General features: G+C 48.5%; 2 protein-coding genes across 4 annotated transcripts in view; both read left to right on the forward strand.

Moving 5' to 3' along the window:
* LOC111152290 (DEF6, guanine nucleotide exchange factor) overlaps positions 1–11,940 on the forward strand; it is a 22,072-nt gene extending 10,132 nt beyond the window's left edge. For both annotated transcript variants that reach the window (XM_022510764.1, XM_022510765.1), the window contains 10 exons: positions 939–1,079; positions 1,696–1,881; positions 3,722–3,958; positions 4,063–4,209; positions 7,106–7,214; positions 7,413–7,711; positions 8,753–8,919; positions 9,046–9,244; positions 10,569–10,659; positions 10,861–11,940. In XM_022510764.1, the coding sequence (XP_022366472.1) occupies positions 939–1,079; positions 1,696–1,881; positions 3,722–3,958; positions 4,063–4,209; positions 7,106–7,214; positions 7,413–7,711; positions 8,753–8,919; positions 9,046–9,244; positions 10,569–10,659; positions 10,861–11,084 (1,800 nt within the window). In that variant the 3' untranslated portion in view covers positions 11,085–11,940. The remainder of the gene's footprint in view (positions 1–938; positions 1,080–1,695; positions 1,882–3,721; positions 3,959–4,062; positions 4,210–7,105; positions 7,215–7,412; positions 7,712–8,752; positions 8,920–9,045; positions 9,245–10,568; positions 10,660–10,860) is intronic.
* A 14,847-nt stretch (positions 11,941–26,787) lies between these two features.
* LOC111152376 (peroxisome proliferator activated receptor delta) lies at positions 26,788–104,480 on the forward strand. 2 transcript variants are annotated; one of them, XM_022510901.1, is made up of 8 exons: positions 26,788–26,830; positions 30,566–30,649; positions 89,620–89,850; positions 98,682–98,836; positions 99,611–99,749; positions 101,026–101,228; positions 101,405–101,855; positions 102,605–104,480. In XM_022510901.1, exons 3-8 carry the CDS (start codon positions 89,721–89,723, stop codon positions 102,850–102,852), a joined length of 1,326 nt encoding a protein of 441 aa, XP_022366609.1. In that variant the 5' UTR covers positions 26,788–26,830; positions 30,566–30,649; positions 89,620–89,720; the 3' UTR covers positions 102,853–104,480. The 2 variants fall into 2 exon arrangements, with proteins under 2 accessions (XP_022366609.1, XP_022366610.1); XM_022510902.1 differs by lacking the exons at positions 26,788–26,830; positions 30,566–30,649 and adding an exon at positions 82,471–82,489.
* Positions 104,481–121,076: the final 16,596 nt, after the last annotated feature.

Here is a 121,076-nt window from a genome sequence, read left to right on the forward strand (position 1 = left end):
GCTCAGGGCTTGGTGCATAGTAAGGTGTGTATGGTTTAGGATTTTGTTTTGTTTTGTTTTTATTGAGGTATAATTGTCATATAACATTATATTAGTTTCAGGTGTACAAATTGATGACAAGGTATTTATAAATATTGTGAAGCGATCACCGCAATGTCCAGTTAACATCTATCACCATACATAGTTAAAAAACTTTTCCCTTGGGGGGCACCTGGGTGGCTCAGTGGGTTAAAACCTCCACCTTCAGCTCAGGTAATGATCTCGGGGTCCTGGGATTGAGGCCCGCATCTGGCTTTCTGCTCAGCGGGGAGCCTGCTTCCCCCTTTCTCTCTACCTGCCTCTCTGCCTACTTGTGATCTCTCTATCTCTGTCAAATAAATAAATTAAATCTTTAAAAAAAAAACACAACTTTTTTCTTGGGATGAGAATTGTTAAAAATCTAGTCTTAGCAACTTTCAGATAGGCCAGACTATAGTCTCCATGTTGTAGGATACCTCCTCATGACTTATTTTATAACTGAAAGTTCTACATTTTGACCCCCTTCACCCAGTATACCCGCTGCCCTATCCCCTACCCCTGGCAACCACCAATCTGTTTTCTGTCTCTGAGCTTACAGTAGGGGGATGAGAGGTTAATTTGTTTTTTAGATTTCACATAGAAGTGAGATCATATGGTATATATTTTTCTCTGACTTGTTTCACTTAGTGTAATGCCCGCAAGGTCCACCCATGTTGTCACAAATTGCAAGATGTCTTTCTTTTGTATGGCTGAATCATATTCCCCCTATTCAGATGCCTATATTTTAGTTATGATTGAATTGAAAAATGCCTGCCGAGGACTTAGCTGGGATGGGAATGGGGACAAGCCGGGAGGTGGCAGCACCCCTTTAGCCCGGTTCCGGCTGGGACACAGGAAGGCAAACCGCCACTCTATCTCAGGTGCTGTCCCACAACCTGTACACGGTCCTTCACATCCCCCACGACCCCGTGGCTCTGGAGGAGCACTTCCGGGATGATGACGACGGCCCCGTGTCCAGCCAGGGATACATGCCTTACCTCAACAAGTACATCCTGGACAAGGTGGGGCCTCGCTTGAGGGGGCACCTCTCCCCACTTCCCAGTCTGTGCAGTGCCCCAATACATTGCCACCCCAACTCCTCCCACCTATAAACTCCTCACTGTCCATCCCTGCCCTCCCATCTCCATCCTTCAGATTCCAGCCACTCACCCCCTCCCTGCCCCCCCTCACTCCCTCCTCCATCTCCCTCACCTCTATTCTAGCCTCCACCCTTCCACCCCACCCCCTCCTCGGCTCACCTGCTGTTTCCAGCCATAACCTTTACAAAGGGCTCTCCGGCTTCCCCCAGGGCTGTGTCTCCTGCTCTTCCCAGCCGTCCCTCTCTTCTTGGGTTCTTCCTGGTTGTCCATCCCGCCACCCTTGGCCTCCCCTCCTTTCTCCCCTGGGCTGAGGGACAGGTTTCTCTATAGGCAGGGGACTCAAGTGTGTGTGGAGGGGGTGGGTGGTGGGAATCAGCTAGTTACCTGATAAGCAGCTCAGGGACTCCTCAAGTTAGAGAGCCCCAGCTTGGCAGGGTGGGGAGCAGGGAAGAGACCCCAGGAAAGCAGCTAGAGACTTGTCTGGTGGGAGAGCTGGGATGGGCTGGCCGTTTTGGCTGACTTGCTGGCCTGGTGGCAGGTGGAGGAGGGGGCTTTCGTTAAGGAACACTTTGATGAGCTCTGCTGGACCCTGACGGCCAAGAAGAACTACCGGGTGGACAGCAACGGGAACAGCATGCTCTCCAATGACGATGCCTTCCGCCTCTGGTGCCTCTTCAACTTCCTGTCCGAGGACAAGTACCCTCTGATCATGGTTCCTGATGAGGTGAGGGCAATGGCAATGGCAGTCCCAGGGACTGAATCCCTGGGGCCAGCAAAACCTTGAAGGAGGCCAAATCGCCTCTGTAACTTTCCCACATCCCCTTTCTTCTTGGTCTCCCCATGCTGGTGCCTCTCTGCCCCCAGCTGTCTCCAGATGCCTAGAATTGCCTCTATCAGAGTCATTGTGCTCAGGAAAACCAAAACTACCCTTTCTTCAGTGCTCTCTTAGCCCTCAAGGGAAGAAAATGACCACAGATTCTATTTACATGACAGTGTAAATGCCTGATACCTTACATGGCATTTAAAAATAAAAACATTTAAGATTGAATGGCAGGATTCCAGGCACTGTGGCAATCTGAGAAGGTTACTAGATGAGGGGAAGGGAGAATTTCCAGGGATGTCTGGCCCATTACTCCAGGGCTGGATGGGCAACCAAATCTGGCCCCAGTTCTAGATTTTTCCCTCCCTGTCTTCTATAATACAGAGGAGAGCCGGGGCACACCCAGCTCTGGCTCCAGAGGGCATCTGGGGGTAAAGGCCTGGATTGTGTTCCCCTGCCTCCTCAACTTATGGACGAAGCCAAGGCACATGCCCCCCCCCCCCTTCCCACTTCACCTCTACCCCATACATTTAGCCTTCTCCTGAACTTTTTGCCCTTTTGGTGGCTGTGAAGATGCCAGAGCGAATTTAGGTCTTAGGTATGGTGGGGAGGGGTCCTCTGTGTTCACAAGAAGTCCTAACGTATCTAACCTCACTCAGACTTATCTCCTGGAAGGGCGAGGGGAGATGCCTAATCGCTGAACTGGTACACCCACCCCACTCCCAGCTGGACCAGTAACCTCCAGAGGGAAAGTCCTACAGAGAGTGTCCCAAGCAGCTGCTGGGGCAGGTAGGGGACACGTGTCCATCTGCACAGGCACACGGCTAGATACCCTTGTCAGACCCCCGCCTATCAGGGGAAGGGGGCCCCCCATAGGCCAGAAGGCTGCTCACTGCCGTGATCAACACATTCTATGTACAAACTGCAGCAGGATGAACCCCAACCGCCACTTCCTGTTCCTCTGTAGCAGGTTTCCTGTCCCTGCCCTGCTTACACCCACCCCCAATCCCCTTGCCCTCCCAGAAGGGAAGGATCCTCAGGGTTGGGGCTTGGGTTTGGAATAAGGACTCAGATGGGATACAACTCGAGTTCTAGCTGCCACCAACTTGCTGTATGATTTAGAACGAGTCACTTCCCCCTCTGGGCCTCAGTTTGGTCGTTGGCCAAGTAAGGGTATTGGATGAGAGGGCCTTTGTGCCCCTCTGACGTGTTATATGATTTGCTGCCTCTGCCTGGCCCCCAGCCCTCAGCCTTCACCCTGCCCTTGATTTAAAGCATGAAGGAATGGGACATGGGACTGGAAATTGGGGAGGGGAAGGGAATGCCCGAATTGGGGTTGGGGCTCCAGGATCCCCCCTCCAATCTACCCCGATTTCTTTTTTTTTTTTTTTTTTAAGATTTCATTTATTTATTTGACAGACAGAGAGACAGCGGGAGAGGGAACATAAGCAGGGGGAATGGGAGAGGGAGAAGCAGGATTTCCACTGAGCAGGGAGCCTGATGCAGGGCTCAATCCTGGGACCCCGGGATCATGACCTGAGCTGAAGGCAGACGCTTAACGACTGAGCCACCTGAGCACCACTCCACCCTGGTTTCCACCAACATTTAGTCGTCTGGCTTCCCTACTCCCTGTCCCTGGTCACCTCTGCCCAGGCTCTGGGAGCCAGAGAGGGCCCCCCCCCATCCCGATATTGTCATAGGCAACACTGTCTGTTATAGTCACCAGGCTCCCGGCCTCCTCCAGGTGGAATATTTGCTGAAGAAGGTGCTCAGCAGCATGAGCTTGGAGGTGGGCTTGGGTGAGCTGGAGGAGCTGCTGGCCCAGGAAGCCCAGGCCGCCCAGACCACCGGAGGGCTCAGCGTCTGGCAGTTCCTAGAGCTCTTCAACTCCGGGCGCTGTCTTCGAGGTGTGGGGCGGGACACCCTCAGCATGGCCATCCACGAAGTCTACCAGGAGCTCATCCAAGATGTCCTGAAGCAGGTCAGGCCAAGCTGGGAACTCAGGGAGGACCCAAGACAGGGTGAAGAGGGGATGTGGGGGGGGGGGGCGCAGTGACGCCTCTGACTTGGCTCTGGCTATGACAGGGCTACCTGTGGAAGCGAGGGCACCTGCGGAGGAACTGGGCAGAACGCTGGTTCCAGCTGCAGCCCAGCTCCCTCTGCTATTTCGGGAGTGAAGAGTGCAAGGAGAAGAGGGGTACCATCCCGCTGGATGCACAATGCTGCGTGGAGGTGAGGGGGACCAGCGAAGGGGGTGGAGTGCAATTCAGGGCCCAGAGGCTCTCCAGTGTGGTATAAAAGCAAGAGGCTCGGGAGGAGAGTGGATGGAGAAAAGCCACAGTGGCAAACGTCTGCCTAGATGACCGTAACCCAAATATACCTGGGTGCCTCAAGGCCATTCTCATGCATGCCAGCACTTTAAAAAAACAAACAAACAAACAAACAAAAACCCAAACTGCAACAAATCTAATACTAAAGCCACTGGTGAGTAATGTGGATTTTGCTAAGGATTTTAGAGGAGATGGCTTATGTCTCATGCTACAGAGCAAACTTTTTTTTTTTTTTTTTAGGGAGAAAGAGTGGGTGGCAGAGGGGTGTGGAGAAGGGGCAGAGGGATGGGGAGAGAGACTCCTTTTTTTTTTTTTTAATAGGTTATTTATCTATTTGACAGAAGGAGAGATCACAAGTAGGCAGAAAGGCAGGCAGAGAGAGAGGGGGAAACCGACTCCCCACTGAGCAGAGAGCCAGATGCGGGGCTCGATCCCAGGATCCTGAGATCATGACCTGAGCCTAAGGCAGAGGCTTAACCCACTGAGCCACCCAGGTGCCCCAAGAGAATCCTTTTTTAAAAAAAGATTTATTTACTTATTGAGAGAGAGAGGGGCGGGCATGGGGAGGGGGGGCCAGAGGGAGAAGGAGAATCTCAGGACCCCGAGATCATGACCTGAGCCACCCACGTGCCCTGAAAGAGAATCTTAAGCAGCCTCCATGCTCAGCAAGGAACCCACTGCAGGGCTTCTTCTTATGACTCTGACATCACGACCTGAACCAAAATCAAGAGTCGGAGACTTAACTGACTGAGCCAACTTGGTACCCTCGCAGCGAAACTTTCCAAAAATCCCCTTAAAAAGTTTTTCTCCTTCACCCAAATTCCATTCGCTTTGGCAATTCTATTCATCCTTAGTCTTTCTCCACATCCCTCTCCTCCAGTGCTTCCCCTCCCTTTTCCCCCCTTGGCTCTGTCTGTTATTATTTTAGACCCAAAACAATTATTTTAAATTGTAGTTTTTAAAAAAATGTATATATACACCTACATACACACACACACACACACACACCCTTAACATGAAATTTGCCATTTTAACCATTTTAAGTGTACAATTCTTAGCATTAAGTACATTCACAATGTTGTGTAACCCTCACCACTATCTATTTCTAGAACTTTTTCATCATCACAAAGAGAAATTCTCTACCTATTAAGAAATAACTCATCCCTTCTTTCTCCCCTGTCCCTGGTATCCTCTATTCTACTTTCTGTCTCCACGAATTTGCCTATTCTGGGTACCTAGAATGGAATGGAATCACCTAATATTTTGTCCCTCTGTGACTGGCTTTTCTTCAGTGTAAAGTTCCAAAGTCCATCCATGTTGTGGCACGGGTCAGGACTTCAGTCCTTTTTATGACTGAATAATATCCCATCACATAGATAGACCACATTTTGTTTATCCACTCATGGACTGATGGACAATGGGTTGTTCCCATCCTTTGGCCATTGTGAATAATGCTGGTTTGGCCATCCATACAGAAGTTTCTGGGTAAGCATATGTTTTCATGTCTCTGGGTATATACTGAGTAGAATTGCTAGATCATATGGTAATGCTATGTTTAACTTTTAAGGAATAGCCAAATTGTTTTCCAAACCATCTGTACCATCTCACATTTTCACCAGCAGTGTATGAGAGTTCCACTTTGTCCATATCCTTGTCAACATGTGTTATTTTACATTTTTTAAAAATTATTCTTATAGGGCACCTGGGTGCCTCAGTCAGTGAAGCATCTGCCTTTGGCTTAGGTCATGATCCTAGGGGCCTGGGATCGAGTCCTGCGTCAGCCTCCTTGCTCATGGGGCGGTCTGCTTCTCCCTCTGTCCCTCACCCCACTTGTTCTCTCTCTCTCTCTCAAATAAATAAATAAAATCTTTAAAAAAATTATTGAAGCCATCCTAGGTTCTCCATTTTTGCCACATAAGGAAACAGGTGTCACTGAGGACAGAGCTTAGATCTTAGGCAGAAAGCCCACCTCCACCACCAACAGGCAGTGTGAACTGGGCATGTTCCTGGACCTAGTAAAGCCTCAGTTTCTTTTTCTGTAAAGTGGAACTAATAATGCCTGCTTGGCAAGGTTGTCTTGGCATTGTGAATAAAATGATGCATCTAAACACTAGTTCAGCCTCGAGAGCACAAGAAGCTCAATACGTGAGACACCCAGCTGGCTTAGTCAATGGAGTGTGTCTCTTGATCTCGAGGCTGTGAGTTTTCAAGTCCCATGTTGGGTGTAGAGACTGCTTAAAAATAAAATCTTAAAAAAATAAAAAAGAAGGAGAAGAATCTCAAAAAGTGGTAGCTGTATTTTCCAGTAAAATATAAGCTTAGGGAAGGCAGGGATTTGGTCTGTTAGTCCCGCCTCAGTATCCTAAATGCCTAGAACAATGAGCCGCACTCAGGAGACACTCCAAGATATCTGTGGAATGAATGAATGGAGAACTTACCCAACAGGCAGGGCTATGTGAAAATGAATGATTTGGGTAGTGAGGACCCTGTCATGGAAGGTGTTCAAGAATGATCTGCACCCACACTCGGTAATGGACTAGGTGCCAGGCCCCATGGAGAGACATCAAGACGAAAACTTCCCCACCCTACCTCCAAAGAGCAGAGGCTACAAGACTTGCGGGGACACGAGCGCACCCAGAACTAACCTCTTTGCCAGGCCAAACAGGCTCCCGGCAGACTGGGAGCAGTGCCCCGGGAAGGAGGTCAGCAAGAAGGGGTAGGGGATGGAGCTGGAGCACCCCTGCGGCACCCCGACCCCAGTGAAGCCAGCCTGTCTCGGACCACCTGCCCTCTTCCAGGTGCTGCCAGACCGAGAGGGGAAGCGCTGCATGTTCTGTGTGAAGACAGCCACCCGCACGTACGAGATGAGCGCCTCAGACACGCGCCAGCGCCAGGAATGGACAGCTGGTGAGTGCTCGCTGGGTGGCCTGGGTCTGGCTGGACTCAGTCGCCTCCTCTGTGTAAAGGGGGGTGATGACACTGCCCAGCGGGAGGCTGGAGACTGCCTCGAGCCGCCTCGAAGGCCCCTTTCTGGAGGTGGGCCACCTCGAGGACCCCGCTGCTCCCGGCTGGCGCCCTGCTGACCCCCTCTCTGTCCCTCCGCAGCCATCCAGACCGCGATCCGGCTGCAGGCGGAGGGGAAGACGTCGTTGCACAAGGACCTGAAGCAGAAGAGGCGCGAGCAGCGGGAGCAGCGGGAGCGACGCCGAGCAGCCAAGGAGGAGGAGCTGCTGCGCCTGCAGCAGCTGCAGGAGGAGAAGGAGCGGAAGCTGCAGGAGCTGGAGCTGCTACAGGAGGCGCAGAGGCAGGCCGAGCGCCTGCTGCAGGAGGAGGAGGAGCGACGCCGCAGCCAGCACCGGGAGCTGCAGCAGGCGCTGGAGGGCCAACTGCGCGAGGCGGAGCAGGTGGGGCCGGCTCCCGGCGGGGGCGGGGAGGTGGGGATGCGGAGAGACCCGGCCCAAAGCCGAGGGCTGGGGGCGTGGTCGGGGGCGGAGCCCGCGGTCCGGGTAAGGAGTTGCATGGAGGCGGGGCTTGGAATGAGGGACTTGGGACAGAGCCCGGCACTTGAAGCCTGCATCTGGGACGGGCCTGTGCCAGGGGCGGCGTGAGGAGGGGATGGGGGTACAGGAACCTGGCCGTGGGATGGCTTGAGATGAAAGATGGGGCGGGGCCGAAGCTGAGTGCTATAGGTGGTAGAGGAGACCTGGGCTGGGGGCGGGGCTTGGACAGAGATGCTGCTAAAGACCCCCATAGTCAGGAATGAGTTTGGAACAACGCTAGACTAGATTGGACTAGACTTGATCTAAGTGTACAGTGAAACCAGTTTGGGGAATGCAGGATGGGAGGAAGGAGAGACGAATGTGGAGGCGGACTAGACATGTAGAGGCAATCAGATATAGGATTTAAGAGATCTAGAGCCGGAGTTAGAGACACCTGGATCCGATCGCCACTCTGCCTACTTAGGAGCCTTGTGATCTCAGGCAAGTTACTTAGCCTCTCTGTGGCTCAATTACTTATCAGTGACATGTTGATGCTAACTGTGCTCCTAGAGGTATGATGAGGATCAAATTGGGAAACCCCTTTAGTTGTTACAACAATTATCATAATTATAGTCTCGCCCTGCCTGGCACTAGCCCTAATTATAGTCATAATACCTAATATTATAACACATAATAATAATAATTAAGGCTGGTGCTAGGCAGGGGTGACTTTACCCCCCCCCCCCATGTAGCATCTGTTCACTGACCATTATCTGACCTCGTAAGGCTCCCAGAAAGAGATCAGATCAGGAAGGAATCCCGGCATGAAGGAACTCCCCAGACCCTCAATGTGACAGAGAGCTATGTGGACCAGCCTAGAGGAGTCCTGGGGAAAGGGCAGCGCACCGGCAGGCTCCTCTACCCCACGCGGTGCCCCCGGTGACGTTGCTCCGCGCCCTGGCACAGGCCCGGGCCTCCATGCAGGCTGAAATGGAACTGAAGAAGGAGGAGGCCGCCCGGCAGCGGCAGCGGATCCAGGAGCTGGAGGAGATGCAGCAGAGGCTCGAGGAGGCCTTGCACCTGGAGGTGAAAGCTCGGCGGGACGAGGAGGCCGTGCGCCTCGCCCAGACCAGGTAGGACCGAGGGGCCCCTTCTCGTTCCTCTCCCCTGCTTCCCTGGCGTCCTCCTTGCTGAGCACCTGCGAGGTGCCTTGGCTCTGGAGACGACCCAGTGCGCCCCCCCCCCCCCCCCCCCGGCAGACTGCTAGAGGAGGAGGAGGAGAAACTGAAGCAGCTGCTGCAGCTGAAGGAGGAGCAGGAGCGCTACATCGAGCGGGCGCAGCAGGAGAAGCAAGAGCTGCAGCAGGAGATGGCGCTGCAGAGCCGTTCCCTGCAGCAAGCCCAGCAGCAGCTGGAGGAGGTGCGGCAGAACCGGCAGAGGGCCGACGAGGACGTGGAGGTGAGGCCTGGGGTGGGGGTGGGCAACGGGGTGAGCCCCTCACGCAGAGGACTTGGAGCCTTCCCTCAAACCCCGAGTCGACCGTCTCCCCACTGTGTGACCTCAGGCAGATTGCCTAACCTCTCTGAGATTCGAGTCCCTCATCTGGCCAGTAATAAGCATGGCCTGAAGACTAAAGGAGCTGGTGGGTGTGATATTTAGTATGCAGCAAGTGTGGAAGAAACATTAGCTGCTATTTTTATCATTATTATCAATCTGGGCAAAATTTCCTCATCCTCTTCCAAGCTCCTACCTTGCTATCCCTGTACTTTGGCTCTCATCTCCATAGAAGAGGGGTTTTTTGGTTGTTGTTGTTTTTATTATTTTTTTATCTTTATTTTTTAAAGATTTTATTTATTTGAGAAAGAGAGTACAAGCTGGGGGCAGGGGTAGAGGGAAAGAATGAAACATACTCCCCACTGAGCAGGGAACCAGATGCAGGCTCCATCCAGGACCCTGGGATCATGACCTGTGCCGAAGGCAGGTGCTTAACCAACTGAGCCACTCAGGCACCCCAAATGTTTTATGTTCTATTAATATAATTTTATTTTGACTTGGTCATTGTAAAAAATCCTGACACAGAAACACATAACATAGAAAGGGGAAGTTCCTCCGTGATTCCCTCACCTGACAACCACTGCTAAGGGCTAGGGGACTGGTGGAGCAGAGGTTTTGCTTTTGGTCCTGGAGAGGTGGTGTGGTGTGGTGGTTTACAGTTCAACACAGGTCCCCGGGCAAGTCACTTAAATTCTTTTTTAAAAAAAATATTCTATTTATTTACTCATTCATTCATTCAACAGAGAGAGAGGGGGAGAGAGAGCACAAGCAGGGGGAGGAGCAGAGGGAGAGGGAGAAGCAGACTCCCCACTGAGCAGAGAGCCCAATGTGGGGCTCCATCCCAGGACCCTGGGATCATGGTCCAAGCTGAAGGCAGATGCCTAACTGACTGAGCCACCCAGGCGCCCCATCATTTAACTTCTTTTGCACTGGTTTGTTGTTAGCATCTGCTCTGGAGATTAACTAAAATGATAAATATACTTAGCACCTCTTAGCTGCTTAATGAATGGAACTATAATGATGACAATTTTTGACCCTTTCGGGAGTCCATGAGACCCCTGAAATTGGAAGTTCATCTATATAACTCTTTATGAAATATGTGAGTTTTTCTGGGGAGATGATCAATAGCCTTCATCAGATTCTAAGGGGCCTGCAGACCTGAAAAGGTCAAGACACCCCGTGGAGGATGGTGTCTCTGACACGCTGTCCGCTGGCCCTGACCCCACAGGCTGCCCAGCGGAAGTTGCGGCAGGCCAGCACCAACGTGAAACACTGGAATGTTCAGATGAACCGGCTCATGCATCCAATTGAGCCTGGAGGTGAGAAGGGGGAAAGCCTGGAACTTTCTCTGGAGTGGGGCGGGGGAAGGGAGGGAGAAAGGGATACCTCCAGATCTAGAGAGGCTGCATGGGATTGAAGTTCAGGAGGTTCTCCTCTCCCCCAAGGGCTGAGACAAGGCCTCTCAACCTCTCTCTTTAGGTTGCCTTTCTCCTTACTCACGGTTGCCTTTTCTTTGCCAGATAAGCGTCCCACCACCAGTAGCTCCTTCACAGGCTTCCAGCCACATCTACTTGCCCGCCGTGACTCCTCCCTAAAGCGCCTGACCCGCTGGGGATCCCAGGGCACCCGGACCCCCTCGCCCAGCAGTGGTGAACAGCAGAAGTCCCTCAACGGTGGGGACGAGGCGCCCATCTCAGCTTCCACCCCTCAGGAAGATAAACTGGACCCAGCACCAGAAAATTAGCCTCTGCTATTCCCTCTTCCCCCCAAACTCATACCCACCAGAACCTGGCCACAGCTGGCCTGTGGGTGATGCCAGCCCCCGCAGAAGAGGGAGCTAAGGTCCCAGTGCCAGGAGCTCTGGCCCTCCAACCATGACACAGTCCAGAATGGAGCCTAGTTCATTTTTGGCACCAGCCCCAAGCCCCTGACCGCTTAGGCTGTCTGGGATGTTGATCCTTGAGAACTTGACCTTGTGCCTTAACCCCAAGGACCCCGTGCCCTGGGCTGGAAAAGAGAGCAAACCAGCAAGCCAACGGCATGTGCCCTCAGACTGCCACCAGGTTGTGGAGGTGAATTTCCAAATAAAAACTGTTCTTGGAATGAACACTCAATCGGGTCTGCCGTCCCTCTCTCCTGCCATGTCCACTCTTTCAGCCTTAAGTCTAGTTGTAAGTCCCCGAGAATAAAGTGGAGGGTGGGGCGAGGCAAGTACATGCTGCCGCTTACTACCTGGGTGACTTTGGTCAAGTCTGCTCACCTGATTTCGCTTCAGTTCCCATGGTAGTAAAATACGGATACTAACGGTACCTGCCTGATAGGGTTGCTGTGCGGATTAAGTGCTTGGCCCATGAGCAAGCGCTATTATTAGTAGCACCTAGGTGTGGTTACTGAGCATCTAGTCTATATGCCCTGCACTTCCCCTGGCTATTTCATTCTCCTGGCAACCCTGAGAGGTATTATCATTTTCATGTTCCATGTGGAGAAACTGAGGCCCAGCGAGGTGAGGTAACTTGCCCAAAGCCTTCCAAACTTGCTTCTTTTCCCATATTATTTGACTCACTGGCTTTGTCACCTAAGACAGAGATCTGAAATCTAGGGTGCTTCTTCCCCCCCTCCCCCCCCCCCCTTGTGGTACACAGCCCATCATGAAATCCGGTAGACCCTCCTTCACTCTCTCATAGCTATCCCTCCCTCTCTATGGCCATGGCCATGGCCACTGCCGCGGCTAAGGCCTTCATAGCCTCCTCCTGCATCCTCACCTTCAATTCCTTCTCCATCTTGCCCCATATGTAATCAGTCAGGTCAAGTTCACGTTCCCACACGTGGCACATGAGGTTTGTGATGCTCTAGCCCAGGAGAACCTCCTGTGCCTCTGCTTTATAGATTTGCTAATGGCTCCCCTCCTTCTCCTTCCTCTGGGCTGGAACACTGGCTGTCCTTCCCACCTTACTTCAGGTAACAGCCTCCATAACTAGACACATGAGTTCCTTGAAGGCATGGACATATGTTCCAACTTACATCCCCAGTGCCTAGCACAACACTTGGCTCTTAGCAGGCATGCAACAGGTGTTTGTTGAATGATTCCATTCTAAAAAGAATGAGTGGGTGTCACGCAGCTTAAAAGTGATGAAGGAGCTAAGATTCAAACTCAAGTCCGTTCATTTACTCAGTGAATTATTTATTAGGCACTTATATGCCAGGTGTTGGGCTGGGTGCTGGCTACATGGGACAGAACAAAATAGAAGGAGTCCTTGCCCTCCTGGAGCTTATGTGGTAGCTGATATCAAAGTTCATTTCTCAGTGGTGCCTGGGTGTCTCAGTTGGTTGAGTGACTGCCTTTGGCTCAGGTCATGATCCTGGATTGCCAGGACTGATTCCCACATCGGGCTCCCTGCTCAGCAGGGAATCTGCTTTCTCCCTCTGACCCTTCCTCCTCTCATGCTCTCTCTCTCTCTCTCATTCATGCTCTCTCTCTCTCTCTCAAATAAATAAGTAAAATCTTAAAAAAAAACAACAACCAAAAACCCCAAAAACAAAAACCGAAGTTCATTTCTCTTGCAAGGACACCAAGATCTATTGCGAGGAACTTCATTCCAGTGTATTTAAAGTGTCATGAAACAAAATTACCAGTATAACACAGTGCATATTGTGGGATGGGAAGTGAGCTTCAAACTCTAAGCGCGGTAGGAATTCAGAAGAAAGGGAAGGAAGCATTTGGTAGGAGCTGGGATTCACAGTGGCCCTTAAAATTTTTGTAAGAAAGAAGGGTTGGAGAACATGGAAACGACAATAAGTAGAAAGAAGCATAATAGATTTATGAGTACAAGAAATGTGGATTCTGGATGGGAATCCCTCCTCTGGTGGGAAGGTCCGTGGTCCTTTAATTGGAAGTGGGGTATCTCTAGGGGACAAAGAGTTTTCAGAAAATCAATTTGTAGATCCTCAACTTCCAAATGTGCTCTTTACCAAAACTGCTGTCTATTTTTTTTTTTAAGATTTATTTATTTGAGAGAGAGACAGACAGAGAGAATCTCAAGCCAACTCTGCACTGAGCCAGGTGCCCAACATGGGGGGGCTCAATCCCATGATCCTGAGGTCATGACCTGAGCTGAAACTAAGAGTTGGACGCTTAAGTGAATGCATCACTGAGGCACCCAAAACTGCTGTCCTCTTTCACACTGTCGCCTTCCCTACTTTCTGTAACAAGGTTCACCACTCCTTCACCCACTATCTTTCAATGGTGGACTGTGGCGGGGTGGGGGGATGCCCTGGAACACTAAACAAAGCAGCAATTTGCAATGCTGGTGTTGGCTGTGGGTGCTGAGAAAATGAATGCCTTAAAAGCTGGACAAGAAATTCTTTTTGTTTTCAAGTCAGGAGGTTTCTAAATCTTTGCCTCAAAACCTAAAAGGACTTGATTGCACTGTCAGCTGAAAAATCATTAACAATATCTTTTCATAATAGATCTTTGTGATTTGGGTTTGTTTTGTTTTTTTTTTTTTTTGTAAACAATTGGGATTTAGATGCCACTGCTGTATCAGAATTCTTAATTCCCATCTACCTATTGATTTGAAATGAAAATGAAGCATAAATGAAAACACGGGCCTGAATTCATGCCAAATGTCATCTTATTCCAGCAATAACTTATATTCAACTATGAACATAGAAACTACCTGGGGAAAAAAGCAGCCCATCCTTTCATTAAAAAATACATTTCTGAGGGTGCCTGCATGGCTCAGTCTGTTAAGTGTCTGCCTTTGGCTCAAGTCATGATCTCAGGGTCCTGGGATGAAGCCCCATACTGGGCTCCCTGCTCAGTGGAGAGCCTGCTTCTCTTCCCTCTGCTGCTCCTGGTGCTTGTGCTCTCATGCTCTCTCTATCAAATAAATAAATAAATTGTGTAAGCCTTAATTGTGTAAGACTGATGATTCGCAGACCTATACCCTAAACAAATAATACATTATATGTTAATAAAAGAAAAAAATACATTAAAATTAAAAAAAAATTTTTTTTAATGTAAAAAAAAAGAAAAGAAAAGGAATACATTTCTGGGGCACCTGGGTGGCACGGTTGGTGGAGTCTGCTTGGGATTCTCTCTCCCTTGGCCCCCCTGCTCATGCTCTCTCTCTCTCAAAATAAATAAATAAATCCTTAAAAAATACATTTCCAATGTATCATTTGTGTTCATGCATAATATTTATAAAAATCAGAGCATTTATGTTGTTTTGATCAATTGTATGTTACTAATTTTGTAATGGTCACTCAAACCAGAAAAAAATTTCTCATTTAGAGTTTTATAGTTACTGGGGCCCCTGGGTGGCTCAGTTGGTTAAGCGTTTGCCTTCAGCTCAGGTCATGATCTCAGGGTCCTGGGATCGAATCCCACATCAGGCTATCTGCTCAGCAGGAAGCCTGCTTCTCCCTCTCCCATTCCCCCTGCTGTGTTCCCTCTCTTACTGTCTCTCTCTGTCAAATAAACAAATACAATCTTTTTAAAAAAAGTTTTATAGTTACATGAAACTTAAAATTTTTTTAAATTTTGGGGCACCTGGGTAGCTCAGTCTGTTGAGTGTCTGCCTTAGGCTCAGATCATGATCTCAGGGTCCAGGGATAGAGGGGGGCCCCCCTACTGAACGAGCCCCCAGGGTTGGGCTCCCTACTTAGTAGGGAGCCTGCTTCTCCCTCTCTCTCTGCCCTCCCACTCATGTTCTTTCTCTACAATAAATAAAATCTTTTTTTTTTAAGATTTTATTTATTCATTTGACAGACAGAGATCACAAGTAGGCAGAGAGGCAGGCAGAGAGAGAGCAGGAAGCAGGCTCCCTGCTGAGCAGAGAGCCCGACGTGGGGCTCGATCCCAGGATCCTAAGATCATGACCTGAGCTGAAGGCAGAGGCTTTAACCCACTGAGCCACCCAGGCACCCTTAAAATCTATTTTTTTAAAAATTTCAATGTATAGACATATTTTGGTTGCAGAGATGTACGATATGGTAATCAATAAAACACTTAAGCAAAAAAATATGTTACATTGATCAGATTTTTGAGGGGAAAATGGAATGGAAATGCAAGTAGAAGGATAGAAAGAGACAATGTAATATTTTCTATTGATAAAGAAGAGCTTCTTCATGTATTTTTAAGATGGTTGATGGTAAGCGTCACATCTCTATGGGATTTGGGTCTTATTCAATATATTTAAAAGGGTAGGAATGCAGTTTTATGTGAAAATGTCAATATTTACAGAATAGTAGAAATGACATCCATTCTCTGTGTTTTATGTTTTCCAACTAATGGTGAAAAATATCAGATGTCACCTTAAAAATGTGCAAGGAGCTTCATAGTTATATATTCTTTGAGGAATAGAGAGGCAAAAAAATTTGAAGACTACTTCCATGAAGGTAGAAAGGACTAGGAAGGTAGAATGAGGCCTGGCTATAGACATTCTTGGAAACTAGGTAGAGTTTAGACTTGAAGTGGCAAGCCAACCCTTAAGCTTCAGGGTCAATGGGTCCATTCCAGACTTTTGAATATTCTATGACTGGCCACAGGGAGGTGTTGGTGGTTGAGGTATGAGATACTGAAAAGCAGGTCAGCCTGATGCCTGAATACCATCCACATTGGAACTGGCACAAAAGGCTCTCAATCGTGAGGGATGGAACTGGTTGGCGGGGCAGGAGAAGTTATTTTCCAGTCTTTAATTCCAGGATTAGAAAGTAAGTCCTCTGCCCTTTCCAACATCCCGGACAAAGGAGAATGTAACCAGTCTCGGATGCCCTCATATTTCCTCATAAGCTCTGGAGACCACGTAGACAGCACAGCCACGGCGGGCCCAAGTCATCCCTGTAGGGCTTCTGTGTGAGGAAGAGTGGGGAGGTAGCACAGTTAGTCGGAGGGCAATAGCCTCGTTGCAGATTGTGGCCAGGATCCATAAGAAGCCTCCTCCTCCAGGACAGTGTGCATCAGGCTCCCTGTTCAGCGGGGAATCTGCTTCTCCATCTCCCTCTGTGATCTCTTTCACTCTCACTCTCTCTCAAATAAAACAAACCAAAACAAAACAAAATTAAAAAAAAAACCTTTAAAAAATGAAGATTTAAGAAACAGAAACTGACTGGTTTAAGTTAAAAAAAAAGATTTTATTAATAGCATATAGAAGGGTTCCTTAAGTAATTGGGAGGATGAGCGAGAGACAGTTCAGAGGCTGTCTGGTCAGGAAGGATACCTCAAAAGATGGCACACAACAGTCCTTATGAAGACACCCCAGCTGCTTCATCTGGGTACAGATGCCGCTGATTCCATGGCTGATATCATGCTACACTTACAATTGCTGCTTCTTACGGCTAGAGATTGGGTGGACCTGCAGCTCTGCCACTTACCCAAGTGGATTCTGTGTGCTTCCCAGGTTTTCCTTTCCCCGGCTTCTGGTGGAGGCTTTTGTATGGCGATGCCCTAGCTGAAAAGTGGGCCAGAAGTAAATGCCTGGCATTGTGGAGCTTCCACAGTGAAGGAAGAGTCTATGGTGGGAGATTCCCCAAATATAGGAAAGTGATTCAGAAGTGAGGTGGCAGAAAAACCAAGAAGCCTTGAAGAGGATGGATATACACAAAATGGCACATTCTGAGGCTAACTATCCTGTGGCAAAGGGAGCCATCATCGTTTTATATGAGGTACTAGAGATGTTGTAGCTTGAAGAAGGAAGGATACAGGGGAATGGGACCAGCATCAGAAGGTCTTGTCTATGGAAAATAATCTGACTTAGTTTACCTCCAAGGAAGAGGACTGACACTACTGGATAGGCACACTAGAGAATATAAATTTCTGCTTAAATATAAGATATTCTTATCTCTATTTAAGATATATATCTTATATAAATATTCTGCTTAAATATAAGAAAGATGTTTCCTTTTCATTCTTTAAAAAAAAAAAAAAAACACAAAATGGGGAGGAAGCAAGATGGCAGAGGAGTAGGAGACCTAAATTTCATCTGGCCCCAGGAATTCAGCTAGATACTTATCAAACCATTCTCAACACCTACAAACTCAACAGGAGAGAGAAGAGAAGAAGAGCAGCAATTCTAAGAACAGAAAAGCAACCACTTTTGGGAAGGTAGGATTTGCGGAGAAGTGAATCGGAATTGACGGGAAGATAGACCACAGGGGGAGGGCCCAGCTCCCGGCAAGTAGCAGAGCAGTGGAACACAAAATTGGCAATTTTAGAAGTCTGCTCCGCAGAGGGACGTCACTCCAGAGGCTAAGTGGGGGTGGAGCCCTCCTGGGGACAGTGTGGTCTCAGGACCCACGGGGTCACAGAAAGACCAGGCGTGTCTGAGTGTGGCAGAGGTGCCAGGTATCAAAGCTGAGAAAGAAGCTCTCAGCTCGGGGTTACCTTAAACCGTGATCTGAGGCACAGTCAGGCCACTGTTCTTCAAGCAGGGACCCGACAAGTGACAGATCTGGAGAGATCCCCTCTTTTCCCCTTCAGAAGGAGTGGCACGGGAGCATGTGACAGGAATCTGCTGGGTTTGGAGTCTCCAAACAGGGCCATGCGCCAAAGACAGAAATGCTTGGTCACAGGCTGTGTGAGCTCAGACCAGGGAGACAGGAGGGATTGACGGATTTTCTCTGAGGGTGCCCTGAGGAGAAGGGCCCCAAGCTCTCGGCTCCTCCAGGCTGGAGATTGGGAGGCTGCCATCTTCATTCCTGTCCTCCAAAGCGGTACATAAAGCATTCAGGAACAAAGACTACTGAGACCAAAACTGCGCAGAATACTTAGCCTGGCCCCTGGCAAGGGCGGTGCAATTCCACCTCAGGCAAAGACATTTGAGAATCACTGCAACAGCCAACCCCCCCGCAGAAGATCAGCAAGAACATCCAGCCAAGACCAAGTTCAACAATCAATGAGAACTGTGGAACTCCAGAGCTAGAAGAAAGCAATACATAGAATTCATGTTTTTTTCCCCATGATCCTTCAATCTTTCAAAGGTGAATTAAAAAAATTTTTTTTTCTTATTCTATTTTCTTTAACTTTTCCTCTTTCCTATTTTAACATTTTTAAACTATTTTATCTTATCAATAGCTTTTTAAAAAATCTTTTAAAATTTTCATTGTTATAGTCATATTTTATCCCCTCATTGTATTTAACCTTATTTTTGATATACATATAGGATTTTTTTTCTTTAAAATTTTAGGATACAATTTCTTCTAATAGATCAAAATATACCCTAAAACTAGCAAATGGCTTTGTTCTAGTCTCCAGCCTGATCACATTCTCTCCTCTTTTCTTTCTTCTTTTTCCAACCAACTTTTTATCAATTCCTTTTTTAGAATCTTTCTAAATTTTCACCTTTACAGTCATATTCCATCCCTTCATTGTGTTTACCCTAATTTTCATATATATATATATATTTTTTTCTTTCTTTAAAATTTTGGGAAGTAGTTTCTTCTAAGAGACCAGAATAGACCCCAAATCAACTCTGTTCACCAGTCTAATATATATATATATATATATATATATATATATATATATATATATGCTTTTTCTTTTTTCTTTTTAAGTTTTTCCCCCCATTCTTCTCCCCCCACTTTTGGGTCTCTTCTGATTTGATTAGTGTATATTTTTCTGGGGTCTTTGGTACCCTTTTAGTATTTTGTTCTCTCATTATTCTTATCTGGATAAAATGACAAGGCAGAAAAACTCATCACAAAAAAAAGAACAAGAGGCAGTACCAACAGGTAGGGACCTAATCAGTATGGATATTAGTAATATGTCAGAACTAGAGTTCAGAATGACGATTATCAGGGTGCTAGCTGGGCTCGAAAAAAGCATGGAAGATATCAGAGAATCCCTTTCTGGAAAAATAAAATCCCTTTCTGGAGAGATAAAGGAACTAAAATCTAACCAAGTTGAAATAAAAAAAGCTATTACTGGAGGCTCTTACTGCTAGGATAAATGAGGCAGAAAGAGAAAACGAGTGATATAGAAGACCAAATGATGGAGAATAAAGAAGCTGAACAAAAAAGAGACAAACAAACTACTGGACCATGAGGGGAGAATTCGAGAGAAAAGTGATATCATAAGATGAAACAATATTAAAATAATTGGGATCCCAGAAGAAGAAGAAGAAAGAGAGAGAGGGGCAGAAGGTATATTAGAGCAAATTATAGTAGAGAATTTCCTTAATATGGCAAAGGGAACAAGCATCAAAATCCAGGAGGTACAGAGAACCCCCCCAAAATCAATAAAAATAGGTCCACACCCTGTCATTTAATAGTAAAACTTACCAATATTAGTGACAAACAGAAAATCCTGAAAGCAGCTTGGGACAAGAGGTCTATAAAATACAATGGAAATATTAGATTGGAAGCAGACCTATCCACAGAGACCTGGCAGGCCAGAAAGGACTGCATGATATATTCAGAACACTAAACGAGAAAAACATGCAGCCAAGAATACTATATCCAGCTAGGCTGTCATTGAAAATAGAAGGAAAGATAAAAAGCTTCCAGGACAAACAAAAGTTAAAAGAATTTGCAAACACCAAATCAGCCATATGGGAAATATTGAAAGGGGTCCTCTAAGCCAAGAGAGAGCCTAAAAGTAACAGACCAGAAAGGAACAGAGACAATATACAGTAACAGTCACCTTATGGGCAATACAATAGTACTAAATTAATATCTTTTAATAGTTACCCTGAGTATAAATGGGCTAAATGCCCTAGTCAAATGACACAGGGTATCAGAATGGATAGAAAAACAAGACCCGTTGATATGCTGTCTACAAGAAACTCATTTTAGACCCAAAGACACCTCCAGATTTAAAGTGAGGTGGTGGAAAACCATTTACCTTGTTAATGGACATCAAAAGAAAGCAGGGGTGGCAATCATTATATCAGATAAATTAGATTTTTAAGCCAAAGACTATAATAAGACATGAGGAAGGACACTATATCATACTTAAAGAAGAAGATCTAACAATTTTAAATATCTATGCTCCTAATATGGGAGCAGCCAATTATATAAACCAATTAATAACAAAATCAAAGAAATACATTGACGATAATACAATAATAGTAGGGAACTTTAATACCCCCTCACTGAAATGGATAGATCATCTAAGCAAAAGATTAACAAGGAAATAAAGGCTTTAAATGACCAGATGGACATCACAGATATATTCAGAACACTCCATCCCAAAACAACAGAATACACATTCTTCTCTAGTGCACATGGAACATTCTCCAGAATAGATCACATCCTGGGTCACAAATCAGGTCTCAACATGATCCCAAAAAATTGGGATCACTCCCTGCATATTTTCAGACTATAATGCTCTGAAGCTAGAACTCAATCACAAGAGGAAAGTTGGAAAGAAGTCAAATACATGGAGGCTAAAGAGCACCCTACTAAAGAATGAATGGGTCAACCAGGAAATCAAAGAAGAATTAAAAAAATTCATGGAAACAGGGGCGCCTGGGTGGCTCAGTGGGTTAAAGCCTCTGCCTTAGGCTCGGGTCGTGATCCCAGGGTCCTGGGATCGAGCCCCGCATCGGGCTCTCTGCTCAGTGGGGAGCCTGCTTCCTCCTCTCTCTCTGCCTGTCTCTCTACCTACTTGTGATCTCTATCTGTCAAATGAATAAATAAAAAAATCTTAAAAAAAATTCATGGAAACAAATGAAAATGAAAACACAATTTTTAAAAATCTTGGGACACAGCAAAGGCCGTCCTGAGAGGAAAGTATATAGCAATACAAGCCTTTCTCAAGAAACAAGAAAGGTCTCAAGTATACAACCTAACCCTGCATCTAAAGGAGCTGGAGAAAGAACAGCATAGAAAGCTGAAACCCAGAAGGAGAAGAGAAATAATAAAGATCAGAGCAGAAATCAATGAAATAGAAACCAAGAGAACAGTAGAACAGATCAATGAAACTTGGAGCTGGTTCTTTGAAAGAATTAATAAGATTGATAAACCCCTGGCCAGATTTATCAAAAAGAAAAGAGAAAGGATCCAAATAAATAAAATCATGAATCAAAGAGGAGAGATCACAACCAACACCAAAGAAATACAAACAACTGGGCGCCTGGGTGGCTCAGTGGTTTGAGCCTCTGCCTTCAGCTCAGGTCATGATCTCAGGGTGCTGGGATCGAGTCCCACGTCCGGCTCTCTGCTCAGCAGGGAGCCTGCTTCCTCCTCTCTCTGCCTGCCTCTCTGCCTACTTGTGATCTCTCTCTGTCAAATAAATAAATAAAATCTTAAAAAAATGCATACAAACAATTATAAGGACATATTATGAGCAACTATATGCCAGCAAATTTGACAAACTGGAAGAAATAGATGCATTCCTAGAGACATATAAACTACCACAACTGGACCAGGAATAAATAGAAAACCTGAACAGACCCATAACCAGTAAGGAGATTGAAGCAGTCATCAAAAATCTCCCAACAAACAAGAGCCCAGGGCCAGATGGCTTCCCAGGGGAATTCTACCAAACATTTAAAGAAGAATTAATATCTTTTCCAAAAAATAGAAATGGAAGGAAAACTTCTAAACTCATTTTATGAGGCCAGCATTACCTTGATCCCAAAACCAGACAAAGGCCCCACCAAAAAGGAGAATTATAGACCAATATCCTTGATGAACATAGATGCAAAAATTCTTGCCAAAATACTAGCCAATAGGATCCAACAGTACATTAAAAGAATTATTCACCATGACCAAGTGGGATTTATTCCTGGGCTGCAAGTTTGGTTCAACATCTGCAAATCAATCAATGTGATAAAATACATTAATAAAAGAAAGAACAAGAACCATATGATACTCTCAATAGATGCTGAAAAAGCATTTGACAAAGTACAGCATCCTTTCCTGGTCAAAACTCTTCAAAGTGTACGGATAGAGGGTACATACCTCAATATCATCAAAGCCATCTGTGAAAAACCCACAGCGCATATCATTCTCAATGGGGAAAAACTGAGAGCTTTTCCCTTAAAGTCAGGGACACGGCGGGGTTGTCCACTCTCACCACTACTATTCAAGATAGTACTAGAATTCCTAGCCTCAGCAGTCAGACCACAAGAAAAAATAAAAGGCATCTGAATTGGCAAAGAAGAAGTCAAACTCTCACTCTTTGCAGATGTTATGATACTTTATATGGAAAACCCAAAAAACTCCACTTCAAAACTGCTAGAACTCATACAGGAATTTAGTAAAGTGTCAGGATATAAAATCAATGTACAGAAATCAGTTGCATTTCTATACACCAACAGCAAGACAAAGAAAGAGAAATTAAGGAGTTGTTCCCATTACAATTGCACCCAAAACCATAAGATACCTAGGAATAAACCTAATGAAAGAGGCAAAGATTTCTGTACTCAGAAAACTATAAAGTACTCATGAAAGAAATTGAGGAAGAATCAAAGAAATGGAGAAATGTTCCATGCTTATGGATTGGAAGAACAAATATTGTGAAAACGTTGATGCTACCTTAAGCAATCTACACATTTAACACAATCCCTATCAAAATACCATCTATTTTTTTCATAGAAATGGAACAAATAATCCTAAAATTTATACGGAACCAGAAAAGAACCCGAGTAGCCAGAGGAAGGTTGAAAAAGAAAGCCAAAGTAGGTGGCATCACAATTCCAGACTTCAAGCTCTATTATAAAGCTGTCATCATCAAGACAGTATGGTACTGGCACAAAAACAGACACATTGATCAATGGAATAGAATAGAGAGCCCAGAAATAGACCCTCAACTCTATGGTCAACTAATCATTAACACAGCAGGAAAGAATGTCCAATGGAAAAAAGACAGTCTCTTCAACAAGTGGTGGTGAGAAAATTGGACAGCCACATGCAGAAGAATGAAACTGGACCATTTCCTTATACCACACACAAAAATAGACTCAAAATCGATGAAGGACCTCAATGTGAGACAAAAATCCATCGCAATCCTTGAGAAGAACACAGGCAGCAACCTCTTTGACCTCAGCCTCAGCAACTTCTTCTTAGAAACATCACCAAAGGCAAGGGAAGCAAGGGCAAAAATGAACTAGTGGGACTTCATCAAGATCAAAAGCTTTTTGCACGGCAAAGGAAACAGTCAACAAAACCAAAAGACAACAGACAGAATGGGAGAAGATATTCGTAAATGACATATCAGATAAAGGGCTAGTATCCAAAATCTATAAAGAATTTATCAAATTCAACACCCAAAGAATAAATAATCCAATCAAGAAATGGGCAGAAGACATGAACAGACATTTCTGCAAAGAAGACATGGCCAACAGACATATGAAAAAGTGCTCCATATCACTCGGCATCAGGGAAATACAAATCAAAATCACAATGAGATATCACCTCACGCAAGTCAGAATGGCTAAAATTAACAAGTCAGGAAATGACAGATGTTGGTGAGGATGTGGAGAAAGGGGAACTCTCCTACACTGTTGGTGGGAATGCAAGCTGGTGCAGCCACTCTGAAAAACAGTATGGAGGTTCCTCAAAAAGCTGAAAATAGAGCTGCCCTACGACCGAGCAATCACACTACTGGGTATTTACCATAAAGATACAAATGTAGTGATCCGAAGGGGCATGTGCACCTGAATGTTCACAGCAGCAATGTCCACAATAGCCAAACTATGGAAAGAACCGAGATGACCTAGATGACCATGAACTGATGAATGGATAAAGAAGAAGTGATATATATATATATATATACAATGGAATACTATGCAGCCATCAAAAGAAATGAAATCTTGCCGTTTGCAATGATGTGGATGGAACTAGTAGGTATTACGCTGAGTGAAATAAGTCAATCAGAGAAAGACAATTATCATATGATCTCCCTGATATGAGGAATTTGAGAGGCAAAGTGAGGGGTTGGGGTGTAGGAGGGGAAAAAATGAAAAATGGGATCGGGAGGGAGACAAACCACAAGAGACTCTTAATCTCATGAAACAAACTGAGGGTTGCTGGTCGGTGGGGGTGGGTAGTGAAAGGGTGGCTGGGTTATGGACATTGGGGAGGGTATGTGCTATGGTGAGTGCTGTGAAATGTGTAAACTTGATGATTCACAGACCTGTACCCCTGGGGCAAGTAATACGTTATATGTTAACAATAACAACAACAATAAAAAAAACCCAACCATGTTTGCATTATGAAAAAGATGCTCAGAATAAAAAAGTGGAAAGATAGTAACTCCTAGAAACACAACCCAAAGACAACTGCTGACAAGATATTGTGTTTCCTTTCAATTTTTTTTGAAGATTTTATTTATTATTTATTTGACAGAAAGAGACACAGAGAGAGGGAACACAAGCAAGGGGAGTGGGAGAGGGAGAAGCAGACTCCCCGCTGAGCAGGGAGTCCAATGTGGGGCTCGATCCCAGGACCCTGGGATCATGAACCCAGCCAAAGGCAGATGCTTAACGACTGAGCCACCCAGGCGCCCCTACTCTCAGATTTTTCTATCCTTTTTTTGTTTCCCAAACAGTATACATAGCTATACATGCTATTTATATCTCATCAGATTTTGCCTTTTCCCACTAATATCATATGATAACATTCCTTTCCCCCACCCTTTTTTTTTTTTTTTACCAACTTTGCAGAGCATACTATTCCATCAGGAGCATACAACATTATTTACTAAACATTTCTCTGTTGTTGACAATGATCTTAGCCCCCAGGTTTTTGTTTTTTAAATAATATTGCAATGAGCAATGGAATTATGTGGCCTCAATATTAAATGCATACTTATTAAATATATTATTCTCTCTATATATATCTTTTAAATATAAATATGAAATGAGGTGGAAAATGTAGTATCTTGAGAACACTCCCAGAATTTCTCTTAGGAAGGGAGCTATTTTCATTAGGAGAAATAAGACTCTTAGTGGTACAAAGGAAGATCTTTAGGGCACAAGTGTTAGCGGGAACCCTAGCAATGAAGAATAGGGTTAAGTTGTCTTTATCTGCCTGGAAATCAGGAAGAATTTGTTTTTCTCCAGAGACGGTGGGATAGAGGAGAGAATGGTCCGGCAGGGAGGGGAGGTAGTGATCTGGGAGAAGGCAAGACCCTAAGCAGTGAAGGGCCAGTTAGAAAACCTCAAAAGCATTGTTCAGAAAAGACTCTAAAGAATGTCTGGTGTGTGAGCCTCAACTGTTTGCAATGCATCATGGGACCCTGCTCCAGGGCTCAGAGCATCAGAATGTCTTCTCTACCCATGAATGTTTTGTGTGGGAAGATACGTGGGCAGTCCTCAGGAAGGGCTGAGCTTCATCTCTGCATTTTTGAATCGTGGCACTACAACAGCCTGGCAGAAACAAGAGCCTGAAGGCATCGAGATTTAGAAGAACACAAATCCCCGGAAACTGGCAGAAATCTAGAATCTAGGGAAGGCTTTGACCTCCACGATTCACTCTTACTTCAATCGCGAAGGGCAAGGAGGTTGACGTCTGAATGCACATTACAAAGTAATGCACATTTATTTCAAAAAGTATAAAAGAGAGAGAGAGAGAGAAGTAGGGAAAAAAAATCATCCAGGGTTCTATCATCCAGACATCTGAGGGTGTGGCCTTAGGAATGTATTTGAGAGGGAAGGGGTAACCTTAACTTTAAGGGCGGTGTTGAGAAGGGAGTTACACATTGCTGGTATACCTATGAGTCAAGTTTTGTTCGTCACTAGATGACAAACCCAACTTCTCCCATACTGCCTACTAGCTGCTATGTATCTTTTCATGGTCTATCTGAAGGCACAGGTTTGGAATAACAGGTCCCTTCCAAGTCTCAAAAAACTAGTTTAGGAAGCAAGAGCAGAATTTGCTACAACAGTAAAGAGAATGCTCCCAGTTTAGGTGGATATTCAGGAAGATAGGTAAAAACTCCATAACCATAAATTTCTAGTTGCAGAAGCCTGTAGAGGGAGAAAACCCTTTCATTAAAATTACAAGCAGCATTGACTCCTTCAGCGTGGTCTGGAGACCCAGGTTCTAACCTCGGCGTTGCTTCTCACTGCAAGTCACTCACCTTCACTGGGACTGTTTCTTCACTGCAAGGACGGGAGGCTGTATTAGACGACCTCTAAATTCCTTTCCAGCTTTAAATTCCCTTTTGTGATACTTGCTGGACTTGTCTTACTGGCCCTGGAACATCCCCTCCTGCTCCTCTCTCAGCCGCCGCGCCCGCATCCCACACCAGAGGGCGCTGCAGGCGGGCCCTGCGGAGCGTGCGGTGGGCGGAGTGCAGAATCAGAGGAGTCTCCAGGAGGCTCTGTGATTGGCCCCGGTCGGGGCGGAAGGGGGCGTGGAGAGAAGGGAGGGGGCTGAGGTGCGCGGTGACGTCAGGATGGTGGGGGCGGGACCGAGCCGCGCAGCGTGTGACGCCGAGGCCGCCGCGGAGCTGGGGATTAATGGGAAAAGTTTTGGCAGGCTTCGGAGGATCCTGCGGAGCCTGCGGGACGGGAGCGGCGGCCCGGGAGACTGCCAGGACAGGTCAGCCCGGGTCGGGGGAAGCAGTAGGCGGGCGGCAGAAGGAGGCGGCTGGCCCTGGCTGAGGCGGCCCGCGGGGCCAGGGCGCGAGGCCCGGCGGGGAGTGGAATGGGGGGAGCGGCAGGGGTCCGCGGCGGAGCAGCTGCGGCTTCCCGACACCCCGGCCCTGGCCGGTCTGCGGTGGTTTGTGGGTCTCCTGGCGCCCCGCCGCCCTTGAGTCCCCAGCCTTTTGGAACCCCATCACTGAGCCCGAACCGCGGGCCTCCCCCACCCTACTCTGTACCCCCTCTTGGGCCTAGTGGCTCCGTCTCCTCCCACTTCTGTGGCCGAGACCCGAGAGCCGGGTTTAAGGCTCAGGGTCCTCTCTCGTTCCCTACTGTTGTCTCTGACCTCTTCCTTCATGTCTTCCCCGGTGTCTCCAAATCCATTGCCCTCTCTACCCAGGGTCTCTTTGGGGGAATCTTCTCTGACCCTCTCGTTATCTCCTGACTTCGTCCTCCCACCCTTGCCCTGTCTTTGCTCTCTTTTTCCGTCCCTGTCCCTTCCTCCCCCTGTTGCCTGGCCCTTCTCAGGATTACGGCTCCCGGTCATCTTTGCGGTGTTATTAGGCTTTTTCTGTCCTTTGCCAGCAATCCCTGTCTACCTAAGCCCCTTCTACCCTGGTTACCCTCAGAGGCCCAATTTTTGCCTCTCTCTCTAATTTCCTTCTGATTAAGCCCTGTCCGCTGCATTCCTGTCAGCTGCCTCTCATTCCATTCCAGTCCCTTACCTCTACTTCAGGGAGAAGCATTAGCTCCACACACTACTCTGCTTTCCCTTAATTTGCTATTGAGATACCCCTGGAGGGGGGGGGGGTGTCCAGCCCCTGATTGAAGAAAGAGCTGAGGTAAGTAGCAGGCATGTCTGTGTGGGAGCATTTACTCGGGTGTTGCATCAGGGATGGTGTCCAATTTGTAGACCATTCTAATCTCAGCTTTAGTACTTCCCCTTTATGGGTCTGTTGACTTCCAGGAACCCTTGGGGAGAGAGCAGCCGCTGACTTGGGTGTGTGCCAGGGGTAGCTGGAGGCCTCATCCAACTCTTTTCCCCTTCCAGGAAACAGGGCTCTCTGTCTTTCCACTCTAGATGTACCAAGCACAGTTACACCATGATACTCCAGATTATCTCTGGCCTCACTCCCACCCTTCACCCTTTGCCCCATCCCCAAAAGCTAAGAGGAGTCTCCAGAAGTTGGGTCCCAAAGAATCCCTTAACTTTTTTCCTCTGTACTGGCTCCAAGACATTTTTTTTCTACTTGAGTTTTGAAATAGATTGCTAGCCTGATAGCTCTGGGGCTGGCAGGCATCTGTCCCATTTGTTACTGGTCACTTGAATCAGCTTCTGATTTTCACTCGTGTATCTCTGATCCACTGAACGACGTTAGGGCCTCCGATGAGTAGGTTCTCTTGAAGGTTCTTCTCCCTCCCGTTTTCCTTGAGAGCTTCATTTCCTGTGGATCCAGGAGGAAGTCTGACCCCTAAGTTCTGGTCCCTTTGCCCTGTCAGGTGGCTATCTGCCTGGGGAGTTGGTGGTGCTGCGTTTGATGGACGGTGTCAGTGTTTCTGGCCACTCACAGAGATATCTTCTTTGGGGCCAGAAAGCCCACCGCCTTCCTGGTGTGTCTGGGGGTTTAACCTTCTTGTCAGGCAGAAAGTTCTTTTCAGATGCCTTCAATTTGAGCTCCTTTATTTGGAGAGATCTTTAGGAAATAACATTATCCTGTTTCTGGCCAGACTGATCTTGGAGGATTCTGAAAGCATGACCCACTCTCACATTTAGGAATGAATCCCTGTTTCACCTGGCTCCAGGTTTCTAGGTCTCCTCTTTTGAGGATCGTGCTCTCTGTCTTTGAGCCAGAATTGGACACAGAATTGGCAACCTTCAGGAGCCATGGTGGAGAGCCAAGTGAGCCAGCTTAGACCAGACTTTAAAGTTTGGGAGCCCTCTTGTGTACTGACCCTTTTCTGTGAAAGGAATAGGACTGTGGACGTCTGAGCCACTCCCCTCTCCATTGACCCCTGAGTCCTTCCCTGAGCAGTGCCTGGGTGGGATTTGGATAGAATAGACCAAAAGGAGTCTCTTGTTCTTACAAAAAGCCTCCCTCCAGAGTTTTAGTGCGTCGTTCTGATGAAGGTGAGGTTGTGCGTTTGGCAGTAAGTTAGTCCAGTCTGACTCCCGAGGACTTTACCTGACTCTTTCGAGAGGTTTGCTGCTCCTCTGTCTTTGCTTATCCATTAGTACTCTCCACTGAGGCAGCAGGTGAGAGGGGCTTAAGAAGAGGTCAAGCCCAGTCCTTATGGAACAGCTTTGGCACCACCAGCTCTGGCTGGTAAGCTTCTTGCCATCTGTCCACCCTGTGGCCTTGGCGGTGGTCAGGGTTATCAGTGACCAAGTTCCCATTCAGTGAGTTTTGCAGAGTTTGGGTCAGCCTCCTCTCTTTTTCAAAGGTGTGGGCAGACAGGTCCCTGACATTATTCTACAGAGGGTGTAGCCCATCAGCTCCTTAGTTCTTTTTGTTTGGCTCTTTCTTCTTGCCTCTCCACTACTGTTTTCCTCCTTTGATGTAGGCCTCTACCCGTTCCAGAAGAATGGCCCTTACCCCACCTGTGGTCCCTCAGGGCCTGATAGAGGCCAGCCAGGGTTGCACGCTGGCCTGGGCAGCAGGTAGGCCTCTGCTCTCTATAGAGTGCTGCTGTTCTGGCTGTTGTGCAAGCTGTCCTGAGGGCCTGCAGATTCCGGCATGTCCTAGGACAGTGCAGCTCCTCTCTCTCAGGAGGAGTCAGACCTGTCGCTTCTAAAGGCCTCAGCTGTAGAGCCCGTCACTCCGGCCCACCTCCAGGGTGGTCCCTGCTGGCTGGGGAGCCCAGTTGCAGGGCCCACTACCCATGCCTGAGCAGGGCCTGCAGGTGCCAGGAGTTGCCTCACTGCCCTGCACTGTCCACGCTAGGATCACTCTCTTCTTCCTCCCCGCTCAGTGTCTCCATGAACTTTGTCTGTCCCTCCAGGCTCTGGCTTGTGTCATGTCAGAAGTTCTGTGTGCAATGCCCTCGTCTGTGCCACGTTGTTGTACATGGCACAGCAGCATCTGCTTGGGGATGGTGTGATGATCCTGAGTATTTTGCTGTGCCTTTGAATCCAGGGGGAGGAGCCACTTGCAGCAGCCATGTTTCACCAAGTCAGAGGAGAGCTGGGTGCTTGCTCGAACCTGGCAGGAAGGAGATGGCCTCTTGCATCAGGTTTCAGCCATGTGGGTCTTCTTCTTGGCAGATGGTTCCTGGCCTCCGTGGCTCTGAGGCTGGTGATTCGGGTGTGACTCTAGTCCTGCTGCCACAGGGCTTTGGTCAAGGACTCAAGCATGACTCAGGGCGTCTCCATTTCTGAGCTGCCACCTGTGGGGGCTGTTGGGCTCCAGGTCCCTTCTTCCCTTGGCCAGCTCCTTCTGCCTCGCCCAGGGAAAATGAGCAAAGCCGGTGTCTACTTACTGAGAAATGAGCAGACTCCTTCCAGGATCAGGAAATATTTGCTGACTCAGGCTCAGAATAACATCTCAGGCTGTATGTGTGTGTATGAGGGACAAAGAAAGAGCCCGCTTACCTAAGAGCAGTTTTGGAGCCCTTGCGTTTACTTAAAACATGAACGCTACTTTTCTGACCCCAGTGCCTCTCCACTAAAGATGTTGGGTTTCTTTCTGTCCTGCAGTGTTGTGTGGCGTTTTGGGCATGCTCATGGTACTCACGCAGTGGCTTCTGTTCACCGATAGATGAGGACAGATGCACCAAAGAGGTAATCCCGTTTTCCTTACACAGGACCTCTGACGACCAACTAAGACATCCTAGGTTTAGGATCCTGGCCTAAAAGATGGAACAGTTTCACTAGGGCTGAGTTCCCAGATCCCAGGTGCTTGTCATAACATGTGGTACTCGTTGCTTCCACATAGTGGGCACTTATTAAATAATTATTAAATGTCTATGGCTTATGTAGTTTTTTGGGGAGTATTGATATTTCCTCACCTTTGCACCCACTAAAACATAAAATCCACAAAGGGCAGGGACTTATTTTATTTCCTGTTGTGTCTAGGACTGCCTAGTGCTGAGGTGATGCTAAGTATTTGTTGAATGAATCAGTGCACAAACTTTTCTTCTCTGTCCATATGGGTGCCAGGCCACAAAGTTGGTGCCTTTCATTCTCTCTCATTTATGCAGCAGGCATTCCTGAGTGTCTGCTAGGTACCAGGCACAGTACTAGACACTTGGGAAGTGATGATAGGAAAAAAAACAGATTCAGTCCCTGCCTGATGGGTCCAAAGTTTGTTGGCACACATGAGATCTGGGCATAATACACAAGAGTTTTTCCTTCCATCTCTGCTGGCATAGCAGGTCCTCACCAGTGTCTGAACAATGTGGTCGGCCTCTCATCACTGTTTCCCTGTTTGTTCTCAGGATGCCTGGCAGATTTTATAAACTCTCAGAAGGGGAGCTGCAGGGAACTCGATGTTCATTGTCTCAGCTATTTGGGCGGTCGGGGCTGTGGGGAGGTCCCTGCTGGGGGCCAGGGGAAACATGGGCTCCTGTCTGATTTGTTTTAATCTCTGAAGTTCAGTGGTTCCAGCAGCTGTTTATGGGCTTCACTTCCCTTTCTCTGCCTTTAACACGCTGTGGGTTTTCCTGTTGCCAAACAGGGTGCTGAGCCCACACGTCTGTCTGTCTGTGGGGGCCAGCTCGCTTGTGGATCTTGCAGGAAGGCCTCAGGCAGGGGCCCCTCTGGTTGTCAAACCCATGCCCAGTCCTTCCTCTGAAGGAAATGTGAATGAGAAAGAAGGGGGGTGTGGGAGGCCGCTGAGGTTCCCTGAGAGGGGGTCAGGTAGAAGGGAGAGCCACTGAGTTCATGGCTTTGTCATTCGTTCCAGCAGCAGCTGGCCACAGAGCCGCATGTCCAGAGTTCACTTGTGCGGTTCATCCCTGAGCTTTGAGCTCCCAGTCCCAGCCAGAAGTTTTCCTTCTTAGTTTCCACTGGCAAAGGTGAGCCTAGGGCGTTATCAGATTTTTCAGTGCTAATCTCAGAAGTCTGTGGTGTGGTCGTTATCTTCGTCTTTCCCATCTGAGGTCAGGTCCTGTGACAGATGTTTCAGATACTGTCCTTGGCTGCTCCCCGTCCCTCCCCACCAAGGGTGTGGAGTCCGGCTGGGGAGAAAAGACATATGCACAAAAAGATTTTGAAAATATGAAGAGAGCTGGTGGGTACGAGGATAATGGCAGGGATACTCATTTAGAGGAGCTGATCATTACTTTGGATCAGCTTTGTTCCTGAAGAAACTGGGTTTCAGATTGGGCCTTGAAAGAAAGTTGGTTTATTTTGAGGTCTTTTTTTTTTTTTTTTTTTTTTTTTTTTAGATTTTATTTATTTATTTGACAGAGAAACAGCACAAGTAGGCAGAGTGGCCGGCAGAGGGAGAGGGAGAAGCAGCCTCCCCGCTGAGCAGGGAGCCTGATGCTGGGGTTGATCCCAAGATGCCTGGATCACAACCTGAGCCACTCAGGTGCCTCAGTGGTTTTGTTTGTTTGTTTGTTTTTAAGATTTAATATATTTATTTGCCAGAGAGAGAACATGAACACAGTAGGAGGAGCTACGAGCAGAGAGAGAAGTAGGCTCCCCACTGAGCAGGGAGCCTGACACAGGGCTTGATCCCAGGACCCTGGGATCATGACCTAAGCTGAAGGCAGATACTTAACCAGCTGAGCCACCCAGGCGCCCCTGAAGTTAGCTGTTGTGCTGTCATAAACAATGAATGTCATAAACATCATAAATGTCATAAACAATGATTCTCAAACCTTTTGACCTCAAGACCCTTTTACACTCTTGAAAATAATTAGGGGCACAAGAACTTTTATTTATCTTAGTAGAACCCAGAGGAATTTTTTTTTAATTACTAACTTATTAATCCATTTAATATAATAATAAACCCATTACATTTACCACAAATGACATGTTTAAGAAAAAATGGTTATTTTTCAAAACAAGTTTGAGAGAAGTGGCATTGTTTTACATTTTTGGCGATCTCTTAATGTCTGGTTTAACAGAAGACAGCTGGATTCTCATAACTGCTTCAATCTGCTTTGGTCTCTTGAGATATGTTGTTTTATTTGAAGGCCATGAAAAAAATCTGGCCTCACACAGATAGGTTGTTGAGAAAGAGGGGGTAATAGCTTTTAACAGCTTTTGCAGATAATTGTGGATATTCTTTGATATGATACCAAAACAGGACAAATGGTAGTTTCTTAAAGGGTAGTTGGAGTGTGGAGTCTGAAATCTTACCAACCGAGTTTTCATACTATAGCATTAAAATCCATGGGTTCCTCTTGTGCTTTGAATGGATCTTTTACTTTAAGTTGGTCACCAGAAAATATTGGTTCACTAAGTCACGTAAATCTTCTAAATGTTGACATATTTCATTTTACAATATCAATAAATCAGATTAATACCACTGATCTCAACAGAAAGACATTCAAGTGTTGGGAAGCTGTTAAGCTCAGAGTGGTGGATACAAGTTTTCCATAATTTGGATTTTCTCTTGAAAGCTTGATTTTTATCACTGGTAACATACTCTCAGGTTTTTTTGTTTGGTTGGTTTTTTGTTTGTTTGCTTAAAGATTTTATTTTTTGAGAGAGAGCACGGGTATATGTGTGTGGGGAGGGGCAAAGGGAGAGGGAGAGAGAGAATCTCAAGCCAACTCCCCACTGAGTGCAGAGCCTGCCACAGGGCTCAATCCCATAACCCTGAGATCATGACCCAGGCCAAAACCAGAAATAGGACACATAACCCACTGAGCCACCCAGGTGCCCCCCAATACTGTCAGGCTTTTTATTTGAATCTCCCTTTCCAAGAAAAAGTCTGTCAAATACTCAAAGTCTAAATAATTATAATGTGTTACTCTTTTCTTTGAAGTAAAAATGTTTCAAGAAGAAAATGACTAGCTTGCAACTCAGTCTCACAATTTTTCTTGAGACAACCATATGACTTTCCTTACAAAGAATATTTAAAAGACATACTTAAGAGTCATGATTTAACAAACTCAGTTTTTATTGTCTCATCCAGCAGTTCCTTCCCTGATTTACCAGCTAGTGGCCCTGGGGGCCTCAGTGTGGGGGAGACGCCAGGTTCTCTTCAACAGTTGGGTGTTCTGGGCGGTGCAACATGACACCCCTTCTTTAGGTTATGTTATGTTATGTTATTTATTTTTGAGTCCAATCTTCAAAGCCTGACTTCCACCCAGCCTTGTCATCATCTCCACAGCTCTCCAGAGATCATTGGCGAATTCCCCACAGCTCATAGTGCCACACCTGTGAAAGACTTCTCCCACGGGGAGGACACTGGAGGGAGAGGCTCCCTGTGTTGTGGGAAAGCCACTTCGTGCTTAATTTCATTCCTCTACTGTTAGGCCAATAGGTGCCTCAAAGCAGATTTTCATTGCCTTCATTTGCAATCTCCTGTAACTCCTTGATCCTTGTCTTGCTACTGCTCTTGGCACTTCCCTCGTCCAAGAGTTGTAACCTCAGAGGCACACAGTTCTTTGGCTTCCACTCCTGTGGAAGTCCAGGCCAGCTTTGCTCTCCCAGTGGCAGCTGTAGCCAAGCAGGCCACCCTACATATCCAACAGTCTGCGGGCCCACTCGCTCCTCAGAAACAGGCCTTCCTTCACTCTGCCAGAACCCAGAGCTTTACCTCTCGTCCCCTTTCCCAAACAAGCAAAGAAGGTACACTTTCTTCAGTGTCCCTTTGTTGCTTCCAGCATTGCCTTGTTCGTGTCTCACACTCTTTTCACCTCCAGTGCTATAGATGTTTTGGGCTGGGGAATTCTTCACTGAGTAGGCTGTGTGTTGTGGGATGTTTAGCATCATTCCTGGCTCGAACCCACTAGATGTTAATAGCAACCCTCCCCTGCTTCTGCCTCCCTTCCCTGCACCAGTTGTGAAAACCAAGAATGTCTTCAGACATTGCCACATCCCCCAATACGGGGCAGACTCACCCCTGGTTGACAGCCACTGCTCCATTGCTTTGCCCACTAAATATTTCTGGCCAATTGGGTCCTCTGGTGAACATGACATCAGTAGAACCAATACGGGAAGCATGCAGTTCTTACACTGGAAAAGTCTCCTCCTCAATCATCTCACTGAGCCCTTGAGGGCTTTGGGGAGGATTGAAATAATTCATAATGAGCTGGCATGTTCCAACTCAGTAAGAAGCCATATGACGTCTATGCAACAGAGGGACAGTGCCCAAGGTGTAAAGCAAGGTCCTGGAGTGGCTGTGTTTGTCGTGGCTTGCTTATCCAAATATTTCAGTGTCTGTGCCAAAACCCTTTCTATAGCTCTCAGAGGTGCCAAGTACAATAGAGTTGGTGATATGTCGCAGGTAGACTACCATTAACCTGTCTGTTCCTGACATCAGACATTACCAGCTGATCGGCTGCTCTGATCACAGCAGTCTTCCTCCCCTCACCGAAGCCACAGGGGTTCTCAGAACCCTCTATCCAAGGCAGTTCTCAAGAAAGAAGGCTTACCTGCCATTGCTGATAGTGAGCTTGTCTGTCTGGTCCAGACCATTTCTTTCCAGCTTCCCCCCCTGCAAAAGCCTTCAAGAGAGCTGAGAGATCCTGATGGCTTCCCCTGGGCCCTCAGCGCTTGCATCTTGGGATGCACTCCTGCGTGATCCATTGGAGGCCGCAGATTGCAGACGACCCTTCAAGAGTAGATCTCCAAGGAGGCCCACCAAAGGCTAAAATGCTCAGTTCCAAGAAATTAATTCCCCACCCCATAGATAATAGCAAGCAATGATAGCAAAAGAAAGCCCCTGGCCCAGGACACTGCCAAGATTCCTGCTCTGGTCTTTCTTTCATGTAGACCAGAGGTCTGAACTCTGTTTCTTCCACACTCTTGCAATCTGTCTGCCATGGTGATAGACTGGGTCATGGTCCCCAAAGGTATGTAGGCCATAACCCCTGCGACCTGTGGATGCTACCTTATATGGCAAAATGGACTTGGCCAAGGCGATTAATTTAAGGATCTCGCAATGGGGAGATTATCCTGGATTATCTGAGTGGGCCCTAAGTGCAGTCACGGGTGTCCTGTGAAGAGGATGGCAAAGGGAGATTTGATATAGAAGAGGGCAGTGGGACTGCAGGCTGCTACCCCACGGGCTCTGAAGATGGAGGAAGAGGCCAGGGAGCGTGAGGAATGCAGCTCTAGGAGCTGGAAAAGGCCAGGAAGCAAGCACTCTCCGAGAGCCTCTGGAGGAAGCGTGGCCTTGCCAATACCTTGATTTTGGAGTGAAACCAATTTTGGACTTTGAGCTGTAAAAGAATAAATATGTTTTGTTTGAAGCCACTACGTTTGTAGTAATTTGTAGCAGTGGCAATAGGAAACCACTCCAAGGCTCATTTGCCTCCAGGCCCAGGGGGTGACTTGGCTGGCCCTCACTCTTGTTTCAAGTCTTAGAGCACCCCTGTTGCAAGATTCTAGGTCCTGCCCTTTCCTAGACTAATCTTTGAAGCAGTATGTTCTTTGAGGGGACCTTTTAGGGAGTTCTTGGGAGTAAAAGAAAAGGCCTCAGGTAGTGTCTGATCCTTGCTTTTGGAAGTCCCCCCACATCTTCAGTCAGTTGAGTAAGAGAGGGTTTCTTTCAGACTGTTGAGGATCCAGGATTAGTGTAAATCTGACCCCACTTCCATCTTCCACTCATTAATGTGCAGTTATCGGGTACCTCCTATGTGCTAGGCATTGGGGCTGAAGAAGTAAACAAAGCAGATAGAAAAAGCCTTGTGCTTTCGTGGTGGTTATGGTCAAGAACCAGGAGAGAGCCAGAATTAGGTAGTTAGCATGTCAGATGATGGTAAATGCTATATCAAAAAATAAAGTAGGAGGGGGTGCCTGGGTGGCTCAGTTAAGTGTCTGACTCTTGGTTTTAGCTCAGGTCATCATCTCAGTGTCATAAGTTCAAGCTCAGCATGGAGCAGACTTAAAAAATAAAACAAGGGGTGCCTCAGTGGCTCAGTTGGTTAAGTGTCTGACCCTCGGTTTCGGCTCAAGTCATGATCTCAGGGTCGTGAAATTGAGCCTGGTGTCGCACTCTGGAGTCTGGTTGAGATTCTGCCCCCCCATCCCCCAACCATTCATGTGCACGCACTCTTTCTCTCTCTCTAATAAATAAATACATAAATAGAGTCTTTCTTGAAAGGCAGGAAAGAGTAGTATTACTTTTAAATAGAGGGCTTGAGGACAGTCTCACTGAGAAGGTAATATTTGAGCTCAAAGAGAAGAACGAGCCATGTGTGGGAAGAACCTTACAAGCAGAGGGAAAGCAAGTGCAAAGACTCTGAAGCACGAACATGGCTGGTGTGTTTGGGGAATAGTCAGGAGACCACAGTGGCTGGAGCAGAATGAGGGGAGAAGAGCCTAGAAGGTGATGAGATGAGGTCAGAGAATTGACGGGGGCCAGATCACTGTTGACCCTGAAGAACTGTAAAATCTTTCCTTTCACCTGGCTCTAAGCCTCTTCCCTTCTTTCCTCCTCTTCACACCCCCTCTCAGCCTTTATGCCTGTGTTGCTCAATTCCTTCCCATCGAATATTTGTCATGTCATACCTAGGGCACATCAACAGGTAAATATAGTCAACTTAAAATACTAGGAGAGGGCGAAGAAAGCAACCTTTTCTTTCTGAATAATAAAGGCAGCTCCACTGTCTGTGGAGGCATGGAGTGGTGTTCCTAGAAATGCAGGTTGGCCACTCTGCTCTCCCCAGGCAGTTCTGGGGGGGTCCCTGGAGGTCCTCACTTCAGTCATCCTCCTTCTCAGACCCACGAGGACCTCCAGGCGCCCCTGCCTGCTACTTTGTCCCACTCCACTCTTCCTGAGCTACTCAGCATGGGTCCCATGGCTGCCCACCTGAAATTCTTTCTTACAGCTCACGCACCTCCCTGCCCTTCCTCCCAGGAGCAGCCCCATAGCCTGCCTTCTCCCCAGCTGCCCAACCAGGAGGCTGAGGGTTGCCAGAAAAAGAGAGCCAAGGACAGGAGCTGGTGCCACTGCATGTACATGGTTATCCCTTAGATTTGCCGCCTCCACACCCCGCCCCCTGGCCTGCCCCTTGTCTCAGAGCCCTTGATCTGCCCACTCCTGAGAGGGTCCCACTCCCAACCTCAGGGCTTTGCCTCCTCCAGGTCCCCATGGCATCACTTGGGTTTCTAAGAACCCGATCCCAAAAGGTCAATTAAGCTCAGCTTAAAAAGTCACGCTCTGGGGCGCCTGAGTGGCTCAGTGGGTTACAGCCTCTGCCTTCGGCTCAGGTCATGATCCCAGGGTCCTGGGATCGAGCCCCGTATCGGGCTCTCTGTTTAGCGGGGAACCTGCTTCCTCCTCTCCCTCCTGCCTGCCTCTCTGACTACTTGTAATCTCTGTCTATCAAATTTAAAAAAAAAAAAAAGATTCTCTCCCCCCTTCTCTCCCCCCCCCCCCCGTTTTTTTTTTAAAAAAAAAAAAAAAAAAAAAAAGTCACACTCTCCCCGGATAGTGACCCCATGATAGTCCTCGTGCAACTTTCCAAAATGATAGCCTGCTGGTAGTTCATGGTAAGCTTCATTGTCATCTGGGGTCAGTTACAAATTATCTCCATAGATTAAATCCTCCATGCCTGTGTTCCCTCATTTTGTAGTCCTAGGTGACTCTTCCCAGAACCTGCTTTAAATAATGGCATCAAATTGTTACTGAAAAATTTTAAATGCTTGGTAACAAAAATTGACCAATAATAATTTGTCTCCCAAGTGAAAATCACTAGGTGAATAAATTCTCTAACTGCAGAATATATATATATATATATATATTTTTTTTTTTTTAAGATTTCATTTATTTGACAGAGAGAGATCACAAGGAGGCAGAGAGGGAAGCAGGCTCCCTGCTGAGCAGAGAGTCTGACCAGGGCTCAATCCCAGGACCCTGAGATCATGACCTGAGCTGAAGGCAGAGGCTTAACCCTCTAGCCACCCAGGTGCCCCATAGTCTTGTTTATATTCTATCCCAGTGTATGATTTCTATGATGTTTCTTTTTTCGGCATCTTTACATCCCAGTGTGTTTACAACTGCTACTTAAAATTTGCCTTTCATATCCTCACAGTCTGACACCTTGCAGAAAAATATTGTATCCATTCTTTAGCCCATTCCCTGACCTACTAGGTTTATCGGCACCCAGGTCCAGGCCTGTCTCTGGTCCCCTGCAAGCCTAGCATAGCCTTGTCTTTTCACATGCTACCATGTTTTGTTTTGTTTGCTTGTTTGTTTTAAAGATTTTATTTATTTCACAGACAGAGATCACAAGTAGGCAGAGAGGCAGGCAGAGAGAGAGGGGGAAGCAGGCTCCCTGCTGAGCCGAGAGCCTGGTGGCGGGGCTCAGTCCCAGGACCCTGAGACCGTGACCTGAGCCAAAGGCAGAGGCTTAACCCACTGAGCCACCCAGGCACCCCATTGTTTTTTTTGTTTTGTTTTGTTTTGTTTTTTTTAAAGATCTTACTTATCTGAGAGAGAGAGGGAGATGGAGCATGTACAGATGGAAGGAGCAGAGAGAGAAGCAGACTCCCTCCAAGCAAGGAGCCAAATGCAGGACTTGATCCCAGGACCCTGAGAACATGACCTGAACCAAAGGTCATGACACTTTAACCAACTGAGCCTCCCAGGTGCCCCGGGACAATCTGTTTTTGATTCGCTTTTGTACCCCCACCCTGGGCACATTGTAGACAACCAAGAATATCACTCATGAGCTGCTTCCAGTGCTCCCAGGGCTTCTGTCCTTACGCTGCTTTCTCTCTGTGGACTGCGGTCTGAACCTTGGCCTCCTTTCTGCCTTCTGTTTCCATCATGAGAAAGAACTGGTCCTTTCCTCTGATGTTCTTCATGAGTCAGAGATCTTGTTGAGTCGCAAGGGAGCAGCTGCAGTGTGCGGTCACGTTCTCAGTCCTGACGTGTGTTCATTAGCCACACAATCAAAGATCCATTGCCCCAGAAACTGGCTCCTTGATGGGCAAGAGGTGCTCGCTGAGCGCTTGTCGGACGGAAGAGTGCCTGGATGGCCTGCCTAAGTGGCTTGCTTCCCAGGATGGCTTGGCATTGACCTACACCAGAGCTCTGTCTGGGAAGTCATTTCACGGGCCAGCAGTCAGACATCTACAGATGGAAACTTAAGGCCCCCTTTCCTAGTTGTTGCTCTTTTGTTTGGTTGAAGCTTAGTGGAGACAGCTGAGGTTTCTGGTTTTGGCAGAGTCTTTTCCATATGTCTCCTTCTCACCGCTTCCTCCAGTGGGGGTCTAGTAAGGGTCCTTTCTCCTACCTCTGGCTTAGTACCTACTGTAGTATATTATGGTGGAGTTATTGCCTTATTGCCTGCATTCCAGGCTGGGACTGTGATTCAGAGAGCTGGGCTCACCTGTGTCTAATCCCCTTCCCATTCCCATACTGCCAGAAGTCAGTAGCTATCCAGGAGCCAAGTAAGCTGTGGCTCTCACGTGTTGAATGCACTGTGCTAATTACTTCCCATGCATCGCATTGTTTAACGCACACAATGCTGAGAGGTAGGAATCCTCATACCCCTTTTACAGATGAGGGTGCTGCGCTCAGACTGGTTAGGACAGTTGCCTGAAGCTGCACAGCTAATAAATGGCAGAGCTGAGATTTGAACCCAGGTGTGTAAAGCTGTGTCTTTGATTACCATATAGCAGGGCCTCCCCGAGGAGGATCTAATTATTCCAGTTTGGAAAGTACCTGCCTGACTGGCCAGACTGGTGTTGGCTTCCAAGAACACTCCCTGCTTTTGAGCACAGCAAAGTGTCTTGTTGGTCACTGAGCAGAACCAAATGTTGGCAGGCTTTAGAGGCCCCTGCAGAGTCTTGTTCCAGGTCAGCGGGAAGAGGAGGTCCTGAGAATGGCTGCATTTAGTGTCTCCCTGGATCTGCCTCAAGGCAGTGAGCAGCCCCACATTGAACCAGAAGAAATAACCAGCTAGGTGGTGGGCCAGGCATGTAGAGTGGAAGGGATTTATAGGAGAAAAAAACCAATCTCTGGTCCAGGTGATTAATTAGCCTGTTTTCAGTCTGGTGAAGGGAGAGAAGAAGGAGAACGGGGCCCGGTGAGGCACATACAGAGAGAAAGAAAGGAAGGGAAGTTGCCTTTATTCGGCTTCTCCCCTGGGCCAGACGTCATGCCGTGGATGAGCTCACTGTCCCTCACACCAGCCTGCAAGAAGCCGGTATCGGTATACCCATTTAACAGGTGAGGAGCTGTAGATCACAGAGGTTAAACAGCTTACTCAGGTCATACAACCGACAAATCATGGCCTGAGGTATAAGCCTTTTGATCCCCCTGTGCTTCTCAGTTCAGTGCCGGCTTTTCTTGCTCATGTCACTCTTATGAATGTGTGCATGTGTGCATCTGTAGGCCGTGAGCAGAGGCCAAGGGGAAATCAGGGCTCTGGCTACCTGTCCTGCTCAGCAACGTGGGCCCTACCTAGTCCAGCAGGACCCTGGGCTCAAACCAGCAGTGGCCTTATATTTTTCCCCTTTCTTGTACCTTGCCATCCCTGGTTTATTTTTAGAGAGCTATTTTTATTTGTGCTCCCACTTCCCTGGCTGGAGGCTGGGGTTGGGGTGCAGGGAAAGCATGGGGAATCAGAAGAGGCAGAGGCAGGCAGAGGCGGCATCTCAGCAGTGCACTCGGCTGGGCTCTGGGGACTGTGCTCACCTGCTTGCCTTGATGACCTCTCCTCTGGTCACCTGTGGGCCCCGGGGATCCTGGACAAGGGGACAGTTGTCCTTCTCATTTCTTTGCCTTCTCAGAAGGGAATGAGCTCTCCCCCGGAGCAGAACAGGAAGTAGCATGTAGCACTCTTTATATTTTTAGTTCACTGGCTGTTTCTGAGGCTAAGAACACAAGAGAGAGAATATGGGGTACTGGTTAAAAGCCAGAATACGTGGGGCTGAGGTCTGGCTCTACTGGTAGCTTTGGGCAAGTCACTTTGTGCCTTCACAGCTTCCTCATGGTAGCTTGGGGCACTAACCATAGACCTCTCAGGGATGACCTGAGAATTAAAAGAGCTCATACAGGTACAGCACAGCTGTGGCACTCATTAGGTGTTGATTGTTTTATTGTCAGACTGTCTCTGGACCCTGGGCCAAGGACCTCCTGCCAAGGGGTGGTTGCCAGTAAATGTTGATTGGACCGAACAGAACTTCAAGACTATTGGTTGGGCCCTGTTTCCACCTGAGCATTGGCTGGGGTGGTTGTTGGGTCTAGTCAGTGATGGCCTGCAGGACCCCATGGAGTAATTCCCCTGGCAACTGCCCACAGCCCACCCCCTCCAGCCTTGACCTGGGCCTTGGGAAGAGGAGTCTTCCAACCTGAGGACATCAGGAGCCCCTGGCCTTGTGTTTGGTTTTGTACCTTTCTGAGGCTCTGGCTTTGGGTTGTGAGCTCTGGAGGGGTTGGGGACTGTGTCCCATGGGTGAGGACAGTAGGAGGTGCTTCTGGGTGCTTGCGCCGAAGGTTTTGAAGGAGGAGCTTGCCCTGACCAACCATTTTAGCTAGTAATAGTGAAAGACATCTTTGGAAGCTTGTACCTGGGGACTGAGAAGCTAATTAGTACCATCGCTGCTGGGATTACCGGTATTTGGGCGGCAGTGTTTCTTAGAATGTGAGCTGGCACTCAGTCCCAAGCATTTCCATGTGTGTGGTTTTTAATTTATCTGAAAATGTTTTAATTAGATAAATAGTGCTTATTCATAATAGACAATTAGAAAATACTTATGTTGGGGTACCTGGGTGGCCCAGTCGGTTAAGCATCTGCCTTCGTCTCAGGTCCTGAGATGGAACCCCACATCCATCCATCTGTCTGTTCATCATCCATCGGGCTCCCTGCTCGGTAAGGGGGTTCTACTGCTCCCTCTCCCTCCGCCTCCCCTGCTCATGCATGCTCCCATGCACTCTGTGTCAAATAAATAAAATCTTTTTTTAAAAATAGAAAAAAATACTTAAGTTATAAAGATAGAATGGATAGCATGCAGCATAGTCAATAACATTGTATTACAGATTGGAAGGTTGGTAAGAAAGTAAATTTTTTTTTTTTTTAAAGATTTTATTTATTTATTTGTCAGAGAGAGAGAGAAAGAGAGAGAGCGCGCGCGAGAGTGAGCACAAGCAGATAGAGTGGCAGGCAGAGGCAGAGGGAGAAGCAGGCTCCCTGCTGAGCAAGGAGCCCGATGTGGGACTCGATCCCAGGACGCTGGGATCATGACCTGAGCCGAAGGCAGCGGCTTAACCCACTGAGCCACCCAGGCATCCCAAGAAAGTAAATCTTAAAAGTTCTCATCTCCAGAAGAAAAAAATTATTTGTAAATTTATATGGTAACAGATGGTAACTAGACTTACTGTAGAAATCTTTTTGCATTGGATATAAATGTTGAATCATTATGTTGTACACCTGAAGCTAATGTATGTCAATTATACTTCAATAAAAAGAAAGAAAATACAGCTGAGCACTGAGAAGGAACTAAAAGTCATACATAATCACGGCATCCATAAGTGGCTGGTGTAAATTTTAGTCTGTGTTCTTTCAGATTTTACTATGTGTGTACTTACTTGGTTTTCTTTGAAAAGTGGGGTATTATTTAACATTCCATTCTGGGACTTGTCTTTCCTGTTTTTCAGGTGGTTTCTTCTTTCTGCTCTCTAACCTTCCCTGCCCTTTGTGAATGAGCAAAGAAAGGCGTCTTGCCCAAAGGGGTGCATTTGGGAAGGACAGTATGACTGTTCATTGCTGTGATGGTTTAAAGGCCGGAGGGCAAAAAGGTGCCTATTTCTCCCCATTCGTATTTCTCACAACCCTTCTCCCCGTCTGCTCTCCCTCCCCACCCCCTGCCTTTTTCTCCTCCTCCTTCCAAACAAAACCCAGAAAGGATACTGCCTCCAGTCTGAAGATTTCTTTTCATGGCTTTTAGGGAGACCCCTCTCATGATTTCAGAAAAAAAGGTACACAGAGAAGAGGTGGGAAGGATCGTGCCTTGGCTTGGGGCTGGGGGGAGTACTTGGGAAGAATAATAGAGAGCAGGGCCTGGGTCCCTGGCTCTGTTCTGAAACAAGAAGGAATTGGATCGTAGGCTGGGGGGTCAGGGCAGTGGCAGATTGCAACGGGATCTCCTCACTCAGAGAGCAGGCAGGGCGACCAGGCAGAAGCCTAGAGAATAAGGAGCCCAGATAAAGGTCAGAAACAGGGAGAAGGAAATATGTCTCAGTGGGACGTGCTCCTCCGCTGAGGCTCTGCTCTTTCCATGAACTTGCACCTGGTCTGCTTTCCCCACCTGGCAGTACCCAGGCCAAGTGGTTTGACAGGTCTGGTGGCCCCAGCCCTGCTGATGCCCGCATGTTCACAGCTGCTCTGTGGCACCTCGCTGGGCAGTGGGCAGGGGTCTGAGCATAGTAGTCCGGCATAGGGAGGATGTTCCCAGCATCCTCGACAGCTCCAATTCTGTTCTAGAAAAACAGCCCAGAGTCAGAAAACTGAAGATGGGGTATTCTGGGAGGGATAAGCTCTGCCTCCCCTTTACTTCTTACAGAGCAAAAAGGGGATAGGAGAGGAAAAGGCCTATCTGGGCCCTGAGAGTGAGTGAGACTTGACATCTCAGGTTTCTTCTGGACCACTCTGGTCTGCACACGGGCTGGTGTTGCATGGCGGGGCCAGGAATTCATGGTTATGAACAGGATGATTTCCATAAGCTGTGTGTCACTGTGGGCCTGACTCGGTCATACTTGTTTTCCTGTGGGATCCCAGTCCTGGTGTGACCTGGCAGATGCTGTCTGGGCCACAGAGCAGGCTAGCTTCCTGTGTGTCCCCTCAAGGCTGCCCTGCTCCTCTCCCTTCCTCCACTCCTGAGCTATAATTAAGTTCCTCCGTGAAACCGAATCCCTCAGCTGACACACGCTTGTAACAGCAGTCCTGGTCATTGGGCATCTCGTCTGGGGTGACTCTTGGGGCTGGTGTCTCAGCCTCCAGACGGTCCTGGGTAGGTCTGTGTGGGAGGTGGAGACCCGCCAGGAAAGGGGTGGGTCTGGTGAGGCAGGGGCAGGCCTTGCCCAAGCAGAAAGTGGGAAGTCATGGGGGCGATGAAGGGCTGGTAAGCAGCCAGAGAGTGCCAGGGGATACAGAGGGTAGAGGAGGACAGGCTGCCTTGCAGGGTGAGAAGGTGTGGACAGGGACAAGCTTTTGAATCACTGAACGACGAGGCAGAATGTGAATGGCTTATGTTACTTTTTTTTTTTTTTAATTTTATTTATTTTTTTATTTGAGAAAGAGAGAGAGAAGGAGCAGAGGGAGAAGCAGACTTCCTTGCTGAACAAGGACTCATTCCTGGACTCCAGGATCATGACCGGAGCCAAAGGCAGATGCCTGACCGACTGAGCCACCCAGGCACCTGGTTCATGTTACATTCCATATCTTTTTCTAGCATTTTAAAATTGAGATCTACTTCACATAACATAAAATTCACTACTTTAAAGTGTGTGCTTCAGTGGTTTACTGTGTTGTATCACTACTAATTCCAGAACATTCCCATCACCCCCAAAACAAACCCTATGCCTATTAATAGTCCCAGTACTACCCTCCCCTCAGCCATCACTTAGCAGCCACTAATCTATCCTTCTCTAGGGATTTCCCCATTTTAGACATTTCGTATAAATGAAATCATACAACGTGTGGCCTTTTGTGTCTGTCTTCTTTCAGTCAGCATATGTTGTAAAGGTTCATCTGTGTGCTTGCTAAGTAGCACGTAATGGTACTTCATTCCTCTTTATTTCTACTTGATGTAAAGTGCATTTTGCTTATCCATTGGGTTGCTTCCAGTTTTTGGCTGCTATAAACATTCCTTTACAGGCTTTTGTGTGCACATACGCTTTCAGTTCTTTTGGGAATAAGGGCTGGGATTGCCGGGTCATGTGCTAATAACTCTGTGTGTGACACTTTGAGGAACTACCAAAATGGCGGCACAGTGCCCTCACTGTATTTATTTGTTTGTTATGTTTATTGTCTATTTATTTTTCATTTAAAAATACACATAACATAAAATTTACTATTTTATCCCTTCTTTAAATGTTCAGTTCAGGGGCATTAAGTATGGTCACACTGTTGTTCAGCCATCACCACCATCCATCTCCAGAACTTTTTTCGTCTTGCAAAAATGAAACTTTGTAGGTAATGCCCCACCCCACCCCTTGCCCCCAGCCCCTGGCAACGGTTGCCCTCCTTTCTGTCTCTAGGCATTTGACTAGGCTCAGTAGGTCATGAGTGGAATCATCCAGTAGTTTTGCTTTTGTGACTGGCTTACCTCACCTAACATAATGGCTTCAGGGTACATCCATGTTATTGTTTAAGTTGATTTCCTTACCTCTTAAGGCTGAATAAACTCCCCTGTATCTGTATACAGGCATACCTTATTTTATTGCACTTCATTTTATTGTGCTTTGGAGAGAAATTCCTTTTTTTTTTTTAATTATTATTATTATTATTTTTTTTTTTACACAAAGTGAAGACTTGTGGCAACCCTGCTGAGAGCAAGTCTCTCAGCCCCATTTTTCCAACAGCATTTGCTCATTTCACATCATTGTGTCCTATTCTGGTAGTAATGGCAATTTTTTAAACTTTTTCATTTTTATTAAATTTGTTGTGGTGATCTGTGATCAGTGATTATGACTCTGAAAGCTCAAATGAAGCTTAGCATTTCATAGCAATCAAATATTTTGTAATTAAGCTATGTCCATCTTTTAAGACATAATGCTGTTGCACACTTACTAGACTATGCCATAGGGTAAGCATAATTTACTTGCCCTGGGAAACCAAAAACACTGGACTCGCTTTATCGTGATGTGTGCTTGATGGCAGTGGTCTGGGACTGAAACTGCAAGTATCTGGGAGGTATGCCTCCAGCGCATTTTGTTTATCCGTTCATCTGTCGATGATCCATTCATCTGTAGCTTTCACCTTTTGGCTCTGTGAATGCGCTGCTATAAATATGGATGTAAAAATATCTGTTTAGGTCCTTGTTTTCAGTGTTTTGGGTTCTATATACCCAGGAGTAGAATTGCTGGGTCATGTGCTAATTTTAGTTTTAATTTTTTAAGGAACCGCCATACTGTTTTCCGTAGTGGCTATGCTGTTTGACATTCCCAGCAACAGTGTACAAGAGTTCCCATGCCCTCCCTCTTGATCGATAGTTTGATTGAGTATGGAATCCTTAGAATTTTGAGGTCACTGCTCTATGTTTTAATATGAATAATGAAGTTAATTGGATTTTGGGTACTTTAAGTAGGTAATCTGTTTTTTTCCTCTCTGAAAGATGTCAGGATTTTCTTTATTCTTGGAGTTCAGGCATACCACCAGGATATAACCAGGTATTTATCTTCTTTCCTTAATATCTGCAGGGCCCTAATGGCTGAAGAGTCCTTGGGAAATTTTCTACTATTTGTTTCTTCAATGTCTCTAGCCTCTACTTCTAGAACTCTAAATAGACTTTGGACTTTTGGACTTTTTGGTTCACTGCTAGTGTGTAGAAAGATGATTGATTTTTAAAAAACGATTATTGACATGCAATATTGTATTAGTTTCAGGTGTACAACAAAGTGATTCAATATATACATTAGAAAATAAGTCACCACAGTAAGTCAAGTTACCATCTGTCATCAAATATTGTTACAATATTATTGACTGTATTCCCTATGTGTACAGTATATCCTCATGTCTTGTTTATTTTATAACTGGAAGTTTGTACCTCTTAATCTCTGTCACCTATTTCATCTACCCCCCCCACCCGCCGGGACCCATCAGTTTGATCTTTGTATCCGTGAATCCCTTTCTGTTTTGTTTGATTGTTTGCTTTTTAGATTCTACATATAAGTGAAATTGCGTGGTATCTGTCTTTCTCTGTCTGACTTAGTTCACTTAGCACAATACCCTCTTGGTCCATTCACGTTTCACACATGGCAAGATTCTATTCTTTCTGATGGCTAAATGATATTCCATTGTGTGGAATATCAGTGGACACTTAAGTTGTTTCCATATCTTGGCTATTGTAAATAATGTTGCAGTGAACATAGAGGTATATATGTCTTCTCAAGTTGGTGTTTTTATTTTATTTATTTGAGAGAGCAAGTGAGCGAGGGAGAGCACAAGCATTGCGGGAGGAGGCAGAGGGAGAGGAAGAAGCAGACTCCCCACTGAGCAGGGAGCCCAATGTAGGGCTTGATCCCAGGACCCTGAGATCATGACCTGAACCGAAGGCAGAGGCCTAATCCACTGAGCCACCCAGGCGCCCCAGTAGTATGGACATTTTAACAATAGTAATTCTTCCAATCCATGAGCAGGGTATATTTTTCCATTTATGTGTGTTGTCTTCAGTTTTTTTCAGCAGTGTCTTAAAGTTTTTACAGTATGGGTATTTCACTTCCTTGGCTGAATTTATTCCTAGGTATTTTATTCTTTTTGATGCAATTGTAAATTTTCTTAATTTCTTTTTCCGATAGTTCATTTTTAGTATATAGAAATGCAACAAATTTCTGCATATTGATTTTATATCCAGCAACTTCACTGAATTCATTTATTAGTTTCGTGGTGTAGGCTTTTCGGTTTTCTATGAAAGTATCTTGTCATCTACAAAAGAGTGACAGTTTTACTTGTTATTTTCCAGTTTGGGTGCCTTTTATTTCTTTTTCTTGCCCAATTCTTGTGGCTAGGACTTAGAGTACTATGTTGAATAAAAGTGGCAAGATTGGGCATCCTTGTCTTGTTTCCGATCTTAGAGAAAAGGCTTTCAGCTTTTCACCACTGAGTATGATGTTAGCTGTGGGCTTGTCATATATGGCCTTTATTATGTTGAGACATGTTCCCTCTATACCCACTTTGTTAAGTTTTTATCATAAACTGATGTTAAATTTTGTTAAATGCTTTTTCTGCATCTGTTGAGATGATTCTATGATTTTACTTTTTGTTTTGTTAACGTAGTGTATTACGATGATTGATTTGTAGATAACGAACCATCCTAGCTTCTCTGGAATAAATCCCACTTGATCATGGTGTCTTATCTTTTTAATGTATTGTTGAATTCAGTTTGCTAATATTTTGTTGAGGATTTTATGATTAAAAATTATATCAATTTCTGTCATTCAAACTTCCTAAATTTATGTATTAGTTCTAGTAGTTTTTTTAGTGGATTTCTTAGGATTTTCTAAGACCATGTCATGTAAGATCATGTTATCTGCTAATATAGTTTTACTTTTTCCTTTCCAATCCAGATAACTTTTGGTTCTTTTCCTCTTTCCTAATTACCTTGGCTACAATCTACAGTACAGTATTGAACAGACATAGTTAGAGTGGACATCCTTGTCTTATTCCTGATCTCAGGGGGAAAGCTCTCAGTGTTTGGAGCTGTTTATTTTTGAATAGGCAATTATTGACATGCTACAAAATTCACAAGGTGTTCCCTCTTTCCCTCCCCTGTCTCTCAGCTGCTCAGTCCCCCCTCATGGAGGCAGTCCTCCATGTCACTTTCATTTATGAGCATGTAACTTTATATTATTCTATTATTACGTTGTTACCTTTCAGGCAGATGGCAGACTGCCTTGTTCACCTGGTCTGCCACTTGCTTTACATACTGTATCTTGTGCCTCCTGGTGTACACTGTGGAGCTTCCTCATTCTTTTTTCCTGCTCCCTCATTTGTTGTATGGATGTGTCAGTCTCTAGTCACTGATGTCCAGGTGATTTCCAGTCTTTGGCTGCAGTGAGTAACCTTGCCATGTTTCATTTTGCCCACAGATAAACAGACAGATTGACAGTGATACAGTGTGACAGATGCAGAGATGGAGACTTGTGCAGGAAGAACTTGGGGGGAGAGGAAAAGGCTCCTGGACGAGGCTGGTAGATGGCACTTTAAGAAAAGCCTCAGGCTGAACACTGGTATGGGAGGTAGTCCTGGCAGGCTGGGAAGGTCTCACTAGGTGAGATTTGGGAAGGGCAAATGTGAGTAAAGGAGCAACAGCTCAGATGTGTTTGGGAAAATCAAGAGTGTTAGTTATCTATTGCCTTCTAACAAATGACCCCAAAATTTATTGGCTTAAAATGACATTTGTGATCTTGTGGTTTTTTGTGGGTCAGGAGGAAGGTATTATAGTGAGCCATTTTAGAAGACTGCCACCAGCAGCAAGTCGTAGTGAGAATGGGATTGGCTGGGGCAGGCTAGCATGACAGTGTGCAGCCATTATTGTAGCTAATCCTACACGCTTGGCTGAGAAGCTGAGATTGATGCGAGAATAGTGGGAGCCAGCGAGGGCCCTTGAGTAGGAGAGTAATGTGGTAGCTGTCATCTTGGACAATTAATGCGCTAGCATTATGCTAGAGGGGTCAAAATGGAGAGAGATACACAGCAGGAGAATTAGATGAGGAGATATCTGTTTTAACTTAGGTGAAAACGGTTGCTTTGTACTGAGTACTTTCTCTGTACCGTGTGCTTTGGGCTCTAGGTTTTCTTATCTTAGAAAGGACTACAAATTTAGTAAGGAGACTAACCTCAAAGAGATAAGAAGCTTGTGTATGGTCCCCAGCTAGTAAGTTGCAGAGTGGCACTCCTATCTGCCTGGCCTCGAAGACTGCCTTTTGGGGGCCATGGAGATAGAGAGGTGGGGGTGATTGGAGAGGTGAGGTCTTGGCCATTCCTGGGTGCTAAAGAGAGACAGAGGAGTCTCAGAGGTTGACTTTTTGAACCGAGGTGACTAGGACAAAGAAGACACTGTGACAGGAAGAAGAGAGGCCAGAAGGGACACTGGTGTGGTGGGAGAAGGTGAGTCATCCTTGGAATACTGGGCACTTGTTGGCAGGTTCCCTCCCAGTTATAGGGGAATCATAAATAGTTCCCGAACTTTGTATATGAGGTACCCTTGGCCAAAAAGGGTTCCAGAAGTGGGAGCTTATTGGTGAAAGGGTACTTACTGTGGGGCTGTTGTTTGGTTGAACACTGGGTTTACACGTTCTCTCAGCAGTCTGTACACTCCTTGGTGGGGCCTCTGCCAAAGGCTGCTGGTCAGAGCAGTCACTGGCCAGCCCAGATTCGAGGAGAGGAACTAGACTCTGCATCTTGAGGCAGGAGTAGCAAGGGAATGGTAGCCATCTTTAATCCACAGATAGCTGGTAATGGAGAGCAGGGATTTGAACCCAAATCTATGTGACTCAGACCCAGAGCTCTTTCTGCCACAGCACAGCATGTCCCTTTCTGCTGCTGATTCCTTGGGGGCTGCAGAGCTTGCTGGCTCATGTTTGTGTTGTTAGAGGGCAATGATTCTTCCTTTAGTCTCCCAGAGTAGAAGTGGCACTGGTTACCCATTTTTCCCAGGTGAACATCCAAGATCACTGGGCCTGAGAGAACTGTCTAGAACAGGCTTTTTCATAGGGATTTGCTAGCTGCCTTCCCAGGCTCTAGCACCCATTGCTAGACTTGCATGGAATTTCCCCATGGAGTTTCCCTTTCTGCACTTAGTAGCCTTTTGATCCCCAGCACTGGCCCTGTGGGATCCTTGTGGTTTTGCAGCCAGATGTGCAGGCTGACCTTGTCGTTGGTTGTCTCAGACAGTATCTAGTCCCATGATTCCGAAACATGGCTCAGCCAGCAGATCCGCCAGGGTATTTTGGAAAAAAATGTAGATTCCTGGGCCTTGCTTCAGGTCTCTTGAATTAGGATTTCTAGGAATGATGTCCAGAAATCTGCATTATAAAGCTCCCCATAGACTTGAGGCAGCAAACCTGATTGGGGAAACCCCTGACTTCTCAGAAAGGTGCCTCTGAGATCATTGGTCAGAGGAGTCAGTGGGACCTGACAGTGATGGTCCTGAGGGCCTCACACTTCACAACCAGAAATGACTCCTGAACACACCCAGGAGATTTCTGATCACATCTGCTCAAATCTTTGACATTCTTCTTCATTCTTTGATAGTATCTGAATTTTATGGTGACAACTGGTTTTCTTTCTTTTTTTGTGGGTGGGGGTGTGTGGAGAGGGGCAGAGGGAGAGAGAAAGGGAGAGAAGTAGACTCCATGCCCAGCACGGAGCCTGACGTGGGACTCTGTCCCATGACCCCAAGATCATGACTTGAGCCAAAGTCAGGGTTGGACACTTAACCACCTGTGCCACCCAGGCGTCCCACTGCTTTTCTTTTAAAGCATTTGCAGAGTGGAGTAAGTTCTGCCAGCGGTTGGCAGCCCCTTCTTAACTGGGACCTATTTGGTCTGATTTTTCTGGGATATACAATTTGTCGGCTTAGTTCTCTGGTTATCTTTGGTGCAAAGACTGTGACAACCCTAGATATAGCCAAGTTAAGACAATAGTCAGACCTTTCTAGTTCTGCATCTTGGATCTACTTAAGGTCCTCTTGTATCTTTTGAAACCCTAGCTGATTGGTCAGTTAAACAACTAACGTCTTCATTTTAGAATATTTGGAAAATACAGAGAAATGTAAAGAAGAAAATAAAAGCTACCTTAGAATCTTCCTCCCAGAGAATTACCACGGTTAATATTTTCATGAATATTCATTCTTTCCTGCCTTCTCTCTCCCTCTCTCTCTCTCTCACACACGCACCTTCCTGCACTATCTTTTTGAAAACCACGTTGAAGTCATATTGTGATACTATTATTTAGTAGCTTTACTGAGATGTAATTCAGATACCATGAAGCTCACCAGTTAAAATGTATAATTTGATGGTTTTGAGTATATTTGCAGAGCTGTGTAACCATTGCTCTAATTTAATTTTAGAAACTTTTCATCATCCCAGAAGGCAGTCGTGTATGCATTAGCATTCACTCCCCATTATCTCCTCCCCTGCCCCCAGCCCAAGGCAACCATTCAGCTACTTGTTGTTTCCACAGATTTGCCTTCTCTGGACATTTTATAGAAATGGGGTTATACAATATGTGGTCTTTTGTGATTGTCTTCTTTCACCAAACATAATTGTGATACTTTAAACATTTATATCACTAGCAATTTGAATATAGTTTTCAAGAATGCATTTTTAATTTAATTTAATTTTATTCTAAGATTTTATTTATTTACTTGAAATTTGAGAGAGAGACCACAAGGAGGGGGTGATGCAGGGAAGAGGGAGAAGGAGAAGCAGACTTCGCGTTGAGCAGGGACCTCCCCCCCCAGGGGGTAGGCACCCCCAAGAATGCATTTTTAACAAAGCAGAACAGTATTCCATCTTATGAGTGTATCTAAGCTTATATAATCAGTTCTACTGATAATTATTTATCATCTTCTGCTATTATATCTAATGCTTCCTGTACTCAAAAATCATCTTGTTTGTTAATTTATTGCTTAACTGTCGGGGCGCCTGGATAGCTCGCTTGGTTGAGTGTCAGACTCTTGGTTTCTGATTGGGTCATGATCTTGGGGTCATGGGATTGAGGCCCCCCCCCTTTGGGGACAGGGGTCTTGGAATTCTTTCTATCTCCCTCTCTCCCAGCTCTGCTCCTTTCCTTCCTTGCTCACATGAGCATTCTCTCTCTCTAAAATAAAAAAAATAAAATATTTTTTTAAAAAAACCTTATTGCTAGGGGTGCCTGGGTGGCTCAGTGGGTTAACCCTCTCCCTTCGGCTCAGGTCATGATCTCAGGGTCCTGGGATCAAGCCCCGCATCGGGTTCCCTGCTCAGTGGGAAACCTGCTTCCCTCTCTCTCTCTCTCTGCCTGCTTCTCTGTGTACTTAGGATCTCTCTCTGTCAAATAAATAAATAAAATCTTTAAAAAAACAACAACAACTTATTGCTAAACTGTCTAAATTCCTGACTAGAACAGAAGCCATTTGAGGATACCCACTTTGTCTTGTTAACATTGTCTCCCCACTCCCCAGCCTCATTCCAGGCTACTTAGTAGGTATTCAGTTTTAAGAGTGTCTTTGTGTTTATATATATAATTTTGAATGAACCAGAATGTTAAGGCCATCGATAAACTTCACCAAACTGCCAAATTCCAGAGAGGTATATTAATTTACCCTCTGTCTGCAGTCTACAAGAGCGCTTGACTTTATAAAGCTAATTTATAGAGGAAGCCCTGCGATGTTTTGTGAATTGGCACTCTCTGACCTGTGAGCCAGTTAGTTTAGGAGTGTGTGCTCACTTCTCCCCTTCTGTGGGCCCCAGAAGTCCTGTCTGTTGGGTAAGATGGTGGCTCTGACTTCTTGGGTCTTCCTCATGGCCCTGTGGTACTGTGCTGTTCCCCGTTGCCCTTAGAGGGCTGTGAGGCATTTTCTGACCACGTGCCCTGTGGTGTGTGGATGTGCTGGGGAGTGAGTAGACTTGGGTTGGTTAAGTATGTATATAGGACATTGGTTCCAGCTGCTGATTGAAACACCATTTGAGGGGCATCTGCGTGGCTCAGTGGGTTAAGCCTCTGCCTTGGGCTCGGGTCATGATCTCAGGATCCTGGGAGAGAGCCCCACATCAGGCTCTCTGCTCAGCAGGAAGCCCACTTCCCCTTCTGTCTCTGCCTTCCTCTCTGCCTACTTGTGACCTCTCTCTCTGTCAAATAAATAAAATAAAAATTAAAAAAGAAACACCATTTGAAGTCATTGGGAGAGATGTCACTCTGGAAGTCATGTGTCTTCACAAATAGAACTGAAGAATGCTTTCAGGAAGTGACACAGTCAGCCCAGTGTGCCCCCTCTGAGGGTGGTGGGCACCCCCAGGGCTGGTAGACACTGCCTGAGTCACTGCAGGCCGCAGGCCCTGCTCCTGTCTGCACAGTTCCTGTCTGGGAAAGCCAGCTACCCGCCCGTGCGGATGAGCCTCGTCGAGAGCTGCCAGGGCTGCAGGCAGGTGAGCTGTGGCATCTGCGTGTCTTCTAGGGAAGCATGTGGAACAGACACGGGATTTTGAAGGAAGAGCCGGTTGGCCGAGATAGTGCTTGTGTGTAGCAGAGAGCGCATGTGTCCTTGTGCAGGGTCAGTTAGAGCCCTGGCAGTTCACCTTCTCCCACAAATGCTGGCTGCTTCTTCTCTTATTCATCTCCTATGGCTTTCAGATCACATTCCACGTAGAGTCTGTGCCAACCCTTCGCCCACTCACCCACGTTTCTGTCCTGGGATGCTGCCTCTTGGAACCACGGACATCACAAGTGCTACAGATGCCATCACTTCTTTTTTTTGTGTCTCCTGAATTTCTCCTGCTTGGTCTCTTACACAGCTGTTCACTGTTTGAGTCTTATTTCATTCAGCTCGCTCTGTGCCCACTGCCGTGTTAGACTGTAGAAATATGCAGCAGAAGGAGATCGGCCTGCCCTCTCCCAGGCGAACCGTCTCGCTCCTTGCCTTGGCCCCGGGTCCCTTCCTCTCTGTGCCTTTGCTATCCTCCTCCCTCTTCCTCTTTCCTGTCTGCCTGTGAGTGTGCTCAGTGCTCTGTCCTTTCTCTGCTCCTCTCACCCTCTTGGCCCTTCCTGGCTAAAAACTTCTTCCCTTGTAGGGAAAAATACTTAACTACTTCCTTTTTTTTTTTTTTTTTTAAGATTTTATTTATTCACTTGAAAGAGAGAACACAAGCATGGGGAGGGGCAGCCAGAGAGGAAGAAGCAGACTCCCTGATGAGCAGGGAGCCCGACACACAGGGCTCAATCCCAGGACCCTGAGATCATGACCTGAGCTGAAGGCAAGACACTTAACTGACTGAGCCACCCGGGTGCCCAAAAATACTGAATTTCTTGCCACAAATTCTTTTCTGCTGAATGCCAGACCTGTATGTCCCTCTGGCTACTGGAGTGCTCAGTTTTCAAGGCAGAACTCACCTCTGTCCCCTCCCTTCCCTTGTCTCCGTTTTATCTGTAGCACACCATTCTCAGTTTCTGGGAGCCAAGTGACGGCTTGAACCCTTCTCTCTTCTACCATCCACAGGTGTCCCTCCCATTCTGTCCGTGTGTATCCCCACTTTTCTGATTTCACCTCTCATGGTTTGCATAGTGGCTGCACAAGGGACATGTCCGTGTCCTAATCCACAGAACCTGTGAATGTGACTTTCTTTGGAAAAAGGTTCTTTGTGGGATTCTTGCTACACTGTGGCTAGGTACAAGCCCGTGCTCGCTGACCTCTGGGCCTTTCCTCGGCCTAGAATAGGGTCAGTGTTCCCAGTGCACAGTAATCCCATGTTCTTTATTTCATTCAGTCTTCTCAAGTCCAAAGGCAGGGTTCTCTGCCTTCCTCTTCCTCTGCATTCCTAGGTCTGGAGAATATGTTCAAGGCTTTATGTCTGTCTAGCAGCTACAAATGCGGTCTGGGTTTGGATTCTGGTTCTCTCACTCATTAGCTGAGGGCCTTTGATAGATTATGAACCCCCTTGAGCTTCAGTTTCCTCTTCAAGAAAATGGGGCTGATGGATTGTCATGCGGGTTAGGTTATGTGGTATTGTCTAGCACTGTGCTTGACACTGTTTTATAACTGGAGAGATTCACTGAGCTTCTACAGCAAGCACTCAAGCTGGGGCAAGCCCAGGACCTCTGACTCAAATCCAGCCCCTCCCTCTGTCATCTGCCGCAGCGTTCTCATCTGTGTACTGTGCTTGGTGCTAGCTGCAGCAGGGGTCTATGATGACGTGATCGTCTAGGAGCGTAAGCAGAGCATGTATACACGTGATGTGGTATGACAAAGCAATTACAAGTGTGGGCTCTGGAGGAGTGCCTGGGCAGCTCAGTCAGTTGAGCTTCCCACTTTTGGTTTTGGCTCAGGTCATGATCTCAGGGTCGTGGGATTGAGCCCCATGTGGGGCTCTGCGCTCCGCACAGAATCTGCTCGAGGTTCTCCCTCCTCTTTCCCTTTTCCCCCTCCTTGCTCGCACTTGCTCTCTAAAATAAACAAGTAAAATCTTTTTTTTTTTTTTTTAAGATTTTATTTTTTATTTGAGTTATAGCATGAGCAGTGGGGAGGAGCAGAAGGAGAAGGATAAGCAGACCATCCCCTGAGCAGGGAGTCTGATGCTGGACTCCATCCAAGAACCCTGGGATCATAACTTGAGCTGAAGACAGATGCTTAACCAACTGAGCCACCCAGGCGCCCCAATAAATAAAATCTTTAAAAAAAGAATGTGGGCTCTGGAGATTGACGTGGTGGATACAAATTCAGGCTCAGTGACCATACCTCAGTGACCTTGGGCAAGTTCTCTTTGCCTTTCTAAGCCTCAGTTTCCTCACCTGTGAACTGAGAACAAGTGGTACACACCTTAGAAGGTAATCGAAAGGATTGAATGAAAGCATGCTCATAAAAAACATTCAGCGCGTGCCTGCCTCTTTATAAGCCCTAATAAATATTGTTAGGAAGGGCCAGCTTCCACTATGGAGAGCAGTAAGTGCTTTGAGGCCCTGAGCCCCCAGGAGACACAACTGTAGAAATCCTGGTGCCCCTAGAATTATGTAACAAGGGGACATGCAAAAAGAACATTTCCAATGTTTCCTGTTCTGTGAACTCATAATTCTTCCCCTGCACTGCACAGGGGAGCTTGTCATTCTTAAACCCAGAGCTCTTGGTATTTCTCTTATGGGGGTTGTTTTAGTCTTTTTTATATTATGGTTGTCCTTTATATGAACGCACACCCCCTGGGAGCAGGATTGGGCACTGGGTAACTATTTGATTATTGGAGTTGAACCTGGGCATTCAGCAGTGGGAGTAGTCAACCCAGTGCTAGCAAACCAGAGGGACCCTCTGGCTCCTGACCCCCACTTCTAGCGAGTCTTTTTCCCATGGCCATGAGATTCAGGGTTCCTTCTTCCAAAGAGCTTTCCACTCTTTATGGGACCTGATGTGGCTCCTGAAGCCCTGTGCACCGCCCCTCTTGGAGTCAGTCGCTGCCTCTCTCACCATCCAACAGGGGCATTGTTTGGATGGGCCAAGCATCAAAAGGAGATACAGGTTTAATGCCAAGGTCATTGTGATTCTTAGGACTAGCACCTGGGGTTTGGTTGTTTTGGGGATTTTTTTTTTTTTTAAGAAAGAAACAAGATTTTATACATTCCTTTTTTTTGGTGGGGGGAGAGGGCAAGAAGCAGACCCCATGCCGAGTGTGGAGCCTGATTCAGGGTTCAGTCTCACAACCCTGAGATCATGACTTCAGCCAAAATCAAGAGTCAAATGTTTAACCAACTGAGCCATATAGTCGCCCCCAGGAATTATGTACATTCTTAATACTGAGTGTTAAGATTCTTCTCTGGAAAACTGCAGAATAATCCAGTGAACTTGTGACTATCTGTAACTGCTCATGAGACATCATCACCTGGGGGTCTCTAGGGTTCCAGAAATTTAGTATGCCCCAAAATGACCCCTGTGTTTTTTGCCAGACCTCCTCTTCCAGAGTCCCTGCCTTATTGGGAGCATCCCCACTCCCCCGGTCACCTCATAGTGGCCCTCCATTTTTTCCCTCTCTCCATGGCCTCTTTTATTCAGTCACCAAGTCTTGTTAATTTTTCCTTCTAAATATTTCTTCTGCTTTTTGCCTTAAAGTTGGATGACATTAGCGCTACTTCAGCTTGGGACTTGTTATTTGCATTGATTTTCAACCTTCTGTGTCCTCATGTTCCAGGAGTTTTCTTTCATAAATAGAATGTGGCGGCATTTAAATTTTTAAATCAAATCTGAAAATCTGTCTTAAGTCAGTATAATTATTTACATTTTTTGGTATTTGACTTAAATATATCGTGTTTTTGCATACTTTCCTTATACCTTCCCTTTTTTGCCTATTTTTCTCCTTTCCTGCCTTCTGTTAGATTGCTGGAGTTTTCTTTATTCCCTTTGCTGGTTTGAAAATTACACATCTTGGGGCATCTGGCTGGTTGGAGGAGCATGCAGCTCTTAAAGTCCAGGATACTTAACATCATATATTTATTTATTTATAAAGACTTTATTTTTATTAGAAAATGAGCAGGGAGAGAGGCAGAGGGAGCGGGAGAAGAAGACTTCCCACTGACCGGGGAGCCTGGCTTAGGGCTTGATCCGAGGATCCCCAAAGGTAGACACTTAACCAACTGAGCCACCCAGATGCCCTGTAACATCTTATATTTAATTCTTTTTAAATTCTGGGAAATTCTCAGGGTACTTGGCCGGCTCAGTCATTGGAGCATGTGACTCTTGATCTCAGGGTCATGAATTCAAGCCCCACATTGGGTATGGAGCCTACTTAAAATTTAAAAAATTAAAAAATAAATAAAAATAAAATAAATTCTGGGAAATTCTTCTTTTTCTCTTCAGTTCTCTACCATTTTCTCTACTCTGGCCTTCTGGAATTCCTCTTAGATATATGTTGACCATTCTACCATCCAAGTCTCCATATCTGTTTTTTTGCTGCTTTAGCTCTTTAATGATCTTAAATGTTCTCATTTCTAAGGCCCAGATTGTTTCATTATTTCTGGTTTTGGGGGTGATACTACTCTTTTTTGGTCTCTTCTTCTTGGTGGTTTATTTCCTTGCATGGTTTATGACTTTGGGTTGTGAGCTCATCTTCAGGAAGGACTCTGCTTTAAGGGTAAGTGTTGTGTCCTGGGTTGTGAAACTGTCCCTAAGAGCAGTTTGCTTCTGGTGGGGACATTGTTGTTTCAGTGGTCCTGGCTCAGTTTTGTGTTTCTTTTTGTTTTTGTTTGTTTGTTTGTTTTAAGATTTTATTTATTTATTTGACAGAGAGAGCACAAGCAGGGGAGCAGCAGGCAGAGGGAGAAGCAGACCCCCTGCTGAGCAAGGAGCCTGATTTGGGGCTTGATCCCAGGACCCTGGGATCATGACCTGAGCCAAAAGCAGATGCTTAACGGGCTGAGCCACCCAGACGCCCTATGGCTCAGTTCTTATGTTCATTTCTCGGTTTCGCGCCTCTTCACCGCTCTGTGAGTGTCAAATCAGGTTCAGTTCCATGGGTGTGGCTAGCTGAGCAGTTTAGCTTCTTATAGGTGACCTGTCCTCCAGTAGAGCCTTGGAGAAAGTGCCAGCTTCTTGTTGCTTTTCTAAACTGGGCAACCCTTTGAGGCTCCCATCTTGGTATTGGGACTCGCAGCCGCAGCCAGCCGTTCAGACCACCTCACATGTGGGTTCAAACGTCCTTGGGTCATTTTGGTGTCAGTTCCACTTACTGTTCATGTTTCCATTGTTCTTGTCATTTCTGGCACATGGGGTTATTTCTCTTTCAGATTTGGCTATATGTTTAAGAATATCTGTTTTCGGGGCACCTGGGTGGCTCAGTGGGTTAAGCCGCCGCCTTCAGCTCAGGTCATGATCCCAGGTCCTGGGTTCGAGCCCCACATCGGGCTTTCTGCTCAGCAGGGAGCCTGCTTCCTCCTCTCTCTCTGCCTGTCTCTCTGCCTACTTGTGATTTCTCTCTGTCAAATAAATAAATAAAATCTTTAAAAAAAAAAAAGAATATCTGTTTTCTAGTATTTCTGTGTGACTGTAGTGGGACGGGGAAGCTCTTTCTTAATAATTCAGTCTACTGTATTGCTGAAAGATCAAGCCCACGTTCTTAGCATCATGTATGAAGCCCTTCATGGTCAGCCTCTGCCTGTCCTGCAGCCACTTAGCTCTTTAATTTGTGTTTTGTTTTTTGTTTTTGTTTTGGGAGAGTGCAGGTGAGAGAACAGGGGAAGGGGCAGAGGGAGAGGCAGAGTGTCTTAAGCAGGCAGAGCATGGAGCCTGAGACAGGGCTGGATCTTACTGCCCTGAGATCATGGCCTGAGCCAAAATCAAGAATTGTATGCTTAACTGAGCCACACAGGTGCCCCTGCATAAACTTAGCTCTTAAACTTTACACTTCAGCCAATTGAACTCTGCACACAATGTGTCCTGTGATGTTTGAAAAAAGCTTAGGTTTTAGAATCCACCTGTTAGTTTTGGAACCTGTCTTCATCCTTTTGTAACTTGTGATTTTGGTCAAGTTATTATCTCTGTGCCTCAAGTGTTCTCATCTGTAAACTGGCAGCACCAGGCATATAGTAACCTAATCCCTATTAACTCCCTCCAGGGATGCTGTCTCCAGCAGGCCACACTCTCAGACCCCTGCACATGCTTGTCCCTCCCAAGAAGTGCTTGTCTCCCTGTGACTTCCTTCCTTGATTCCCCTTGGCAGAGTGGCCATTACTCTGTCTGTGCTTGGGGTCTCTTTCTACAGTAATTATCACTCTGTGGGTGGCTGCTTGTTTATGTGTCTCCCTACCATACTCTGACCCCCTTTTGAACAGGGTCTTGTTCTTCTTGGTGTTTGTTCTTTCTGTCACTTAGTGGCTGCTCCGTATTGCCTGTGGAATGGAACTGCATTGAATTTCTCTAGTCAAATAGAAGCAAGCTGGGAGTGGCAAGAGACACCAATGCAGAAAGAGAGAGAGAGAGCAGGTAGAGAGAGCAGGGAGTTCGTCTTTTTGCAAGTTTTATGCCCAATTGATGGCAGTATGGCGGGGACATGAGGTAGCACTTTTCAGCCTAGCTGCTGGTGCCAGAGACTTAAAGCAAGACAGCAGCCAGAAAATGCCACGGAATCCTGCAAATTAAAGTGGTTTCCGGCCTTAAGGATGCATGCCCACCTTCCGTCCCCAAACTTGCTTCTCCAAGTGCCAGGGAGAGTAGTACAAACTTTATTATAATTATAATTTAATTTATATAAATTATATAATTATAAATTTATTTAATTATAATCCCTAGTGGACCCTAAGAACCTCTAACTTCAGAATAAGGCTGCAGTTCTGAAAAGGACAGTTGCTTTAGGAGTGGTCGGTTCTGTGTCGGGGCCTCCAAGGAGACCAGGGTGTAAAAACTCTGGTGTTCATAGCTACATGTCACTTATGCCCATGACTGAAAGCCCAGTTCAGGTTTCTGTCCCTTAGAAAGGGTGGCTTGGGGGCATCTGGGTGGCTCAGTGGGTTAAAGCCTCTGCCTTCAGCTCAGGTCATGATCCCAGAGTCCTGGGATCGAGCCCTGCATCAGGCTCTCTGCTCAGCGGGGAGTCTGCTTCCTCCTCTCTCTGCCTGCCTCTTTGCCTACTTGTGATCTCTGTCTGCCAAATAAATAAAATAAAAAAAAAAAAAGAAAGGGTGGCTTGGATAGGCCTGGGCCAGAGCTAAACAGGCTTGTGCCAGACCTCTTTGGCTTTGCCTGAATCCTCTGGACTCCTGGGACTCCAAAAACAGGAATAGCTTCAGAAGAGAAGGGAATCTGATCTTTGAAGATCCCCAGAGGGTGTCTGGCAGACAGTAGTCTGGTGGGAGGATGAGCAATGACCACACTGACTCTAAGTCCCCATGTCTGGGGCTTCAGGAATCAACCTCAACTCAGGGAGGCATAGGGCTAAGGGTTGGTGGACAGTTTGGCCAACACCCCAATTCTCTTAGTTCTTTCCTGACCATTCTCAGTCTGTAGCCGTGAATTAAGAACCTGTGTGCTCATTGCTGTGCTGGGCCTTCCTCCCAAAGACACCAAAACAGTAACAACACAGCCCCTCCCCTGGGACATGAGTTGGAGAGAATTTCTAGCACACAGGAATCTGCAGGCCACCATGGGAGACCAATTTGGAGTGGTGCTGCTCTGTGCAAAGCTGGCCCTCACAACAGCCTAGTTCTGCTTTGGGCGGTTTGGACCATCAGTGTATTTTTTCTTGGGTGATTTGCTAGCACTGTTACAGACTGGTCTGAGATGACTAGGGCCACCGTTTAGGTTTCTGAGGAATGGCCCCAAATGTGTCTTTATGAACTTGTCCTTCATTCCATTTCTTTACATAATGGCAGGTTAGTTTTACAGTGGCACTTGCTGGCCTCCTGGGGGCAGATCAGCAGCCACCAATTGCTGCTTTTGAGGCATCAAGGATTTTCCCGTGGACTCTCAGATTGTTCCTTTGCCTTTACTAATCTGACTCCATTTTTCTAGGAGAGTATATCTCAAAGTGATTGCTGCATCAGGATCTCTGGGAGTGGGCCTTGGAATCTGTTATTGAGGTTTGGGGGGAAATTGAGCAAATTGAGGTCTGAAGTTGTTACAGGTGGATTTATGGATAGGGACTCCAAGTGGGTTAGGTAGTCTGTAGTCTCAGGTAGGTGTGGAAGCTCCACTAAGTCATAAGGGACCCAAGCTCCTTCCCGTTCCTTGCTCTGTCATGCTTAGGGTGTGACTGTTCAACATGGCTGTCATGGGCCTAGATGTCACATCTACATTCCAGGCAGCAAGGTAGAGAAAGAAAGAGGGAAGCGTGACGTCTCCCCTCCCTCCCTTTTAAGCCTACATCAGGAATGTCTTCTGCCTCTACCACTTTCTGTGACTGAGGGGAAATTATTTAATGTCTCAGAGCCACAGTTACCTCATTTGTAAAATGGGCATGATAGCACTGACCTCAGGGGGATGAGGATTAGAGAGGACCATCCATGTCTGGCATGATGCCCAGGCCACAGCGCGTGCTCTCTAAATGGTGACTGCTGTCGCAGCACATCTTGACACCATTCCCTTCCCCTTCCCTGCATGGTCTCTGCCCTGCTTCTCATCTTCCCCTTTCCTTTTCTCTGACACACTTTGCCCTCTGTTCCTACCCTGCCTTCCCCCCACATTCCTCTCTTTTCTGCCCCTCATTTTCCTGCTCCCCTTCCTGCTGCCACCTTTATCCCCTACCACCATGTACCACCTCATCCTTGTATTGTTTCTGTCCCTCTGTCTCCCTGGTATCCCAAATTAATGGCAAATCATTGTTGTATTGCAAGGGCCAGAGAGGTTAGAGGTGGTGACTGGCCTTTGAACTGCAAGTCAGCGATGAGTAAGTTAAGAAAACATGTTTAATTGTCTTATTCATGAATCAGTTGCAAATTGCATTTGGCAGTTGGTAAGCAGAGATCAGAAAGAGCAGTGGCTTAGACCAGTAGAAGTTTATTCTCTGTTAGGTTTTAAAAAGAAATCTGGGGAAGCCTGTCTAGGGCCAGCCTCTCTGTTCTGCCATCCTTAGAGTGTGGCTTCCAGGCCCAGACCTGCATCATGGTCTAAGATGGCTGCAGAGCTCCAGCCATCAAGTCAGGTTTCCAGGAAGGAGGGTGGTGAGGGGAAACAGAAAAGACTTAATGCCAAGCTGTCTTTCTCCTTCTTCAGGAGCTTTCTTGGAACCGCCCCCCCCCCCCAATAGCTTCCACTTCCCTTTTTGGCCTCCCATAGCTGCAGGGGAGGTTGAGAAGTCTTTTAGCTGGACATGTCACCACCTGAAATAAAATCCAGATTCTATAACTAAGGGGAAGGGGGAGAGTGGGTATTGGGTTAATGACTTGTAAGGAGAGTCTGCCACGATTCATTCAGCATGAATTTAGCACCCGCGGTCTGCTAGTTATTAGGACAGGCCAGGAAGTCCCTGTTCCAGAGGGGAGACACAGATATGTGAACAAGCATAGCCAGCATGGGGTCATAGAAAAAGAGGGGTGGCGTGGAGGAAGGCACAAGCAAGCACACCTCCCACACCTCACATGCCTGCCGGGCCCAGGCATTCTCCTGAGTTTGTCACGCCAGCCTTCTTCTGTGCCCTCTCCTCTGCTCACTCTCGCTTGTATTGCCATCACCAGCGTGGTCATCGTCACCAGGTTTGTTTTTGCCCCTTCATTCTGGCCCCAACAGCAGCCCTAAGACCTGAGGAAGTGGGAACAGTTGGCAGCTGAGTGGGAAGCTCTGGGCTGAGGCCACCCATCCGGAGATCCAGGTTGCAGGCCCACAGGCAGTTAGAGGCGAGGGGCAGGCACATTGCCCGCTCTCGCTCCGGGAACAGGGTGGACATCGGGAGGGGTCTTCCTCACCAGCCCCCTGGCATTGGCTATGCTCTGCTGTGTCCCTGGCAGCCTGTCATCAAATGAAACCTTTAGCGGAGTAAAATCCTTCTCCCGGTCCCATAAGATAAGCATGATTATTTCATCCTCATGAAGTAATCAGGTGCCTCTTTGACCTGTGGTCTCTTTGATTTTGATCTCAGGGATGCCACTGGCCCTCTCTCCTCCTCCGCCCCTCACCCAGTTCCCTTTGGGAATTCAGGGAGGCCCCTAGGAAGCTTGCTGCCAAGATTATTTTTAAAGGTGTATTCTGGCCCTTGAGATGTAATCTTTCAGGGATTACTAATGGGTTAAAAGGTTGACATTTATGACCCAGCACACTCCTTATGAGCTTCACTGTGACCCTGGGCAAGTGACTTAACTCGGCCCTCTTCGGTTTCCTCATCTGCCAAATTGTCATCCTGGTTGTTACAGAGATTAAGAGGCACATGGGAAGCACTTGGCCCACATTGGTTCTTGTGACTGCTCTTCCCCACGGTGCCTGGAACGATAGATTGGGGCCAGGGCGTGGGAGGCCTTGGATGCCACAGGAAGGAGTTGGATTTTCTTTTTTCGGCACAGTGAGCTCCAGGAGATTTGCGAGCAGGGCTGTGACAGATCGTGTCCGGACCTAAGAAATGTCCCCGGCAGGAGGATGGAGTCTGACTGCAACAAGGGAGTACCTGGGGGCAGTTCCGGGTGGGGGTGTCCAGGGCCAGAGCCAGCAAAGTCAGGGAAAGGGGACAAAGGACAGTTGGAGAGTCAGTAGTGAGGGAGGACCTGGTGCTGATGTTTGAGTGACACAGGGATGGCGTCCCACTGACAGGGACAAGGAGTGTGGGAGGAGTTGCAGGGGGAGGTAGCTAGAGACGACATGAGCACCTGCCGCCTGCTGGGCATGAGGGGTAGGGTTGCCTGGGGCCTGACCCCGGGATCACTGGGTTTGGGAGGCGTGACGGGGTCCTGTGAGGCCTGTGTGTGCTGTTGAGGCAGTCAGCAGGTGAGAAGCCCAGGACGGAGATCTAAGGATGTGGTCACTGTGTGAAAATAACAGTGATGGTTTGTGCAGCAAGGAGGGGAGCCAGCCAGGGACAAAACCAGGGAGGAGCATGAGGGCAGGGCCATCATTTTAAAGGCTGTTGAAGGAAGAGCCAGCAGCAGAGTGGGCAGTCCTTAGGAAGGCTGGAGAGAGAGGCAGAGCCCAGATCAAGAAGGGCCTTGTATGGCCCAGCCAGGAGCTTGAGTTCATTCTTAGGGCAGCAGAAAGGTTTTGAGGAGTCCTAAGCACGGACTGAATCACGGATGTGATTCAGTTTGTGATTTCAAAAGTGATTCTGGCTGCAGACTGGGGAGGGGGCAAAGAATGGAGGCAGGGGACCCTTTTAGAAGATTGTTGTAGTCATTCAGTTGAGGTGAACCAGGAGATACTGGGCACTTGGATGGACAGTACTTGGTTCACTGGGTACCTGGACTGTTTGGATCTTGGGGGCTCCTGAGGGGATGAGGGAATAGCTCAGGGAGTCTGACTTCAAGGTTGAGACGTCAACCAAGAGGCCACCCAAACATAAACCAGGAAGGTGATAATGGAACCCACCTCACTGCTCATCTGGCAGCTGGAGTTTCTTGGTTGACCTTGAAGCTCCTGTAATTCCTCAAAGTCAAGGATAAGGCTTCAGAATGGGTGGCGCTGCAGATGAAAGAGACAGGCCCTTGCAGAGAGGTTGCTGCAGTCTTCTCTCCCACCTCTGGGAGAGCCGGGAAGCCCAGAAGCCCCCTGGGAGCCCTTGTCCTTCTGCCCCTCCCCCTTAGGTGGCTTCTCCCAACCTTGCATGTGCATGTTCATTGGGAGGTGGGGAAGCCAGGCCCCTCTGAGGCCCAGACCTGTTTGAGCCACACAGCAGGGTGGGCAGCACTTTGCCCGCTGTGGCCCTAGGCTCTGCGCTCCTAGCTTTGGGCTGCTAAGCAGTCAGATGCTGCTCCTCCCGAGGCCCCAGGAGTTGGCACGGGTGAGCACACAGGCTGTTGTCATCTCTCTGACTTGTGCTGAAATTCTGCTGCCAGGCCTGTTGTGGTGTGTGCCTGGGGTCTGGGGCCCGAGTCCGGTTGTCAACAGGCTGTCCTCAGTTTACCCTCAGGATGAACTTCAGTCATTTTACCTTGTTTTTATGTTATGTCTGTTTATATAAAAATACCCCGCCGACGGGTGAGACAGTTATAGGACCAAAAGCGGCTGAATGGCTGTGGGACCGCAGCCCCACTCCCCGGGGGTGTACAAGTAAGGGTGTTTGGTTTCTTGTGTATTCTTCTAAAATTTTCCAGGCACAGACTCGAGTGTATGTGTATTTCTCCTCTTCCTCCTCCTATCCCCTGTGTCAGTGGGGAGCATAGAAATTGTTTGGACACCTGGCTCTTTGCTTAAGTATGTCTCTGACCTCTTTTCCCCATCAGTAGGTACAGATCCACTGCATTCTTTTTTTTTTTTTTTTTTTTCAGTCTTTTTTGTTGTACATATAGCCAATAATTTTCCAGCAGTGCCTTAGATTTGTCAAGTGAACTGTGGCTTATAGAACATTCTTACAGCTGTTTTCTGGTGTGATCCTCCTAGCCCTAGGAGGCAGACAGACCGGAAGAAATTTTTTGCAGCTCAGGATACTCTGTGAGCAGTGAAGAGGCGAGATAGGTTGGTTCTTGTTTAATGAAGAGTAAAACAGCGTCTCTGTCCTCCTCCCCCTCCCTTTGGGGAGCAGGATTGAGAGGTCCATACATATGTGCCTGGAAAGGACTTGGGAAGCAGCATCTGAGGAATGAATGTGGTGGGCGGAAGATGCCTTGGGGCAAGCTTCCCCAAAGGGAGTGGAACTTGAGCCAAACCTCTATAAGAGATGGGGGTAGGAATGAGACCAATAAAAAAGGGAGGACATTGCAGGCATGAGCAGAGGCATGGAGTTGCAAACATTGGCTGGGGCTCGGGGGCCCCGGGCATTCTTGCTTCCCTGTCTAGCCTGGTCTCGTCATTCAGTTAGCAGATGCTCACAGGCCTGCTTTGTGCTCAGCCCTTTTGGTGTCCAGAGAGCAGCAGAATAACTCCGTGGGTGCTCACACCGCAGCCAGGAGACGCTGTGTGCGTGACAGGCAAAACTGGTTGGTGTTGGTATGGGTCAGACTAGTGGTTCCTGACTGGGAAGGGGCCTGAAGAACCTTCTGGGGTGCTGGAAATGTTTGGGATCTTGAGCTGGGTGATGATCTTGTTGAGAAATGTAAGAACTGTGTAGTTACCCCCTCAAAACAATGACATTCCCTTGGCCCACTCCTTCATAGTCAAACCTCCCCATATCATTTACTCCTACTCCATTGTCTGTCCCTATAGTTCTGCCTTTTGCAGAATGTTATATGAATGGAGTCATAAAGTACATAGCATTTTTCTACCTTTCACTTAGCACAATGTATTAAAATTCATCTGTTGCTACTGCATTCATTTGTTCCTTTTTATTGTTGAAGAGTAGTCCCTGGTAAGTTTGTTTATCCGTTCTTCACTTGAGGGACCTTTCAGTTTTCAGTTCCTGACAATTTTGAAAAAGCATTCGTATGCTGGTTTGAACAAAGATTTTCATTTCACTTAGGTAAATACCTTGGAGTGGATTGCTAGATCTATGGTAAGAATATATTTATCTGGCCATCTCTTTCTCACAGTGACTATGCCATTTTGAATCCTTGCCAGCAATGTATGAGAGTTCAGTTGCTCTTTAACCTTGTGAGCACTTAGTGTTGTCACTTTTTGTTTCGTTTTGGCCATTCTAATAGGTATGTAGTGGTCTCTCACTGGTTTTAATTTGCTGTTCCCTAATGATTAAGGATGTTGAGCATCTTTTTGTGTGCTTGCCATCTATTTATCTTCTTTAGTGAAGTATCTGTTCAATCTTTTGCCCATTTCTTTTGTTTGTTTGTTTAGATTTTATTTGTTTATTTGGCAGAGAGAGCACAAGCAGGGGGAGCAGCAGGCAGAAGGAGAGGGAGAAGCAGACTCCCTGCTGAGCAGGGAACCCCATGTGGGATTCAATTCCAGGACCCTGGAATCATGACCTGAGCCAAAGGCAGATGCTTCACTGACTGAGCCACCCAGGCAACCCAAATCAGATTGTTTTTTGTTTATTTGTTTGTTAAGCATGTTTCCAAAAGCATCTTCAAGTTGGAAATCAAGGCACACGTTACTTCCTAGAGGCTCATTTCCTTTTGTAGTGATGAAAGTACTTTGCTTGCCCCAATTTTGATGTAATTACTGCTTTTACTAATCAGTGATGCTTTATTAATTCAGATTTTAGATCCATTTCTGACTTTGTGTCCTAGAATTCCACAAACTCATATATTTTGTCTCTATCTCTCCCATATCAAATAGACACTGGAAAATGCCAGTGAACATTACTGAGAAGTTAAGTAGTATTTGAGTAACCTAACAGGTGGATCTCATAACAAAATTAAGAGCACTACACAAAATCATGTGTCAAAATTGCCAATTTAGGGGCTTTCTTTGCTTCTAGACTTATTTCTTAAAATGTACTAGTAGGATTTGTACGTACTATGTATTTAAATATATTAATACATATTTGCAAGAACGACTCACCATTAATTGCAGATGGGGCCATAAATGCACACATACAGCATGGCAGTGGCTACAAGCAAGACTCGATCAGATTGTGACCACTTCTCTCCTTCACACTCCTGTCCTGGTTCCGAGATGCCAGCCTTAACCTTCAACTCTGCATGTGAGCTTCTTGCTCCTGCTTTGACTTGAAGTCAGTGGAGCCTTTCAAACCAGTAACATCTCTAGATTGATTGTTAAGCTTTAATTTTCACCAGAGGATTATCATACTTTTTCCTATTTTCCCAACTTTTCACTTGATGTTTCTCAAGTTTGGGGATTAAATAAAAGAGATAAATTTCCCAAGAAATGTTGAGAAGGAAGTTTTGCATGGAAGTACAGTCAAGAGGTATCACAAGTCAGGGTGGCTCAGTTGGTTAAGCATCTGACTTGACACTTGGCTCAGGTCTTGATCTCAGGGTCATGAGTTCAAGCCCCACATTGGGCTCCATGCTGGGTGTGGAGCCTACTCAAAAAAAGAGAGAGAGAATGAGATCACAGGGCAGCACTTGACAAAAGCCAACTCTTGTGCCAACTATTATGTGGTTCCCTACCAGGTAAGCTCCACAGGGCAGCCACCAAGTCTGGTCCATTATAATGCCTCTGGGGCCCGGTTTGATGCATTTACCCAAGGTGGGTGCATGACCCTTAGAGAATACTCCATGAAAGTTGTTGGCTCAATAAATGGGTTTTCAGCTAATGGCTGGCTGTCTGGAAGCAGTGTGTAAACAGCTGTGGCTGATGGTGGTTCACGGTTTAGAGTTTTGTGGAAGATGAGCTTCAAAAACCCTGTGAGATCGTTATTGTGCCAAGCTTTGCATGACAAGCAAAGAAGCCTGAATTTTTATATTCCCGACACTGGATAGGGAATGGAACACGATACATCCGAGTCTCTGTTGAGAGTCATGGGTGAGCTGAAGGCAGAACAGCCTTTTTCCTCTCTGTTTTTCATTTAATAAAAGGTCCAAGCTACAGGCGAGTTGAAAGAAGAGTGTGGTGAACATCTCTTCCTTCCTTTGCTAAGATTCATCAGGTGCTAACAGTCTGTGCATTTGCTTGACACTGTGTCGATTGTCCACATTCCATATTTGTTTGGTCATTTCCTTGCGAATAGATTTCCGGTTATCATTTTTTGGTGCAAATCCACATAGGTAATGAGTGCTTCCTGTTGCTCCACATCAGGCAGCGTGATGGCCCCAGTTGGCCCCAGTAAAGGTGATGCTAACTTGAATCACCTAGTTAAACTGCTGGCTGGGAAGACTGCTTTTGTTGTAAGGCAGAGCACTTTGGAAGGAACTTTTCACCAATGTGTTTCTCTGTCAATTGCACCTGCTACTCAGAAGCATCTTGGTGTTGTCAGCAAGGCCCTGGAAGCCAGGAAACTGGGGCGGGGGACCAAGCTCTACAGCCATCTCTCCCCAAAACTGTAGGCAAATTACATAATCACTCTGGGGTGAGTAGTTGTACATAAAAGGAAATAGCTACTCAGAGAGGTGAAGCAATTTGCCCAAGGCCACTCAGCTAGTGAGTGGCAGAGCCAGGATTCCCAAGCTGTTCTTTCAGAACCAGAACCCTGCCCTTGTCCTTGATGACAGTCTGCTGCCTCGGAGGCGCCCCATCATTCTTTTGGTGGCACCAGGCACTCGGTAGTGCTGCTCAGAACACAGCAGGGCACCAGCCCTTACAGGATCCGAGGCGAGAGGGAAGAGAGAGGCGCCTCTCCGGCACGTGGCGGGCTGTGCTCTAGGAAGGCGTGTGCAACTCAGGCAAGCTGGTAGGCAGGCTCTCGGACTCTCCTCAGCCACCTTTGGAATAAAAGCTTTTGTATGGATGTTACAAAGGTGAGACCCTGGCGCCATTCCAGACCCCCCTCCCTAGACAGGGAAGTGCAGGTTTCACATACCCGGCCTTGGCTTATGCTGGGGTCAGCACCCAGGATCCCCAGATTGGCCCGTGAATTCCAAGGGTAGTCGAGATGGGTGGAGGGGATATTCCCTAGGCCTGCCTGGGTTCCTGGGGGTGGGGAGGGAGACAGGAAGTATTAATGGGGGAAAGGTGTGCAGAACCTTGCCAAGCAGGTCACTGTGGGTGGGGAGACACTGCCTGCGTGCTCTGGACGCCCTAGGAGTTGGGTGGAGGTTCTCAAGGAGGCAAGAAGAGAGGAAGGCTGCGGCAGTTACTCTGGAGTACTCTTGGGCCTCTCTGCCGGCCCTCTGCTCTGGCGGCCCACCAGCCCACCACCTGACATCTTCCCAGTTAGCTCTCTCCAAAGCAAGTAGCACCTGAGCACGTGGTGAGTAATGTCTGTTCCTCATGCCCTTCCAGTGAGCAGTTGTTATGAGGAAAACAGTGGGTCCAGCTCAGGCAGGATATGGTGTGTCAGGACCCTGTTGTCCTATTGCTGTGGAGCTGAGAGTCCAGGAGAGTCAGCCTTCCTGAGTTCCTACTGCTTCTCCTTGAGTTGTTCATCTTCACAGGCCTCCCAGGAAGTGGCCATATCCAGGGCAGGGCCACAGTGGCTTGACCAGGAGCAAGCTGTGCCTTGTGGGCCCAGAGGGGAATTCTGGGGAGTTCTTCTACCTCAACTGATGGCCTCCCTAGGCCCTGCATCTTGGAGAGACCCCTTAGGGCTCCAGCAGCCAGGTCAGCAGGGACAGAGGGTCCCCCTGGAGAGAACCCCAGAGGAACAGTGGTGTTTATAGACAAGACTCCCTGTCATCATTGGCGGTAGCACTCAGGGAACAGTGGTAGTACTTCACCTGATTCTTTCCAAAAGAGCTCCTTCTTCCTTCTGCCAGATAGGGCAGAAATCCACACTGGGAGCCTAACATGAACCAACATGTGAGGCCTTCCGCTCTCTGGATGAATTCCCCAGGTGTTGTCCTTCTGTCGCTCCACGCCCGGTACTTCCCCATCTTGTCCTGCTCATCCCTTGTCCTGGCTCTGAGTCCTGAGAAGTGAGACAGCAGATTTTTTTTTTTTTTTTTGACCAGCTTTCCCACTGAGAGCTCTGAAGGCTGTCTGTCAATCCAGAAGCTGCCGCCCAAACGATAATGCAAATTGGAAGGTGAGGGCGTGGGCCAGTTTTCTGACTCTCCAAGGGGCTTTGATGTTGAAAAAGTATGTACTGGTGTTCCTGAGACTTGAAGACTCTTGTTTGATTTGAGCTTTCATTCCTTTACCTCTGGTTCTGGTTTCCTCTTTGGGGGAGCTTCATGCTTTTCAAATATTTGTTAACTGAGCCCTTATCTAGGACCTTAGAGAGCAACCGCATAGGTGTGCACTTGAAAGCGCCGAAGGTGGGGGATGGCACCTGGGTGGCTCAGTCAATTAAGCGTCCAACTCTTGGTTTCAGCTCAGGTCGTGATCTCTGGGTCATGAGATCGAACCCCATGTTGGGTTCCCTGCTCAGGGAGGAGAGTCTACTTGGGATTCTCTTCCTCTGCCCCTTTTCTCTCTCTCTCACTCTCTCTCAAATAAATAATAAATCTTAAAAAGAAGGAAAAGGACAGGGAGAAGAGAGAGTAAGTTCTGAAAATGTCTTTGAGATCCAACACCAGACAAGCTTTGCCTCCTCTGGTGTCCATATTCACCCCTAGTTCCCAAGCTGATTTCACTCAAGTGAGATCCAGAGCTTTTGTTAGGGAGAAAGCAAGAAGTTTTTAAAGGAGACTCCTGGCTCTTCTCAGCTCCCTTGCAAAAGACATTGATGCCTGTTTTTATTTTTTTATTTTTATTTTTTTTTAAGATTTTATTTATTTGACAGAGATCACAAGTAGGCAGAGAGGCAGAGAGAGAGAGAGAGAGAAGCAGGCCCCCTGCTGAGCAGAGAGCCCAATGCGCGACTTGATCCCAGGACCCTGGGATCATGACCTGAGCCAAAGGCAGAGGCTTAACCCACTGAGCCACCCAGGCACCCCTTGGTGCCTCTTTTTAAAAACAATTACTTCTAAAAACTACATACTTCTAAAAACTATTACTCTCCCCACCATCACACTGCTCCTTCTTCCCTCCCATTCCGGACTGTTTTCCCTTAGTAGTTGTTGGGTTACTGGGCAAACGTGTGTTGGCTGTGTACATTGTCTTAAACGAAATGGGTATGTGGCAGATGTGAGAAGGGACCCCTCGCCATCCCCTCCCAGCGGCGTGTCAGGGCCATCCTGCCGTGGCCCCACATGTGTACCATCTGGTGCTCTGGTGGGGGTTGGGGTTCTGCAGAGAGTTCCATGGCAGGAATATGCCAGAATGTCACATCATGAGATTGACTTCTGTAGCTTGTTCTGCTTCATCTCGCTTTCTCTAAAATAATGATGTCTCGTGTTTGATCATGCTTTTAAAACTTTTTTTTTCCTTTTTACTTACTGAACAGTGCATGTTCGTTATAGAAAATTTAGAAGAAACAAATATTACCCCTAGGAGATCACCACCATTGATATTTTGATGTGCAAATTGTATAATACAAATGTTTTTCACATTGAATATCTTACCCAAGCCTTGCTTCTTCCGTTCAGGACGGCATGTGGTTACTAATCCCGTCTCACAGTTGGGAAAACTGGAGCACAGAGAGGTTAGAAGGTCACCCAGAGGTACACAGCATATTAGAGACCAAACTGGGAGTACACTTGACATATAGGCCTGAATTAACACTCTACTCGCCTCCCCTCCCCCATATCTGCACCTCCAGACAGAAAAGAGTCTTGCTGGGGGTCTGGATTTCAGCAGGACCGGGGCAGTCACTGTAATTTGTCCAGTTGCCTTATCCAGAGGTTAATGAACAGCACCTAGAGGAAAGCATCTCATGACACTTTGGCACCTTACTGACTTAGGAGAAAAGATTGGTTTAAAGTATTACCACTCCAACATTCTAGCTTCATCTTGACCGTTGGAGGTTTTAGGAGCCACACAATAGGAGGCCATGATAAATGAAGGAGGAGGAGGGTCAGGAACGGGTCCAGTGACAATTGCTTCGGTAACTGAGGTCTCATCTGGACAGGATGGCTTGAGGGGAGGGAGGGGTGCAGGTCAGGACTTGGTGACCAGAGATCAGGAAATGGACCGGACCAGAAGTGGAGGTTTGTTTGGAGGATGGGTTCACCCACCAGGATGCAGGAGCCTTTTTAGCATCAGAGGGGCTCAGGAGTGGGGGTGAGGGCTCCCACCCTGAAGGCAGACTGGCTCATGGCTCTGCGTCCTGATCCTGGCTCTGTTGGGCATGGAAATTACTTCACCCTTCCCTGTTCTGTCTTGTCATCGGTAAATGGGAATGATAATAGTACCTGCTTCCTAGTTCCCACTTGCGAAGCCCCAGGGAGTCACTAATGTAAGGAGCTTACAGTAATGCGTGGCATGTAGAAACACTTTGTACGGTGCGCTTAACGCAGAAGTTGGGTAGGCCCCGCGTGAGAGCTGCAGGAGGGTCTCCGTGCTGTGGTTTGGCTATGATCTCCTTCCCCTGCCTTCTCTGGTCCCTGCCACCCTGTCTGCTTGTGTCTCTCTCCATCCACCCCCTTCCTGGGCCTAACACCCTGCATTTCCCCCACCTAGAACAACCAGCCCTCAATCTATAGTTAAAAAGCAGTCTCCCCCCTCCTTGATTTTCTTTTCTTCTCTGAATTCTATGTTTTCTTGAGCACGTTTTACTTTTTTTTTTTTTTAAAGATTTTATTTATTTGACAGACAGAGATCACAAGTAGGCAGAGAGGCAGGCAGAGAGAGAGAGAGGAGGAAGCAGGCTCCCTGCCGAACAGAGAGCCCGATGTGGGGCTCGATCCCAGGACTCTGGGATCATGACCTGAGCCGAAGGCAGAGGCTTTAACCCACTGAGCCACCCAGGTGCCCCGAGCACGTTTTACTTTTAAGATCATTTCTTAATGATCTTAACCCAGCTCTCCTTAGCCTTGAACCCTCCCTGAGGCCTCCAACAGAAACCGTTTCTTCTTTCTCTGGACTTAGCCACTCTCCCCCACCCCCTTCCCCGTCTGTGTGCAGCTTTCCCTGAGGTTGTAGTAGATAACGGCCTACCTTCCTCCATGATTGGAGTGTAGACACTGGAGGATTTGTCACCACATCCCCACCCCTGCCCTGAGAGGAGCTGAGGCCTATGAGTGATCTGGGCCATTTTCCAGTGACTACTACCCATGGGGTCTGCTCAGTGAGAGGATTTTAGAATCAACAGGAGGTAGGAGATAGATGCCCCAATACTCACTCCCCAGGGGGAAAATTAAGCCAAGAAAAATGAACCACTGCCTTCCAAGGTCACCTGACAGATTAGCAAAAGAGCTGGCCTGGACCACAATGAGGTACCCTCAGCCAGCTGATTCTGGACTCCCTATCTTCCCCTACACTGCATTTCTAGTTCATTGTGGTCCTGATGAGCTCCTCTCTTGACTGGAAGGGTCTGGAGAGCAGGCTCAGATACCCCTGGAAAACTGAAACTGAGACCAGATCTCTGCAGGGCTGTTTCAGGCCCGGCCATGAATGGAAATCTTTTTTTCAATTATAAAAAGTTATTCATTCATTCAGTACATATTTATTGAGCAGTTACTATCAGCCAGTCATGGCTGTAAGACTTGAAGATCAGTGTGACTCTAACAGGTGAAAATTTTTGCCTTGTGGGGTTTATATTCTTTTGGGTAAAGACAATCAGTAAGCAAATAGTCTTTAAAAATACTTACATATATGGGGGCGCCTGGGTGGCTCAGTGGGTTAAAGCCTCTGCCTTCGGCTCAGGTCATGATCTCAGGTTTCTGGGATTGAGCCCCGCATCTGGCTCTCTGCTCAGCAGGGAGCCTGCTTCCTCCTCTCTCTCTGCCTGCCTCTCTGCCTACTTGTGATCTCTGTCTGTCAAATAAATAAATAAAATCTTAAAAAAAAACTTACATATATGTATATGTATGTATATACATATATAGGTGTACTCACACCATTCCAGACAGTGGTGAGAGCTATGGAGAAGATTGAAGCAGGAAGAGAAATGGAAGTACCTGAGGGTGGGCTGGGATGGTTTTAAACTGAGTGGTCAGGTGTCACTTCGAACAGAGGGCAGACAGAGCCAAAGAAAGAGGCAGGCCACTCCAGGTTAGCACCGGACAGTTTGAATAAGGAAAGCGAGCTTGCTTGCAGGGCTTATCTGGGTGACAACAAGACAAATGGATCCCCAACCCACTCACCAAATCTTGAACGCTTACCAGGAGACCTTAACTATGGTCAGTCATGTACACCACGCAGGTGTTTTCAATAACATATCACTATCTCAAGACTGTGTCCTTGGAACAGCCTCTGGGGAGCAGGAGAGGCAAACAGAACCCACGTTGCAAAGACTAGGAAGGGGGTGAGGAGCTTTCAGTCACCTGGGTTTGGCTCACGGGTCCATTGTTGGGTTGTCTTTCACCTGGGAGCAAAACCCTGAGGAAGTACATTTCAGCTGGAGGGAATAGCTGCAGAGACACTGCAGGAAGTTATCCCTGTTGCGTTCAATACCATTGGCAGGGAGGCCATGTGCCTGTGCACAGTATGCCAGGAAGAGAGCCAGAGGGCCGGGCACCCATTCTGGAAGGCCTCACAGGCCACCGTAGAGATGGGCAGGAAGCTCCTGGAGGGATCTGGTCACAGGAAGGACAATATTGGACTTAAAAGGATCAATCTGCCGTGTGGAGAGTAGAGGGTGAAGCCCGAAGCAGAGAAGCCAGTTGGGAGGTTGTTGGAATAATCCAGGCAAGAGAGGATGTTGGCTTGGACCAGGATCATGGCAGTGGAGGTGGTAAGAAGTAATTAGGTTCTGAGTATTTGTTAAAGGCAGAGGCCATAGGATTCGCTGACTCCAACATTTTGGCCTGACCAACTAGAAGGTCGGAGATGACCTTCACTGAGATGGAAAAGACCTTGGAAGAAGGTCAAGGGCTCTGTTCAGATACCACTGGGCATCCATGTGGAGATGTCCGAGAAGCTGGAACTGGAGAACTAAATATGGGAGTCATAAACATACTTATTGAAGGTATTGAAAGCTACGAGCCAGCTTCAGATCATGTAGGGAGCAAGTGTAGCTGGAAAACGAAAGAGACCTTCAGACTGGGAGTTGACTGGGAGGAGCAAAAGAGATTGTGTGGGAGCAGCCAGCAAGCCTAGGAGCCAAGTAATAGAAGGTGTAAGGAGGGAGGATCCAGCAATGGTATCACATATTGTGATGGGTTAAGTGTAAGGTGAAGGTAATACGTGTTTGGTATATTGAGTTAAAAAAGTACAGCCACATAAAAACAGTAAATCACTTTCCATCTATGCATACGAGGAAACTTGCCTCCATTCTTTCTCTAGTCATTTTTATGGGAATCCTGCTGTCTGTGTAGTTCTGTATTTTATTATTTTTCACTTAAAAAGAAGTTATTAAATATTGTACAGAAGTGTAAGTTTCATAGCTGGCTGGTACTCCATTTGTCAGGGGATGCCTAATTTATGTAACCATTCCTCTATTGGGCATTGAGTCATTTCTGTTCTTTTTCATTATAAATATTTCTCCTTATTATAAAAAGTTATTTCATTATTATAAATAACACTGCACCGAACAGCCCAGTGCATTTTCCTATGAGGGGAATTACAGAGTCAAAGGACATGAACACTGTTAAATGTGAAGCTTGAACTTGGGTGCCGCAGTTTCTCCTGGACAGAACTGACCAACGTTGGCTTAGCTATAGGGTTCTTTCCTATCTCCCCTCCCCTTGGAGAGGTTCAGAAGTCACTCAGGCCTGCCGACCCCCGTTTTGACCTCCCCCTTCCAACTGTGAGGCCCGTTTCTCCTGGGCTGGTCTGAGTTTCGTTCCCTCTCACTAGACCTGGCACCGCCTCCATGTGCTGCGCACCCCCGTCACCACCAGCCTCTGTTCCCTCACCCAGTTTGTTCATGTGGCCAGCAGGAATTAGAGCTTCCCTTGGAGGGTCATCATGGTGTTAAAGTGAAATAATCCATTCTAGTGCTCAACACACATTATTCCTGTCTGCCGCCCTCCCACAGGGTTGATTAAACGGGATTGTGTACAGAAGGCGTTCTGTGAACTTTAAAGAGCTGGCTGGTGTCCTGGTCTTTGTTGTTTAAAAAGAAAAGGGTATGTGTAGTGACCTCTGGCCCCTGCCTTATAACCACATAGCTCCCAGAGCAGGGCTGCTGGTCCACAGTTCAGTGTGTCGGGCATGAGAGCTATGTGTCGGGAGTCTGGGGGGCTTGGATGGAGTGGTCAGGCCCAGGAATGTGGCCACTTGTGGCAGTCAGCCTCATAGCAAGTGCCACATCTGCTCCCCTGATCCGTGTGTATGTTTGTCACAGCTGGGAATCAGTAAGACCAGGACAGTGCGAGGGGGCTGGAGCGAAGGACGTCGGAGCCCAAAGGGGCCTTGGAGGTCATCTAAGCCTGCACTGATCTTTTACTCGGAAGGCACAGATGGGGCAGCTGGAGAAGCACACAGCTCAATGCAAGAGCCTCACCCCTCCGCTCTGTCGCGATGATCTTCCCGTGAATGTATAGGCAGCTGCGTCCCATGCCCAGCCTTCCAGGGCTCTGGGAGGTGGCCTTCTCCTTCCCATTGGTGGCCCAGCTAGGTTTGCTGTTACCCTGGCTTTTCAGAACCCGACTGAAACCATCTCCAGCCCGCCCTCCACAGCAGCCAGAGAAGCTCGTGTTTAAATGCAGCTCGGATGCTGCCCATGCCCATCCTCTTCAGAGCCCTCCTAGGCGCTCTGCTGCTCTTTGGATAAACACCCACATCCTCAGCTTGCCCTTTGAAGCCCCAGGTGGTCTCCAGCCCCAGCTAGACCAGCCTTCCTGTGTTCTCAGAGGGGCCCTGCCATCCCGCTCTCTCCGTGGGGCCTTATCACATCTCTCCTCCCCGCTGCCCCAGGACCCTGCAGGCCCATGTCGCAGTCAGAGGCGTCCACTGAACACCCACACTAGGCTACCACGCTCTGAGTGTGACCCCGCTGTGCTTGGCCTTTGTCCTTCAGAGCACTGGTCGTCATTCCTAGTTACATATTTATGTTGGTTACTTGCCTGACGTAGCCCGGCATGTGATAGTAGGTACTAAACAAATATTTGTTGAATGAGTGAATGAAAGCAGCTGGCAGCAGCTGGCAGGGCCCGGAGGAAGAGTGGAGGGGCACTGACAGCACCAGCAGCCGTAGCACCTGAGGTCCTCAGATGAAACGTTCTGGAAAGGTCCCCTGGTGTGGCCCCCTGCATGCTGGCACAACCACCCTTACCTCAGGAGGCTTCTCTGAGCAGTGATGCATCATCCTCCTTCCTCCCTTGGGCTTCCAGGAGGAGAGATCTGGGTCTTTTCTGGGCAGGCCTTTCTCTTACCTCATCAGTATCTCAGCGTATGATTCAGTTTTCTTTGTTCACCACACTTCTTTAAACATCTCCCCCACCCCCATCATTAAAGTAACCTATGCTCTTGGTGAAGAAATTGGAGAACACAAGAAAAATATAAGAAAATAAGAATCACCCCTAGCTGGACCCCTCAGAGAAAAGTACCATTCACAGTTTGGGCCATGTCTTTCCAGTTTTGTTTCTTTTGCATTGTGTACGTGTTTCAACATTGCTGAGATTCTGTTGTCTATAAAAACTGTAGGTTTGTTTGTTTGTTTTTTAAGATTTTATATATTTGAGAGAGAGAATGAATGAGAGAGCACATCTGGGGGGAGGAAGAGGGAGAAGCGGACTTCCCTACCAAGAAAGGAGCCCAATGCGGGGCTCGGTCCCAGGACCCCGGGATCATGACCTGAGCCAAAGCAGATTCTTAACTGACCAAGCCACCCAGGTGCCCGCAAACTGGAGATTTCTGATACGTCCTTGGTTTTCAATAGCTCCAGCCCAAGATAGCCAGGGCAGTGCTCAGCGCCTTAACCCTTATAGCGGGAAAGGTGATGGCTGGGGGTCCGGGTCTCCCAGCATACTCAGGCAGGGCAGATCCCGGATGAAGAGCTTCCCCCCCCCACCCCATCTCTTCTCTGCCACACTCTGTAACTGCCTGAGGTGGCTTTTCTTTCTATTTTAGCTTAGCTAGCTCCACTCTGCAGGGCTTAGGGGCCTGACTCTTACTGGAAAAATTACATAATGTGAGGGCCAAGGGTGGCCTCCTGCCTGTCTTTTCTCTGGTTCCTGATCTCTCTGAATAAAACCAGCCCCGACACTACTTCTGGGGGGTTGGCTTCAGGTGGCCTGCTAACTGTTCATTGCCGCACAGGCCTCTCCTATGCCCTGAAAGGAGTGGGGTGACCTGGATTGGCAAATGGGGAGCAAAGAGCCCTGTGGAGTTGCTGGCCTGGAAAACTAGGGCACTGGGTCAGTACCTGGATTAATGATTGATTGGAAAGCTTGGGACAGAGTCAAGCAGGCCCATTCTTCCATGGCCTCTCTCACTGCTGATCCTGAAAGCACTTGCCAGGGAAATGGGGCAACCTCTGCCCTTGATCTGGAGACTGCTGATCCTCATCCTCCTGGAGTGGCGTGAGGGAGGAAAGGGCAGCAACTGGGTCATCTGCATTGGGGTGAGGGAGCACAAGAAGTAGAGGAAGGTTTGGGCCCAGCTCTCTGAAGGAGAGGCACATGCCTAGAGTAGGGTACTCCCTGTCGGTTCTCTTCTACACAGCTGATTGTAGGGCAGGGGATTGGGAAGCGAGCATTTCCTCCTCAGGGAGGGGGTGCAGGAGAGCCCACTCTTGAAGGAAAGGAGTTGAGGGGGCAGCATTCTAAGCTGAGGCCAGTACGAGCCTGGAGGGTCAGAGAGTGGTGCTGGCACGCAGGGCGAGTGGGATGCCTGGAGAAGGAGCCAGGAACCAGAGCTTATGGCTGTCTTTAGCCCACAGCAGTCATTTTCTGGCAGGGAGTATCCAGAAGGACTTTGACCCAGGATATTCTTGACAGATAAACAGTTGGGGATTGGCGGCTAGACCAAGAATTCAACAGCGATAGCTCCAGACCGAGGCTAAGAGCAGCTTCTAGATCCAGCAGGGCAGGGACATACCATCTTCTGGACATACCAGTCTTACCTGGCACCACTTGTAAGGCCCATAGTGCAGTGATTAACACCTCAAACAACCTGCCTGGACTCCAGTCCTGCTGTTCCAATTACTGTGACCTTACTCCGATTTCTGTGTGACCTTGAGCCAGTTACTTTCCCTTTCTGTGCACAAATTCCTCATCAGTTAAATGGATGTAGTAATAGTACTCGACTTTTAGTGTTGTTGGGAGGATTATATGTCCGGACACACAGAGCCTGGGATATAGTAAGCCCCGGGAGAAGGGAAGCCAGTACCGCTGAGATGGAGGTGGTGAGCTGGAGGCTTAGAGCTGTGACCCAGCTTGGGCTCTGGTGCAGAGAGAAGCCTGTCAGGCTGCACCACAGCTCTGAGAGATGAGCGGGGCTCCAGCACCCTGCCTGACCCCAGTCCGAGCAGGCAGCCTGCCGGTGGGTGGCAGGGGTGCTCTGCCTCCTGAAGATGTCTAGACTTTGGGGGATGGATTAGGGCCCCAGGCAGCTTTGTTGCTTGGACACCAGACCAGGCCTCTGTATAGCTCTGGGTCATTTGGGCTAAGCTCCTGATTATCTCTGCCCATGAACTAGACCTGCCTGATGGCAAGTGGATGGAGTGTGCACCTCCCCTTGCCTTCCCTCGCAGAAGGCCTCGCATTCTTCTTGGGGGAAGAGAGTGGGTATTGGAGGGGTAGCTCGGTCAATTAGGCAACAAACTCTTGGGATCTCACTCATGGGATCGAGCCCCACGTTGGGCTCCATGCTCAGCATGAAGTCTGCTTGAGAATCTCACCCTCTTCCCCCACCCCTCCCCCTGCTCACACACACTCTCTCTCTCTCAAATAACTAATCTTAAATTTAAAAAAAAAAAAAAAAAAGTGGGTACCAGAGTGGGAGCACTGGGTTTGCTTGCACTGCTGGCTTGTGTGAGCATGAATACAAACAACACACATGTGTACGTGCCAGAGTCAGGGTGGGAGGGCATTTGTTTTACAAGAAATTCTTTCGCCAGAGACTCCATTTTGTGTCTGAACAGCACCTCCTCATCCTGGCTTCAGGACCCTTGTCCTGTCTGATGACAGCACCAACCTCGTAAGTGGGCTGACACTGGGACACAGTCAGGGGTTTCTGGCTCTGGCCCAATAATGGGGGGTTGCAGCAGGAAAACCCTGGGCTTCCCAGCCACACCGAAGTTAGACCTGGCGCCTGTGTGTGCTCCTTCAGTGCTAGGGCTGCAGAAAGGAAGGGTAATAAGGTCCACTGTAGGAATAGTGGTAGTGGGGTGGCAGCCCCCTGCGGAATGGCCAGCCTGCGGGCCTGGGCCCAGTTGGGTCAGGAGAGGACCCCAGGATCAGAGTAACCCCTGACCAGGCAAGCTGAGAACAGCAGTGGCGATGGGGCGGCCTTGGCTGCGGGCAGATGGGCAGACCTCAGCTGTAAATGGAACAGCCAGGGCTGTGTGAAAATGTGGTTTCTGGCAAAAAGCAAGGATGGGCTACAGCACAGCGGTTCCATCTAAATATGAAACAGCCCAAGGGATGTGCGTGGGTTTTAGAACAACCAGACTTCCCCTCCCCCTCCTGCTGGTCACAGCCAGAAGGGACAGCTCCAGTCAGGGAAGGAGCATCCGCCTGGAATCCAGGGCCCCTGGCCCCAAATCCAGAACTCTAGCCAGAGCGCAGATCCACATCTGTTTCAAGAGGCATCCATTTGCACCCCCCGAAACTGATAACAGTTCCCCGGTCACGTGAAATAACCTTCTGCGGGTGGCAGAAGCAGAAGCTGAGGCTCAAGGTGTCAGAGGTGCGTGAGGTGGCCCACTGCTCGCGGTTCTTCGGAAGCCTGGCCAGGCTCAGACCCCACGATGTCTGAGACCCTGTGGTCTTCTGCTTTATCCTTGGCATGTCCGCAAGCCTGAGCTTTCTGTCACTTCCCTCCCCAGGGGAGCACACGAGGTTCGGCTGCGGGAGCTTGGGAGAATGGAGCAGAGCCTCTTTTCCATGCACCAGACATGACGTGTAGTGGGCGCTCAGTTAGCTCCCACCCCACCCCCCCCCCGCTTCCAGGACTCAGGACTGACCGTGAACTCTGTCCCATCTCCCCAGAGTCACTCAGAGGATCAGAGGGTGTGAGGGAATGAGCGAGAAAAGGTTTTGTCAAGTTACCTACATGAGGCTGTGTTATAGTTTTCCCTCCTCTGTTTCCAGCTGCTAAGGGGGACCCCAGATCTTCATGTCCTTCCTCCCCAGTTCTCATCACCGCAGTCTGGTGTGCATTTCCCCGTGTCCACTGACAGCCAAGCTTCGCAGAGCCAGAAACAGTCTGTTCTCAGCCGCACACCACTTACCCTGTGGTCATTGCCACCACTGTGCTTGCAGCTCGTGGGAGTCACATCTGAGCCCTCTTCTGTTAGCATACTGCCCCCTCTTCAGTCCTGTGGAGCAGGACAAATCAGTGTCCCTGGTCCTTGTTGCTCAGAGAATTACTCGTGTTTTTGGAGCGTTTACTACATGCCACCATCTCCACTGACTGCTCCCGGTGATCATGGCCAAGGTCCTTTTCCCAGTGTTGGTGCCAGCCCCCTCCCAGGAGCCCATTCTCCTCTTTAGCTCAGCGTCTGATACCGCGTTGTTTCTGTTAGGGTTGCGCCCGCAGCTGAAATCTGGCAAACAGGGCTTGTGAAACAGGCGTTTCCTTGTCTCCCGCAGCAGGGAGTCCGGAGACAGGCATTCCAGGGCTAGGGGAGCAGCGGCCCGGGACCCCTTCTCTCCTCCCGGCCCACCTCTTAACCTATCTGCTGCTGCTCCAGCTCCAGAGCTAGTATTTCTAGCCCAGGTGGGAAAAGGGGAAGGTAGACGTTGGTCTCTGCTGATCAGGGAAAAACCTATTTTCAGAAGGCCCTCCCAGTAGATTTCTTTTTATGTATTGGTCAGCATTGTCTCCCGTGACCACAGTAGCTGCAGGGGAGCTTGGGAAATGGAGTGTTTGACTAAGCATGTGCCTGATCCAAAAAATTGGGCCTCAGTAAGGAAGAAGGGGGAATGACGTTGGGCAAACAACGAGAAGGCTGTCCCTTGTAGTAAGAGCCACGTGTAATCAGGGACCGCCATGCTCCAGGTCTAATTTGATGACCAGTGATTGATCCTTGAGGAACTGATTTATGCTAAACAGACTCAGATTCCTGCAGGAGGGAACACCTCACACAGTGGGCATGAGCAAAACAGCCAAGGAAGTGACCCCGCAGGAAATAGCTGGAACCGTGGGTGTCAGTGGCTAGCACCTGTCCAGGTAAAGGGGAGGCCACTGCTCAGCTCCCAGGGTCGTGTTGGCACCATGCGGGTACCCAGTGGCTAGGTCTGCTCAATTTTCAAGAGAAGCCAGAAAGCCAGGAGGGTTTTTTTTTATTATTTTTTTTTATTTTCATTTTTATTTTAAAGATTTTTATTTATTTGTTTGACAGGGAGAGATTACAAGTAGGCAGAGAGGCAGGCAGAGAGAGAGAGGAGGAAGCAGGCTCCCCGCTGAGCAGAGAGCCCAATGTGGGGCTCGATCCCAGGACCCTGGGATCATGACCCGAGCTGAAGGCAGAGGCTTTAACCCACTGAGCCACTCAGGCGCCCCAAGCCAGGAGTTTTTAAGCTTTAAAAAAAAAAATTCTATTTTGAAAAAACTGGAGAGTTACAGAAATCTCACAGAGATCACACAGAGTTCCCATGTGCCCTTCATCCAGCTTCCCCTAATGTGAACATCATACAAAAATGCCAGACACTTACCCATACTAAGAAATGAACATGGCTTCAGTGCTACAAACTAAGAGGGTTTTATTCAATCCTACCAGTTCTGCTACCACTGTCCTCTTTCTGTTCTAGGATCCAATCTGCCTTACATCACATTGAGTTTCTGTGTCTCCATAGTGTCCCATCTGTGACACTTTCGTAGTCAGAAAGCTAGAGTTTTACATGACTTCTAAGTTTTCCTGTTCTACTGTAGTAATTTGGCAACCACACATGCTATTTATGGTACCGTAGTGGTTACCTCAGACGTTTTTCCATCTGTATTTGCCCGAGCACCTCCAGCTGTCTCCCTCTCCTCTTCCACATTATCATTTGTAGGTTTTGCCTCTTTATTCCAGTTTAAATGCTTTTCAGAACAGATAACATGCCTGTAGTTCAGAGTTTAAAAGGCACAAAAGGTACTGTGAAAAAACCTCTCTCCCGCTAGTGACCCAGAGGCGACCAGTATTCCCAGTTCTTCTGGAGCCTTCCTGCCTTACACACTCACACACACGCAAGCAAACACAAACTTTGGTTTATCTTTTTTGCATGAGGTGTAGCTCTTCAATTCCTTCTGCAAGTTCCTCTATTCCCTTTTTAATATGTGGATGGAGATATGAAGATACTTCCATTCTGGTCCATAAACATCATGATTCTTGTTTGTGGCTGCATAGAATTCCTGTCCCCATGTCCTAATTTGTTTACTAAGCCCCCTGATTATAGACATTCGGTGTGACCCTTGCCTCTTACTAGTCCGATAGTACTGTAATGGATAACTGTGTACCAACAAAGTTCTGTTATTTTGCTAAAGTGGAAACACAGCTGTACCATAAAACCCAGAAGTGGCATTTCTGGGTCATAGGGAATGTGCACTTGTAATTTAGATAATTGTAAGCAAGTTATCCTCTTCAGAAGTCATGCCAGCCTACCTCTCCATCAGGGCTGTGTGAGATTATGTTTCCCAACGTGTATAGCAACATGTTAGCATTTGTTTTAATCTGATCTTAAAAGTGTATTTGAGTATTGTGTATTTCTTTTTTTTATGAGTGATTCTCAGCAGCTTTTCAAGTGGGTACCTTTTCTGTATACATGTTTCATATCTCAGGCCCATTTATCTGTGAGGTTGCTGGCCTCTTGTTTATAGGAAATGTTTTAGAGAAACTAGCCCCTTGATGAGAGTTACAGATATTTTTCCCAGTTTATTATCTTTTTTTGTTATGATTTTTTCTACTATGTTGAAAGTTTATATATGTGTGTGTGTATATTTGTACATATATACAATTTTTTAAAGTAGTCTCTGTGTCCACAATGGGGATTGAACCCATGATCCTGAGATCTAGAATTCCGTGCTGCATGGACTGAGTGAGCGAGGTGTCCAATAATGCATATATTTTGGGTGTTTTTTTTTTTTTAAGATTCTATTTATTTATTTATTTGACAGAGATCACAAGTAGGCAGAGAGGCAGTCAGAGAGAGGGGGGAAGCAGGCTCCCCGCTGAACAGAGAGCCAGATGTGGGGCTTGATCCCAGGACCGTGAGATCATGACCCGAGCTGAAGGCAGAGGCTTAACCCCCTGAGCCATCCAGGAACCCCTATATTTTTGTTTTAACTTAAAAAATTTTTTTTTTATTTCCTGGGACCTCATCTTGATAGAAGATTTGAGGTAGGGATCCATCTTAATTTTTCCAGATGGCTACTCTGTTGTCCCATTACCATTTATTGGAGAACCCATTTATTCTCTTTGATGTGAAGTGCTGTCTTTATAACATGTTAACGTTCCGTATATGTTAGCAGCTATTTATGGACTCTGTATTCTCTTTCATTGATTGTCTATTCGTGTACCAGTGTGACACTGTTTTAATTATCATGGCTTTGCTATATACTTCTTTTTATTCTTCTCCAACTAATTCTGTGTTGTGTTTGCCAAAGTGCCTCCACCCAGCCTCTTTGCTTTCTGCAAGTCCCATCTTTTACTCTTAGTGGACAACTTTCCCTCCTACTTTATTAACTAAAAGACTGAGGCCATCCCATCCAGTATGAGCTTTAACAACCTCCTCCCCAGTTGCCATGATACTTCTTTGTACATTCTTCCTCCTGTGCCCTAGAATTAGTCCCCTCCCATCAGTCATTATGTCCCAGCTACCTGGCCTTAAATCTTCAGGTGGTCTTTCTCTGCAGACCTCTCCTCTACCCATGGCTTACTCGAGTCTCCTCTAGTCCAAAAAACTTCTTCCTAACTTTGCCACTTTCTCGAGCCAGTACATTTATTTCCTTGACATATTTACCAAAAACCGAGTCTCCATTTGCCATACTACCTCCCTCCCTCCCACTTATTCTCCAGAGTCCCAGTTTCCATCCTAACCACTTGACTGAAACTTGCCTCACAAGGTCACTGATGACCTGGCGGTCACTAAACCCAGGGGTCGTGTGTCAGTTTATCAGCCTTCAACTCTGCACCTTTTGACACAGTTGAGCTCGCCCCCGTGAAACAGCCCTTCCCATGACTCCAGATTGTCTGGTTGTCCCATGTCTGTCCTGCGCCTGGCCAGTGCTCTGTTGGCTCTGGTGCCTATGCCCCTGACCTCCCTTGACATGTTGTTTTTCCTTTGGTGAACTGAATCCCCTCCCATGACCATCAATCAGATCAACGAGTATGCCCGGCACATCTCCACATTCCCAATTTCCCAGCTCTTAGACTCTAGGGCCAAATTTCCAAACTGCCTTTCGCGGACAAAATGGAAGAGGTTGTTGTCCGTCCAAACAAGGGAAAATGAAAGCCTCCTGGAAAGGATTGCTGGGAGAGGGAAGATTTACTGTCCGCTGGAAGCGGCCTTGCTGTAGAGCAGTGGTTCTCAAGCTTGGCTGCACGTGACCATCACCAGGAGAATTGAAAACAAAGATCCCAAGTGCCCAGGCAGCTCCCCCAGACCATTTGATGAGAATCTCTAGGGATAAGCCCAGACATCCCTATTTTGAAAAACTCCCCAGTAGTTGCAGTGTCTGGCCAAGTGTGCAAGTGCGGAGCAGCGTGGGAGAGGGAAGAGTCTCCATTGACCCCTGACTTCTGGGTTTGCTAAGTGGGTAGATGAGCAGTGCAGATCACTAAAGTAGGTATTACCAGAGGAAGGGTGGGTTTGAGGGCAGATGGTGGGTTCTGTTTGGATAGGTTGAGCTCAAGCTGCCTGTGGCACATCTAGAAAGCCCACAGATGCTTAGATTTCCCTAAAGCAGGTCTTTAATGCTCTCAATCCTCCCACAGCCTGCACTGCCTTGGGATGGAGTCAGTTGCTCATGTGTGCCTGGACGCAGCCCACCTTCCCAGCCATCCCTCCAAATCCTCGCTCCCACAGGCCTCGCTCTGTGGCCACCGGGATCCTTACTGCTCTCCACTGTGCTGCCTCTGAGTCTTTTCTCATGCTTTTCTCAACACAAGTTCCATGCCATCTCTGGTCAAAATCCACCCCACTCTCAAGGCATCTCCCTGCTGGTCCCTGCCAGGACGACTCCCCCGCCCCCCACAACACCTCATGGTCTTACCACCACTGACGCGATGGTGGCATTTGTGGGCAATATGTCACTTGCCGAGGGTCAGCACTGCCTCCTCCATGCAGGAGTTCCCACCCGGGACCCCACCTCAGAAAGATTCCTGGACAGAACGCCTGGCCCCTTACCTGCCGGCTATGCTGCTGAGGGTCTAGTTGCAAATCTGCCAGCTGCAAGCCTAGCACCTAACAGAGCCTCGGGTCTTTTTTCTTCCCCCCACACCCAAACACAGGAAGGATAGGACTTACTCCCTTCAAAGCTTGTGGCATATGGTGTGCCTGCATGGCTCAGTGGGTTAAGTCTCTGCTTTCAGCTCAGGTCATGATCTCAGGGTCCTGGGATCGAGCCCCGCATCGGGCTCTCTGCTCACTGGGGAGCCTGCTTCCCCCTCTCTCCCTCTGCCTGCTGCTCTGCCTACTTGAGATCTCTCTGTGTCAAATAAATAGAATCTTTAAAAAAAAACAAAAACAAAACTTGTGGCATAGGAGAGCCTGAGTGCTGGAGGGGAGGGACGGGGGTTAGGAGGCATGATGCGTGTCAGGATCTCGAGGAGGACTGCAAAGTTGGAAAAAGCCCCTGAAGTCATTCTGATCTAGCACAAAGAGCAGGATGGGGCCGAGGAGGGAAAGAGGATGCAGGGGTGTGTCACCCTGTCTGGTTCGTGGAGACTGCTCTGAACCCCCCAGACCTGCCTCGGGAACCAAGTGGACAGAGGGCAGGAGGAGAAGGGACACGGGGTACAAGGAGCGGAGCCCGTGGGCTAGAGCTACAGGGAGGAGGCATGCCTGCCGTGAAGGAGCGGAGCAGGAGATCCCCTTCCATACTGCCCCCCTGCCAGTGGTAGCCCTCTCGCATGCCCTCCTCTCTCACCCTCTCACGCTCTTCCTGTCTGCCCCTTGGCCCAGGCTGATGGCAGCTGCCCTGTAGAGGTCCCTCTGCGTTCAGACCCAGATGATGCCAGAGCTATGAGCGGGCCTGCAGGCGTGGCGCCGAGGGGAAGTCAGCCATGGAGCAGCTGCCGGGGGAAGCCCCTGAGATCCGGGAAGAGGAGGAGAAAAAGGAAGTGGCAGAGGCAGAAGGAACCCCAGAACTCAATGGAGGACCAGAGCGCTCTCTTCCTTCCAGCAGCTATACAGGTGAGGAGGGGGCAACAGGGAACATAGGGCAGAGGACGCCGAGTGGGCCAAGCGGGAACCCTTGCCCTCTGTAGACAGCATCATGGGGCTCAGAGGGGCAGAGCTGGGCAGCTGGGGTTCACAGCTCTGTGCTGGTGCTTCTCAGCAGCAGGACTTCAGGCCAGTGCACTTCTTCTTTCTGTGAAACCGACAGCTTGTAGGGGATGTGGACAGGGGCTTTCATGAGAATTCAGTGAGTTAGCATTTGGGATGCGTGTCGTCATCCGTATGATTCCCCTGCTGCCGCCCAGGGGACCCGGAGCCAGTCTATGTTAACCCACGCTGGGAAGATCAGCTGTACCTGTGATCGTAACAAACAGTCGCAGCACCCAGCTCCATTGATCTGGTGCTAATGACACACATCATGGAGCGGCCCTGTAATTAGGAGTAAGTGCTAAACGGCCCCGTCTGAATGATTGTAATTAAGGTTACATTTGTGCAGCGAGCCAGTTTTTAGCTTCTCTTATCGCACTTGTCGGTTCCCTGGGACCGTGTGCTGTTCCCTCCCCATCTTCATCATCATCGTGTTATGTCCACCTTCAGGGGCACCCAGAATCCACTCCTTGGCCTCTGGTTTTCCCTGCTGCTGCTGCTGCCCCTTCCCCAGCTTCACTCCTTCTCTCTCCACCTAAGTCCCAGCACATTTGGCTGAGTCTTGCTCCCTTACCCTCTTGAGGAACTCAGGGTCACGAGAGGATGCACTTCTGGCAGGGGACATCCTGATCTGGCCACAGGTTTCAGCTGCAGGAGATCCCAGCCACAGGTGGTGATTGAGGGCAGAGGAGCAGGCCCACCCCACAGGATGGTCTCTGGAGGGCTGTGTCAGAGTTAAGGTAGGGCAGGGCTGCTGAGGTGAGCAGGTTCCTGCCTGGCCTGTAGTTAAGAAAGGCCCAAATCCTGGAGCCGTACTACTTTGAACCTGTAAAACAAGTTCCTGGACTTTGCTGAGCTGCTTCCTCTTCAGGGCACGTGGTGGGTAGGGTAAGGGAAGGGCCATGATCCCATCCCTCTGATCCCGCCCGCATATCCAGGAATAACCGAAGTGGGCTGGGTGTCATTTCAGGACTCAAGAGAAAGTCTCCCCAAACCCCCACAGTAACCTGTGTGTTGGCTGGTCACTGGGATGAATTTAGAGACCCTATGACTGGGATGAATTTAGAGCCTTTCCCAGAAGAGGAATGGCTGACTGGTGATCAGTCAGTCACTCAGTGCTCATAACATGTACTGTTCTGAAATTGAAATGGTCAGGGAGGGTTAGGCAGCAGAGGAGAGACACCAGAGGCTAAGAGTGAGCAAGGTCTGTCACTGAGGAAGAGTGAAAAGGGAAGAGAAGGCCATGGAATTTGTGGCCTTAGCACCTGGCCGGGCCCACTTTGTTGCCACATCTGGGGCCAGGCCCACAGAAGTTACCTCCACAGTAATGACCTGTCCTGGAGTTTCCCTACATCCTTGTGGGGACCCTATCCCCACACGATACTACTGTTAATGGCGGACCAGAGCGCAGGGCCTGGGTGCACAGATGGGGCAAGGTGGACATGGTGATGGCTTCTCAGGGAGCTTTATCAGTGGGATTTAGGGCACACAGGGAGCTGTCTGGGAAAAAAATTTGCCCAACCCCATCCCTTGTGGTGCTATATGTGATGTGATTTTTAATGGATTCCATTTACCAATAAATCAATGAAGTAGAGCTAGAAAGTCTTCCCTGTTCAATAATTGAAACAGGAGTGGGTTGTTTAACACAATCATTAGGTGTTAAAGCCATCATATAGGAAAAGTTCCTGCAAATTCTACAAGACAAACAACAGAAAAATAGAAACAGGCAGTTCACGGTTGGACAAATACAGATGGCCAGAAAATAAAGTGTTTTTCAATCTACTCATCAAAGAAGATATCTTCAAGATGAGATGTCATTTAGCCTGTCAGATTAACAGAGAGGACTCTTGCGGCCAGAGGCGGAAGACATGGCTCTCCAGCCACCCAAGGTGGAAGGGCAGCTTGACTATGCAAGCGAACACTTCTTTCATTCCTTTGACCCTGCAGTCCCCTGTCCTAGGAACGTATCCCATGTAAATACTCACTGGGAGTGCACAGAGATTTCCACACTCACTTACTGCAGCGCTGCTCAGAGAAGCAACAAATGGGCAAGCGCCCATCTGTGGGGAATCAGTTATGTAAACTGTGGGAAAAACCGACTGTGGAATGCTGTGTAGTCATTAACAAGGACTGGGCGGGTCTGAATCTACCAGCGGGAGAAAGAGCTCCTGCCAAATGGGGGATCCCATTGCTTAAAAATCTTTAAGTATCATGGAAGGCACTAGAAGAGTGTACATGCAAAGGGCTGTGCCATTAACTCAGAGGAGTAGGATCATGACGGAGAGGCTGGGTCACACAGTGGTGCGTGCCATTACGTGTTCTTCTCAAGTCTGCAGTACTCTCACCGTTTAAGAAGCAAAAGCACCACTTTTCTTTAAAAAGTAAAATAATTTTGTTTCCCAAAAAAGGCCGGCAGGTGAGGGGCCCTGGGGACACAGCCTCATCCTGTGTCGGGAATCACACAAACCAGGGCAGGGATCTCAAGCCTGTGACCATCAGCAATAGCTTTCGCTGGTGCCTTCACTTCTGCAGTCTCAGCCTCTACCTTTAAAGTCTGCCCACCTCAAGGGCTGGCCGGGTGAGGTTCTCTACCCTGCCCCATGAGTCTACGACTTGGGCCTCTGGAGTCCCCTCAGGAATTCAGGAGGATGGAACACAGCCTTGAGCCTTGAAACTGCAGGAAGTTCCCGCAGTTTGCTTCCCTTCTGACTCCTCAGAAGTTCTGCAGCTCTGTCCTCAGCTCAGCACCTGACAGAGAGGCAGGAAGGACAGGCCTCACCATGAGTACTCGGCAACCAGGGAACTCACATGCCCAGGGTCCCCCAGCTGGGTAAGGGTGGGGGCAGCTGTCCCTTCCTGCTTCAGTGATGGGCATCCCATCCACACCCTAGGAAGAGGTCAGGGGTCTTAATGTGGAGCTGGGGCTGAGGAAGACCAAGTGTCCTTCCTCCTGGCCTTGGCACCTCCTCTCTCAGCAGGCACTCAGTGGGTGCCCAGGCAGGGGCTGGCCTTTCAGTGGAGGACAAGACTGCATGCCAGCCCTGAGAAGCCCACTGTGCAAGTAAACAGGACGACAGAAATAAGGAGGCTGCTTAATAACCCAGCTCCAGGGTCCCACAGAACTAGCCCTGCCTTCAGCAGCTAGTTAGTTGCCTGTGGGACTCTGCCAGCGAAGTAAATAGTGTTGACCCTCCCGGCCACTGTCACAGCTCTGGCAACAGCATACCTCCAGTGATGGAGAGGAGATACGCGAGAGAACTCCCCTCCATACGGAAATGATGCAAGCAAGGTCAATAGTGTCTGCTGAACTTGCAATCCAAGATGGCACAACTGATAGTTCACTCCCTGGGTGTTGGGCTTAGTGTTTACACTGAGTCTAAACATTCCAATAATGGCCTGGTGTCATCCTCAGCATGTCTCATCACTTGTCATAGTCATGAATCATTGATTAGTAGTAATGAATAGTATGAGCTCAGCCCCAGAGGTTGGGTGGTTCTAGGTTATTACCAATAGGATGTGTGCACACATAGATAAAGAGAGAGAGAGTGTGTATGTGTGTTTAAGGCCTTGGCTCACACAACTGTGAGGGCTGGCAAGTTGAATTCTGCGGGACAGGCCAGCAGACCAGAAACCCCAGGAGAGAGAGAGAGAGAAAGTGTGTGTGTGTGTGTGTGTGTTTAAGGCCTTGGTTTACACAACTGTGAGGGCTGACAAGTTGAATTCTGTGGGACAGGCCAGCAGACCAGAAACCCCAGGGCAGCTGATGCTGTAGCTTGAGTTTAAAGGCAGTGCAGAGGCAGAATTCCATCTTCCTTAGGGAGGCCTCCGTCTATTTTCATAAGGCCTTCAACTGATTGGCCCGAGGCCTACTTACATTATGGAGAGTAATGATTTCAGTGTTACTCACATCTAAAGAATATCTTCACAGCAACATCTAGACTGGTGTTCAACCAAAAACTGGTCACATGGGAACCATGGCCTGGCCAAGGTGACACATAAAATTAACAATCTGGCCAGTGCCACTGTCAGCATGTTACTTAACCTCACCTATGAAAGGGTCAGAAGACCTTCCTTGAAGGGTTATTTTAAGGTTCCCATGGGATTAATGGTATAAAGTATCCAGCAGAATGCCTGGTGCACAGAGGCACACAAAAAAGAGATTATTAGTGTTAACACATAATCTTTACCAGAAGTCAGGTGTAGGTTCAAGTCCCAGTCCCACCAGGTCTTAGACAGGTGACCTTAACCTCACCAAGCTTCAGTTTCCTTATCTTTAAATGGTATCAGTCACTATCTTCCAAGGTGATATGGAATGATACTAACAAGCTCTTGGTGGGGGCCTGATAAATGCTGGTTCTTTTCCCCTCGCTTCCTGGGGTAGAGGTAGTGGTGGGCCCTCAGGAGATGTTTAGGGGGTCAGGCAGGGTGTGGCTAGAGTGGAAGTTCAGAGGCAGGGCTCAGGGCCCAGATGATGGCCATTGGGTGAGCAAGTACATTTCCTGAGAGCTGAGGAGGAGCCAGGGGAAGGACGGTGCTGGCCTGATTGGGAAGAGCCGCTGTGCTGGCAGACGGCCCTCAGACTGGTATGGCCCATGTCCCCACCCAGCATACCTGAGAGGCAGCAAGCAGGGGCTCCTGGTAAGGGGGTGGCCTCTCGGAACCCTAGTCTCACACCGGGAGGTCATGGGCAAGGCAGTGGGACCTTCAGAACTTGGTCCCTAGAATGGGGAGCATTCTGCCATCATTACTTTTGGGTAGGCCTCAGGGATAAACCCTTAAGCCAGGTGGTCAGCCAGGAAGAAACAGAACCTTTATCTTTAGAAAACCCACTCCTGGAGCCTGGGTGGCTCAGTCATTAAGCGCCTGCCTTCGGCTTAGGTCATGAGCTCAGAGTCCTAGAATCAAGGCCCACATCGGGCTCCCTGCTCAGCTTGGAGCCTGCTTCTCCCCCTCTCTGCTGCATCCGTACTCTCTCTCTCTGTCAGATAAAGAAAAATTTAAAAAATAAAGAAAGAAAACCCACTCTCAAGCCCCCACCACTTCGTATCCCCACTGTACATGCACTCCAGCACAGAGCCTACCCCTGGAGGGTGCGTACACTTCTGCCCACCCCAGCGCCTCACCTCCCCTGCCTCTCTCCGCCTTTTTTTTTTTTTTAAGATTTTATTTATTTATTTGACAGAGAGTAAGCACAAGTAGGCAGAGCAGCAGGCAGAGGGAGAGAGAGGGAGAAGCAGGCTCCCCACTGAGCAAGGAGCCTGATGTGGGGCTCGATCCCAGGACCCTGGGATCATGACCTGAGCCGAAGGCAGACGCTTAGTGACTGAGCCACCCAGGCGCCCCTCTCTCTCCGCCTTCTGTGGCAGTTATTTTTATTCTCTAAAATTTATTCCAGACAGGTAGGGGGTGCCCCTGTCCCCCTCACTGGCCACCACCAAGCATCACCAACTGCTTTCAGGTTCTGCAGCCTGTGTCTATTCATGACCCAGGGCTAGGACAGCCACAGCCCAGTGACCTCATCCTCGCCCTGGGCCTGTTTCCCCACAGTCCAGTTTCTAGCACTTCCTTCTGAGATGTTCACCCCGCGCATCTCCTCAGGATCCGGAGCTCAGGCTGCCCCAGGGGCTGGTGGGGCTGGAGCTTCTTGGCTTCTCCCAAGGTTCCCAGTGATCCTAGTGCTCCTGAGCCCCAGGCCAGTGGCAGGCCAGGGGACATGAAAGGAGGCTTGCTCTGGTTCTGGGGACTCTCTGGGTCTCATAAGACATCCCCCCATTGAATTTCTTTCTTTTTTTTTTTTTTAAGATTTTATTTATTTATTGGACAGACAGAGATCACAAGTAGGCAGAGAGGCAGGCAGAGAGAGAGAAGGAAGCTGAGCAGAGAGCCTGATGCGGGGCTCGATCCCAGGATCCTGGGATCATGACCTGAGCCAAAGGCAGAGGCTTTAACCCACTGAGCCACCCAGGAGCGCCCCCCCCCACACTGAATTTCCATGAAGCTGTGGGGGAGGAGGTACAACCCAGGAGGAGGACACGTCACGGTCCCTGTCCGTGTGGGGTACACAGCTTGGGGAGTGCAGAATTGCAGCTTTCTGCCAAGCACTGTCCTAGCTCATGCTGCTGTTCACATGTACTTTCAGGTTCTAGGGCTCTTCTCTGTAGTACGCCTGTTTGTTGCTTTTCACCATGGCTCTCAGGTAGATGCTCCTGTCATCTCCATCTTACAGAGGAGGAAACTGAGGCCCAGAGGGCAGAGCTGGGGGTTGAGCCCAAGACACCAGTTTGAACTCAGTCACATTCTTAACCCTCATGCCTGCTCTTCCCGAGCATCTGGAAGCCGACTTGGAAGTCTCCCAAGGATCTCATCTTTGAGCCCAGAGAGGGGAGCAGTCACCTTTCCCAAGAGCCTCTTGCTTGAATGGTGGGCGCTTCCAAGTCCTGAACCACCTGCCTGCCTCTTGGCCTGTGTTGCCCCTGGCCACATCGTACTCCAGCTTTCTCACCTTGTTCTGGCCTCAGCTGGTCAAGGGCAGGTCTGGATCCTTCTCTGCACACAGCAGGTGCTCATCAAACGTCTGCTGAATGAAGGGAGAGGGTGGCTTGGCCACGTGCAGTGCAAATGCCTAGATGCCTGCCAAGCCTCTGGGGCCAGGAGGGAGAGCAAGGAGGGCACCACCAAGAGATCAGTGGTTGCGGACAGGACTCGTTGTTGGAAGTGAGCTCTGAGATCCAAAGGCGGTGTGATTAGAGATGTCCCCCGTCTAGCAGAGGAGGCAGACGTGTCAGCCACAAAAACGCAGCTGTTTACAAGAAGTGACACAAAGTGAACCTGCACACAGACCACACGGGTTGGAGGAGGAAGTGCCAGAAACCCTCCTGCTCGTCTCTACCAAGGATTCTCACACGTGATCTCATTTTCCCATTTTCCCATGACAGCTCGTACCGTGAGTTCTCTTGCCTCTCTTAGGCTGCCTCTGAGCGCAGCAGGGACTGCTCAGCCCCTGCAGCCAGTGGGCGCTGAGCGCAGGACCAACCCAGGGAGCTCGAAGTCCACTCACTCCACCAGAGTCAGTGCTCCGTGCCTGCTCCCTGTTCCGCAGCAGCACCCGGGGGCAGCATTCCTGCCCAGTGGCCCTTACATTCTGGTGGAGGGCCCCCAGCACTGAGTGAACGCACACGGACTGACGTGTGGTGGCAAAGGCTATGCAGAAAACCAGAGGGGCTCTGCCCTCCGGGGCACAGTGCCCAGGAGACGGAGGGAGCTCACTCTCCCCCATCTGTGGGCTGAGGCGAATGGTTACACCCCTCGGAATGACCGAAGGTTGGGAGTGAAGACCCTAGGAGGGACAGGCCATTTCACCTTAGGCCCCTGCCCTTACCAGCCCAGGAAGGGAGCAGGCTCCCTGGTGCTTTCTGGATGACAGACCAGGGACAATACCAGCCTGGGAAACGTTCAGCCTGGGCTCAGCTCCACGGCGTGAGTCTCCCTGAGGTGCCGGCCTGCTCTGAGCCAGTGATTCTCTGGTCTGGGGATTTGGCCCCTGCCCCTGAGGAGGTTGCTCGGTCATCAGGAAAGAGAGCAGAGAACAGCAGATTCTAGCCAGCGTGGCAGAGGCAGGACAGGCAGCATGTGGGGTCATGTGGCTGGCCCTGGGCCGGGGACACCAAGGCTCAGGCCGCGCTCATTGCTAAGTGTGCAAGGGAGAGATTCCAAAGAGAATCCCAGAGATTACCGCGTCATCTGACAGCACCTACCCCTGAAGTTATTGCCGTGGTCTAGTACTTTCCTTGCTTCCACCCATAACACTGGTTCAAACGTCCCATACACTTAATAGAAGAAAAAACCTGGGGATATTCAGTTTGCTGCCCAGTTGACCTGACTGATACTGCCTTCTTTCTGCTTGAGCAGGAAGTTTCGTAAGTGTGGCTTTGAGCTTCTTGGGACACCTGGGTGGCTTAATCATCTGCCTTTGGCTCAGGTCATGATCCCGGGGTTCTGGGATCGAGCCCCACATCCGGGTACCTGCTCAGCGGAAAGCCTGCTTCTCCCTCTCCTACTCCCCGTGCTTGTGTTTCCTCTCTGTCAAATAAATAACTTAAGAATCTTTAAAAGAAAAAAAGAACAGATTGGAACTTCTTGAGAGATTCTTTACAGCATCTCTGGAGCCCACCCAAGAGTCAAATTTCCCAGGAGAGGTGGATGGAGGGTTGGTCTCCCTCACACACATTCCGTACAACCCCACACGGGCCCAGACGGTGGAGCCTCTCACGCTACGAGAGCTACTTCTCAAGTTGAGTCTAAAGAGATTTTGTCTGCTTCCTCCTCTTGCTCCCTTCCCCCCAAAACATAGTCATCCTCCCCGATAAACACGCATGCACACACACCCCTCTTTCCTGCTCTGTGGTCAGTACAGCCCAGGAAGGCTCTGACTTCCCCCCGATAATGATAGCTGCCATTTCCCAAACACCTGCTATATGGCAGGTCCGGGGAAGAGCCTCATGTTCTCGATGAAGAAACCAACCCTCAGAAAGGTTGACTGCTTGCGGCACTTAGCTCTTAAGTGTCTGAGCTGAGTGAGGGCTGCTTGGGAAATGTGGGCTCTCCCCCACAACCCTCACTGTGCCCCTGTGGGCTCTGGTCACCTCCGCTGGCCCCTGTCCCAGCCAAACTGAAGGCATCCCTGTGTCATGTGTCCACAGACCTTTCCCGGAGCTCCTCGCCACCCTCCCTGCTGGACCAGTTGCAGATGGGCTGTGACGGGGCCTCGTGTGGCAGCCTCAACATGGAGTGCCGTGTGTGCGGGGACAAGGCATCGGGCTTCCACTATGGTGTTCATGCGTGTGAGGGGTGCAAGGTAGGGCCCGCGGCGAGTGGCGGTTGGCAGCTGGGGCTGTGTTTACATACATGGAGAGCTGACCGGCCAGAGAAGCCAGGCCCTCACAGTACCTGCTGCGGAATTCCCACCCGGGAGGCAGCCAGGCCCTTGGGCTCCTTCCAGGCCTCCGCTCTGGGTATGGCTGGTCCCTTGTTGGCCTGCCCTATTGGGCACCGCCCCAGCCCCTCGCATGGGCTGGCTGGCTGCTGGCGCCCTCTGGAGACATAGCTCTAGAACAGAACGAGGGGCTTGGGCTCAGCCATCAGGCTGATGGCAAGTGCTTCCTGCACCTCAAGGCCCAAGAGGGCCCCTTGGAGGGAAAAGAAAACTTACTTTTCTTTCTCCAGGGGTGCTTTTGGGTTCATCCTCCTAATTGCACACCCATCAAAATGGTACATATTATTTTACTAAACCACTGCCTAGAAAATACCTGGAACAAGATACATTTACGAGTAAACCAGGTTAGCCATGATACAATTTTATGTTACCAAACGCACAAAGAAGCACTTAAAGTGAAGAATTAGACAGATAGATAGATAGATAGATAGATACAGATATAGACAGATATATCTCAAAGGCTTTAGCGTTTTTTTCTATCTTCCCCCCCCCCCCCCCAAAAAAAAACCCCCCCCCCCCCCGTAACTTCCAAATTTCAGGAATTCTGACATTTACACACAGCACTGGGGCCCCTGACATCCCAGAATCCGGGGTGCAGAGCAGGATTCTCAGCTTTCTGTGACCCTCCCCCACCAGGGCTTCTTCCGTCGGACGATCCGCATGAAGCTGGAGTACGAGAAGTGCGAAAGGATCTGCAAGATCCAGAAGAAGAACCGCAACAAGTGCCAGTACTGCCGCTTCCAGAAATGCGTGGCCCTGGGCATGTCACACAATGGTGAGAGCCGGCCACACAGTATGGCCAGAAACCAGGCCTGGCGGTGGGGGGGAAGGGGTTGCTGAGGTGGGGTGAGGAGACCCTCAGAGCCATGCCCAGTGTGCAGGAATCCCAAGACCAAAGTGCCTTCCCCAGACGACTCCACATCCGCTTTGGGGCCCGGGCCCAGAGTGGTCACCCGCTTTCAATCCCCGAGGCTCACTGGGGATTGACCCCAGCTCCAGTCACATTGGAAACACCATTTCTAGCAACCCAAGCCTGTCTCAGATGACCTGACAGCATAAAAAGCCGCTGCCAAAGCCTGGGATCCCCTGGGCCCTTGCTGGTTAGTAAAGGCAGGCAGGAGCCATGAGTGACCACAGGTGTCCGCTGCCGGCAGCCAGGCAGGAGTTTTCTGGAGTCTGGCCACTCCTGGGAGACAGAGACTGCCCTGCACTTTGGGCCTCCTACGGTATTGTCTTCAGACCCCATACAGTAGGATTGCACAGAGCCCATCTGCCCCCCACTTTGCCTGTCTTGAGTCAGAGCCCCCCTCGGGGGATTCAGGAGAGCTTTTTGTTTAAATGCCTCCACCCACAGCTACCCTGTCTTGCCTTTTAGATGGTGGCAGGACCCAAGCCCTCCATCTGCAGCCTTTCCTCCATGGTGGGGCCTGGCAGGTCTGGGGCTTGGTCCCTCCCTCCAGTCTGTATCTTCCCAGGCTCTGTTCCTTAGGTGGGCTGAGCAGATTTCCTAGGAGATCTCAAGGCCAACTCAGTTCTTCTCACTTCTTCTCTTAGAGAAGCCGGATTTGTATCCTGTTCATTACTAATAACTAATTTTTTAGTGCTTACTGTGTAAATATTCTTATTGAATTGTTTTGACAATCCAGTGAGATTTCAGTATTAGCCCATTTTTCTTATGAATAAAGGTGAAATAGCCTTCCTCTTCCTGCCTCCTGGAACTCAGGCATGGGCCTTTGACACCAGAGACTGTCTTCCCACCTGTCACACTGCACTGCCTTCCAGCCACAGTGGCTCAGCCAACTCCCTGAATTAGGGCTCTTATGTGCCAGGCACTATGAACAAGACAGAATCCCTGTCCCCCTGGAGCTTACATTCGGGAGGGGTTCCCCAATATTCCCGTGTGCTGGCTGTAGAGCTTCTGAGGGTCCTGGGCTCAAAAAGTGGGTCTCCATTTTTGGCGTCCGTACCTGTTGTGAGACAAGGAGGTTGGAGGTGTTGGCTCCCGCCTGGGCTCCTCGATGACTTCTCTTCACCCCCTACCCCACACACAGCCATCCGCTTTGGCCGGATGCCAGAGGCTGAGAAGAGGAAGCTGGTGGCGGGGCTGACGGCAAGCGAGGGGAATCAGCACAACCCACAGGTGGCTGACCTGAAGGCCTTCTCCAAGCACATCTACAATGCCTACCTGAAGAACTTCAACATGACCAAAAAGAAAGCCCGCGGCATCCTCACCGGCAAGGCCAGCCACACGGCGGTGAGTGTCACTGCTCGGCCTGGCTGCCCGCACTAGGCCCTGCCTGCCGCCCACCTGACTTCTGGGAGAACCGGGCTACTTCCTTCCCCTCACTTCGGGGAAGAGGCCGGGGGTATGGGGAGCACATGGGCGGGGGTCCTCCCAAGGCCTGGCCTCTAACGGGGCCTGGTTTTCAGCCCTTTGTGATCCACGACATCGAGACACTGTGGCAAGCAGAGAAGGGCCTGGTGTGGAAGCAGCTGGTGAACGGCCTGCCCCCCTACAAGGAGATCAGCGTGCACGTCTTCTACCGCTGCCAGTACACCACGGTCGAGACCGTGCGGGAGCTCACCGAGTTTGCCAAGAGCATCCCCAGCTTCAGCAACCTCTTCCTCAACGATCAGGTGACCCTTCTCAAGTATGGTGTGCACGAGGCTATCTTCGCCATGCTGGCCTCCATTGTCAACAAGGATGGCTTACTGGTGGCCAACGGCACTGGTTTCGTCACCCGGGAGTTCCTGCGGAGCCTCCGGAAGCCCTTCAGTGACATCATTGAGCCCAAGTTTGAGTTTGCAGTCAAGTTCAATGCCCTGGAACTTGACGACAGTGACTTGGCTCTCTTCATTGCGGCTATCATTCTCTGTGGAGGTAAGTGAGGCTGGGGCTGGTGGGCCTGCCCCACACACCCAGCCCTTCTGGGAGTTGGGCCTTTACCGCGGGGCACCAGGCCTGAACCCAAACAGTGTGGGGCGGTGCCCGTGTGATGTTGGCAGCACGACACACGAGGTGCCGATGGTGTGGAGGACCGGCTCCCTCTTCTCGATGGAGAGGAGGCAGACAAGACTGAAGAAATATGCAACATGTTCATGGGGATGATTCTTCGTATTTTGCCTCCACTTTTCAGATCCCAATGCAATAAATAGAATAATCATCACACTCACAGTGCTGTAGAGCTCACTTCGTACCAGGCACTGTTGTGGTTCCTTTTCCTAGATGATAACTCACTTGGTTCTCATGGCAGCCTGTGCAGAAGGCATTTCTGTCACCCCATTTTACAGATGACGGAACTAAAGTCAGAGAGGCTGCAGGGAGTGGCCAGTGCACAGTCTCCTTGCTAGTCTGTGGTGGGGATGCGGGTTGAACCCAGGCAGTGAGTCTCTTTACCATGAGGTCATACTCCCCTTTCTCAGAAGAGAAAACCAAAAAGGCAAAGGACATGGGCCGGGCCCTGGGGCAGAGGGATTAGAAGTCTCTGTGGAGCAGTCACTGACAGGACAGGGCTCGGGTCTGTCACGGCAGCGGGTCTGCTGTCCTCTGGGCCAAGACACCCACCCAGGGTAGAGGTAGGGGAGCTCCTCTGCGACTCCCTCCCATACCTCTGCCCTGTGTCCCCACAGACCGGCCAGGCCTCATAAACGTGCCCCAGGTGGAGGCCATCCAGGACACCATCCTACGTGCCCTCGAGTTCCACCTGCAGGCCAACCACCCCTACGCCCAGTACCTCTTCCCCAAGCTGCTGCAGAAGATGGCCGACCTGCGGCAGCTGGTCACCGAGCACGCACAGATGATGCAGCGCATCAAGAAGACCGAAACGGAAACCTCGCTGCACCCCTTGCTCCAGGAGATCTATAAGGACATGTACTGAGGGGGCGGGCCGCTGGAGCTGGGACATAAGTCACCCACAAGACTTTTCTGGACCGCAGCCTCCCTGCTCCTGCGCTCAGACACACGGCCTCCTGCTCCCCGCTTTCTCTGCCTCCCCTTCTTCACCTGCCTCTCTCTCAGATCCTCTTTCTTCTCTGATTTCCTTGCTCTCCCTCGCTCTCTCTTCCTGCCTCTTCCTTCCTCCCTTGCCTTCCTTTCTCTCTCTCCCCATCCCCATGTCTGTCCCCCTTTCTCTTTGTGAGAGACAGTTTGTGTTACTTCACCAGCAGCATGGAACAGGTCCTCTGCTTTCGTCCACCCCGTCCCCTGTTCCCCAGGAGCCGGGGGGAATGGGCCTGCCCTTTGCATCAACAGTCACCTGCAGGGGTGGGCGCCTCCCTTCTCCTGTCTGCACAGCAAAGGACTCGGGCCAGCCAAAGAAACACTAAGCTCTCTAGGCCCAGCTTCCTGGGGAAGCCATGCGGGGCCTGGGCTGATTGCAGCAGTGGACCCCGAGTCACCGGGGCCCTGCCCTGAGGGCCAGGATGCCTCCCCCAGACTGTCACTGCCCTCCCCTATCCAGCCAACCCCTCTCCAGCAACACACCCCAGCAACACTGATAGCAACACCCTCTCTTCTTTTCACCAGTTTGCCAGGCCAGTGTCACTGATGGTCCCCTGCGCTGGCCGCCAGGGGACACCCCCAGCCTGGAAGGAGACGGGCTTCCCCCCACTGAAGAGGAGCAAGCCTCAAGGGAGGTGGAGGTTGGCCAAAAAGGCAGCAGGCGGTGGACTTAATTCTGAGCCCAGGCCTGGGGGTCATCGGCACCCCCTCTCCTACCACTCTGCAGCAGCCACCAACCACGACTCCTGTTTCTCAGGAGTTCCTGGGCCTCAGCTTCAACCAGGAGCCCCAATGAAGCTCACGCACCTCCCCCCGCACGCACACACAACACTCCAGCATACACAAGCACTGAATCACTTTACCTGGTTCTGCACCCCTCCCTTCCCTTCCCCGAGGCAGATGGGCCAGAGGGCCCTGCGCAGGGGTGTCCTGCTGAACCAGCCCAGCACCTGCACAGTGGGGAGGTGCCCGGGGTAACTGATCCCGCTCAGTGTGACATCCGTTTGTCCCAACAGTCTTGCTACCCTCCCCTTCCCTCAGCCCAGCCAGTTTCTGGGAACTCCGCCTACACAGCCTCTGGTGACCCTAGGACCTTGCCAGGCCCAGTCCCACTTCTCTGGCCCTCAGGTCTGCCCTTCCCCTCCTCCCAGGTGAAGTACTCGGCCTCAGGGGAGGGACTGAAGCCCAGTTTGGATGCTGTATCTGAGTAGGAAGTCATAGAGCCCCCACCCCGACCCCAACCTGCTTCTCCAGGAAGGAAACTGTCCTGGAAGGGTCAGGGACTGGTGGAGGGTCTCTGAGAAAGGTTAGGAAAGACCTGAGTTTAGAGTCCTATCCGTCTGTCCCTGCCTTCCAGGCCTCGGGATCATTCTCTACTGACAAGATTCTTCTCTCTCCCACCCCCACGCTCAGCTGACCAAGGATTGGGGTTGGGGTGCTCCCTTTGAGCCAGCGCTGTGAAGGGAGGGATACTGTGCCTGCCCCCGCCCGCCACCCGCCACCACGCACCCCCTCCCCCACCCAGGCCTGGTGCTGAGGATACAGCTCTTCTCAGTGTCTGAACACAATCTCCAAAATCGAAATGTATATTTTTGCTAGGAGCCCCAGCTTCCTGTGTTTTTAATATAAATAGTGTACACAGACTGACAGAACTTTAAATAAATGGGAATTAAATATTTAAGAGTTGATGTAGGCCAACACTGTTTGTACAGGTTTTTTTCCCTGGGGGCTGATTGGACTCCGCCCTCTCTTCCCTATCCAGTGAGGAAGGGGGAAACTGGGCTGGGCAAATGAGACTTTGGGGTACAAGAGGGCTGATCTGTCTTTCCCCATCACCTGTTCCTCACCATATGTCAGCAAGGGCGGAGGACCGATGTCCCTGCCTTGCACAGAGCATCTGGGGGACAAGGGGGAGAACGGTATACGCGCCCTTGGTGCTGTGGTACCAACCTGGTCGGCGGGAGGAGGGCTGGGGAGGGTCTCCAAAGGGCCCTGGAGGAGGCACCACCCCCACAAGAGACCAGGGCTTTCCTCAGCCAGCACCCCAGTTTCCTCGTTTACTTCCTGGGGTGCCACCTTCACAGAGGCTCCGGGAGAGCCCAGCACTCTGAAACCCATGGGCTCGATGGCAGAGGCAAGTTCAGGGTAGACTCTGGTGCTTGTCCAGCCAGGAAAACAAGCACCCCAAAACATTTCAAAGTGGGGAATTTACTATAGGAAAATGTGACTGAACTATTGAAAGGAGTGAAAGATCCAAAGAGGAGAAATTGAGGCCATCCATTAGGAGCTGGGCAGATGCTGTCAGCCCCAGGGCTGTGTGGGAAGTGGGATCATCTAGTGGCCAACATCATTAGAATCCCCAAGGACACTGCAGGAATGGGGAGCCTAAAGCCACCCGCTGGGGTGACTGCAGAACCAGAGTCCACACAAGACATTGAGGGCTGCCAGGGTGCTGGCAATCACCAATGCTGCTCTGTCCCGGGGACCTCATCCCCTGAGCAGGAAGCCTGGAGGGCCAACTCAGCCGCTCCTGCCAGAAGCGCCGTCAGAGTACAGGCTGGAGAGGCAGTGTCTCCCTTCCTCCTGTCTTCCAGTCAGCTCCCTGGACCTCCCATTGAAAAAAACAACCTTAAAGAAACCTGGGAAATGTAGTGTGCAGAATTCCAGCCCCGAAGGTACAGAGCAGCACAGGAAGGAGTGGGAAAGGTGCCCAGAGCCCGCGATAAGCCAGCACAAGTACAGACACCAGCTCGAGGTGAGCGGCCCCGGTAGGCTCAAGCTTAAGGCTATGGCCAAGTCTGACACTTGCCTCCCTGTTTCTCTGTTGCTGACCACAGCGATCTGAACCCTGTCAAGTCCCACAGGGTTCATCTCAGTCAGGAGAGTGACAGTCCCAGGAGAACAGGAGGACCTGAGGAGGAGGAAGAGGAATGCTTGGAACAGGGGTGGCTCTGAAATTGGTAGTCTTCCTTATGATGGAATCTTCTGGTTTGCTTGATTTATTTTGCTCATGTCAAGTGGAAGACTGCTTCAGTTGTTAACTCCCAGTCCTCTAACCAGTGCTCAGGAGGTAAGAATACAGGATACCAGATAACCAGATAGCGCTCAGTTCAGGGAGAAGGTACGTCTCGGTATGAGTTCTCTGTTAGTACCTGGCTTCCGGGGCTGCAAAGAGAAGTATTGTTAGTATCACTAAGTGATATTCTTTATTAAGCACCTATTTCGTGCCAGCCGTTCTACATACTCATCTCTTAATTCTCACCACTACCCTACAGGCAAATATCACCTGCCCTTCACAGGTGAGGACACACAATGAGATTAGCAGGTGTGCCTGGGGCCACTCAGCTGGGAAGAGGCATATTGATCTGGGGCCTTAGGACCCCTGATTCTTCCCCAGGAGTAAAACTTGGGGAGCAAGTCCATCTCTTTTTAATGATGCTCAGGACAAATGAATCGAATATTTAGACTAAAAGAGAAGAAAGTGACCTTAAGAGAATTAGGAGCTACTACCTCTGTAATAGCTTTTTAAAACTTAAGCACTAAGAGGCACCCAGGTGTCTCAGTTGGCTAAGCGTCTGCCTTCGGCTCAGGTCATGAGCTCAGGAGCCTGGGATCCAGCCCTGCTTTGGGCTCTCTGCTCAGTGGGAAGCCTGTTTCTCTCTCTCCCCCATGGTTGTGCTCTCTCACTCTCTCAAATAAATAAAATCTTTTAAAAAAGAAGAAGCAGGTTAGACACCACCAAAGAAGTAATTTTTGCACCTCACGAAAGACATATCGAAATTACCTAGAAAATAGTATGGGAAACCTCAAGATGGAAAACATCAGCAGGAAGAATAGCAGTACAAATTCTTAGACACTGAAAAGGGAGTAGAAGTTGGTATGATCTTGAAAAACAGCTTGGCAAAACCTAGTACACTTAAAGTGCCTGTGGCTGCTGGGGGTGTGGGGTGTGGTCAGGGAGGTTCCATCCCTCAGAACCTAGCCATTAGTTGCCATGGCAGCAGGCCTCCCAGACCACTTCCTCTCAGGAAAGTGCTCTTGCTGAAGGCAGCTGCCTTGCCGGGATAAGTCCACCCCCCAGGTGCAGCCTATAGCCAACATGGGGGTATGAGGCCAAGCCACCTAGCCCCAGTATGGGACAGCTTGAAGGATCACCCCAGCGCCAGAGGCAAGGCTCCACTGCAACTGCCTTATAGTTAAACTTCTCGCTCTACCCCAGCCTGCCTCCTTCCAATTACCTACAGCTGTTGCTCCAAAGAACACCCGGCCCTGAGTGTCCTGCAGATAAACCTCCAAATGTACTTCCTGGAGAAGCCAACCTGACCCCATAGTCTGGGGTGAAAACCCCCAAATTACACAGCAGACTCCCATAGGTTTTCACTGCAGCAATAACAAAAACTTGGAAACAAAAGAGCGTTCATCAATAGGAAAATGGATACACTTGGGCTCAGTCATACACAGTCAATAAATACACTATTTACACAGTGTTAAAAAGAAAGAACTAGAAGAAACACGTGGGAAAAGATTTTTATATAATCTTGAACTGGATAGACCTTTCAAAAGTCTATTGTATACACACACAAGTTTCTAAGTTTCATGCAGTGTACACAAAACTCAGAGTCCATAAAATAAAAAATGAAAAACCTTACTATATATACATCTTAGAAATTAATTCCCAGAACTAAAACCGTAAGACATTTTAAATCAATGATGTAAAAAAAGTGTGACATAATCAGACAAAGAGCTAATTTCCTTAATATTTAAAGAACACCTACAAATCAATAAGTAAAAGGTCCACGACTGATAGAAAAATGGGTAAAGATAGAAAAAGAGAAAGAAGTGCCTTTTAAACATAAAAAAGATTCCTGGGGCACCTGGCTGGCTCAGTTAGTAGAGCATAAGACTCTTGACTCTAGATCTCTGGGTCTTGATCACAAGGCCTACATTGGTTATAGCATCTACCTAAAAAACGAACATATGAAAAGATGCTCAGTTTTACCCATAGTAGGAAAAACACAAATTAAAACTACAATGACATACTTTTTTAAATCACCAAGTTAAGAAACACTAACAAGTGTGATAACATTGTTTTGGCAAGGATGTGCTAATCCAGGCACTCTCATATTGTTGGTGGGAATATAAATGGGCACAGCCTCCACAGAGGGAAGATTGGCAGCTCCTATAAAATTTTTTAAAAAATAATTTCAATCCATTTACAATGACATGAATGGAACTAGAGAGTATAATGCTAAGCGAAATTAAGTCCACCAGAGAAAGACAAATACCATATGAGCTCATTCATATGCGGAGTTTAAGAAACAAAACCAACAAGCAAAGGGGAAAAAATCAGCAAACCCAGAAAGGTCTCTTAGAGAACAAACTGATGATTTGCTTGGGAGGCGGTGGGAGGATGGGGGAAACAGGCGAATGGGGATTAAGGAAGGCACTTGCGATGAGCACAGGGTGTTTTATGGAGTTGTTGAGTCACTATATTGTACTCCTGAAACTAACATAACACTGTGTGTTAACTAACTGGAATTAAAATAAAAACTATATAAAAAAAATAATTTTGATCCAAAGTGGGCTCCATAGCTCAGTGTTCAGAACAGCGGTCTTGTAATAATTTTGATCCAGCAAAAGTAAAGGAAATAACAAAGATGTCCAAGACTATTGGTCCCAATCTATGATCTCAATTTACTGACAGACATAAGTTGTTTAAATTCAATTTTTAAATCGCTCCTTTAATTTTTAAGTGAAATTCCTCTTATTTGGTGTTTTAAAATTTCTCTTCCATAGGGGGCAGTGCAGTCAAGTGGAGAGAGCACGGGCTTTGGAGGAGTAAGATGGGACTGGGGCAGGACTAGCTTAGAAATAGAACCACGGAAGGGCACGTGGCTGGTTCAGTCAGAAAAGTGTGTGACTCGATCTCAGGGTCCTGAGGTTCGAGTCCCACACTGGGCACAGAGATTACTTTAAAAAAAAATAATAAAATAGGGGCGCCTGGGTGGCTCAGTGGGTTAAAGCCTCTGCCTTCGGCTCAGGTCATGATCCCAGGGTCCTGGGATCGAGCCCCACATCGGGCTCTCTGCTCCACGGGGAGCCTGCTTCCTCCTCTTTCTCTCTCTGCCTGCCTCTCTGCCTACTTGTGATCTCTGTCAAATAAATAAATAAAATCTTTTAAAAAATAATAAAATAATAAATAGAGCAGGAAAGACTCCTAAACCTCATGGTCCCCCTTCCTAGCTCCCCACCCTCCTTGGGCCCATCCCGTGGTTCTCCCCACAACAAGCTATGAATCCACCAGGCGTTTATCCTGCCCGAGAAAGAGGCTCTGCTTGCCGGAGGGCCTGTCATCTAATCTGAGGCTTCCTCGTTGGATAAAGGCTTGCCAAGCCCCTTCCTGGCTGCCTCTCGTGGCAACCCTTGCCGAGTCACGGACTCTAGTCCAATTTCTTGTGCCCAGGAGAGCAAACTTGCTTCAGTGGCATAGAGCAGGCCACTGTGACTTTCTGCAGAAAGAACATCCTGGTCCTGGAGGGAGGTCCCCAGAGCCTTTATCCAGGACCTGGCCGCTCTGGATGGCCCTCCCTGGATCCCATGCCTGGCTTCAGCCACCTCCTGAATGCTCCAAAGTCTCCCACCCTACCCTGATTTCCCCACCAAGCTCAGCTCCACATGTGGGGTTTACGTAGCCCTGGAGTTGAGGGAGGCCCTGCTCTGGCTTCCTCCGTTGTAAACCCCTCTCAGACACCACAAAGCACTTCCTCAGCCCTGAGACTCCCAGCCTCCTGGGCCTTTGGTCCTAGGTCCCTGGTCCTTGCATCCCCTCCTCACCCTGTCCCTCCAAACCTTTGAAGTTTTAACCATTCCCCAGTTTCCTCCAGTAATCACCTAGGGATCCCTGAAGGTCCTCATGCCCGATCCCTTCCACTTCCTGGAGCCTGGGCTGGGCTGCTAAACCCCCTCAGCCCTCCTGCCTCTGTCCTCCATCCCTGCAGGCCTGGAGCCAGGGGAGGGGGCAGGTCTGGTTGTGGAGCCCCTCCTCCTTTTGGCCCTGCCTGCGGAGGGAGGGATAAAGGTGCACCTGAGGAGCCTGCTTGATTCTCACTAGGGGCTGCCACTGGAATGGACTCCACAGAGGAAGATAGCAGCCACTACGGTAGAGAGAGGCCCGGCTCCCAGCGGCTATGCAGGTAGGGCTCGGGGTCTCAGTGGAACCCAGGGAAGGTGGGAGAAAAGGCTTTGAGGCTTGGCCTAGCTTTCGAAAGCTCATTGTCTAAGAATGAGGGGTGCATCAGGGGGAGGAGGGGCTTCCTTGCCCCCACCCCGATGCTGGAAGGGTCTAGAGATCATTTCCCATACCCTCATAGTCCAGAGGAGGAGACTGGGACCAGAGAGGAGAAAAGGTATACCAAGGCTGCCCAGCTCAGTCAGGGCTAGCTCATGGTCTGACCGTTTCCTAGTTGCCTTCTTTCTCTTCCTCTCAGCAAAGATTTCTCTGCTCAGAAACCCCAAACTGGGTGGGATCTGGTGTCCTGGTGTCCTCTGTAGCCCCGGCACTTTGCAGGGAGCCAGATATTCATAAATGTTTGAATGGAAACAGGTCATGTTGAACATTACACCATGAGAGAGTCATTCCTTTGGGTATGCTCACTGCTCCAGCACCCCAAGCACCAAGCCCCTTTTGCTGTCTCCCCAGGCCTGGATTACCTGTGCCTTTTGGCTCTGTCCCTCCCCTTTGGCCTCAGAGCTTGGCTTGAGAAATTCCCCAAATCAGGCAGCCCTTGCCCTTGACAAGTCAATCTTGGTTACCTAGAGAAAAATTGGGCTGAATGAGGACACCTGGATCCTAGCTCTTGTTCTGAGTCCTACTTCTCTGAGCCTCAGATTTGGAAAACAAAAAATGACTCCTGACTTTTAAGGCTTGTTTTGAGGATTAAATAAACTGGTCTGATGTTTCCACAAGCAAAATGTGTTTTACTGGTATGCTTAATGTGTGTGGATGGAGGGCCCAAACAAATAACAGTAAAAACAGGTTTAAGCAATGCTGGGTTAGATGGAACAGGTTCCTTTGCAGGACTTACCAGAGCCTTTTTTTTTAAGATTGATTTATTTATTTTAGAGAGAGTGTGTGAGAGCATTGGGGGAGGGAGAGGGAGAGAATCCTCAAGCAGACTTCCTACTGAGTACAGAGCCCAACAAGGGCTCTATCCCTCGAGATCATGACCTGAGCTCAGCCTGTGAAGGAGACAGTTGGTGGCCCCACCCTTGGCGGTTTTGGAGATTGGCCTCAGTGGTGGTCCTTGGGGAAAGGCAAAGCCATCCCAGCACATCTCCCCTTCCAGCGGATTTCCATCCTTGGACTGAAGAGGAGACCTACAAGTGCTTCCTCTGAGGGTTACTGGCTCCTCTTCTAGGGTTACCTCCCCCCACCTTCCATGGTGACTCTCTTTAACACCTCACCCCTCCCTCCACCTTCCCCAACCTTGCCAAACTTTGTCACCCACTGGTCTGGTCCCTACTCCAGCCCAGCCTCTTCTGGTTTACTCCCCACATTGTAACTGAGAGCAGAAACCTACAGACTAGGCCTCTTTCAAAACCTCCTAAAAAAAATCTGGAAAACCACATGTTCTGTCCAGGCACCAAGTTACCTAGTGGTTTGCATCATCGCATAAATTGTTGCAAAGAGGATCATGTCTTAAAGTATTACAAATAGTCCCACTTTATAATAAAACAATTACTTTTGGGGAAAAAAATCCAAAAGAGCTTTTTAAAAGATGTGTTTAAAGAGAAGTTACATCACTAAATCACATGCTTTTTGCCATTTCTGAATCCTTCCCCTCCAAGGCTGGCCCATGAGATTTTTTTTTTTTTAAAGATTTTATTTATTTATTTGACAGACAGAGATCACAAACAGGCAGAGAGGCAGGCAGAGAGAGAGGAGGAAGCAGGCTCCCTGCTGAGCAGAGAGCCCGATGCGGAGCTCAATCCCAGGACCCTGGGATCATGACCTGAGCGGAAGGCAGTCACTTAACTGACTGAGCCACCCAGGCATCCCCTACTTTCAATTTAAAAAAAAAAGATTTATTGGGGGGAAACCTGGGTGGCTCAGTCTGTTAAGCCACTGCCTTGGGCTCAGGTCATGATCCCAGCGTCCTGGGATTGAGTCCCACATCGGGCTCCTTGCTCAGCAGGGAGCCTGCTTTTCTCTCTGCCTGCCACTCTGCCTGCTTATGCTTTCTCTCTGACAAATAAGTAAATAAAATCTTAAAAAAAAAAAAAAAGATTTTTGGGGGCACCTGGGTGGCTCAGTTGGTTAAGTGTCTGCCTTCGGCTCAGGTCATGATCCCAGCGTCCTAGGATCAAGTCCTGCATCAGGCTCCCTGCTCAGTGGGGAGCCTGCTTCTCCCTCTCCCACTTCCCCTGCTTGTGTTCCCTCTCTCCCTATGTCTCTGTCAAATAAATAAAATCTTTAAAAAAACAGGGGCACCTGGGTGGCTCAGTGGGTTAAAGCCTCTGCCTTCGGCTCAGGTCATGGTCCCGGTGTCCTGGGATCGAGCCCCACATCGGGCTCTCTGCTCTGCGGGGAGCCTGCTTCCACCTCTCTCTCTGTCTGCCTCTCTGCCTACTTGTGATCTCTGTCTGTCAAATAAATAAATAAAATCTTTAAAAAAAAAATCTTTAAAAAAATAATTTTAGAATTAAAAAAAATTATAAAGCTTTATTTATTTTAGAGAGAGCACACATGTACCCAAGAGTATTCTTTGAATTTCCTCTGAATTAAATGCCAAAATTTACATAGCAGTCTATCAAAAAACTTACTGTCTAATGATCTTACATTACACTCCTGGCCTTCATAATAGTTTCCATAAAAATAGCAACAATACTGGGGTGCCTGGGTGGCTCAGTTGTTAAGTGCCTGCCTTCAGCTCAGGTCATGATCCTGGGGTCCTGGGATCAAGCCCTGCATCTGGCTCCCTATTCAGCAGGAAGCCTACTTCTCCATCTCCCACTCCCCCTACTTGTGTTCCCTCTCTCACTGTGTCTCTCTCTGTCAAATAATAAATAAAATCTTAAAAAAAAAAAAAAAAGGAAATGCAATGGTTTCCCACATTTCCAAGACAATTAAAAAAAAAGGCAACAATACTACTATTATCATTATATTATGTAACAGCAGAACATTCTATCTGGAATAATGATTATTACCTCTTCCGCCTCCTCCAAGGCCTTCCCTGGCCACCCTGTCAAAAGTCAGTCCCCACCTTGCCTGCTGCTTGTCTCCGGCTGAGTCTTCGTCACGGCCGGCACTGGCCTGGATCAGTTGTGCCCTTCTTACGGGGCCTGGACTGGGGGAGGCAAATCAGATAACTTGTGTGGGACTGAATCCTCTCTTTGTTTATGAGTTTAATATTTTGGTCATGGTAGAATTTCTTGGGCATGTATTTTGATCTTTAAGATAGGATTTCTTGTGTTAGGTTTTGGGGAGCATCCCCTGAAATTTTGTGGCTGAGGAGAACGCCTCACACCTCACCCACTAGTCGTGGCCCTATTTCTTGGTTCTCTGGTCGCTTCAACGGGAGCTCCAAAAGCAGGTTCTTCATCCAGGGGTTCCATGCTGTTGTTGTAAATGAAGGACCATGTGACCCACGGTTTGGCACCTTCCCCAGCAAGCCCGGAGCAGGGGGGAGCTGTCGTTCATCATCCCCTCCGTCTGCCTGCTTCTCTGTCCGGGGCTCAGCACTGGCCATTCTTGGGGCAATGGTGCTGGCTGTTCTAAGGTGGACCGTCAACTTGGGCTAGTGATCTGTGTTCTCTAGAGACCATCCCCATCCCTGATGCCCTGGGCACCTCATGTGTGGTCTCATTTTCCCTCAAAGCAAGGAAGCACATAACAAGAGTGGACAACTGTCCCCATTCCCAGGCCCGGGCCTGAACATATAGTAGATTCTCAATAAACACCTGCCCAACCCAGCCTCCTCCTTCCCTTTTCTGCCTCCCACCTTCTCCCTCAGAAGCCCTTGTAGTAGTGATGATGAGGTTGAAAACAGCTAATGTTTATTGAGGGCTTACTATATATATTGTCTTTGTTTTTAAAAATCTTTAGAAGATTTTATCTATTTATTTGAGTGAGAGAGAGCATGAGAGCAGGGTGAGGGGCAGAGGGAGAAACAGACTTCTGGCTGAACAGAGAGCCCGATGCAGGGCTCTATCTCAGAACCCCGGTATCAAGATCTGAGCCAAAGGCAGACGCTTAACCAGCTGAGCCACCCAGATGCCTCCATATATTGTCTTTAAATATATTGTGCATTTAAATTTGACCTCACCCCATGAAATAGGTACTAATATTATCCCCATTTTATGGATAAAGAAACTAAGGAATGGAAAGGTTGTCCAAGCTCACACAACCAAAGAGTAGCGGTATCAGGCAGAACCGGCTAAGGACTCTGTGAGACCCAGTTCAAAATGAACATCAGGGCCCTTGTTCAAAAATGTAATCATTTCAGGGGCGCCTGGGTGGTTCAGTCAGTTAAGCATCTGACTTCGGTTCAGGTCATGATCCCTGGGTCCTGGGATCGAGCCCCTCATCAGGCTCCCTGCTGAGTGAGGACCCTACTTCTCCTTATCCCTCTTCCACTGCCCCCTACCATGTTCTCTTTCAAATAAACAAAATGTGTTTTTTTAATGTAATCCTTTCAAGAGGATAAGAGCAGATCATTAAAGCAAGTGCAGGACCCCTGTGTGACGACACAGATCTGTGCCCATGAGGCTGGCCCTGGTACTGGAATTTGAACCCAGAGTTCTGACTCCAGAGCCCACAAGACTCTGTGCTTGGAGGAAGGAAGAGTAATCACTGTGATTTACTAAGTACCCACTACGTGCGTTATGCAAAAATCTTTAAAGAACCCTTGCAACAACCCTGAGGCAACAATGAGGCATTGCTAACCTAATTTTAAGGATGAGGAAACCAAGCTTTAGGGAAGTTGAGTTGCTCACCCCGGGCACCCCAGAAGGTCAGGATGTGAACACAGGACCAACTCCAGAGCCTGTGCTCTCCGATCCTACAGCTTCTCTGTCTAAAGATCACAAAGGCAGGAGCTAAAAATGGGGCTGAGCCTGACTCAGGCAATCTCTTAGGACCTCTGCCGGAGGGGCCCATCACTGGGCAATGAGCTACTACTTTGCACAAGGCAGGAAGGAGTCCCAGGTCTGCAGATACTTCCGGCGAGGTTTCTGCTTCCATGGAGATCAATGCAGGTAAGCACTCCTATCCTCGAGTGGGGAATAGGACTGGGGACACAGGAGGAACCCTCCCTCCATTCACCGTGCATCTTCCCAAAGCCTTTTCTCCCCTCTCGGCTCCAAATTCTAGGCTGAGCTAGCTCCGAGCCCTGGGGTGGGGGTGGGGGGTCCTATCTGCGTCTCTTCACTCTTCTCTTTCCCAATGTAGCTATCAGCACCCTCAGCCCCCTGGCCACCTGGAATGGGGCCGGCGCCATTCGGAGCCATGTGTCACCCTGCCAAGACCCTGGCTGGGGCTGACCCGCAGGGGCTCCGAGCCTACCTACCTGCCCTCTGTGGCTATGGGCCGGGACTGGCCCAGGGCCTGCTGGGTCAGGGAGTTTGGCCTGGCAGGGTTGGCCAGCAAGGCCGATGAGGTTGAAGACGGTTCCTGGAAATCCTTCTCACCATCATGTAAGTCATCAGGGGCCCTTCCGGGAATGGGGGGTGGGATGGGGGGGGCCCAAGTGGGATCCAAGACCAAGTTTCCTGTGTTATCTCTGAGCAAGGTTTATATTTCTTTTATCCCTTTCTCACTTCACGATTCCTAGCTAGAGGGAAACTTTCCTCCAGCTCTGTCTTTATCTATGTTCAAGAAGCAGAGTATCATGGGGCCTGTGGAGTCAAGCTACCTTAGTTTCTTAGGCTGGCTCTGCCACTTAGCAGCTGTGTGATCTTGGATAAGTCACTTAAGCTCTCTGGACACCCATGTCTTCATCTACAAAAGGACACTGATAACGGTACCTGTCTCACAGGGTTTTATGAAGTGCAGTGAGTTCATAAATGTGATGTACTTAGCTCACAGTACCGGATGCAGAGTAAGCAGTAAGTGTGAGTGGTTATTTTTTTAAATTACTGCTCTAATTCAGTGCTGTCCAGCTGATATAGAAGTCACACATATAATTTTTTACCAGCTTTGTTGAGATAAAATTCAGATTCACCAATTTAAAGTATACAATCCAATGTACTATAGTATATTCAGAGTTGTACAAACGTTACCACTACCTAACTTTAGAAGATTTTCATCATCCCAGAAAGAAACCCATTAGCAGTACCTTCCCCTCCCCCCCTCCCCCCAGCCACTGGCAAACATTAAACTACTTTCTGTCTCTATGGATCAGCCTGTTCCAGACGCTTCATATAAATGGAGTCACACACCATATGGCCCTTTATGGCTGGCTTCTTTTCCTTGGCATAACATTTTCTAGGTTCATCCATGTTGTAACATAGATCAGTATTTCATTCCTTTTTTTTTTTTTTTTAGATTTTATTTATTTGACAGAGAGACCGCATAAGCAGGGGGAGCAGCAGCCAGAGGGAGAAGCAGACTCCCTTCTGAGCAGGGAGCCTGATACAGGGCTCGATCCCAGGACCCCGAGATCATGACCTGAGCCAAAGGCAGCTGCCCAACCGATTGAGCCACCTAGGCACCCCCAGTACTTCATTCCTTTTTATGGCCGAATAATCTCCTGCTGTATGAAAATACTGCCTTTTGTCTTTTTTTCTCATCAGTTGATGGACATTTGTTTTGCTTTTTGGCTATTACAAATAATGTTGATATAAGCGTGCGTGTGTAAGTTTTTGTGTGGACATACATGTTTTTGTTTCTCTTTGGTATATACCTAGAAGCAGAATTGCTGGATCGTATAGTAGCTCCATGTTTAGTATTTTGAGGAACTGCCAAACTGTATTCTGAAGTGGTCACAATTCATATATGCAATTTAAATATTTCTAGTAGCCATGTTAAAAAAGTAAAAAGCTGGGGCACCTGGGTGGCTCAGTTGGTTAAGTGTCTGACTCTGAATCTCATCTCAGGTCTTGATCTCAGGGTCTTGAGTTCAAGCCCTGTGTTGGGCTCCATGCTGGGTGTGGGTGTGGAGCCTACTTAAAAAAAAAAAAAAAAGTAAAAAGCAATAGGTGAAGTTTAATTTTCATACTATATTTTATTTAGCCCGATTTATCAAAAAGTATATATCCAATATTATCCCAGCCTGTAATCAATGTAAAAAGTTATTAATGGAATATTTTAGTCTTTTTTGGTACTCAGCTTAAAAATCTCGTGTATTTTACACTCTTGGCACCTCTCCGTTCAGACTAGCTGCCGTTCGGGTGCTCACTAGCCACATGTGGCCAGTGGCTGCTGTTATTGGACAGCATGGTCCTCAGTGGTTGTATTAGAGGCTTACAATTCTGCCCGGATTCTGAGCTACTTGGGGGCTGGACGTTGCGTGCCTATAGAGACTGGTGTGCACCAGATGCTGGGTAGGTGTTGCCTGAATGAGTAGATGAATGAATGGATCCAGTTTCCCCCAACAGCTACTCCCAGGAACATCAGCCTCCGTCAGATCCAGTCCGGGAGCTCGTGGGCCCACTTCAGAGCTTGGACCAGAAGGTACAGCAGGTAGCGGGGGAGGGCCAGTGGCAGAGGATGCCTGGCTGGACCTCTAAGCCACCCAGCCCTGCTGGAGGAGGGTTCCATCCATGGTCCCCAGGGCTGTATTTGGGGCGGCAGTGTGTCTGGGCAGGAGGAGGGGGACTGAATATGGATGTGCTCTGCCCCTGCGTGTGGCTGCAGAGGGAGCAGGACAGTCGGGATATTGTATGTGGCATCTGCATGGACAAGGTGTGGGACAAACCAGAGGCTGAGCGGATGTTTGGCATCCTGCCCAACTGTAGCCACGCCCACTGCCTGGGCTGCCTGCGCACGTGGAGGAAGAGCCAGCAGAATTTCCCGCTGGACGTCATCAAGTCAGTCTCAGGAAGAGCCGGGAGGCAGGGAGGGAGGGAACCCCTCAGAGAGGTCTGGGTTCGTGACTACCCCTTACCACCCTTATAGGGCCTGTCCCCAGTGCCGGGTCCATTCCAGCTACATCATACCCCACAAATTCTGGGTGAGCAAGGGGGCTGAGAAGGAGCAGCTCATCAGGAACTTCAAGGCTCGGACCAGGTGAGTCTGTCAGGAGGACCATAACCACTTAGGGGAGAGGGGAAGGCAGCCCCTGCTCCACTCCTGCTCAGCCTTGGTTCCCAGCCAGGGATCCCCCAAATCCTAGAATTTCAGAGTGATGGAGATGGCGGACGAGGATGTGAGCTTTCCGCTATTTCGGAAATTGGCTGAGATGGCAGCAGCAGATCAAGCCCAAGTGTCTCTTCCAGCCTGGCTCAAGGTCAATGCTGGCCAACTCTGGTTTTCTCAGCAAAATGAGAAGCCCTGCTTGGCTCTCACTTCTGATTTTTTTTTTGTTGTCGTTCTTTGTTTTTTAAGCAAGACGGTAGATTGATATGAATACATGTTGTTGCATAGATGATTTTTGAAAACACGGGGTCTCTGAGAAGACCAAAAGGTCAGCCCTTGGAGCAAGGGAAAAGGTGGGTAAGTTTTCATCCATTGGGGAGGGCGGGCATACATCCATATCTGGAATTAGGTACAATTAAAACTTCTTAATGCCGTCTTCCCAAAGGGTTACTTATGCATGACATATGCAAAGTATATTTGGATAAAGGGTGGGATAAAAAAGATCTTGTCTCTACCTGTGAGACATACGACCTCCTTGAGAAGGCACCTGGATTTTGTCTGTGGATTATAACAGCTAGATCAACAAAATGACTGAGACAAAACTCTTGGGTGAATCTCATAGAGGAGGAAATATTTGAGCTGGGTGTTTGGAAGAGGAGTAGGGGCCTCTCAGGAGGAGAGAAATGAGAGCACTCCAGGCAGAGACAGACCAAAGTGTGTGACTACTGGCATCTGGGGTACCAGTCAGGAGTCGCCAGAAGGGAGCACCCAGGCCCAGGGGTGCTAGAAGAGGTATGGCTTAATATGTAGAACAGACTTTGCACATTATCAGCTCCATGAACTAGGGTGTCTTACAATCCTTGTGCTGCAGAAGAAGAAACTGAGGCATGTCTTTATGACTTCAGTGAGAAAGTGGGGCTGGAACCCAGGTGTTCTGACTCCTAGTGCATCCTGGGAGGAAGGGGGTCGGAGGGGAATATGGACTTAAAAGGAAAAAGGGCTAGACCTGGGTGGCCAACTGGCCGTGAGGTAGAGAAGGAAGATTTAAGATGATGAATATTGGGCGCCTGGGTGGCTCAGTGGGTTAAGCGTCTGCCTTCAGCTCAGGTCATGATCTCAGGGTCCTGGGATCGAGCCCCACATTGGGTCCCCTGCTTAGTGGGGTATCTGCTTCTCTCCTTCCCTTTACCCCTCCACCCTTCTTGTGCATGCTCTTCCTCTCACTCAAATAAATCTTAAAAAAAAAAAGGTGAATATTTTCAGCATAGGTGGCCACAGAATGGCACTATCACCTGAGCGCAGAGAGAGAGGAGCAGATGGGGGATTTGAACAGGTTGAGAGCGGGGTTTTTGTAGGCTGTCCAGATGGAGGGGGTCCTGTCTGATGCTAGGTTTGGGTAAATAGGAGGAGGAAGAAGAGGAATGCAGGGGGGTCCTGCATTCACCCTGGGGCTGCAAGAAGTGGATAAGACTCAAAGGTGTAGAGCAGGGAGTGGTAATGCAGAGAAAAGGCTATTAACAGGCCCTCTATCCTTTTCTTTCTCCCTCCCATCCATCCTTCTCAGCAAGAAGGAAGCTGGTCCTACATAAGCCGATCACTGGTGGCCCACAAACTTCTCCTGTATTTGACGTTTCGCTCCTTTGGTGGTATTATTGAAACTTTGTTCAAAGAAGGAAAAGAGATTCCCAGGGTCACTGCTGCCCCCAAATAGACCTTGGGGGACTTATGAGAAAGGCATCCCTTAAGACATTTTACTGCCATCTGCTGGAAAATAGTTGTAATAAATGTAGTAAAATCTATACCCTGACACCAGTGTTGGCTGCCTAAGAGTGGTACCCTTGTGGTATTGTACAACCTACCCAACCTTACATGTTAGCCTTTTTTTTTTTTTTTTCCTGGGGCAACAGGGCTTGAAGGCAACAGTCTTCTCTCCTTTTGTCCTCTCCTAGCCAGATCCGGTGCCGATTCTTCATGCAAGGGAATGGCCACTGCCCCTTCAAGTCTGATTGCATTTATCTGCACCAGCTCCCAGATGAAGCCCTGACCTCTGATCCTCCCTGGACTGAGAGTATGCAGCTGATCTCGGGAGTGAGGTGGTAACAGCAGGGATATGGGACAGGGAGGCTGCTGGTCATGTTTACAATAAATGTCTGCGATAAATGTAAAAGCCATACATCATGTCCATAATGATAAAGGTACCTGCCGGGATGCAGCATCTTTGTACTATGTACAACCTGCCCGATCTTACATGTCAGCCTTGACTCCGTGTTCCTGGGGCAATGGGGTTGAAGCTGATGGGTTTTCACTAATTTCTTTCTCTATTCCCAGGTGCTGGGCCCAGCAGGGTTCCCGGGGGGCACCGAGCAGGAAGACGAAGTGTTATTCATGGACTGTGCCTTGGCCATGGCTTTCTGGGGTTCAGAACTCTTACTGGATTCCGATGATTCCTACCTCGGCATTCTGTAACCAGGATCAACATGTGGGGGATGGGGCTGAGGGGCAGGGATTGCTAGGTGGTAGGTCTTTTCCCTCTCAGGGCTTAGTGGAGGCTGAAAGGAGCAAACCCTCCGTGCCCATGGAGCGCAGCACCAGCCCAGCTGGGGAGCAAGGGAAGAGGTGGAGGGCTCTCGCAAAGACAAAGGGTTCACTCTCTTGCCAGGGACTTGGTTTTTAACTTTGCTCTTTTGTAAGATTCTGAAAGAAAACCAATAAAATGCATCTAAGCCATCATTGCTGGTATCTAAAGAGTGCTCATAGCCCAGATGCCCTCCCGCTGAACCAAGGGTTGTTTCCGCCTTCATTCTGTT

This window comes from Enhydra lutris, unplaced genomic scaffold, assembly GCF_002288905.1.
Source record: "Enhydra lutris kenyoni isolate GAN:26980312 unplaced genomic scaffold, ASM228890v2 scaffoldscaffold28, whole genome shotgun sequence".
NCBI classification, from domain to species: domain Eukaryota; kingdom Metazoa; phylum Chordata; class Mammalia; order Carnivora; family Mustelidae; genus Enhydra; species Enhydra lutris.

Bases quoted from the DNA above. Each gene is read 5' to 3' on its own strand.
- LOC111152376 (XM_022510901.1), top strand. From the start codon at position 89,721: ATGGAGCAGCTGCCGGGGGAAGCCCCTGAGATCCGGGAAGAGGAGGAG. The intron at 98,837-99,610 runs GTAGGGCCCGCG...CTCCCCCACCAG, and splicing joins ATGCGTGTGAGGGGTGCAAG to GGCTTCTTCCGTCGGACGAT. The intron at 99,750-101,025 runs GTGAGAGCCGGC...CCCCACACACAG, and splicing joins CCTGGGCATGTCACACAATG to CCATCCGCTTTGGCCGGATG.